The sequence below is a fragment of the Pseudoliparis swirei genome, chromosome 6 (genome assembly GCF_029220125.1).
Source record: "Pseudoliparis swirei isolate HS2019 ecotype Mariana Trench chromosome 6, NWPU_hadal_v1, whole genome shotgun sequence".
NCBI classification, from domain to species: Eukaryota; Metazoa; Chordata; class Actinopteri; order Perciformes; family Liparidae; genus Pseudoliparis; species Pseudoliparis swirei.
This window is the reverse complement of record NC_079393.1, coordinates 24,518,455-24,648,610: the sequence shown is the minus strand read 5'-3', so window position 1 is coordinate 24,648,610 and position 130,156 is coordinate 24,518,455. Positions and strand designations below refer to the sequence as shown.

General features: G+C 43.8%; 1 protein-coding gene across 1 annotated transcript; it reads right to left on the bottom strand.

Moving 5' to 3' along the window:
• Window positions 1-26,848: 26,848 nt before the first annotated feature.
• kiaa1549la (KIAA1549-like a) lies at window positions 26,849-97,835 on the bottom strand. Its single transcript, XM_056417335.1, has 25 exons — window positions 97,758-97,835; window positions 97,475-97,568; window positions 95,322-95,686; window positions 94,868-95,198; window positions 91,972-92,087; window positions 82,221-82,443; window positions 80,393-80,526; window positions 76,987-77,155; window positions 71,156-71,215; window positions 70,365-70,525; window positions 69,142-69,313; window positions 66,062-66,222; window positions 62,956-62,991; window positions 56,881-57,086; window positions 47,305-47,465; window positions 42,998-43,122; window positions 38,265-38,476; window positions 36,889-37,021; window positions 34,952-35,187; window positions 34,682-34,847; window positions 31,757-31,854; window positions 29,020-29,165; window positions 28,779-28,933; window positions 28,575-28,644; window positions 26,849-27,791 (listed from the first exon to the last, which is right to left on the bottom strand). The coding sequence occupies exons 1-24, from the start codon at window positions 97,833-97,835 to the stop codon at window positions 28,615-28,617; spliced, it is 3,768 nt and encodes a 1,255-aa protein (XP_056273310.1). The 3' UTR covers window positions 26,849-27,791; window positions 28,575-28,614.
• Between the last annotated feature and the right edge of the window lie 32,321 nt (window positions 97,836-130,156).

Genomic DNA, 130,156 nt, shown 5'->3' with positions numbered 1-130,156 from the left:
CACAGAAAACCCAGCATTTCATCATTTGACATGCATAATTAAAGGATCCCCACAAAGTATTCACTATGAAGTTGTTGCCTATTGACTTTACACACACAAACACACATGTATCAAAAAGAAAGGAAGCAATAAAACAAGGCTCTGTGATTTATTTACTCAATAACCAGCAGGACAATCTTTTTTTTCTTCTCCATTTGGTTGCATTAGCCCTATGAGAAAAAAGGTATAACAAATGCTAGTAAATAAGAAAGAGTGAATGGAGATAAAAAGAGTAGAATTACATTATTGGATCTGACCTTCTACCCGCTGATAGCATGATCACTTAATGGTCAAATCCGCAGTGCACATAAATCGTGCCAGATGAAAAATTAAAAAAGGCACTGGGCTATGGAAATGAGGCGGGAGAAAGGTTTTCGTGAAAGACTGCTGAGTGAGATGGAGCTGAAGACATGTCCCCGATGCTTGTACGATTTATGTCCCTCCTTACTCCCTGACTCCCATTCCTTTTATTCATTCTTCAGCCCACTTCTCCTCGAGCTTTATTTAACTCTTTGATCCACTTTCCTCACCGAACAATGAACAGTGTTAATGTCTCACCCTTTACATTTCTCAACCTTTCACTCTACAATGTCACGCTAGTGCCACCTTTGATTTAAAAAAAATATGTTCATGTTTTTATCGGACTGATTTTTAATCTGAAAATGTTTAGCAATTGTTTTGTTGTGCATTAAATTCAACATTTCTTATCAGCCATATTAATTGATGTAACAGTTGTCAACAGAACAAACAACATTGTGTTAAATACATTGTGTGTTTTTTAATGAATCTTTTTGCATCCATCTATCTGCCTGATGGATCATCGAGGTCTGGATCGTGGAATTCCTGCTCCCAACTACGCCACTGCCGTGTTGAGACTCCGCCCACTGTTGAGACTCCGCCCACTCCTCCTCTCTACCTCCATCTGCCTGATGGATCATCGAGGTCTGGATCGTGGAATTCCTGCTACCAACTACGCCACTGCCGTGTTGAGACTCCGCCCACTGTTGAGACTCCGCCCACTCCTCCTCTCTACCTCCATCTGCCTGATGGATCGTGGAGGTCTCCATCGTGGAATATGCTTACTATGAACTATTCATACACTCTGTCATATTCATTGAATGTGTTTTAACTCTAAATCTGTCCTTCTGTACACATGACATCTATTACACCTGTCCATCCTGGAGAGGGATCCTCCTCTGTTGCTCTCCTGAAGGTTTCTTCCCTTTTTTTTCCCCAGTGAAGGGTTGTTTGGGAGTTTTTCCTGATCCGATGTGAGGTTTTGGGGCAGGGATGTCTATGTGTACAGATTGTAAAGCACTCCGAGACAAATTTGTAATTTGTGAAATTGGGCTATACAAATAAACTGATTTGAATTGAATCCAGCACACATGGGGCAACATTATCAGTCATTTGGAGTCCAGCATTCATTCCTTTCAACCTTTTTGTCTCCTTTCAGCTTTGTTTTGGTCTCCTCTAACTTCCATAGTTCAGTGTAAATGTGTTTGTCCTTTCCCCCAGCACTTTGGATCCAAACTAAAATATTCTAAATATATGGCGGCTAAAAGAAGCTCTATTACTGTTGGGGTTATATCTATAACAGGAGAAACTACCTTCTTAGCCGCAGAGTCTAACCTACTCACCTTTCATGTGTGTGACTCTACTTTATTCTACATTCATACTCATCTATGTGGATGAAACTATTCTGTTAACTAGTTCATTCGTGTGGTTAAAACTCAAGAGTATCACATGTCCGGGGCCACAGCAGAAATTCTCTCTCTGTTCCTTCTCGTGAAAAGCGACAAAAATAGCAGTGCTAATAAGCTTTGGAAAAAGCAGAGTGGGAAATTAATTCCGAGACACTCTTGAAAAACTGAAACCCCAGATTTCAGGGGTTTTTCTCTTTTTTTGTCTTTCTCTCTATTCACAGGGCATCACTGTGTTGTGATGGAAATGGAGCCACGGTGGAAGTTAATTAGATGACTGCTGCTATACCCTTTCATTTCCTCTGCGTCTTTCATTTTTTGAGTTCTATTATCCCGGTAACATTTCCATGCCTTCTTTAGAAACAATTGCCTACTTGCTGCTTCTGTTATTAAATGCTTGTCACCTCCAGCGGAACTCAAGAGAAGAAGGATCCCTGATGCTGTATTCACACCCAACGCTAACGCCGTCTGCCTTAATGTATGCCAGTGAGGAAATGTCATGAGGAAATAAGACTGTCACAATGAAAACAATGCTCCGACAACGTGGCGTTGCCTTTTTTTTAAATGCAAATTCTGTCACTGAAGCTTTAAATTCAGGAAGCAAATAAACCTTCTGTTTAGATGGTAAATATGGTAAGCAGTGGGTGTTTGAGGTAGGAAAGGGAGTAACAAAGTAAAGGAGTAAAGAAAGGGAGGAAAGCTGCTTTAAATGTGGGAGGAAGTGAACTGTGGGGGCCGGTCATATGGATAAAACTGATCAAATGGAATTTAAAACTGATTTAAAACTGCCACAATATTGAATATAATCGTCTCATTTAGAATGGCAATAGTTTCACACAGTTAAATACTACAGTCACATATAAAAAACACAATAGTTCCACACAGTTAAACTTAAATACAACACTTGCATTAACAAATTACAATAGTTTCACAGTTAAATACTACGGTCACATTAAAAACTACAGTAGTTTCACATAGTTAATTACAGTCACATTAAAATCTACAATAGTTTCACGAAGTTAAATAAACGACAATAGTTTCACGGTTAAATACTACAGTCACATTAAAAACTAGAATGGGCACTCAGTAGAGCGCATACCTTCGCATATCACAGGATTGGGCATTGTATTATGAACATGTTATCATTAGTTGCATGCCAATTGGATAAAAATTGACCGTGCTATGGTAACAAGAATATTTTGACCTTTCCGTGACCTTGACCTTTGACCCGATCAATCAAATGGTCTCCGGATAATAACCAATCATCCCACCAAATTTCATGCGATTCGGCTTAATACTTTTTGAGTTATGCGAGGAACACGCATACAAATAAATAAATACACGGCGATCAAAACATAAACTTCCGCATTTTCAATGCGAAGGTAACTATAATAGTTTCACACAGTTAAATACAGTCACATTAAAAACCACAATACTTTCACACAGTTACAGGCTACAGTCATTGGTTGTTAATCAGCAACGTATGAACAAGCCACGCGCTATAGCTTAAAGAGAGTGGCTTATGACTTATGACCCTTCATTTGCCATGAACACAATCTTTCCCTCAACCTAACCAGGCCATGGTTGCTCTGGTATAGTTACGAAATAATGTTATGATCCCGAAGTTTAGAGGATATCTGTTCCCCACGACAATGCTTCATTAAGAACTTTTGATTGCCGGCTCTCGCTGCTTTGTTGTGCATTCATAATGATACCCTACATCATGCTATAATTGGTGTCTTTTGTGATGTGCTACATCAAGTGTTTCTTCTTCTTCTTCTTCTTCGTTTTCTTCTTCTTCGTGTACTGTATTACCAGCACTAATTGCTATTACAGTTTTTCTCGAGTGCTTGAACACATTTTTTGAAAGCATGCCTCGTTTTCTCAAAACTCTAAACACAAATCCCAAAACCACTCACACAAAATACAAAACCCTTTATATCTCCTGCAAAATGCAACTTTGCTTTCAAAACAGTGTTATGTCACCTCAAAAGGGTATTTTGTTTTCAAATGACAAACACAGCCCATTATATGAGTCGACATTCTGAGCATCGATTGAACACTGATGTGCTCAATGGAAAACACTACGATGAAATGGGAAAACACCAGTATGAAGGCCTTATCAGGAGCATTATGCCTTTTCATGTCCAGTGGTACTGTACGCTTTCTCCTGTTGTAAAATATTGTAAATGTATAATGTTTTAACTCAAAATATAAAACAATACAACAAAAATGTTTCTTTCTCTTTTCAAATTTTTTCACAGAACAAACAATAGAAAATAGACCATGACAGACAACAACAAAAAGAAAGAAAAGTGTAAATAAAAAAGGACAACAAAAATACTCCTCTGCCTCTCTAGTCTCCTCTACCTTCCATGTTTTCATCCATTCTTCTTCAAATCAGGAGGTCACCTGTGGCCCTTATATTGCTAAAGCCTTGATTCCAAATTGCACAACAGCCATGAAAATGGAAGTTTTGCCAATTGAACAGCAGTGTGTTCTGTCTGAACACAAGGAGGCTTTGGCATTGATGAAGTGTGCAAAGTAGAGAGGATGGTGTTGAGTGTTTTGAAGAAAGTGTGGCTAATTGAAATCTGTGTTTAAAGCAGATACTTGTGCTTATAGTTTAGCAGAATTGGTTTAGGGAGTTGGCACATGAGTTACAGGTTGTGGTCATTGTGTTATAAGTTCCAGTTTTTGTGTGTAATCAATCGAGAATAACTGTAATATGACAACTCTCTTTATTTCTCAGCCTCTGCCCCGCTTCTGATGTGATGACAATGTCAAAGCAACTGACGCGCTCTCACCAAGAGGACGGCCACCCAGACTGAGAAGCAGACGGGGAGGAAAGAGCCAAAAGTGCCGAGGGGTTGGTCTTTAGGGTTCACGTGGCTCAGAGGGGAGCTGTGGTTCACTTAAGTCTCTCCAGAGGGATCCATTTACCCCTTCCTGCAATTACAGGGGCCTCGTTTCCTCTCTTAATCCATCTCAATGTTTGTTTGTGTTTTTTCTTTTCTGGGGACTAGAGCGTGCATATACAGATGTGTGGACACACACACACACACACACACACACACACACACAAACCACAGAGCCACTCTCCTCTGTTATAAATCCTTCATTGCTGGCCGTAGTTTTTTTCTTCTTCTTTTTCCCCTCTGCTCTGTTCTGGCAGTTGGAGCTGTTTTCCCTTCGACTCGCATTATTAGCTTTGTGAGATGGAAACACAATATGGGACCCCCATCACCCCCCACAACATCGGGACACGGGGAGGGAGGGAAGGAGGGAATTACAGACTCTAATTAGCGATGCAACGTTACTGTCGCCACGAATAATAATTCCGCTACAATAATCACAACAGCTTACGTCAGTGGTGTTAGAGGGCAAGCGTCCTGATGGGAGTTTTTATGATGGCAACATCCGCCATTAAATAGCACTTCAGCAATCTAGTATTGCCTTTAAATAAGGAGCCGTACTTAGGAAAGATTGGCTCAAATCCAAAGAGGACGGGGTTTTTGTTGGACTCTTTCGGTTCTCCGTTCCCCGATAGATCAGCTTTGATAATACTTTTTGTCTGCGTGTGATTTTTTAAAAGTCTTTGCAACACAGAAGTCTCCATCGCCGGGGCATGGAGGAACAAAATGGTTCGATCTGGAGCCGGGTCTCTCGACCTTTTTATCACTTTAATTTGCGCATTCATGTCGTACAGATTCCCGGTTTGTAGACGCGGCATTCAAGCGTTCAAAACTCGGCAGAAATGTGAAATCAAGGCCGTGAATGGAAGAATGTTTTTCGTGATAGTCCAAAATGCTCTTTGCCGACACCCAGGGGAGGTCGGAACGCAGCAAACTAAAAGGAACACAAGAAAATACAGGCAGAGGCCACCGTCACGGTCTTATGGGTCATGAGTGATGATTGACAGGGATTCTACGTGTATCGGTGTAAAAAATCATATAATTACCCATCACCCATCACTGCCTGCCTTTATGAATCCACCTTTAATATATTCAGGGTCATATTTCCTCACCACACAACTGAGATTTTACTGGTGCATCGCTTCAACGTCCCTTTTTTTGGTTGCAAAAAAACCCCCTCAGTTTTGTGTCATATTATCCGAGGCAACACTCGCTCGCTTAAAGCACGTTTATCTCTCCCTGATGATGCATACCGGTACATTTATGTGAATTACTGAGCACATTTAGACACAAAAAGAACTACATTAGAACAACTTAGAAAATACAAAATATATATATTCAATGAGAGGAGGCCGGCTCACCAGGCAGGAGGCATCAGACACAGCAAAGTCCAACGGACCCTATAAGACGTGAAGTCACAAGGACTCTGGGGAGGAAGTAGAGTTAATCATGTGCAATGGAGATGAAAATGCAGCCATAAGAAGAGAGAGAAGAGGAGTGTTACGGCCTCTCAGTTATCTAGGGTGCACAGGCCGCAACATACAAAGAATAAGGGATACAGCTAAGGGAGAAACAAAGGAGGCAAATAATAAAGTTAAATACTTGAGCAAAATAAGGAAGATTTATTTCAGACAGTTAAGGTTTAACGAAGGGCAGAATAACACAGAAGAAAAAGGAAAAAGGCATCAGGGTCTCCAAGGCCAACACAACAAACAAAAACCACGATGCTAACTAGAAATCAAAAGATACCACTGACCTACCATCGAAGAAAGCAAAAACAATACTAAGCTCCCTGTCTGACCACAAAACAGTAGAAAACGGACACAACAAAAATGGCAGAGAACCCCTACAAGCTTGACCCGAAAATACAAATGGTGGCCTACACTTCGGCACCATACCACAGAATGGTCATAGCACAGAGGTGAAGAGAGAGAGAGAGAAACACTTAGTTAGGGTGTATATAAGCCCCGCCCACTGATTAGGTGATCCCTCTCAGGTGGTGTTTCTCCAGGTGTACCAGACCTGAGAGATAGCTTCACCCTCTTCCTGGAACAGGGCCGTCTCAGTCACGGGATGTAACAAGGAGATAGGTGCTCAAGTTATCCTAAAATGTCCCCCAGCAGCCTATCAGCCTATAGCAGCATCTCTAGGGGCTGGACCAGGTGAACCTGATTCAGACCTATATATATATATATATACATATATATATACTGTATATATTTATTATAATGGTTTAAATTAACCTCTGCGGGCCACTACATGTCGCTCTGGGGCCGAGGGGGTTGAGAATAATTCAGGTCTGGGAACACAATAGTTTGAAGCTTTCTTCGAGGTTGAGATCAACGAACGTTCCGGTCATCGAGTTCAGTTCAACATAACAAACACACAGCGCATGCAAGTGAGATCAGATCCATGTCCCGCCTGAGGTTAGAGCAGCTGGTCCTTTGGCAGATGTGGAGCTTTCCTGTGGCCAGAAACGGTTATTGGATATCTTGGTTGTCGCTCCTTTTCTTACTCAGGATAACGATGCCAAGATCCCCAGAATGAGAGACGTACTACTATTGTCACATTTACTGGATATATACATATACTGTATACTTAATATATATACTACAGGAAACATCCTTCAATCACACTGTTCTGTTTCTGCTCCAGTCTTCGGGGGGGGGGGGGGGGGGGTGGCGGACTCCGAATCTCATCTGCAGCTGCTCCACCGAGACTGTGTAAACTTCAACTCTGGGTGAACTTGTGGGAACTTCTCAGCCGGCATGGAAGCACACATGACCACACAGAGTTCTTGGCTGAAAGCATTCTCAGCTTCTCTTTTGGGGACCTCTATCCTTTCAGCGCCGGATGGCAGCATCCGATGGATGTCGACGTACGACGTCGGCGGTCGCTATTTCGTTTTAATAATAATAATAATTCAGATTTCGATAGCGCTTTTTGAAGTCCCCAAAGACGCTTTATAAGAGACAAACAGAACAAAACAAAAATAAAGCAGACAAAACAAACAAACAGGACGTATGGTAACAAAAAGAAAGGAAAGAGAACTGGAGGAGCTGTATGGGTCGTATCGGGGTCAGGGGGTTAGCAAGTGAAAGCGAGTTGGAAGAGGTGTGTTTTGAGGGCTTGCTTAAATAATGGTAGGGTGGGAGCCTGACGGATGTGGATGGGGAGAGCTTTCCAGAGGCGGGTGCAGCTGCCGAGAAGGCCCGGTCACCCCAGGTCCGGCGCTCGGTCCTGATGATCTTCAGAGTGTTTGTGCCGGCGGTTGAGGCAACGGGTTGGAGCGTGGAGGGGGAGGAGTCAGAGAGATAGGGAGGGGCCAGGTTGTTTAGGGCTGTGTAGGTGATGAGTAGTAGTTTGTCGTCTATCCTGTACTTGACCGGGAGCCAGTGGAGGTGGTGGAGGACCGGAGTGATGTGTTCATAGCGTCGGGTGGAGGTGAGCAGTCGGGCGGCAGAGTTCTGGACGTATTGTAGTTTATTGATGATTTTTTTGTTGGGTGAAATGATAGGAACGATTTACGTCCTCGAGGAGCTTACCTGAGTTCTTTCCATTTCATTACATTACATGTCATTTAGCAGACTCTTTTATCCAAAGCGGCTTACAATAAGTGCATTTCAACCTAGAGTACAAACTAAGAACAACAAGAATACAGGAAGTAACATTTCCTCAACATAGTCGAACTACAAAAGTACCATAAGTAAGTGCTATTTACAGTTTTTTTCGATTGCTAAACGACAGTGGGCACAACTGAGTCACATGTGCAAAACTCTAACCACAGTCTGCACTACCAACAGTCACCTGAGCTAAACAGTTCACATCACCTGCAAAACTCATTCCAAGCAACACAACTCTTAACACATGGCTCAAAACATGCTCAGTGCAGCCAAACAACATGCACAACCCTCACTGAGGTAACACACACTGAGGTAACACACACTGTCACTCAGAACACACTGAGGTAACACACACTGTCACTCAGAACACACTGAGAGTAAGAACACTAGCATCAAACACCAATACAGAAAATACTAACTTTTCATCTTTACAGTTTGAACAATTTCAGTGACTTCAAACAAAGTAATATTTTCTTCAAAGAAAAGAGAGACATTCTTTCACATTTTTTATTCAATTTTTTAGAACATAACAATTCTTTAAGGTAAATGACAATTAGCAGTTTGCTTCAATAGTCTGTTGTAATTTACGGAATTACAGTAATGAGAAAAAAAAGGTAGAAACTAAAAGTACATACTGTAATTCGAACAAATAATTGAGGGGCTAATCCTGCCTCTCTCTAGCATCAGGCCACATGTTGTCATCAACATCACATCTCATGTTCTCTTCTTGCCACCTGGGGAAGAACCTTCTGAGGGCCTGATCCATCCTGGCAGTCCTCTGGACTCGTGTCCTCACATCCGGCACGCATGGCTTCCAAAAGAGACATTTGGTCATGTGGGTGGTGACCAAACACTTGGTTCACGACATTACATGGTCTATAAGTGTAGCCCTTATTTCATCTGGAATAACAGCTCTTTGTCTTCCTCCACTCCTCCCTGCCACCCTTCTCCCTCCACGAACCCGTCTTCCTTGTTCCATTTCCAAAATGAGTCTTTCTGAGCTCTACCTACAGTATATATACTGTAATATATATCTATATATATATATGTGTGTGTGTTCACAAACAAGTCTAAAACAAGACACCTGCTTAGCCTTTCAGCTGAAATTGCAATCAGCAGTGTTTGAAAGGCAAAAGGCTGAAATGTATTCCGTTTTGAATGTGTGGTGCACAGTTTTGACAGCAGTGTGTTAGCATTTGAACAAAGTGCTGTAGATCCACAGTGTTGTGCAGGTTGTGGTTAAAGTCATGGGATAAGTGTTAGAGTTTTGAAAACTGTGTTCAAGCAATGAAAAACAAACTAGAGTTTGGTCCACATGAACTGCTGCTGTGCAGACTGTAGTTAGAGTTTTGCACATGTGACTCCAGTTGTGCCCGCTGTCGCTTGGCAAACGAAAAACTGTAAGTGCCACTGAAGTGCAAATCTGTGTTTTAATCCAGATATAGTCGGAAAAGGTGTGTTTTCAGTCCCTTTCCCTTTGCATGCTGCTTCACCTCGATCCCCACACCAGCTCTCCGTCACTGCCTCCATCGGTTACCAATCACTCTATGAAACGGCTCCCCTTGGTGCTGCAGCAACACTTCCGCCGTAGTTTTTTTCTTCTTCTTTTTCCCCTCTGCTCTGTTCTGGCAGTTGGAGCTGTTTTCCCTTCGACTCGCATTATTAGCTTTGTGAGATGGAAACACAATATGGGACCCCCATCACCCCCCACAACATCGGGACACGGGGAGGGAGGGAAGGAGGGAATTACAGACTCTAATTAGCAATGCAACGTTACTGTCGCCACGAATAATAATTCCGCTACAATAATCACAACAGCTTACGTCAGTGGTGTTAGAGGGCAAGCGTCCTGATGGGAGTTTTTATGATGGCAACATCCGCCATTAAATAGCACTTCAGCAATCTAGTATTGCCTTTAAATAAGGAGCCGTACTTAGGAAAGATTGGCTCAAATCCAAAGAGGACGGGGTTTTTGTTGGACTCTTTCGGTTCTCCGTTCCCCGATAGATCAGCTTTGATAATACTTTTTGTCTGCGTGTGATTTTTTAAAAGTCTTTGCAACACAGAAGTCTCCATCGCCGGGGCATGGAGGAACAAAATGGTTCGATCTGGAGCCGGGGCTCTCGACCTTTTTATCACTTTAATTTGCGCATTCATGTCGTACAGATTCCCGGTTTGTAGACGCGGCATTCAAGCGTTCAAAACTCGGCAGAAATGTGAAATCAAGGCCGTGAATGGAAAGAATGTTTTTCGTGATAGTCCAAAATGCTCTTTGCCGACACCCAGGGGAGGTCGGAACGCAGCAAACTAAAAGGAACACAAGAAAATACAGGCAGAGGCCACCGTCACGGTCTTATGGGTCATGAGTGATGATTGACAGGGATTCTACGTGTATCGGTGTAAAAAATCATATAATTACCCATCACCCATCACTGCCTGCCTTTATGAATCCACCTTTAATATATTCAGGGTCATATTTCCTCACCACACAACTGAGATTTTACTGGTGCATCGCTTCAACGTCCCTTTTTTTGGTTGCAAAAAAACCCCCTCAGTTTTGTGTCATATTATCCGAGGCAACACTCGCTCGCTTAAAGCACGTTTATCTCTCCCTGATGATGCATACCGGTACATTTATGTGAATTACTGAGCACATTTAGACACAAAAAGAACTACATTAGAACAACTTAGAAAATACAAAATATATATATTCAATGAGAGGAGGCCGGCTCACCAGGCAGGAGGCATCAGACACAGCAAAGTCCAACGGACCCTATAAGACGTGAAGTCACAAGGACTCTGGGGAGGAAGTAGAGTTAATCATGTGCAATGGAGATGAAAATGCAGCCATAAGAAGAGAGAGAAGAGGAGTGTTACGGCCTCTCAGTTATCTAGGGTGCACAGGCCGCAACATACAAAGAATAAGGGATACAGCTAAGGGAGAAACAAAGGAGGCAAATAATAAAGTTAAATACTTGAGCAAAATAAGGAAGATTTATTTCAGACAGTTAAGGTTTAACGAAGGGCAGAATAACACAGAAGAAAAAGGAAAAAGGCATCAGGGTCTCCAAGGCCAACACAACAAACAAAAACCACGATGCTAACTAGAAATCAAAAGATACCACTGACCTACCATCGAAGAAAGCAAAAACAATACTAAGCTCCCTGTCTGACCACAAAACAGTAGAAAACGGACACAACAAAAATGGCAGAGAACCCCTACAAGCTTGACCCGAAAATACAAATGGTGGCCTACACTTCGGCACCATACCACAGAATGGTCATAGCACAGAGGTGAAGAGAGAGAGAGAGAAACACTTAGTTAGGGTGTATATAAGCCCCGCCCACTGATTAGGTGATCCCTCTCAGGTGGTGTTTCTCCAGGTGTACCAGACCTGAGAGATAGCTTCACCCTCTTCCTGGAACAGGGCCGTCTCAGTCACGGGATGTAACAAGGAGATAGGTGCTCAAGTTATCCTAAAATGTCCCCCAGCAGCCTATCAGCCTATAGCAGCATCTCTAGGGGCTGGACCAGGTGAACCTGATTCAGACCTATATATATATATATACATATATATATACTGTATATATTTATTATAATGGTTTAAATTAACCTCTGCGGGCCACTACATGTCGCTCTGGGGCCGAGGGGGTTGAGAATAATTCAGGTCTGGGAACACAATAGTTTGAAGCTTTCTTCGAGGTTGAGATCAACGAACGTTCCGGTCATCGAGTTCAGTTCAACATAACAAACACACAGCGCATGCAAGTGAGATCAGATCCATGTCCCGCCTGAGGTTAGAGCAGCTGGTCCTTTGGCAGATGTGGAGCTTTCCTGTGGCCAGAAACGGTTATTGGATATCTTGGTTGTCGCTCCTTTTCTTACTCAGGATAACGATGCCAAGATCCCCAGAATGAGAGACGTACTACTATTGTCACATTTACTGGATATATACATATACTGTATACTTAATATATATACTACAGGAAACATCCTTCAATCACACTGTTCTGTTTCTGCTCCAGTCTTCGGGGGGGGGGGGGGGGGGGGGGGCGGACTCCGAATCTCATCTGCAGCTGCTCCACCGAGACTGTGTAAACTTCAACTCTGGGTGAACTTGTGGGAACTTCTCAGCCGGCATGGAAGCACACATGACCACACAGAGTTCTTGGCTGAAAGCATTCTCAGCTTCTCTTTTGGGGACCTCTATCCTTTCAGCGCCGGATGGCAGCATCCGATGGATGTCGACGTCTGACGTCGGCGGTCGCTATTTCGTTTTAATAATAATAATAATTCAGATTTCGATGGCGCTTTTTGAAGTCCCCAAAGACGCTTTATAAGAGACAAACAGAACAAAACAAAAATAAAGCAGACAAAACAAACAAACAGGACGTATGGTAACAAAAAGAAAGGAAAGAGAACTGGAGGAGCTGTATGGGTCGTATCGGGGTCAGGGGGTTAGCAAGTGAAAGCGAGTTGGAAGAGGTGTGTTTTGAGGGCTTGCTTAAATAATGGTAGGGTGGGAGCCTGACGGATGTGGATGGGGAGAGCTTTCCAGAGGGGGGGGGGGTGCAGCTGCCGAGAAGGCCCGGTCACCCCAGGTCCGGCGCTCGGTCCTGATGATCTTCAGAGTGTTTGTGCCGGCGGTTGAGGCAACGGGTTGGAGCGTGGAGGGGGAGGAGTCAGAGAGATAGGGAGGGGCCAGGTTGTTTAGGGCTGTGTAGGTGATGAGTAGTAGTTTGTCGTCTATCCTGTACTTGACCGGGAGCCAGTGGAGGTGGTGGAGGACCGGAGTGATGTGTTCATAGCGTCGGGTGGAGGTGAGCAGTCGGGCGGCAGAGTTCTGGACGTATTGTAGTTTATTGATGATTTTTTTGTTGGGTGAAATGATAGGAACGATTTACGTCCTCGAGGAGCTTACCTGAGTTCTTTCCATTTCATTACATTACATGTCATTTAGCAGACTCTTTTATCCAAAGCGGCTTACAATAAGTGCATTTCAACCTAGAGTACAAACTAAGAACAACAAGAATACAGGAAGTAACATTTCCTCAACATAGTCGAACTACAAAAGTACCATAAGTAAGTGCTATTTACAGTTTTTTTCGATTGCTAAACGACAGTGGGCACAACTGGAGTCACATGTGCAAAACTCTAACCACAGTCTGCACTACCAACAGTCACCTGAGCTAAACAGTTCACATCACCTGCAAAACTCATTCCAAGCAACACAACTCTTAACACATGGCTCAAAACATGCTCAGTGCAGCCAAACAACATGCACAACCCTCACTGAGGTAACACACACTGAGGTAACACACACTGTCACTCAGAACACACTGAGGTAACACACACTGTCACTCAGAACACACTGAGAGTAAGAACACTAGCATCAAACACCAATACAGAAAATACTAACTTTTCATCTTTACAGTTTGAACAATTTCAGTGACTTCAAACAAAGTAATATTTTCTTCAAAGAAAAGAGAGACATTCTTTCACATTTTTTATTCAATTTTTTAGAACATAACAATTCTTTAAGGTAAATGACAATTAGCAGTTTGCTTCAATAGTCTGTTGTAATTTACGGAATTACAGTAATGAGAAAAAAAAGGTAGAAACTAAAAGTACATACTGTAATTCGAACAAATAATTGAGGGGCTAATCCTGCCTCTCTCTAGCATCAGGCCACATGTTGTCATCAACATCACATCTCATGTTCTCTTCTTGCCACCTGGGGAAGAACCTTCTGGAGGGCCTGATCCATCCCTGGCAGTCCTCTGGACTCGTGTCCTCACATCCGGCACGCATGGCTTCCAAAAGAGACATTTGGTCATGTGGGTGGTGACCAAACACTTGGTTCACGACATTACATGGTCTATAAGTGTAGCCCTTATTTCATCTGGAATAACAGCTCTTTGTCTTCCTCCACTCCTCCCTGCCACCCTTCTCCCTCCACGAACCCGTCTTCCTTGTTCCATTTCCAAAATGAGTCTTTCTGAGCTCTACCTACAGTATATATACTGTAATATATATCTATATATATATGTGTGTGTTCACAAACAAGTCTAAAACAAGACACCTGCTTAGCCTTTCAGCTGAAATTGCAATCAGCAGTGTTTGAAAGGCAAAAGGCTGAAATGTATTCCGTTTTGAATGTGTGGTGCACAGTTTTGACAGCAGTGTGTTAGCATTTGAACAAAGTGCTGTAGATCCACAGTGTTGTGCAGGTTGTGGTTAAAGTCATGGGATAAGTGTTAGAGTTTTGAAAACTGTGTTCAAGCAATGAAAAACAAACTAGAGTTTGGTCCACATGAACTGCTGCTGTGCAGACTGTAGTTAGAGTTTTGCACATGTGACTCCAGTTGTGCCCGCTGTCGTTTAGCAAACGAAAAAAACTGTAAGTGCCACTGAAGTGCAAATCTGTGTTTTAATCCAGATATAGTCGGAAAAGGTGTGTTTTCAGTCCCTTTCCCTTTGCATGCTGCTTCACCTCGATCCCCACACCAGCTCTCCGTCACTGCCTCCATCGGTTACCAATCACTCTATGAAACGGCTCCCCTTGGTGCTGCAGCAACACTTCCGCCGTCAGCTGTGAGCACGTTGAACCAACTTTGTGTTGATGGTCGACGGGGGAAGGGAACGTATTCGCTTTGTTAGTCAAAGCTAAAAGAAAACAGGTTTCATTGGAAAGTCATTCTAAATACTACGGCTGTTTCCTCCTGATAAGATAGTGTGTGTGTGTGTGTGTGTGGGGGGGGGGGGGTAGGTGTGTGTGTGTAGGTGTGTGTTGGTGTGTGTGTGTGTGGGTGTGTGTATGTCAGTGTGTGTATGTGTGTAGGTGTGTGTAGGTATGTGTGTGTGTGTGTGTGTGTTAACAACACAGCGGTGACCTCTCCGAGTCCCTCTTGACCCCGCCGGCCCAGAATAAACTCCACCACTCTGAAAAATGATGATGTGTCTCATGAAAATTCAAAAGATGTTTCATTGGATTCAAAACTGATTTTGTTCTTATTATTTTCAACAAACCAAATGTAACACAATACAAGCTCCCTCAGCTGATTTAGAAATTATTGGTCTGTTTCCTGTTTGTGTGTGTGGGCGCGCATATGTATATGTGTGTAGGTGTGTGTGTCTGTGTGTAGGTGTGTGTGTGTGTATGTCTGTGTGTAGGTGTGTGTGTATGTGTGTGGGTGTGTGTATGTCAGTGTGTGTATGTGTGTAGGTGTGTGTAGGTGTATGTGTGTGTGTGTGTGTTAACAACACAGCGGCGACCTTTCCGAGTCCCTCTTGCTTCTCGTCCAGAATAAACTCCACAACCCTGAAACATGATTGAAGTGTGAATTTTTTCTTCTTCTTCTTTTTCACAAACCAAATGTAATACAGTACAAGCTCACGTCCGCTGATTTATAAATTATCGGGCTGTCTCCTTCCGATAAGATAGTGTGTGTTATGTCTGTGTGTAGGGGTGTGTGTGTGTGTAGGTGTGTGTGTGTAGGTGTGTGTTATGTGTGTGTGTGTGTGTGTGTGTCTGTGTCTGTGTGTAGTGGTGTGTGTGTGTGTGTAGGTGTGTGTGTATGTGTGTGTGTGTGAAGTCATGTCCAGGCAAGCAGGCGTTGGAAGTGAATAATTTGAGTCAATTAACGCGCTCACACCTTGATGTCAGAGCCTCCACGTGCAGCTACGAGAATAGAGGTGCAGAAAAACAACGTGTTGCACCGATGGAAAGAATAATAGATGGTGACGGGTGAAGGAATGGAGGAGTTGTGTGTGTGTGTGTGTGTGTGTGTGTCTAGGGGGGGTGGCAGGGGTTGGCAGCCTCTCAGGGGAATCGTGGGAAAGGAAATTAGATGCTGATGGAGAGAAAGACTATGTTGTCAATCGAGAGAGAGAGAGCGGGGGGGGGGGGGAGATAGATAATGACGTTCCATCACAATTTCCGGCACATTCAGAAATCCAAAGTTGATAAGAGTATATCTCAACAGAAAAAGTGCCCCCTCCCCCCATATATGTTTTATATGATGTCCACGGAGGCCTAAGCTCCATCGAGCTATTTTAAGGGCTCCACGTACGTGACAGCTGTCAGCGTCTGGAGCCACTTATCTGACTCCAACTGCTAAGAATCATGGGATGATGATCCATGATGACCCCCCCCTTCACCCCCCCCCCTCCCTCCCCATAAATAGAGCCTTTTGGAGCCTCTGGTGGTGGCGGAACATGATGAGGAGCTTACTGCTCTGCTCATTATTTGCTTCACCTGATGAGAACTAATGTATCATAAACCACAGCATGTATACAGGACTGTCTCAGAAAATTAGAATATTGTGATAAAGTTCTTTATTTTCTGTAATGCAATTAAAAAAACAAAAATGTCATGCATTCTGGATTCATTACAAATCAACTGAAATATTGCAAGCCTTTTATTCTTTTAATATTGCTGATTATGGCTTACAGCTTAAGAAAACTCAAATATCCTATCTCTAAATATTAGAATATCATGAAAAAGTATACTAGTAGGGTATTAAACAAATCACTTGAATCGTCTAATTAACTCGAAACACCTGGAAACACATTTTCAAATGTTTGATTTTGTTTTGCTGTTATAAATCTTTTTTTTTACTTGGTCTGAGGAAATATTCAAATTTTATGAGATAGGATTTTAGAGTTTTCTTAAGCTGTAAGCCATAATCAGCAATATTAAAAGAATAAAAGGCTTGCAATATTTCAGTTGATTTGTAATGAATCCAGAATGCATGACATTTTTGTTTTTTTTAATTGCATTACAGAAAATAAAGAACTTTATCACAATATTCTAATTTTCTGAGACAGTCCTGTATATGAAAGAAAGTTTGGGGGGGACTTTTCTTCAAGTGGTGGTGGTGGTGGTGGGATTTCTTTCTCCAAGTGAATGCCACAGTGCCATCTATTGGTGGTGTCCTGTGACTTCAGCATCAACTTTGGTTAACTGTGCAGATGCCCTGAGGAGCCTGAAGGCCACAGCTTTTAGTGCAGATGCAGTGTAATTATAATTTGTAAAAAGCTTTCAAAAGGACTGCAGGGCCAGAATAAACAGGTGGAACCGGTTTCAGCGTATAAAGTCCTGTTGTCTTGTCCAGTGTAGCATGATAATGCATGTTCCTACCTCCATCTGCCTGATGGATCGTGGAGGTCTCCATCGTGGTCCATGCCTCCTACCAACGATTCATACACTCTGTCATATTCATTAAATGTGTTTTAACTCTAATCTGTCCTTCTGGTCACATGACATCTATTGCACCTGTCCATCCTGGAGAGGGATCCTCCTCTGTTGCTCTCCTGAAGGTTTCTTCCCTTTTTTCCCCGTGAAGGGTTGTTTGGGAGTTTTTCCTGACCTGATGTGAGGTTTTGGGACAGGGATGTCTATGTGTACAGATTGTAAAGCCCTCCGAGGCAAATTTGTAATTTGTGAAATTGGGCTATACAAAAGAAAGTAAATTGAATTGAATAATTATGAATCTAGCGTGCTCAGTGAACGTTGTTTATGGTTTCAAGTGCACTGCGAGAACAATTAAAGCATGAGAGGGAAGAAATAGCCTGACCTTTAGTCTGTAAAATAGTCCCAACTCCATAAACTTCCCACAATGCACCGTGATAGGAGCTTTTCACGTTTTTTTGAACACAATAATCCGACGCATATGAATGTGGAATGTGTGGGAGTCCGTTTGTGAAAGATTAGTTACAGCGCACTGAACAGTCACCCACCACCAGAACCACAACACCCACCAGTACCACAACACCCTCCAGTATACCACTGTTACTGAATAAAGAAGAGAAATGTAGCTGCTGTGGGTGATAGCTTCACTGGCAGTACGACAGACGAGACAGCTCTGGGACCGACCAGAGGGGAACGCCCTGTCAAGCCGGAAGGAGGAAATGGAGTATCTGTCTTTGCTCCTACATCAGGTGTAGACACGGGAAGGAGGGGAGGGGGGTCTGACAGAGAAGCCTGGCCACAGCGGCTGGGTCATTGGGAGCAGCACAGTCTTAAAAACCTTGTGGCTAACACAGTGTTCAAGTGTGTGTGTGTGTGTGTGTGTGTGTGTGTGTGTGTGTGTGTGTGTGTGTGTGTGTGTGTGTGTGTGTGTGTGTGTGTGTGTGTGTGTGTGTGCGTGTGTGTTCCCGCCTCAGGGCAACAGAGGAACACAGGGGCTGCTGGGAGACTCACTATAACCACCAGACCGGATGAAGAGGAGCGAGGAGGAGGAGCTGGCAGACACGGGAGGTTTATTGAGTTCACAAGGGGTCACTTTTAAGTTCTGGGAACTATTTTTGTTGGGTAACTATGTTTTTATATTTTATTGTGTGCACTGCATATTTAAGCTGTGGATTCTCTGTCTTCACTGCACATTATTTGGGGGAGGATACAATCATTTCAAAGTCAGTGGGGTTTTTATGGCTTTTTGGTGAGATGCCTGAAATCCAACCACATGTCACTGCACACAAGTTTTCAATCATAAATAAATAAAGAATGAATGTCTATTGGATTCAAATGGAGCTTTTAGTTTGAACATATAATTAGAAGGACCCTATTATTAGTAATAGGAATAGAAATAATTATACAGATCTGTACAGAAATGTTTCTTAGAAACAAATTAGGCAAGGCAAATTTATTTGTAAAGAACATTTCAACAACAAGGCAATTCAAAGTGCTTCACATAAAACCATTAAAAGCATCAACAAATAATACAAAAGAAAGCAAGACGTCAAAACAGTCAAGAAGATTAATTAAAAACAGTCAAAAGCCAAGAAATAGAATATGAATTGCAATGCAGTTAGAGAAATAAAATGCAGTTATGAGATGCAGAAATTAATTAATATCCTTGAATATTGTTCAATTAAAGGGAACAGCAAACAGAAAAGTCTTCCATCTGGATTTAACCCTCCTGTCGCCTTTGGGTCAATATGACCCGATTCAATGTTTAACCCTCCTGTTACCTTTATATTTCCTAACATATTTTACCCTTGAGGTCAATATGACCCCAGCTATTAAAATCTCCAGAAAATTATTAGAATTAATATTGTTTTCCAAGTTTAAGTGTGAGGTACTTTATGTTTGTTTGTTGACTCCCGAAAGAACACCGACATTAAACATTGACCCGAAGGCGACGGGAGGGTTAAATATTGAATTGGGTCAAAATGACCCGAAGGCAACACAAGGGTTAAAGGAGCTGAGGGTCTCTGAGGGTCTCAGCAGACCTGAAGCTTTCAGGGACTTTGTTCCAGATATGTGAAGCAGAACAAGTCAACACTACTTCTCCGTTTTACTTCTGAATCTTGGAACACGAAGTAGACCAGTCCCAGACGACCTGAGGGGTCGGGATGGTTCATAAGGTAGCAGCAGATCACAAATGTATTTAGGCCCTCAACCATTCAGTGCTTTATGAACCGGCAGCAATATTTGAAAGTCAATTCTTTGTTGGACAGGAAGCCAGTGCAAAGACCTCAGAACTGGAGTGATGTGATCCAGTTTCCTGGTCTCAGTAAGGACTCGAGCTGCAGCTTTCTGATAGACTTTTTACAGAGACCTGTGAACACACCGTAACCCTTGTCAAGTCTACTGAAGATAAATGCATGACGTTTCTCCAAATCCTGTTCAGACATAAATCCTCTAACCATTAATATTCTTCGGCTGATTTGGTAATTGTCTTAATATGGCTGTTCAGGTTAAGGTCTGAATCCAGAACTACACCTAGATTTCTGGCTTGGTTTGTGGTTTTTAACAACAGTGATTGAAGCTGAGCTGGGACCAAATAACAATGACTTCTGTTTTATCTTCATGTAATCGAAGAACCTTCTGGCACATCCAGTTGTTGATTTCATCAATGCATTTAGCCAGCCCTTCTATGGGATTATAGTCCCCTGGTGATGAAGCTCTAGCGTAAATTCAGACAGGAAGACCTTCCCCTCACTGCAGGCCCAGGCTCCACATGCACGGCTCCCTCATCAGAAGCCTATACCCTGCACCTGCTGTCACTATCAGCGGCGTCACGAGTCCAGCAGCTGATTAACAGCCAGCACCGAGCCAATAGCACAGAGGCACGCCCTCCGAGCTAGCCTATCAGCTGCCGCCTTCTCACTTAAATGTACCGCTTCCCCGCCTCTAGGCCTGATGCTGCTTCCACTGGACCTGGCTGGGTCTGATGCCATGGCGCTGCTGCTGCCCCGCCCACTCCTCCTCTCTCCCTCCATCTGCCTGATGGATCATGGAGGTATGGATCGTGGTCCATGCCTACTACCAACTATTCATACACTCTGTCATACTCATTGAATGTGTTGTAACTCTGTAATGATTCCTTCTGTACACATGACATATATTGTTCTGTCAATCATGGAGAGGGATCCTCCTCTGTTGCTCTCCTGAAGGTTTCTTCCCTTTTATCCCTGTGAAAGGTTTTTGGGGAGTTTTTCCTGATCCGACGTGAGGTTCTGGGACAGGGATGTCTATGTGTACAGATTGTAAAGCCCTCTTAGGCAAATTTGTGAGAATGGGCTATACAAATAAATTGAATTGAATTGAATTAACCATTTGGGGGTATAATTTACTGATTGAGTTGACGTGTGTGTGTGTGTGTGTGTGTGTGCTTGTGCGTGTGGGTGTTTGCGTGTGTGTGTATATGTGAGGATCTGATTCCTCTGTGTGGTGTAAGCCCTGAAATCATGCTCTGATCTTCAGGCTGAGTATCCCGCTCGTTTAATTCCCATTTGTTTGACTTAGAGAGATAAGCCATTAATTACTGTCTAGAGGAATTAAGCACAGACACACACACACACACACACAATACCTCACACAGAGTGCGCAGTAAAGCCGTTAAACAGTGCTCATTATACCGGCCCTACGGCATGAGCCAAAGAAATATAGAGCTGAGATAGCATTGTCGAAACAGGACACACACACACATAGCTGCTGTTGCGGAAACTCTCGGCAAAAAGATGCTGTTATGGGCGGAATCTGGCAGGCTTTAGCTGAGTGTAGAACATCAGCCTCCCCGCATGAGAGCGCGAGGGATTAGCGGCGGAGAGACGAGCTGCCCGAAGCCGGACAGGATGGAGACGACCTCGAGCACAAAGCCGAATGCCTCAGTGCTCTCTGAGCCCATCAGGGCTTTCCCAAAGGCCTCCGCATGATGTTGAGCATCGCTTCATGTTGTCCCAAACGAAGAGAATAGAACAGTGACACGTTGGAGAAGATGAATTTAAAGCTGCGCTAATTCAATTTTGTTCAGTGAGAAAAAGAGCATGCACTATAGGTCCCCTCTCCTTTCATGCCCCATTTGTCAGGAAATAATGTTTCTTATTAATATACACTACCGTTCAAAAGTTTGGGGTCACTTAGAAATGTCTTTATTTTTCAAAGAAAAGCACTGTTTTTTCAATAAAGATAACATTAATCAAAAATACACACTATACATTGTTAATGTGGTAAATGACTATTCTAGGTGGAAACGTCTGGTTTCTAATGAAAAATCTCCATAGTTGTATAGAGGCCCATTTCCATCAACTATCACTCCAGTGTTCTAATGGTACATTGTGTTTGCTAATCGCCTAAGAAGACTAATATCTGATTAGAAAACCCTTGTGCAATTATGTTAGCACAGCTGAAAACAGTTATGCTGGTGATATAAGCTATACAACTGGCCTTCCTTTGAGCTTGAAGTTTGAAGAACAAAATTAATACTTCAAATATTAATCATTATTTCTAACCTTGTCAATGTCTTGACTATATTTTCTATTCAATTTTCAATTCATTTGATAAATAAAAGTGAGTTTTCATGGAAGACACGAAATTGTCTGAGTGACCCCAAACTTTTGAACGGTAGTGTAAATGTAGCATTTATTTTGTATTATTTGATATAGGGAAAAGGTTGTGATGGAGGGGGGACTTCTTGTTACCTCTGATGAAGGCTGAAGGGGTGAAGGTGAGCTGGACTCCCTGACAGGCTTTTATTGCAGGGGACTCGTGTAGATTGATTTATATATTATAAAAATGTTCATATGATATCTGTGTCCAATAATAATAATAATATCGATATATTATTTAAACATCAGCCGTCCTTTCTGCTCCTCTTCGTCGACGAGCTAGGACAGCAACAGTTGTAGTTGTATTAGCAGCTTTTGTAGTTGTATTAGCTGCTGTTGTAGTTGAATTAGCAATGGTTGTAGTTTTAGTAGCAGCTGTTGTAGTTGTATTCGTAGCTGTTGTTGTATTCAATTCAATTCAATTCAGTTTATTTGTATAGCCCAATTTCACAAATTACAAATTTGTCTCGGAGTGCTTTACAATCTGTACACATAGACATCCCTGCCCCAAAACCTCACATCGGATCAGGAAAAACTTCCAAATAACCCTTCAGGGGGGAAAAAAGGGAAGAAACCTTCAGGAGAGCAACAGAGGAGGATCCCTCTCCAGGATGGACAGATGCAATAGATGTAATGTGTACAGAAGGACAGATTTAGAGTTAAAATACATTCAATGAATATGACAGAGTGTATGAATAGTTGATAGTAGGCATATTCCACGATGGAGACCTCCACGATCCATCAGGCAGATGGCGGTAGAGAGGCGGAGTGGGCGGAGTCTCAACAGTGGGCGGAGTCTCAACAGGACAGTGGCGTCGTCGGTAGCAGGAATTCCACGACCCAGACCTCGATGATCCATCAGGCAGATTGGATCTATGCCGTCTCATAGGGTCTGATGACCCCATGAGACGTGAAGTCAAAAGGACTCCGGGGTGAAAGCAGAGTTAGTAACGTGTGATTGAGAGATGAAAATTCATCCCTAAGGAGAGAAAAAAGAGGAGATAGGTGCTCAGTGCATCCTAAAACGTCCCCCGGCAGCTATAAGCCTATAGCAGCATATCCAGGGGCTGGACCAGGTGAACCTGATTCAGCCCTAACTATAAGCTCTGTCAAAGAGGAAAGTCTTAAGTCTACTCTTAAACGAGGTGACTGTGTCTGCCTCCCGGACTGAAATTTGAAGCTGGTTCCATAAAAGAGGAGCTTGATAACTAAAGGCTCTGGCTCCCATTCTACTTTTTAAGACTCTAGGAACTACAAGTAGTCCCGCATTTAGTGAGGCAGCTCTCTAGTGGGGCAATATGGTACTACAAGCTCCTTAAGATATGATGGTGCATCACCAATCAAGGCTTTGTAGGTTAGGAGAATAATTCTAAAAGTGATTCTTGATTTTACTGGGAGCCAGTGCAGAGCAGCTAGTGCAGGAGTGATGTGATCTCTTTTCTTAGTTCTAGTGAGAATACGAGCTGCAGCATTCTGGATCAACTGGAGGGACCTAAGAGACTTATTAGAGCAGCCTGATAATAAGGAGTTGCAGTAATCCAGTCTCGAAGTAACGAACGCGTGAACCAATTTTTCTGCATCTTTTTGAGACAAGATGTGCCTGATTTTTGAAATATTACGTAGATGAAAGAATGCAGTCCTTGAGATTTGCTTTACGTGGGAGTTAAAGGACAAGTCCCGATCAAAGATAACGCCAAGATTCTTTACAGTGGTGTTGGATGCCAGGGCAATGCCGTCTACAGAAACCACATCACCAGATAATTGATCTCTGAGGTGCTCAGGGCCGATTAAAATTACTTTGGTTTTGTCTGAGTTTAACATCAAGAAGTTGCAGGTCATCCATGTTTTTATGTCTTTAAGACATGCTTGAATTTTACCGAGTTGGTTGCTCTCCTCTGGTTTTATCGATAGATATAGTTGAGTATCATCTGCATAACAATGAAAGTTTATGGAGTGTTTCCTGGAGTGTATTAGCTGCTGTTGTAGTTTTAGTAGCAGCTGTTGTAGACGACAGGTATACTTTTGATCACCTGCTCCGAGAAGTCTGATGAAGGCTGGAGGCGATGCCTTTGCTGTGTGTGTCTGCTTCCCCCTGGTGGTACATAGCCCGCACATCAGCAAGGCAACATCTGAAGCAAAAGAGCCAATGACACACACAAGCAGCAGCAACAACAACAACAACAACAATAACAAAGATAATTGTAATCTGTTTTTATTGTTTAAATTTCACCAAAAAGTCGTATCTGCATAACTACTTCCAACAGCGTTCACCGTTGTCGTCACGCCGACCTCGTCGAGGACGGCGTGACGTCATCGGCGAAGAAAAAAAACCATTGGTTGTCAGTCCATCCCCTCGAGTCCGTCGTCAATAAAAGCATCTCGCCGCTACCCGTGTAAAAGCACAAACATTGCACATCAACTCATAGCATAGGATCAAGTGTCCCTTCATTAAATATCCGCCCCCCCCCCACATGGAGTCAAACGAAATGATTGAGTGAAAGGTTGTTGGTTTTGTTCCCCCTCGTTTCGGCCACACGTGGTCGTATGATTGCGAATATGATAGTTGATGCAGATCTCCGCCTTCACAACCCTGCTGGCCAGGCGCGCCATTCTCCTTAAATGGAAGCATGTCTCTCCACCCACACATGACAGGTGGATACAGGACCTATTACAGTGTATTAATCTCGAAAAGATAAGATTTTCACTACAAGGATCCCTGACACTCTTCCACAAGACCTGGACTCCCTTACTACTGCTAATCAATGATCTTACGATTAACCCTGATGCTGATGAGGTGTGAATGAGATCTGGTGGGAGGGAGAGACTTTTCAATTCCCTGATCATTACTCTATTTGCTTTCTCTGTTTACTCTTATTGACTATTAATATGAAGAAGTACCCGTATTTTTATTTCATGTAATTTTGACCCCTTTTTATTTAATTCCCTTTCTTTTTCGCTTGTTTGATATGTCTTTTTTGTTTGTTATGTTTTTTTGTTTTTTGTTTTTTTTGTTTTGTTTTTGTGACCATAGGGGTGAGGGTGGGGGGAGGGTGGGATGGATGGGGTAACTATGCAATTCTCCTACAGACCATCTTTTCTACGTTGTATACCTACTGTATCGTTATTGTGATGTCTGTCAAAAATCCAATAAAAAAGATTTGATAAAGGATGATTCCAAACACTAATAGCACCGTTGTGCGCTCAAAATGATACAGCGCCATCATCTCATAACCTCTCATAACCTCTCATAGCTTTCTTTCCTCTCAATTGTCCACGTATAATCTTCGGCATGCACAGGCCTAGATTTTCAAAAAAGCAAAGAAAATAAAGGCTTTAAAAAAAAAAAAAAAGTGTCTGAACTTTGTATTCCGTATTAGTTTCTATGTAAAGGCGCGGGTTAAATGTACGTAAATATTAAAACTTGGAGTCATAAATAGAGGCTTGATTGTAAATAACTCAAGAGGTCAAAGTCTCCCAATGCAACCCTGAAGACATTTTCTGAAAACTTTTCTTTTTATGAATCAAAAAAGTAGTTCTGGAAGTTGTATCTCCTTACATAACTGTCTCAATGGCGTTTCATTGCAAGCAAAAAGGTTAATTCAAAACTTTTTTTACTTTGATTATGCCTTTACGTTTTCCGGCTTAGTTGGAAGCAAAAGTTTAGTAGATTTATAGAATCTGAATATATAGCGTGCTGTACAACAGCATGTTTGCATTGCTTCTGCTAAGGTTTGGGCTCTTTATAAAAGTGCTCATTTTAATGTTAATAAACTACGTGCACTAACCCATCTTCACTATTTCTCATAATTTCCTTTCTAATAAACTCCCGTTTGGTTTCATGGGACACATTTTTAACCAAACAGTTATTGTAAGTTATGGTATGGCTATAACCTCTTCTTGTCCCATCCAAGTGATGAGGAGCTTTACACACAATTACAGTTCTCCTCAGAAAAAATGAGGGTAAAACTAATTTAGACTGTGTAATTCTTTGTACTAAAAACTGAATATATAATTGTATATTTTCAAATGCTATGGCTATTTTAGCTTTGTTTCATAAAGAACACTGAGATCTGCCTTTTTACTGCATGTCACTCGAAACCCTCCACCTGTTCCTTCATAGATGATCCAGATGATGCGCGCACCCCTCAGAAAGCCCCCCCACCAGACCACCTCCATTAAAAAAACGCAGTGGAAAGAAAAGTAAGGAAGAATGGCGTCAGAAAAATGTCGCTCCCCCACAGTACTTGCATAAATCTCCTCGTTAAATCATCTGCTATGTACAGTAATTCGCTTCATCGTTACATGTGCGGCTCATCTGAGCCCGGCAAAGTCTCTTTGAACAGTACTGAACCACATTCCGAAAGACCAAATATGTATCCCTCTCCATCAAGACCAAAAACAAAAAGTCAAAAATCCATATACAGTAGAATACAGTCGACACCTTTTTCAAGTCAAATAACGGCTTTTCTAATACTGGTGTGCGTCACGTCATCTCAACAGACCCGAGTCCGACCAGAATTGGAATTGGTTCAAATCCAAGTCATCATGTAGTCTGTGTGTGTTTTTTTTGTTTTGTTATCTCCAACTCGAGGAACAAATAAACTGTGCAGCAGCTGCAAAGCTACAAAATACACAGCACTGCACCGATTGGCTCGTGCGGATCCACGGGAACACGGTGACGTCTTCCTGTTCCCATCACTGAATCGGATGAAGGAAGTAAGTAAACAAAGGAATGCTTTCTTCTTTTTTTAAGTACAGAAAAACCACGGACAACTAATCCGCCGATTTCTCTGTTTTCAACAATGAACTTTGAATGTTTTTCTAAGTAAAAGATGAGTGAAAGAGAAACACTCACTACGTCTTCTTTTCTTTTCTTTGTACAGTAATCCTTTGATAACAATGCACAAAAGTAAAGGACAAAAGCACACATATCCAAAAAACGGAAGCTGAGACAGCTCAAGACAAGTTTGTTTGTTTTCTCCTTCAATATAATTTTTTTCTTCCTCACTTAAGTTTAAAATACACATATTAACCAGCTGTAGAATGTTTACATACAGGAGGAATTTGGATTCATTGAAAAAAAGAAGAAGAAAAAAGGAAAAAAAACACAGTTTTTAAGTCAGTCCAGCTTCCTGGCTTTAATGGCGGAAATCTGGGTCCAGTCCAGTCTAGTCCAGTTCCGGAGAACGAGGGGACTTACTGGCCACAGCTGGGGCACCCATACCGCACCGATAACGCAGTGGCGTGTGCTGCTGGCAAGATGGCAGTAACCGTAAGATGGCTGCTGGGGGAAGGAGGACCGCGTTGAGAGGAGGTGCCCCCCTGTTCATCCACACTGCACATTATGCGGGGAGGCGCGGCACCAGCTCCACACGGCTCTCTGCTCACTTCAGTTCAGTTCAGCAGTGTGAGGGGGGCCTCTTGCTGTACAAATGGGGGGGGGGGTCACCACAGAGGAGGCAGTTTTACGTAGAGATGGTGACCATTGGCCTCCGGAGCTCATGGGAGCAGAGAGAGAGTCATAGCTGATTGAGCGGAGCGTGGGACAGGGAGGTGAAGGGGCTGATGGGAAGTGAAGTGGCGGTGACGATTAAATCCGACAGGAGGAAGTCCCGACCGAAGTGTAGGAGGGCCGATAAAGCTCCAGAGGCCCTCTGCCGATCCAACGAGACACCTGAAGAGAAAACACATGGAGCACATGAACCTTTACAGATGTCCAGCAGCAAAATAGTCCTAAAAATGTTCCATTTGTCCGACGGCCAGTTATCCCGAAAACAAACGCCTGTTGTTATTCGGAAGGCCCACTGCTCCGAACTTTTCTTTGCGACAGTGAACACAACGCCAGAGATGTACATTGCGAATGCTCCGTAGTCCGAACCGAGACTGCTGACTTTTTAACTCCTTTCAACCTACCAGGTCCACTCCTTCCATTCTTACCTTTCACAATAAAAGTCAGTTGGCTCAATTATTTACGACGGACTCTTCATTGTACCGGGCTAAATAGGCCAGGAGGAATATTGTGTAATCCAACACCTCCAGATATGATATCTAATACTCAAATGTTTTCTATATATAAATATGTGTATATATAGACCATGGTCCCGCCCCTATAGAGGCTGCTGTATGCTTATAGGCTGCTTGGGGACGTTTTAGGATACACTGAGCACCTCTCTCCTCTTCTCTCTCTCTTTATGGATGAATTTACATCTCTCCATCACACATTACTAACTCTGCTTCCTCCCCAGAGTCTTTGTGACTTCACGTCTCATAGGGTGCATTTGGACCTGGCTGTGTCTGATGCCATGGCCCTGCTGATGCGCCCCTCTGAGGCAAATTCGTAATTTGTGATATTGTGCTTTATAAAATGAACAGTACTGAATTGAATACAGACATTATCCACTTGCACTTATACAAACACGACAACATAACATAGCAGTGCTGAGATTATATGACCCACCGAGCTGTCAGTTCCCACTCAGTGTCACAGGCAGGCGACTTCAGCAGATGGTTTCAAGGTGACGCGAGTTCTGCCGGATAGAAAACGAACACGAAAAAGAAAAGTTGTCAAAGGTAAAGTGTATTAGAAGGACAGCTCAAAGGCACCTTGTGTGTGTATGTATGTGTGTGTGTGTGTGTGTGTGTGTGTGTGTGTGTGTCTCACCGGCGTGTCGTTCCACTGCCGCGGCAGGTCTTCTGGCTCGGGTGGGTAGGACATCCAGGACGGGCTGCGGTACGAGGACGGCGGTGACATGACGAAGTAGTCCGAGTATCCCGGGCGGTTGGCCGATATCGCGTAGACTGCTGTGATTGGGTTTCCTGTGAGAGGCGAAGGCGGATTCAAACCAACGACTTTCACTTTTCACTGCATCGCAGCTACCGTCTGCGCTTCAACGCCGGCGTACCTGAGTAGGCGCTGATGGACTGGTCGACGGTGACGGAGGGGAAGGGCGCCCTGGACAGCGGCAGGTACGGGACGCCGTTGTGCTGCTGGGCCTGCAGGTCCGAGACCTCCGACACGCGGGGCTTCAGACTCACGTCGGGGGTGGAGCTGTGAGTGGAGAAGAGAGACAGATGTAGACCCAGCTGAAGCTCCACGTCTTCCTCAAACTTCACGTGAGGAGGAGATGTCTCCGTACTGCAATGACGTGGAACAAACAAGTTAGAATGTAAAAAAATTGTTGGGGGGGGGGGAATGAGTGGGGCGTTGCAGTTTAGGTTGAAGCACAGTTTAAGGGATTTAAGTGAGTGTTGGAGGTTAATCTCTGAGAGCGTTTTCGTTTCCCTGAAGCAGTTCAGTTGACAGACTGAATTCAAATCTACTTCCATAGCACATTTAAAACGACGGCAGCTCAGCAGACTGCTACACAAGCAACGGCAGAATAACGCCGGTCAACAGAGCACACGACTCCTCCGGAAGACGACGGAAGCAGCTCAGAGGTCATTTCAGAGGTCATTGAAAAATCGAACTCGGCATTATCCGATTCCCATTTTTCAACCGCTCCAGTTCCAAAAGTCAATCCCCCCCATTCATTCACTTCATTGACGTATTAGAAACCTGAAGACGGAGAGAGTTTTAAAAGGTGGAACCGAGCCAACGAGATGGATTGAGACGATAAAACAAATGTAAAAAAACTAAATGAATTGGAAAGTGGGAAGAAAAAAAAAGTCAAGGGTACTAGACTTAGTACATCATTCATCAACATCTTGTAAAGGAACTACTCATCCCATAAACCGACGAGCCGCCTATCTGACTGACTATCGTCGGTCTGAAATGAAGACTTGGGAGTCCGGGAGCCAACCGCGGAGCAAGCTCCATCAGTCAGATTGCACTGTGGGATTGTGGGTAACGTTGTTTCTCTCAAAACAAGGTTTGTGTTCCTCGTGGACGGACTCACATGCCGTCATTTCACAATCTCACGGCTCGTGATGAGTCCACCGTGGATGATAACGACGCTGTGGTCGCCCGTCGAGAACGTCAGCTTCAATGTATATTATAAATCTGCTGCTGTTAGAAAACATGACGTCTATCTGGGTGATGAGCAGCAGGATCTCAGGTGTCGGACATGTCTACTGGTGACAACTGATGATCTCTGTGTTTCTTATTTGACTTCTGGCCGGCTCTGGAATACCAGCCAGTGTTCATGGAACACTGTGGAAAGGGGGACGGAGGACGGGGGCTCTCAGGACCATGATGCACCATGGTAATGCATAACAGTGCATACTAAAGAGGAATGAACACGCTTCCTCCCAGAGGCACAGAGGAGCTGATGTATGACGAGCTGACTTATTAAATACTTACACAGGTCGGTTTTTTATAGCAGGCGTAACAGTTACACACACACACACACACACACACACTAAGAGAAATGGAAAACTAACAGAGCTGTTTCTGTCATTCTCAGTTTGACCACTAGATGGCAAACACGTCCCTCCGCGCGACCCGTGGATGCTCTCTGATAAAGTGCCCAGCAACACAGCGGCATTCAGATGAAGAAGCTGCTCAGTTCAGATGATGCATGCTTACATATGGGGGTAGAGAGAGAGAGAGAGAGAGAGAGAGAGAGAGAGAGAGAGAGAGAAGCAAGATATGGAGATGGGGAGAGAGAGAGAAACGAGAGATGGAGAGAGAGAGACAGAGAAGCGAGAGATGAAGATTGGGAGAGAGAGAGAGGAGAGATGGAGATAGGGAGGGAGAGAGAGGGAGATAGAGAGATATGGGGATATGAAGGGAGTGGGAGATGGATAGAGAAGGAGAGGCTAGAGATGGAGATGGAGAGAGAGAGAGGAGGGAGAGATAGAGAGATTGAGATAGGGAGGGAGAGGGAGATGGAGAGAAAAAAAGAGGCAAGAGATGGAGAGAGAGAGAGAAAGAGGAGAGAGATAGAGAGAGATGGAGATAGGGAGAGGTCTCTTTTCTGTCAGGGGTAAGAAGCAGAGACAGATTCTGACCAATTGGCAATCGGCAGAAGAAATCTTTGCAACTCAAAGGAAACAGAATATGTGGTCACTGGTCGACAGCTGAGGTTGAGACAGAGATGCACTTCCTCCTAAAATGTGAACAATATACAGAAACAAGACAAACGTTGTATGAACAGCTGGTTTCAGGGAACTGGGAGAAAAGTAATCGTGTGTTGTGTCCCAGTAACAACTGAAGCTGGAGTTATCTGTCTGTCATTATGAATTGTATGTTTGTTGTGTTGCTGTCTTGGTGCTTTGGCAATATTGCTGTGTAACAGCCAATAAATCCTATTGAATTGAATTGAATTGAGAGGGAGGTTGAAAGAGAGTGAAGGAGAGTGAAAGAGAGTGAAGGAGAGTGAAAGAGAGTGAAGGAGAGTGAAAGAGAGTGGCTGTGGAGGGCAGTCGGTTTAAATGGTGCTGATTCATGTTCTGAGGCTCTTTACTATCTGCTCCGCATTCTCATGCGGTCCCAACCAATGAATTATAAATCCATCTGATGATCAGCGATGAGCCCCTCGCTGCGTTTCGAAGTCGCCAAGGAGCGCTTCCCGAAGGCCACGTCAGATCTCAACGGCACAGTGGACCGTTTCCGTCGATTGGCGCGGGGGTTTGCTCCAAAAGCATTATTATATTATAACGAGAGAGATGTTTTTTATACAACGTCAGTGACTTTGGTACCGTCGCAATGAGGTCCCGGGAGGCAGGCCCGGTCTTGAGGGGATCAGCGGCGGAGGGGGCCCGATGCCCATATCCGGGAGCTGGGTGAACCGGAAGCCCTGCGGGAGGCACACATGTGACGCACATTACATCAACTCAAGTAATACAGTTTTACAATGTACAACTTTGAAGTACTTGTGTTTCATTTGAGTATTCTAATGTTGCGCAACAACACTATGCACTCACTGCTGTATGCTGTCCCTATAGCGGCAAAGATTCACTCTACATAGACTGGAGAAGCAAAGCCCGTGGGAGGGTCATAAATCCTTTTATTTATTCATTTGACATTCAGAACTCATATCTTCTTTTTGAATCATTATTTTTTTTCTTCCAAGCATCTATAACAGGGTGTCTACAGGAATAAACCAGTGACATTTAAGACTTTTTAAGACTTTTTAAGACCACGTCTAAATAAAATTTAAGACCTAATTTACGATGGAAATATACATTAATCTAAATTAATTAATTAAAAGTAAACACACTATGTCTGTTCAAAATTAACAGTATGGTGTAATGCAAAAGGATAACACAAATGTCATTGCTGTTGTAAATTATATTTATTAATACATTTTCAGAACATTTAAGTCCCATGAACAAATGTCTCTAAAATTAAGTAAATATATTTAAAAAATACATGCAACATAGTTCCTTTTGAACAAAAAAAATCCATAAAATAACAAATAACATTTCCAGCTGCTTTTAAAATGCAAATTCATTTACATAATAGAATGTATGTGTGTGTGTGAGTGTGAGTTCTCATGTCTCTATGTGATGGATGTTTGTGCACAGGTTCATGTCTACTCCTGAGCTTTTGTGAATATACTAGGAAAACAATCCTTTTCAAACTGTATTAATATAAAAACTTCCAGTTGACATTTGGTCCATTCTCCTGGAAAAAAGAAAGAAAAAAGGCAGACATTAGCCAAACAACAGTCACCACATCTCTTATGACACCACCACTTCAGATTAATGTCAGACTGGATAAATAGGAATGAATACTATTTTTACAAATTAAGCAACGCGAGCCATCCCTTGAGCCTAGTGAACACTATGTAGACATATTGACAGGTAAACACCACTCTACTTACTACCATTCTAAAACTATTTTTAATTAGTCTAATTAATGTGTAGTGCGCCTATGCATAGCTGTTATTAACTTGACACATGAGTAAAGCTTAACTATATGAAACACATACTCATATACAAGAGGATAGTTAATACATATATTTATGTTACTTACTTTGAGGTGCTGAAGTATGTCCTGGGCGATGTCATGGCCCATGAGCTCCACAGGATCCTGACTGGACGTGGTCATTTCACCAATAACGCACATGAAGTCCAGCTGTCTGCTCGCGGTGGTCTGGTCCAGAGTCTCGTGGAACAGAATGAAGAACGCACTGCAGCGTTGGTCTTCGGTGATGAGCTCTTTGTTGCAAGGCGCTGGATTTCCTCCGGTGACCTCCAGCGTTGTAGTTGACGTCGTTGCGGGCGGCGGAGCAGGAGCTCGCGGCAGAGCAGCAGCTAGCGGCGGAGCAGCAGCTAGCGGCGGAGCAGCAGCTAGCCCCGCGGGCTGCTGGCGGCCTTCGCTAGTCTCTGTGCTTCTTGCTCTGCACGTGAGATTCCACCGCTGGAAAGTCTCGCGACACATAATGCAGATTCAGAAGCATTTCACCCACCGTGACCAGAAACATTCGTTCTTTTCAAGCCGTTGTTGAACTTGCATCCTGCCATGTTTTCTAAAGTAGCCGATGCTTCACGTTGTAGGGGATGGATAGGACCGAATACGCGGTGCTCACCCGTGTGCGCGCATCACGGCAGAGGTTCGATACCGGCGCGCGCATCGCTCTGTCGCGCGAGCCGAGAATTGTTTGCGGGGGGGGATTTCACCCTGTTATAGGGGAAACACTGGAGTTGATAAGCGTGTCTTCTTGTCTGATCAATACGCAACTGTGAGGTGCGCGAATGGACCGAGCGGACAGCTGCTGATCACTCAACAGCCCGACCTGCACGAATAGACGGTGTGCAGCGCCAACATATTTTTTGGGAGCACCGAAGACCCATTTTGACCCAGGAAAACCCCTGGACATGACACCCAAAAAATTTAAGACCAATCCAATCTGAATTTAAGACAATTTAAGACTTTTTAAGGCCTTATTTTTAGGAAAAGCAATTTAAGACTTTCTAAGACTTTTTAAGGAAAAAAAGTAATCCGTAGTTAGTACATGTAGATTTAGATACATTCTGCTCTTATCATTAATACTTCAAATGTAATGGTGTTTTTGCCACTTAACTCGAGGAAAAGATGTAAACACTTTTTTCCACCTCTGCAGATTTCACATAATAAATGTACCTTAATCATGAAAGAGAAATTGGTATCATATTTAGGAGCACATTTTGATAAAAAATTTAAATTTTGACCAAAACCTCGTCATCTTGTTCAAATGCATACTTGTCACAAGTGTGTTTTGTAATATTTTTAAACGATCAATGCAATTATTGTTTATTTACTTGACATCAGATGTGTAACAAAAACGTCAGTAAGTAAATGCGTCAGTTTTTAATAACAAATCAGCACGGATAAAGAGAACGTAATCTGTTCACATCATTCTACTAATAATTGCTAATCAATAATATAAAATGATTACCCAGCCTGACTTGTCACCAGTGTGTATTTTGCCCCTTTTCTTCTTTCAATAAATCTGAATTGCCCATCCTAGCCTATTCTATTCTCTCTGTAGACAACGCTGCACTGAAGACATAACAGCTGTGAGCACCACCTCTGGAACTCCCTTTGCCTCCGCCGTATGTCGGTGGAGGTTTCTGTGGGGGACAGATATGATTGGCTAGATGCCACCAGAGAGGTGAGTGAAGGAATCTAGTGCTCACCGGTTTGGGCAGGCTACACTGGTGCATGTCCTCGTATCCTGCACTCCTCTGCCTGCCCCCACAGGGGTGGTTCATGGTCCCCGGGGCGCTGGTCACCCCGTCGCTGTAGTGGCTGGTGTGGGACGGGTTGTAGGCTCTGTGGGCGTGGTGGTGGTGACGGTGGTGGCTGTTGAGGAACGTTTCAGTTCAGGTTTGAGATCGTCCTCAAACAGGCCCGTGCATCAGGAATAAAGTAATCAGTGAAATGAAAAGAAAAAGGATGAAACTCACTTGGTCGGGGGAGAAGGGGGGTCGTGGTCCGGAGGCGCGAGGCTGAAGGCGTTGCCTAGCAACATGTGCATCTGCGTGCGGACCTCGTCGATGGATGGCTGGGAGCTGAGTGTGGAGGAGTCGGAGCCGCGGTGAGCTTTCACCCCCAGGCTGCCGGTCCCGGTGGACCCGCCTCCGTAACCCAGGGAGCTCATCAGACGGTCCATGTGGGTCTCCTCAAACTTCTCCAGGTCGCCCTGCACAGCACACGAGCGTTCAGTGAGAGAGGAGGGACAGTTTAAACTTCCGGTTTCCCGAGAAACAAATATACGATGTACCAGGGATGGAGGAGCTGAACACAGGCAGCACTCAAAAGAGTTAGTAAGTCAGATGGTCAGGGACAAAGGGTCTGAGGTCAGGGAGTCGAAAATAAAGTCTCCCCGGGTTTCAGGTAGAATAATAAAACCTACGATGGTTGGATGTAGTCTGTGGTGCCGTTGAACTGTGTTCAGTTATTCTGACAGTGTTTCTGTTATTTAGTCTACCCTCACTGATATGAACGAGGTGAACAGAATAATGTGAACAATACGGTACAAAAAACTGTCCTCCAAAGACTTGAATCAGCACCTCTGAAAAAATAAAGTTTCAACATTTTAACCTTCATAAAAGGTTGGCTAATTTTCCCGCTATAAACTTGTCACACTATATTTTCCGCATACTATTTTCCACCCTATATATTTGCAGGTAGAGGGCGGAGTCTCTGCAGATACACCACACACGTATTATTTTTTGTATGAGTCAATTATGTTTTACTTATTGTGCTCAATGCTTTCCAAAATGAATAGATATTAGATGATAGGACAAATGTATGCAAAATCACAAATGATATAACATATGGTTTAACGTTGAATGCAATTATTGTTGATTTACTTGACTTGACTTCAGATGTGTAACAAAAACATCCGTAAGTAAATGTGCCAGTTTTTTACAAAAATCAGTACGCATTATGAGAACTTAATCTGATCAGATCATTCCACTAATAATTGATGAACATAATATAAAATGATTACTCAGCCTGACCCCATTAAAAACCCTCATATACCTGTACTAACGTCAATGTACGTTGCACTGAGGTATGTTGCATGAATGAAAACCAAAGCGACTGGGTTTCACACACCTGCACACACACCTACATACACACACACACACACACACACACACAATCTCCCATGTGCCGTTTGGTGCATCCAAGGCTCTTCTCTGCCATCCCGACTCCCATCTGAATTTCGGGAACGGGCCATAATCATATTCAGAGCCATTGACATTCACTGCTACCGCCACTGCTGTTACCTTGGTGCAGCAGAGGAGTGGCATAAAGAGATCTCACCCCGGCTCACTCTATCTGCACCCATTTGATCTCCCCCTTTTCTTCCTCTCCCTCCATATTCTGCCGTCGTATGAATGAAGAAATCAACTTTTTTTTTTTCCCTAAATCTTTCAGTGTCATGTCCTCGCCCTGTCCGTCTCCATCTCTCTGTCGGGTGTCAGGTTTAAAAAGTTCACCGGGATGTGGTTTGATAATCCCCGAGGTGTGAGCTCGAGGATTAAAGTTATAAACGCTAGCGGGAGATTATTTCATGCGTTTGATAAAAGTGGAACGGGCTTTACTTCGCCGCACATCGTGCAAGCCTTGTTGGGAAGAAGGATCCAGCCGCGCCCTCATCGCCATCACTCAGCGGGTCAGGGGGTCGGACATCAGCTGCTGTATTACAGTTTGTTACAGGATCCAACTTCTACATCACTCAAAGCTTTGCATGGTCTTGACGGTGTGTAGTAAATCCTCCACAGAAACTCAGAGGAGGTACCTCGAATCAATGACATGTTATTCGCTGTCTACAAGGAGGAAAGTGGACTCTGGGTTTTCATCTGAAGGTCCGTGACCCCGACACGGTACTCACATCGTAGCCGTTGTTCCGGATGCCCCTCCTGGATCTTTCTCTGAGTACCAGCAGGTCCATCTCGGCCTCGACTGGACTCGGGCTGGTCAAAGACTGCCGGCTCCAGTAGGCGGGCTCCCGTGGTTGGGAGGACCTGATAAGACAGGTGTGAAAAAACAAAAAGAGGCGGGGTTCATACACATTTCCAGGACTTTAAACCACATTTTAATGACCAAACATTTTGTGAAATGACACAAATGAATAAGAGATAACAGTTTGATTAAAAGAATAAATAGTTCAATTGTTATTCTTTGAACCCTCCTGTTACCTTTAGGGTCAATTTGACCCCATTCAATGTTTAATGTCGGTGTTCTTTCGGGTCAATTTGACCCCAGGCTGTTTTTCACTGTGTCAAACATATAAGAAATATCAACTTTTTTATATATTTAAAGGGCTATTTAGGTTGTCAACAAACAAACATAAAGTACCTCACACTTAAACTTGGAAAACAATATTAATTCTAAGAATTTTCTGGAGGTTTTGATTGCTGGGGTCAAATTGACCCCAAGGGTAAAATATGTCAGTAAATATAAAGGTAACAGGAGGGTTAAACATTGAATGGGGTCAAATTGACCCTAAGGCAACAGGAGGGTTAATCAAACTGCGTGAATGAACATATGAATAGAACACATTTTCCAAAACTTTTCCAAAACTTTTGGAAATTACTTTTTACTTTATTCTTACAAACATTTTTAAGGAAGGAGTCACGTAGGGACCGGCAGGGTGCATAAAGCGGGAATTTCTTTTACTTAAAGATCCTGTAAGTGTCTGATGCTGTGGCGCTTTCTGCAACATGAATCCCAGACATCACTCGTCAATCAAAGTACTCGGATCAGATTGTCTGCTCATAAGTTTCTTTTCAAAAAGTATTCATGAACTATCTATGTGTACAGATGGTAAAGCCCTCTGAGGCAAATTCGTAGTTTGTGATATTGGGCTATATTAATAGACTAAAATAAATTGAAATTGAACTGTGGAAAAGGTTGGATGTGTTGAATCAGTTGGTGACAAAGAGAAGCAAAACAGACATTTATCTGTATGAACTGTGAAAATATTAACGTGATGACCAAATATCACCTCTCGTTGCTTAGCAACTGTGCTCCACAGCTGCACATCTACAGTGGAACTATAATCCTTGGAAAGCCTTTTAAGGAGTTTTATAGTCCACTGCTAAAATAAAAATGACATAAAATGCGAAAAATAAAAATAGAAAAACTTTCATATGCTTCTATAATGAAAATAGAACTCGGCTTAAATACGGAAGTGGAATCCTTTAAATCTGGGACTGTCTAACATTTTCTACACAACATTTCACGAGATATTGGTAGACTCCATACCCCTTATGGCATCCTGCGAAGGAGGCCCTCTTTTCATCGGCGGTCAGCGGCTCCTTGGCCACGCCGTCGTGCCTGCCGTTGCGGTGGCTGTAGCCGTGGCTGCCGGTCTCGGACAGCGAGAACTCTCCGTAGTCCTTCCTCTGGGCCTTCTGCCGAAGTTTGTTCCTATGGTGCTCGATGTCCGACTTCTGCTTCAGCCCGCCGTGGTTTGCCTGCAAAGCAAATCCATTCGAGTATTGAATTCCAATAATTATTTTGTCCGTGCGCTTGGAGGCGGACCGATGGAGAAGCCGCTGACATTTCTTCTGACTGAACTGAAAAGTTTAATTTGGTCCTTTCTCCCTCGTGCTAAGACGGATCGATGCGTTTCAACAAACATTCCCATACAGCTCGATAACCAGAGACCGTGTCACGCCCTAAACATTATCTTTGTCTGCAAATGCACACTCAATCAATTGCAGATGAACTGGAGAAACAGAGAGCCTTCCTCCCCCAAGGGCATTTCTTTCTGGTCTTATATTAATAGATTGGTGGATAAGTTATCACCAGATATTAGATACTACAAATGTGTTCAACCCGTACACTGTGTATAAGAAGTGCACGACATCCTCTGGTGACATCCCCCATTGGTTTGTGGACTGCAGTTTTAAAGCTTCCAGTTCGCCATCTGGTTTTCTTGGAATATTCAGAGTGACGTAGATCTGTGCGACCAGTCAATCAAAAGGTAGCCACGCCCCAAATCAAACCCTGCTTCATGGTCTCTAATCAAACCATAATTTACTAAATGAACATCATTTTGTCATTAAGAAGACTTGAAAATAGAGATTGAGACCATAAACTCATGTTTACAATGTTTACTGAGGGAATAAGTCGAGAGAGAAGTAGAGTCTATCCCCATAGATGTCTATACAACCAGACTTCTTGATGGTCAGTAGAGAGAATGCAGGTTTAAGACGCTTTCGCATCGGCGTTGCTTTTCAGAACTGAAGGTTGCCGCTTGGTTCACTGCAACTTTTGCACTCCATGTATAAAAGGGACAGCGTATAGTGGTGTCATCTAACTAGCCATCCTCCCCCATAATAACACTACCCTAGGAGCAATGGAAGTCCATGGCTTTGCACTCCACGGCTCACGTTACAGCAGTTTCTCAATCTTGTGGAAGAAATGCTGGTGGTTTTCAGGTAACTTAAAATCAAGAACGGACAGTTTTTGGGTTGTCCATTTTGAGCCACCGTAGTAACATGGCGGTGCAACATGGTGGACTCTGTGAAATTGGACACGCCTTCTATGTAGATATGAAGTGACTCATTCTAAGTTAATAAAATACCAACGATTCTTAAGTTTCAGGTGATTAAAAATGAATGAAAGTAAAGTTGTGAATATTGAATTAAACATTTTACACACTGGCCCTTTAAGGACCAAAGTTGGGGCAGAAGTGCGGCTAACCTTGCGGCTAACATTGCGGCTAACCGCGCGGCTAACATTGCAGCTAACAGCGCGGCTAACAGCGAGGCTAACAGCGCGGCTAACAGCGAGGTTAACAGTGAGGCTAACAGCGAGGTTAACAGCGAGGCGTTCTGCGTGCTGTTAGCCGCAGAATGCTAATGATGTCAACCGTTTTTCTGGTAATGAACTCATCGACTCATCGACACCAGATGTCTAACTGACAGTGCTGTAGCTAAATTTAAAGAAGCGATTCCTTCTGCATTTGATTCGATACCAGGTCTCAATATAACAGAGGACTCCTGGTCTAATTTTAGTCCGTCCCAGATTGATCATCTTGTTGATAGTGCCATAGGCTCTCTGAGAATGACACTGGACTCGATAGCCCCTCTGAAGAAGAAGACAGTGAGGAAGAGGAGGTTTGCTCCCTGGTATAACCCTCAGACCCGCAAATTAAAGCAAACGTCACGAAAGCTTGAAAGCATATGGCGTTCAACTAATCTGGAAGAATCCCGCTTAGTTTGGCGAGATAGTCTTAAAATTTATAAGAAGGGCCTCCGTAATGCCAGAGCAGCCTATTACTCATCAGTAATAGAAAGAAATAAGAACAACCCCAGGTTTCTCTTCAGCACTGTAGCCAGGCTGACAGAGAGTCACAGCTCTGTGGAGCCGTGTATTCCTATAGACCTTAGTGGTAATGACTTTATGAACTTCTTTAATGAAAAGATTTTAACTATGAGGGACAAGATTAATATTCTCTTGCCCTTAACCAGTGCCAATCTGTCCTCAAGTGGAATGGCCTTGGAAACCGCTGTATGCCCTGGTGTATATTTGGAGGGCTTTTCTCCCATCAACCGTGACCAATTATCGTCAACGGTTTCTACTTCGAACACGTCTACCTGTCTCTTGGACCCCATCCCGACGAGGCTGCTTAAAGACGTTTTGCCTTTAATTGGCAGCTCTGTATTAAATATTATCAATGTGTCTCTGCTAACAAGCCACGTACCACACTCCTTCAAAGTGGCTGTTATTAAACCTCTCCTGAAGAAGCCCACTCTGGATCCAGAGGTGTTGGCTAACTACAGACCGATCTCTAACCTCTCCTTCCTCTCCAAGATCCTTGAGAAAGTGGTCGCAAATCAGTTGTGCGACTTTCTACATCATAATTGTTTATTTGAGGAGTTTCAGTCAGGATTTAGAAAACACCACAGCACCGAGACGGCACTGGTGAAAATTACAAATGACCTCTTAATGGCAGCAGATAAAGGACTCCTCTCTGTCCTGGTCTTGTTAGACCTTAGTGCTGCATTCGACACCATTGACCATGACATCCTGTTACAGAGACTGGAGCAGTCGATTGGCATTTCAGGCACGGCACTAAGTTGGTTTAAATCCTATTTATCAGATCGATCTCAGTTTGTATTTGTAAACGATGATGCCTCGATAACCACCAACGTTAGTCACGGAGTTCCACAAGGTTCTGTGCTTGGACCAATTTTATTTACCTTATACATGCTTCCTTTGGGCAATATTATCAGGAAACACTCCATAAACTTTCATTGCTATGCAGATGATACTCAACTATATCTATCGATAAAACCAGAGGAGAGCAACCAACTCGGTAAAATTCAAGCATGTCTTAAAGACATAAAAACATGGATGACCTGCAACTTCTTGATGTTAAACTCAGACAAAACCGAAGTAACTTTACTCGGCCATGAGCACCTCAGAGATCAATTATCTGGTGATGTGGTTTCTGTAGATGGCATTGCCCTAGCATCCAACACCACTGTAAAGAATCTTGGCGTTATCTTTGATCGGGACTTGTCCTTTAACTCCCACGTAAAGCAAATCTCAAGGACTGCATTCTTTCATTTCCGTAATATTTCAAAAATCAGACACATCTTGTCTCAAAAAGTTGCAGAAAAATTGGTTCACGCGTTCGTTACTTCGAGACTGGATTACTGCAACTCCTTATTATCAGGCTGCTCTAATAAGTCTCTTAGGTCCCTCCAGTTGATCCAGAATGCTGCAGCTCGTATTCTCACTAAAACTAAGAAAAGAGATCACATCACTCCGGCACTAGCTGCTCTGCACTGGCTCCCAGTAAAATCAAGAATCACTTTTAAAATTCTTCTCTTAACGTACAAAGCCTTGATTGGTGATGCACCATCATATCTTAAGGAGCTTGTAGTACCATATTGCCCCACTAGAGAGCTACGCTCACTAAATGCGGGACTACTTGTAGTTCCTAGAGTCTTAAAAAGTAGAATGGGAGCCAGAGCCTTTAGTTATCAAGCTCCTCTTTTATGGAACCAGCTTCCAATTTCAGTCCGGGAGGCAGACACAGTCACCTCATTTAAGATTAGACTGAAGACTTTCCTCTTCGACAGAGCTTATAGTTAGGGCTGAATCAGGTTCACCTGGTCCAGCCCCTTGATATGCTGCTATAGGCTTATAGCTGCCGGGGGACGTTTTAGGATGCACTGAGCACCTATCTCCTCTTTTCTCTTTCCTTATGGATGGATTTACATCTCTCCATCACATATTACTAACTCTGCTTTCTCCCCGGAGTCCTTTTGACTTCACGTCTCATGGGGTCATCGGACTCTATGAGACGGCATAGATCCTATCTGCCTGATGGATCATCGAGGTCTGGGTCGTGGAATTCCTGCTGGCAACTACGCCACTGCCCTGTTGAGACTCCGCCCACTGTTGAGACTCCGCCCACTCCTCCTCTCTACCTCCATCTGCCTGATGGATCGTGGAGGTCTCCATCGTGGAATATGCCTACTACGAACTATTCATACACTCTGTCACATTCATTGAATGTATTTTAACTCTAAATCTGTCCTTCTGTACACATTACATCTATTGCATCTGTCCATCCTGGAGAGGGATCCTCCTCTGTTGCTCTCCTGAAGGTTTCTTCCCTTTTTTTCCCCCTGAAGGGTTATTTGGGAGTTTTTCCTGATCCGATGTGAGGTTTTGGGGCAGGGATGTCTATGTGTACAGATTGTAAAGCACTCCGAGACAAATTTGTAATTTGTGAAATTGGGCTATACAAATAAACTGAATTGAATTTAATTGAATCGACTCAGTCACAGCAACTGGGGCAATATCTTCCTTGTGCTCAAATCTGTGTGACTCAATCTGCGCTCTCACCTCACAGCTGAGTGCAATGAAGCCTGCAGGGTGAGTGAACATCATGTATATGTGTGTGTGTGTGTGTGTGTGTGTGTGTGTGTGTGTGTGTGTGTGTGTGTGTGTGTGTGTGTGTGCGGACTCACCTCCCCGTTGAGGACCACAGAGTCCTGGCTGTGGGATGAGGAGGTGGGGTAGGAGTAGGTTGGCTGAGCGGTCAGGGGTTTAACGGTGATGAGACGCAGAGAGCCTGAATGGTCTTCGTACGGGTCTGAGAGGGAGAGAGAGACAAATAGAGGTCAGCAAGGGTCAGACGGAGACTTTACATTTCAGTATCACAAATTCTGTCCCTTCCCACACTATTCACACGGCAATTCTGTTAAAAACACTGTCAAATTAGGGGTAGTGAGGCTTGCAGGTGGAGGAAGATATATATTTTTAGATTTTGGGGTGAACTGTGGGGTGAAGTGAAGTGAAGCTGACTACAGCCTTGAGTTGAAGAGAAAAATATGAGAGGACTGTCTAATATTTCCCAAAAATGTCAAACTGCCTTTAATGAGTCACTGTAAAGAGCAGCGTGTGCCTGCTTTCATGGGTTTTATGTTTTATTAAAGTAAGGTACAGACCCAAGCATGGGAATTTTTTTTACCAACCAAACAAGAACCCAACTATGTAGGAATATAATAGGATTGTGTGTGTTTGTGTGTGTTTGTGTGCGTGTGTATGTGTGTTAAGAGACAATTGTATGCATCTGTAATAGGATCTTCATGCACAATTCTGAAAGCTCAGCTTGCTTCCTGTTATTTTTACGTGGGCCCTGCTATGCGCTCCAAAAATATTTTTTTAGGATACACTGAGCACCTATCTCCTCTTTTTTTCTCTCTTTATGGATGAATTTTCATCTCTCCATCACACATTACTAACTCTGCTTCCTCCCCGGAGTCTTTGTGACATGTGTCCATTGGACCTGGCTGGGTCTGATGCCTCCTGCCATGGCCCTGCTGATGAAAACCACAGATCCGGTTCGCTTTATGTCGGGAATCTGCTCGCCAAGAAAAAATGTGATTCCCAATTTGAAATCTTACCTTTGAGCCCAACAAATGAGATGCAGGTATTATTATACATCTATTACTTTTTTTTCATGCTATGCTAAGTTATTGTAGATATTACCATCTTCCTTTCATATTTTGTATTTTTTCTTTCTAATTATAGTGTTATTTCTACTGTTGACTCGGAGAGCCCCGCACTAGATTTCCAAATGGGTTTCGACTGTTGGTCTCGTCACAAATGGCAAATTAATAAAACCTTCAGCTAACAAGCTTGTGGCATAATTATTTTACCGATAGCGGTACAAGTCCTCTCATCAAAGCTTATTATCCAAAATGTCAAACCATTTCGTTAATTTGGGGCAATAAAATCACAGCGACCACATCCCTCCAGCCTCACCTTCAAAACCACAAACAGCTGAGAGAAAGAAGAACATGATAGACAAGACTAAATACATCTATAATTGTTTTTTAAATTAAAAACGTAACCCGAGCACCAAACGCATGCAGGTGAAAACAAGAATTGGAGGCTTGTCCAATATTCTCCTGTTGTATTAATGTTATTGTTTTTATGAAATGCATTTAAATTAGATTACATCTCTTCTTTTTTTTTTCACCTCCAGTTTATATAGCTGAGGGCCAATCACACAAACCCCCCACATCTGGGGCCACTTAGGCCCATTTGCGGCACCGGCCCCCGAGCCACTCCGCCACACACCTCCACAGCTGCCACACCTCCCTTTTCTCCGATTCACACATCTATGCTTCTAGTTTGCTGGACTTCAACTTTTATTAATCCGTCATTTTCTAGACAGTGGTCCAGTCGGCTTTTATCCCGCCTCTCTTTTTTTTCTCAAATCTGTCCGTTAGTGAACAGTAGTGAGAAAATTAAACAATTATTCATCCTCCCCTCCAGGCATTCGTTAATTTGCTTATATAAACACCATAACTCACACAAATTACTGTGAACTTTAGCTTTTTTTTTTACTCATGACAGTGTCCGATGAATTGCATGGAGCATAAGCGATGCGGCATCATTATCAGCGCTTATACAACCGATTGTGAGTCCGCACCGCTGGGAAAAGGTCTGCCTGGTAATCTGTTGAGCATGTCAAAAGATGCAACATATCTACTGCCAGCACTGATGACGGGTGCTGCAGATAAAAAGATGGATATCTAATAATCCTGAAGTCTGAATAGGAATATTTATTTTTGAAAATATGAATAAGATTCTAATGTACAGTATATTCACTGGGGACTGGAGGAGGAGGTACTACCTCCAATGCATTCATATTTAACAGCAATTCATTGTGCAGACATGTAGTAATAAAAATAATATTGAGTGACCACTGTTCATGTCCCACGTGAAACCAAAAGGCAAAACGTTGAATTATTTAAACGTACTTACGTCGGTGCGTATTTACGGTGTACGCACTTATTCAAACCCTTATTCAACGATCTTTTCCCAAACCAAGTAGCTTTGTTGCCTAAACGTAACGAAGTTGTTCCGTTTCACAACCTCAAATGTAACGGTCACATGTTTAAAACTGTGGCCGCTTAACAACGTTTAGGAGAATGATTGGCGCATAAACAACTGCGACCGTTTCACAGAGTGAAATACAACAATAATGTATATACAGGGTTCATACAAATGTTGACCAATGGATTCACAGGACTTTCCCATGACTTTAACCATGACCGGTGTATAAACAAGTATACCTTCAATGACTCAAATGAATGAGAGAAAAGAATAAATATTGATATAAATGTTTATTCTTAATTAAACTGCGTAAATAAATACGTAAATATAACAAATTTACAGGACTTTTCCAACATTTTTGGGATTTCATATTATTTCAAGCACTTTTACAGGCCTGGAAATAACCATTTTTAAATTCCATGACTTTTCCAGGTTTTCATTGACCGTACGAACCCTGTATTTGACATTTCACAATCTGAGTCACAGACAAACACCTTCTCTCTGGTTGAAAGTGCTCTGATGGTGTGGCTGCATCTGTTCTCCGTGTATTAATTATGGAACGGTGTCAGTCCCGCCTGCTGTGTGATTTCATCTGCTTTGTGTCGACGTTGGTTGAAAATGGAAAATGTGTTTTCGGTGCACATCTCTGACTTGATGGAGATAATTGCTCATATCCCCGCAACCCCAATAATAATGATGGGAGGGGAAATTACAGTGCTAATTTGTTTTTAATAGCTACACGGCACATCGATGTCTTTTCTCCCGGGATGAGGAGCCCTCTGAGTGTCCCAGGTTTTCACGATTCATCATCTAATTTCTGAAGCACGAACCGTATGCTGCGGGTTGTATATGGATTTGAATAACACCTCTAATCTGACAGCATGCTGTTACAACACTTTCCAGACTTTCCTCTGCGATTTTACTCAAAAGTAACTCAGGAGTGGACAATTATTATTATCCATCCATTATCAATACCGCTTCATCCTCATTAGGGTCGCGGGGCTCTGGAGCCGATCCCAGCTGACATAGGGCGAAGGCAGGGGACACCCTGGTCAGGTCACCAGTCCATCTCAGGGCACATATAGAGACAGACAACCATTCACTCTCACATTCACACCTACGGGCAATTTAGAGATCAATTAACCTGAGCTGCATGTCTTTGGACTGTGGGAGGAAGCCGGAGAACCCGGAGGGAACCCACGCTGCCACGGGGAGAACATGCAAACTCCACACAGAAGGACCGCCCAGACCGGGAATTGAACCCACGGTTGCTGTGAGGCGACAGTGCTAGCCACTACACCACCGTGCAGCCTGACAATTATTATTAGGCTACTTTTTCTTTTTTCTTATGAAATGTTTTTAATTTTTTAATTTGTATTTAATTATTTTTAATGCAATCTATTCATTATTAACCTTATTCCACCTGTTCTTTTTTTTCTCTTTTCTTTTCTTGGAGTGAGCCCCATTTGGTGTTTGTTGTTCTTTGTGTGTTGTCACTGTACCTGAATATCAGGTGTACCAAGACACACAACTGGAACATTGACAAAGAAAGTGACTGGCAACCGCTGGCTTTTATCTCCGTACTGCATTTTAAGCTTTTGTATCCTGGAAGGAAGTAAATAAAGTACAAAATAAAATAAAAAATGAATTTCCTCAAAACAAACAATTGTCACGTCCGCTTTGATTCAATCAAGACCGATGACCGCAACATATGTGTGTGTGTGTGTGTGTGTGTGTGAGTAAAAGACATGTGATGAGTACACGTCTCGTCACCGACCGTTACCATGACGAGTCACTGCATGTGTGAGTGTCTTCACTCTGTTCCCACGTCTCTCCATCTTAACATGTGTCCGTCACAGACTCCTTTCCCTCACTTCCTGTTCCCCCCCCCCCCCCTTTCCTCTCCGACTCCATCTTCCCTCCTCACCGTTGGCGCTCTTCTTGTGGAGCTCCTCCTTGCCGCCGTTCTTGCCGCCTCCGCCGCCGCTGCCGCCGGTCGCCGTCCTTCGGGCCGAGGAGCTCTTGCTCGTGTTCAGCTTCCCGGAGCCGCCGCTCGACACCGAGCCGTCCTCCTCGCTTGGCAACCGCCTGTGGTATCCATGGCAACAGAGAGAGGAGAGAGCCGAGGAAGGGAAGGGAAGGAGAAGGGAAAGGCTCATGAATCATCTCGTGTGTGTACACAAGCAGTACATCATCAGTCAATGCTGGAAACTTTGATTATTAACTTCAAAAATAACTTCATAGAAACACACAATAGTGTGCACCTCAAGGATCTCCGTCATAAATCCCAGCATCCAATGCTAACTGGACAAACTGTATAACTTCTACTGTTGTACTATTAAGTTATTTGTAATATTTAGTAGTGATAATAATTCAGGAGGTTGATTTTTGTATCAATAGAATCACACACTTGAAAGCACAGAAGATGTCTGGTCATACAAGGTAGAGCAGCAACATCACTGATTTAGTCAGGCAGGTTCTTCAACAGCCTTGACGAAAACATGTCATGCCCCACCCCCCACACACACACACACACACACCCACACACACCTTGACTCAAGGGAAGTCAATTTACTCAAGCAGAAACATATATGAAGACATAGTTTGTACTTAACTCAGACAAACCAGGCACGTAAGCCGCGTACAGGACACACACACTCACTCACACTCACACACACACACACACACAGCCTTGGGGCATGAAAGCTGCAGCAGCTACACAACGTGACAGGCCTGTCTACAGGTGGTAGGGAGATGCACAAAATCAGCGAGACCGGACATTACAGAGCCACAGGCGAGGCCGACACCCCGTGTGTGTGAACACACACCCCCACCCCCGTGGTTAGCATTCAGTCCGCACCTCTTCCCTCAGACAAGTGAACAACCTGCTTGAGGTGCCGATCACATCCCTCCTGCAGGAGTCCAAGACGCAGCGCGGCTTAGTTTATCTTTGTAGGGAATAACTTGGTTTTCATAGAAAACACGAGACAAAGTCTCATCGAAAGTATATTTTTGTGAAATGTACAGTACAATGGAGTAGCAGGATATTAAATGGAATTTATTTAATAATAATTTAAAAATATATATATTATTAAATAAATTCCTGGTTGAAAAGAAGCTGGTAGAAAAAGACAAAATTTCAATTTGCGAATAAATGAGTGGAATGGCAAAACATTTGAAAGAATCTTAAATTTGAGCGACTTCCACAGCATCCAATGAAGCTGAAGGGAGGAAAAAAATGACGTCAGACTAATATACCCTCTTCATCATCACAGATGTGATGTGACCTTCCTCACACTATTACATGAAACAGAAATGTCATATTTACACCCAGTCTTGCGTTCCATGGTTTTCCCGATAATTGCTTATCTCAGGATATTACATTACGTCATGAACCATTGGAAACCGTATATCGTTTATATTAATATATAGTTTGAAAACGCCAAAGTTGTATTTCGGGGAATGTCAAATCTTGGACTTTTTACTTATTTCTATGTATTTATTTAACAAATGTAATCAAGAAAAGTGTTACTAAGTTATCATTCATGTATTGTATTGCGATGAATGATGATAAAGATGATACGAATTATATATAGAGTGATGTTTATGTTCAGGGGACTGAGACATTGGTTGCCTATAGTTTCAGGGAGCAGGTGTTTTTTCACAGCGTTCATGTCATTAATAACCGGCTATCTCTGGTTACCGTACATATACATTTTGTTTTGCTTGTTTTCATCCACTGCCAGTATGTGATGATGTGAGATAAGCAAATATCGGGAAAACCATGAAACGCAAGACTGGGTGTAAATATGACATTTCTGTTTCATGTAATAGTGTGAGGAAGGTCACATCAGATCTGTGATGATGAAGAGGGTATATTAATCTGACGTCATTTTTTTTGTCCCTTCAGCTTCATTGGATGCTGTGGAAGTCGCTTAAATTCATGATTCTTTCAAATGTTCTGCCATTCCACTCATTTATTCGCAAATTGAACATTTTTATTTTTCTACCAGCTTCTTTTCAACCAGTAATTTATTTAATAGGATATATTTTTTACATTATTTTTAAATAAATTCCTTTTAAAATGGCATGGAAGTATATACACAGATTAAAATACGTAGTTAATTCATATTTTCTTGGCATATAAAATGACTCGAGAACAAACATCTATGTTCCCCACTTTAACCGTAATTATTTTAGTGATCAAAAAACATCATCGACATGTTCATATTCCAGTTCAAATGTTAGCTTCTGAATTCCCAGTTTCCCTCCTCACCGCTGATCTTGAGTATCCGACAGGGAAGCTTAACAAGGCAATGAATTCAGCATTAATTTAGTTTTCGTATCCAACTCATCCGTTTTTACCGCCTGTGGGCACTCTTCCTTTTCTGCCTTTTTTATTCTTATTTAAATCCGTTTTCTCTCTTCTGATCTTCCCCCTCTCGCCCCATTGAGCTCCACTCTGCACTGGTTAGAGGATGAGATACCGCCTCATCTCCTCATTAGTGGACACCCAGGTGGGAGAATAACCTACGATGCCTTCTTTGCAAAATGGCTCCTAATAAGAAAGGCACAGTGTGTGCATATCTATATATATACATACACACACACGTTGGCTAAGTTGATTATCGCACCGCGACAGCTCTTCCGGCATTTTACACCATCGTCATCGTTGTGCTGAAAGGCTCCCTCCGACGTGCGGTTTATGAATATACAGGACTGTCTCAGAAAATTAGAATATTGTGATAAAGTTCTTTATTTTCTGTAATGCAATTAAAAAAACAAAAATGTCATGCATTCTGGATTCATTACAAATCAACTGAAATATTGCAAGCCTTTTATTCTTTTAATATTGCTGATTATGGCTTACAGCTTAAGACAACTCTAAAATCCTATCTCATAAAATTTGAATATTTCCTCAGACCAAGTTAAAAAAAAGATTTATAACAGCAAAACAAAATCAAACATTTGAAAATGTGTTTCCAGGTGTTTCGAGTTAATTAAACGATTCAAGTGATTTGTTTAATACCCTACTAGTATACTTTTTCATGATATTCTAATATTTAGAGATAGGATATTTGAGTTTTCCTAAGCTGTAAGCCATAATCAGCAATATTAAAAGAATAAAAGGCTTGCAATATTTCAGTTGATTTGTAATGAATCCAGAATGCATGACATTTTTGTTTTTTTAATTGCATTACAGAAAATAAAGAACTTTATCACAATATTCTAATTTTCTGAGACAGTCCTGTACATGTGTTATCATCCCGCAGAAGCAAAGCGCAACGAATCCCGCCCCCTATTTCACTTTTTTTCCATTTAGCGGCGTGCAAAATGTGAGGGCGCCATCTCGTGCACGCGTTTCTGAATTAGCATTTCGTGTCAAGACCTATCCCTGACTCCCAAACTTTTGTCAAAGATGCCACCGGGGTCCATGTGTGGGAGAGGGGATGTAGAGAGGGGATGTAGAGAGGGGATGTAGAGAAATGCCATGGATATGGCGCCGTACGTGATGGCTGCTGTGTTGCAAGCTCCCGGATTTTGTAGTAGTTTTTTGTTATTTATTCTTCTGATTGCGACTATTTTTGCACAAAACGTTAGCAGCCAGTTAACGTACGACAGATGCACACTTCTGGAGATTGGATCGGCAGTTGCTCGCCGCCTACCAGAGTTTTTCAACTCTTACTCGGACGTCCCGCCAGGAACAGTAGCGGAACTATCTCCGTCCATTTTAGGCGCGATCTCACGCAAACGTCGCCGACGGAGGGGGAAGCGAGCTGGCGTGCTGGTTAGGCTGAGACGCCGAGCCAATCGACCCCCACTACCCACCATTTTACTGGCAAATGTACAGTCTTTGGACAATAAGCTATGCGAGCTACAGGCTCGTATTCAATTCCACCGGAAACTAAGGACAACTGCATCATCTGCCTTACGGAGACATGGATGTCGGAGGAGGTTACCGACTCAGCCATCGAGCCGGCAGGATTTTCCGTCCACCGCGGACAGAACAAAGACTCTCTCTGGTAAAGATCGTGGAGGGGGTATGTCTCATGATAAACAGATCTTGGTGCAACCAAAGTCATGTACATACTCTCAAGTCGTTCTGTTCCCCGGACCTGGAGTACCTAATGCTCATGTGTCGACCATTCTGGCTACAAGGGAGTTTACAGCAGTCACCGTAACTGCTGTGTACATTCCGCCTCAAGCTAACACGGACATAGCGCTGAAGGAACTCTACGGGCGATCAGCGAGCAGGAGTCGGCACACCCCGAGGCTGCTTTCATTGTGGCGGGGGACTTCAACAAAGCGAACCTGAAGAAAGTTCTCCCGAAGTTCTACCAACACATAAAAAGCAACACGAGGGGGGAGCGGATTCTCGACCACTGCTACACTCCCTGCTGGGATGGATACAAACCCCTCCTCCGCCCACCGCTCGCAAATCGGACCACCGCTCCATCCAACTACTCCCGCCTACAGGCAGAGGCTTAAGCAGCAACCAATCGCTGTGAAGGAAGTGCAACGCTGGTCGGACCAATCGGAGTCTATGCTACAGGACTGTTTTGAACGTGCTGACTGGGATATGTTCAGGGTCGCGTCGGACAACAACGCCAGTGAGTACGCGTCCTCAGTCACCGGGTTCATCAAGAAATGCATAGATGACGTTGTTCCTACCAAGTCGGTTCGGATTTATCCCAACCAGAAACCGTGGATAAATGGCGATGTTCGCGCTGCACTCCGACGCGTAACACCGCCTTTGACTCGGGAATATGGCGGAATACAAAAGAGCCCGCCGACCTCCGTAAGACCATCGGCTCTGCCAAGCGGGAGTTCAGGAACAAGGTGGAGGAAAAGCTCAAGAGCCATGACGTGAGAGGTGTGTGGAAGGGGCTACAGACAATCACGGACTTCAGAGGGAAACCAGCGGTGAAGAGAACTCCTCTACCTCCCTCCCAGGCGAGCTAAATACATTCTTTGCTCGGTTCGACGTGAACGGCAGCCCGCCGAAGGCAGCGCCGCCCGAGGAGACCAGCCTGCTGATCATCTCAGAGGCTGACGTGCGCAGAGCCTTCAAGCGGGTGGACATCCGGAAGGCGGCAGGTCCCGACCACATCCCGGCAGCGCCCTCAGAGCATGTGCAGACCAGTTGGCAGGAGTCTTCGCAGACATCTTCAACCTCTCCCTGTCCCAGGCTGTTGTTCCTGAGAGCTTCAAGATGTCCACCATTGTGCCTGTCCCCAAACACCCCAAGGTAACCTGCCTGAATGACTGGAGACCCGTAGCCCTCACCTCGATTGTCAGTAAATGCTTCGAGAGGTTGGTCAAGGACTTCATTTGTTCCATGTTGCCTGCCACGCTGGACCCATGGCAATTTGCATATCGTCAAAACAGATCCACCGACGACGCAATTGCCATGGCACTTCACACCGCCCTTTCCCACCTGGAGGAGACGTACTGTTGTGATCGAATGCTGGTTGTGGACTACAGCTCAGCGTTCAACACTATTGTTCCCGCCAAGCTCGACACCAAGCTCAGAGGTCTAGGCCTGCACTCTACCATGTGCAGCTGGATACTGGACTTCCTGTCGGGCCGCCGCCAGGTGGTGAGGATGGGCGGTACCACCTCAGAGCCGCTGACCCTCAACACGGGAGCCCCTCAGGGATGCGTGTTGAGCCCTCTCCTCTACTCCCTGTACACCCACGACTGCACGGCCATGCACAGCTCCAACGTCATCATCAAGTTTGCTGACGACACAACAGTGTTGGGGCTGATCACCGACGACGACGAGACAGCCTATAGGGAGGAGGTTGGATCACTGGTACAGTGGTGCCAGGAGAACAGCCTCGTCCTCAACGTCAAGAAGACCAAGGAGCTGATCGTGGACTACAGGAAGCGGAGAGGAGAGCACCCCCATCTCCATAGACGGAGTTGCAGTAGAGAGGGTCAGCAGCTTCAAGTTCCTCGGCGTGCACATCTCCGAGGACCTCACATGGACCACACACACCACTCACGTGGTGAAAAGGGCCCAACAACGCCTGTATTTCCTTAGGCGACTGAGGAAATTCAACATGGCCCCGCATCCTCAGAACATTCTACACCAGTACCATCGAGAGTGTTCTGACAGGTTGCATCACCGTCTGGTACGGGAACTGCACCGCCCTGGAGCGTAGGGCACTACAGAGGGTGGTGCGGTCGGCACAGTACATCGTTGGAGGTGAGCTTCCTCCATCCTGGACATATACACCAAGCGGTGCGTGGCCAGGGCCAAACGGATGATGAAAGACAATAACCACCCCGGCCACAAACTGTTCACCCTTCTACCGTCAGGCAGGCGATACCGCAGTATCAAGTGCCGCACAAACAGACTGAGGGACAGCTTCTTCAGTCAGGCCATCAGGCTGCTGAACAAGGACTGAGACCCTCATTAACACTACACACCAGAACATATTCTGTGAATATCTATGGCCATGGTGTATATTTTATTACATTATTTTATTACATTGTTTATATATATATATATTGTATATATATATTGTATGTATATACATATATATATATATATATAGTCTCAAAAAAGTGTATATTTTATTACATTGTTTTATATATATATATTGCCATGATGTATATTCTATTACATTGTTTTATATATATATTGTTAATACTTTCTTCTTTTTTTTGTGTGGATATTGTATAGTTTATTCTCATTCTCATTCTTATTCTTTTTTTAGTCTGCTACTGCTGTCGGGTGTTTTGCACATAAGAATTTCACGAACCGATTATACTTGTATAAAAGGGGATGTGACAATAAAAAACTTGAAACTTGAAACTTGAAACAACCACGAAAAGGTTTCCCTCGTTCTAAATTAAAGAGCAAATTGAGACAAATTACATGAAACGCAAAAATTAGCAGCTTCTCGTCTGCCTCCTTATTGTTCATCAGGCTCGTTTCGTCTCAAGACAAATTATTTTTCCACACCCCCTAATGGATTTTGGAATGGAACTCTTTTTTTCTCTCCCCCCACTGTCAAAGTCAGCCAGGGGTGCAGGATTTGGCAGCATGTGTGTAGGGGAGAGCCATTAGTGTTCAGAGAGTATTACAATTTAGTGCTGGGGATTCTAATGAGGACGGTTTCCTTTTCTTTTTTTCCTTCTTTTATTTACAGAAAATGACGAGAAGAAATCGTCGATCCAAAAATGTTAGAGAACCAGCCTTAAAAAGGTGAATCTCAGTGTGTACTTCCCCCATCCTTAAACAATCTTGACACACCTATGCAATGCGGGTGCATCCGTGAACGATGAAACGCTCTCTCGAGTGACGCTCTTGCAGCGTCTGCGTTAACCTCTTTTCCGGAAGAAGGTGTTCTCCATTTCCGCGTCTATCTAAAATCTCTGGGGCTGAACCAGTGAACATCTGTTGAAGGTGCTCGAAGGAAGCGCCGGAGAGACATGTGTATTCTGCTTCCTCCGCTTCCCTTCTGCACCGTTGGAACCAGCAGTTGTAAAATCCCGGCACTTTGCTTGATCTAAATGTGCGTGTGAGTGGAGTTAGTCTCCAAACATCTCCTCGTGTTAACACTGGACTCATTTTCTCGCGGTGTAAATCTGCCGCTTGCCGTCGGCCGCTGTCGGGCTCAGCTATGTCTGGCGCCGAGGAAGACAAAGCCCGGGGTGGCGTCGCCGGGCTCGAAGCAGCAGCTGCTCGGGAACTTTGTGGTTTCCCACCGTCCGCTGGGCCTCCCGGCCGAGAACCGCGTGTGTGATGAGCTTCGGGGTGATTTGGACGGGCATTGCTTTGCCAAAAACATCTTTGTTTGTTTTCAATTATGTAAGTTGATGTTGGCAGTGTGATGGGAGTGACCTCTTTCCTGGGAGTCATCACAGCCGAGTATTTGCTGCAAAGCGTAAGCCCCAAATCCCCCCCCCCCTCCACCCCCATACCAACTGTTGATTGATCCGAAACTCATTACAGTTTGTCTTTTTTTTATTTATATATATATATATGCAAATTGTTGTTCTACAATGTTTTCAAACCAAGTTATTGCAAACAATATTTGAGCCTCAAAGCTGACTCCAATACTTTTAGTGAGAAGGAATTGCAGAAATGATTGTTTCTAAATCAATAATGGTTTCAATGACCGTGACGTGAAAGGTGTATTGTATACAGTTGACTCCATGACATAACAATAATAGGGTACATAGAGTCTACGATTAGACATTACAACTAAAAGGTGTGCATAGTTCATATTAGCGAGATGAAAAAAACGATGATGCTGCTTTAAATTTTTCACTTTGAATGCCAAACAATTACCTCCAAAATGAAAAGGTTCACTCTTACCTACGGCTCGGCCTCGACTATGATGAGTAGCATGATGTTTGAAGGGTTTCTCAGCCAATCGATGCCCCAATGACACCTTGTCTGCTGTGTTAAAGGCCAAACCGCATTCCTTCCACGCTCCCAGTTTAACGGTGAGGAACAAACCAGCTAAAAACATCTGGACGTAGTGTTCTTATTGTGCCTCGTCTGTGTGAACATTTAAAAAAAAAAAATGTATCTGGACGTAGAAAAAAAGGCGTAACTTGATTTTAGATGGGAAGCAGTATTATTATTATTATTTGTGTATATTGTTATCGGCATTCGGACAAAGTGAGTTGAAAGTACCGACATATACCAGCAACTACTCGAATATCGTGCAGGATAATAATGTCTACTTGAATGTTCTGCTGTTATCGTCAGGTTACTTAAGTTCAGAATAACAACACGTAGCAGCTGAAATGTGTGTCTGAGAAGAGTCGCTGGGAAATATTCTGATGTCTGCTCCTCAAGAATAGAAACGCGCCTCATAACACAACGGGAATAATTCACCACGTGAAACCCCCACGAATACTTGTCCCTCACCTTCAATAACCGAAAGAAGCAAGGATCAACCGATGCTAGCCTCTTATTGAGTCGATTAGTTAAGTATTATCAAATGTTGGATACACGTATATATATCTTTATTACTCAGAGTTTTAAATCTCATCGTTCCTAGATATAATAAAAAGTACTTTAAATCTTATTTAGCTTTGTGAGTTCTTCGTTATAGGAGGATACCTAGCTGGGTGAAGTCTATTTGTGTCGATTCTCCATAACTATAAATCTCTCTTGAGCCTTATAATTTCTTAGTATTTCATTAATTTTTAATCAAATTAAATGAATACGCTTTGATTAATTATTCGTCATATTTACCAAGTGTATGATTACTATACACATGTTATGGGTATTGTCACATGAGGGAGGGGGACTGAGACCGTTGTACGGCCCAGTCCTGTGAGAAGGGCAGAGGAGATGGACTTCTCCCCGAGTCGGTCAGGATGACGTGACGCGACGAAGTCTGAGTATCAAAGGGCCGAACGTTGCTTGGGAGAGAGAGCTCTTACCTGTGTTGAGAGGTAAGAGCAGCGTTGTAGGAGAGACTCCCTGCACTACTACTATAAACTACTCAACGGATCAAAACACATTTCTTACCCTCCCTTGTGTATGTCGGCAGACGGAGGCCTCTTGCTGCCGGTCCCGTCCTGGTGGACCTTCTTGTCCAGCGACAGCGCCAGCGGAGCGTCTCGTACGGGCAGCCCCAGCACCAGCGTCTCCTTGGTGACGGAGACGGTGACGGAGACGGCATCGTCACCGGTTCGACCCATGTGCTTCTTGGCGTAGTCAAAGCCCTGGACAGGCTGGTGGAGGGGGGGGGAAACGGGATGACACGCACCAGAGGTCAGACAAAGGTCACAGCGACTGCAGCTTGGAGATCAATCTATGTGCTTTTGTTTTTCAGTTTGATGGACAACAAGCTGCTCGACGCATGAAAACAAGGAAATGAAGCACATGCGAAGACAGCAGAGCACAAGTTCCCGTCGATGTTCCACGTTGCCGTTTTTCATCTTCACGACACAGCACAGCCCGATAAGTGCCGTGTGATGTACGAGCCGCAGTAGCGGGTGGTAAAGCTGACAACAACATATCTTAGCATTATTTTCCACCGCAAGACATTTGTGAGAAAATGCCGCTTGAAAACATTTCACAAAATTAATTTCATGGCGTTTGCTGCAGCCGAACACACTCTTCATATCGGGTGTCACCAAATAAACGGATGTGCTCCATCTCATTACGCCATGAAATGCAGTAATGCAGGTTATAGCGTGAATCAGAATGAAAAGGAACGACTTTTAACACAACAGCAGCAACAAAGGGATTAAGTCTGCTGTAACTGCTTTGCGATCAACATCTGGCCAGCTGAGCGGGTGACAGAGCGGCGTACAGCCAACAGGTCTCATGCATATTAAAGTAGAAAACCTCCAAGATAAGCATTGCCTCCATTTCAGATAAAGGTAATTGAATGAACCTCCTCTCTCCACGTAAAAAAAGCAAATTTTTTTTTTTTTTGCGCTCTCTGAACACTACGGCTGGCATAATGAAAAAAAGATATGCGAAAAATAAATAATGAAGCTTTAACAGCACCTTTGAAGTCAGGGGTTTTGGCATAAAGAGACAACGAGAGAGAGGGAGCCGACTAAGTGTTTTTGCTCAAGCCTCCAAGGCCTGGACACATTGTTGTAAATGCCTTTCGAATTACGGAATAGAGTAAGAGAGGAGAAGGGGAGGGGGTGTAGGGAGGGTAAAGGCCCTATTTAGGTTATACAACTAATCACCCAGATTTCTACTTCTTTTTTTTGCCTCCATTTTTATATTTTTAGCGTCCGGCCACGAAAAAAAATCGGGACGTCGAATGTATTTGATGATGCATGCGAAATTCTGCGGTTAATAATTCATCCGTCACACACACCGCTGGGCCACCGTGGCTGCAGCCGCGGACGGGAAGTTGAGACGCTTTCGTATTGGAACGCAGACGGCGGGGGGGAGGGGCTTATTGGGAGGACCCAATTATGCATCATGTGTATGGATTTATGAGGTTCAATTTATAAGGGGGGTGGGGGCGACCCGATGCACGCTGCACAACGACGAGCCGCTCAGCGGCTGGCGGGTGATGGATGTCACGAGGGGGGACAGTATGGATTCTCAGAAGTGACAATGGCCGCCGGGCGTAACCTTGAAGAGTGCGCCTGACATTTACGTCAGCGAGCACTGGCTCAGGGTCTTTTCCTCGTCCCTTTTTCTCTCGTCTCACTCTTCTCCCATTTGTCTCCCCGAACCTCCCTTCCCTTCCCTTCTCTTCCCCCACCACCACCACCACCACCATCATCCCTCCCTCCGGTTCCGGCTGTCCGCTGACGACGTGTGTGGACTTAACAAGCGGCCATCTTTAACGGTGGCTTTCTTCCACATCCGTCAAGACCAGCAGAAAAAAAGAAGGAAAAAAGAGCAAGAGAGTAGAGTACGAGAACGTCTCTGGGACCACGGCGTGCACGACCCGGCTGCACCGCCACATTAGCCACGCTCGTTTTCTCCCCCCCCCCCCCCCCCCGCTCCGTCTAACAGGAGCATCTCCATCTCAACAGCAGCAGGATGAGGTGCAGCAGACGGACGAGATGTGCTCCACTCGCCCCGCGGACATACGGATTGAGATTCAGCATGTTGAGAAAAAAAGAAGAGTGGGAACATTAAAGAAGTGAAATGAGACACAGGGAAGGGTGGTGGGTCGATAAACTCCCCCCGGGGCAAGGTGTGGGGCATGATGCAGCAACAACAACAAAATACATTGAGGCCATTGTACTCCATCGAACAGCTTTACTGATGAAAAATGGATCGCCTCCACTTTTTTTCTGCCGATTCCGCCCTCTAGCCGGCTATCTTGAGACTTTTTACGCATGCCTACACAAGTTCAGCGGACACACAGAGAGACAAGCTCAGCCCCACTCGACTGCCGAATCACTCATCGAGGCTTAAACACACACGCAGACCTCATGTAACCCGGAGTATCGATCAGCAGCAGCTTTAGCTTGTCCTGCGTGGCGACTGATGGCGAGCGGCGGGCTGCGAATGAAGACACACAAATACACACAGGAGATCAATTTAATGGAGTCGACTAGGTTTGCTGCGGGTTCTGGTCAATATTCATGCAGCATTGACCGCATTTACACCAGAATCAATGCAGGTTTAAATACACTGAGAATGCTCTGCGATAAGATGCCAGTCCAGGGTTATTATTTATTATTCAATGATTATTCAATGATTCCGTTCTGTTTAAGCTTCATGAAAGTTTTTTTTTAAACTACATGATTAATTAAATGGAGAAAAGTCTCGATGAATTCGAGCCTTCAGTTATCAAGCTCCTCTTTTATGGAACCAGCTTCCACCTTCAGTCCGGGAGGCAGACACAGTCACCTCATTTCAGACTGAAGACTTTCCTCTTAGTCTTATAGTGAGGCCTGAATCAGGTTCACCTGGTCCCGCCCCTAGAGATGCTGCTATAGGCTGAGAGGCTGCTGGAGGACGTTTAGGATACACTGAGCACCTCTCTCCTCTTCTCTCTCTACTTATGGATGAATTTTCATCTATTCTTTCATCATTTACACCCCTCCATCGCACATTACTAACTCTGCTTCCTCCCCGGAGTCTTTGTGACTTCACGTCTCATAGGGTCCATTAGCCGACAAACAAAAAAGCTCTGCTTAACCCTTGTGTTGCCTTCGGGTCATTTTGACCCGATTCAATGTTTAATGTCGGTGTTCTTTCGGGAGTCAACAAACAAACATAAAGTACCTCACACTTAAACTTGGAAAACAATATTAATTCTAATAATTTTCTGGAGATTTTAATAGCTGGGGTCATATTGACCTCAAGGGTAAAATATGTTAGTAAATATAAAGGTAACAGGAGGGTGAAACATTGAATCGGGTCATATTGACCTGAAGGCAACACAAGGGTTAAAAGCTGCAGGTCTGTTTCACCTCACACTATGAACCAAACCGAAAAAAGAAATCCACACAAAAAAGAATCCGAGGGCAGTAAATCATGTGGGTATCTTACAACGTTACAGCCTTTTATACTCGTGTTTTACGAATCCCTTTCCCTGGAACTCAGAGAAAGAGGGACATTGGCGATTGGAAGATGTTTTGCGCCCCCATAATCCTGGACTGGAGGGATCCCAGTGCTTCTCCTGGTGGCTGAAGGGGGTCTAACGGCCTGGCTGCACCTTCGTTCCCTAGTTTGTGCAGAGCTGGTTGCCTGTCGTGCCGCTGCAACTTTTTAAATGCACCAGGGGTCTTATATGAAAACAAGAAAAGCGGTTGAACCGTGTGCTTTAATCAGGACAATGGAAGCATTTAACTCCACTTTGCCGCAGACGCGCTTCCCATCTACAAATACAGCTCACTTGGGTAAATATCGCTGTGGATAAGGACAGTGATTGCGGCCTCGCTGGCAAAAAGGAAATCTAATACTTCAGGACTCTTTAATATTTGATGCGCTCGCTCGAGAAAAACACAGCACAATGTTAAATGTTTACAACGGATTGTGAAGGCAAACAAAACCTTGGAGCTGGGCAATTTAAATGTTGATTAAACTAAAGTAGTAAAACGAGATACAGTGAATGGGGGGGATGTTAGGGACTTGCCACGGACATGGATTTGGGTTTAAAAAACCAGCTCTGGAACAGAAATAAAATCTGTCCTTCTTCCTTCCATCCTCTATGTGTTATTCACCTCACTATGCCTCTCGAGGGATGAAGATAGGACTAAAATAACCTGCAGATCAGCCGACATGCTCCACCGCAGCAACAGTAACCATGGGTCTTTGAAACTCAGCTTTTAAAATGAATTTCTTTGTTTATCCCTTTTCTCTGTGGCCATTGCTCTGCTTCGGGGTGAGGTATATCATTCAGTGGAGAGGCTCGTATATATATATATATATATGTATATGTATACATATATATATGTATATGTATATATATATACATATATATATGTATATACAGGACTGTCTCAGAAAATTAGAATATTGTGATGAAGTTCTTTATTTTCTGTAATGCAATTAAAAAAACAAAAATGTCATGCATTCTGGATTCATTACAAATCAACTGAAATATTGCAAGCCTTTTATTCTGATTTATTGCTGATTATGGCTTACAGCTTAAGAAAACTCAAATATCCTATCTCTAAATATTAGAATATCATGAAAAAGTATACTAGTAGGGTATTAAACAAATCACTTGAATTGTCTAATTAACTCGAAACACCTGCAAGGGTTTCCTGAGCCTTGACAAACACTCAGCTGTTATAAATCTTTTTTTTTACTTGGTCTGAGGAAATATTAAAATTTTATGAGATAGGATTTTAGAGTTTTCTTAAGCTGTAAGCCATAATCAGCAATATTAAAAGAATAAAAGGCTTGCAATATTTCAGTTGATTTGTAATGAATCCAGAATGTATGACATTTTTGTTTTTTTAATTGCATTACAGAAAATAAAGAACTTTATCACAATATTCTAATTTTCTGAGACAGTCCTGTATACACCACCGTTCAAAAGTTTGGGGTCATCCAGACAATTTTGTGTCTTCCATGAAAACTCACTTTTATTTATCAAATGAATTGAAAATTGAATAGAAAATATAGTCAAGACATTGACAAGGTTAGAAATAATTATTAATATTTGAAGTATTAATTTTGTTCTTCAAACTTCAAGCTCAAAGGAAGGCCAGTTGTATAGCTTCTATCACCAGCATAACTGTTTTCAGCTGTGCTAACATAATTGCACAAGGGTTTTCTAATCAGATATTAGTCTTCTAAGGCGATTAGCAAACACAATGTACCATTAGAACACTGGAGTGATAGTTGATGGAAATGGGCCTCTATACACCTCTGGAGATATTTCATTAGAAACCAGACGTTTCCACCTAGAATAGTCATTTACCACATTAACAATGTATAGTGTGTATTTTTGATCAATGTTATCTTTATTGAAAAAACAGTGCTTTTCTTTGAAAAATAAAGACATTTCTAAGTGACCCCAAACTTTTGAACGGTAGTGTATATATATGTATTTATATATATATATATATATACTGTATATACGAGGGTCCCTGTCTGGTTCCTGCTGAGCCGACGTGGGATGAGAGCGGCTTCATCTGAGAGGATGAAAACGTCTGGCTTGAAAGGGAAAGGCGCTGGCAGAGAGGCCGTCTGGGCCGATGACACGTGAGTCACTTTTCATGGCTGCCACACAAATAAAAATAGATTGAGTCTGGTTCACAGGATTCGAGCTTCATTTCCGCTATTCATGTTCACAAGCCCCCAGTTCTTATTTACATATTTTTACAAGCCAGACCCTCTTTGTTTATTCAGCCAATCGACTCGAGCCCAAACTATTTACATCTTTAGGGAGGTGCCCCTATGATTGTAGGTATTTCTATTTATTTCTTTACACCTTTCCTCACTGCCCCCTCCTCTCTCCTCCCATTGATCTTCAACAGCCAGTGAGGATGGAGGAAGAAGTCACAGCACAGTAGCCACATGCACAAGTTTTACCCGGCAACAACGACAGACGACACGCACAGAAATAAGCAGCCAACGACGCGGCGACTCATTCACTCATTTATGCAATTCAGTCAGTCAGTGATCCACCCAGCCTGGGTCTAAAGGGAATACCTGGTGGTGGTAACTGGCCTCCCTTCGATATGAGGTCTAAACAGGGAGAGAGGTGGAAAGTCAAGGTCATACAGGGGTTAAGACGATTATAGGATAGAATAGAGTCGAACAAAAGAGGACGGGATAGGATAGATTAGGATAGGATCATTTTCATAATGTGATCATCACTCCTTTCTGTGTTATAAACATTGTACTCACAACATAAAGCACACTTAACAACATTTTGTGTGCACTCGTGTGTGGTTTTACATCAAAATAATGTAGTTTGGATAATCCGGTGAGGCAGTTGTTGCATGTATGTAACTGTCAGTCTTTGCTGTCACCATTCTCCCGGATTTGAGCGACTTCTTTGAGTGCAGCGGCCTTAGTTGAGAGAAATGACGGTCAAAACTGTGGAAATGGTGTTGAGGGGAAGCATTTCAGATTAAGAGAAAGAAGAAGTTCCAGTTATTTCCGTGTGATTGAAGGAACTTTATTTTTCGGTTGACACATTATATATACTAATATTAACATATTTGTGTTTGATTGCTTTGTGGCTTAAAACTTCACTTCACTGCTGGGATTATTTTTATTACTGCATCATGGGTATTTCAGCCTAAAACAGGTATAATTGCTCGCTCCATCAGGATGTTACAGAAGTATTTAAAAGATATTCATCGAGATTCAAATGTCTTTTACGACTGCTGAGTCCAAGAAGAAACATTCAGGGTTCATACATATGTTGACTAATGGATTTCCATGACTTTCTAACTTAATTTTCATGACCAAACATCTTGTGAAATCTGTATGTATACAAGAAAAAGTGAGAACAAATGTGTATTTAAATTAACAATGAGAATCTCAAAGCATACGGTATAACCTTAAATGATACAAATTAATAAGAGACAATAGTTTGATTAAAATAATTAACATTTATGTCTTTCAAGTTACGGTGCGTTCACTTGCAACATGAAAAATGTACGAGTATGAGAGCATATGCCGGTTTATATTTTGAGCGTCATTCTTTTAAAAGCATATTCGATATTTAAAATTCAGTGTAAATGCGATATATGAATATAACACATTTCCATGACTTTTGTGATTTTTTTTTTTCCCAGGACTTTTCCAGGTCATGACCGTATGAACTCTGAACATTGTATTCACGGTCTTTTAAATTCTTTAATCTGGAGAATATTAAACGTGTTGATTAATTTATAATATTGAGAAGATTCCTCTGCTGGGTATTAAAGGTCCGATCAACCAAAGCGGGCGTTAATAGACGGGTTAATCCCACCGGAAACAAATCTAATCATGATATCAAATGTGAACACACACTTCAGGATCATGGAATTGCGATCAGAGCCGAGTCACGTCGAGTGCCCCATCGGAGCAAAATGGGGTTGGCAACCTGATGGCTTGTTTACCACTTTGCTGACACAGGCAGCTGTTGTTCTGGCACCGCGACCCCATCCCGTCAGCTGGTGGCAATCTCCTCCACACGCGCTCATTGAAATGATTGATTCCCATTTAACCTCAAATGAGTTGATGTCGAGTGAGGCGCTGTCGCTGCGAAAGGGCCAACATCACCCTGAAGGTTCTCTTCCAGTACACTGAGCCCCGTCCGCCTTTTCATTTATTATTATTCTTTTGTCCGTCCCCCCCCCACACACACACACACTCGGCCGATTAGCCTTCAAAGCATGCATGATTAGCGATGACCACGGGCTATTGCAGCTGGGAGAGAGAACAAATGAGGCGGCGCTGCCTCTTTTTTTTTGGGAGCCGGAGAAATGACTCAACACGACCGCGTGTGACGTGTCACAGTCAGTGCGTTTACATGATGGTATAATTCGAATCTTGCTTTAGTCGGACTATGCTATCTTTTGGGGGATCTGCTGTTATCCCAATATACATGGCAGTGAGTAATTCGAATCATTGGCCGAAAGCATGTCATATCCGATACGATAGGCGGCGCTGTTTTCATTACAACTCGTGGTGATACAGCCATTTCCGCTTGACCTCTTCACCACCACCAACAACAACATTTCGAGAAAGATGGCGAACAGAGAGCAAGGCGAAGCTACATCCTTCTACTATTCTTCCATGGTGTTAATAGGAGTACAGCGAATGCAAATGGCGCTATTGGCTGAGTTGATAACGGAGAGAAGACGCCGTCGCTTAAGGTACGCGGAGAATTTAATTTATCGTCTCTTTCGACTTCCGGGTCACGACATGGGAGGGAGGGAGGGAGGGCGGCGGGATCTCGAGCATGCGCAAAGACGCAAAGTCCAGTTCCGAATCGAATTCAGAGTTACATGCCGCGAGAGTCGAATTATCAACTGGATCGGACCGAGCTATCCAGGGGTGTTAATCGGACCGAAGTCGGACCGCACATAGTCCGACTAAGGTGTTTACATGAAACGGATAATTCGATTTCAGTCCGACTAAGCCAATAATTCGATTGCATGTAAACGCACTGTGTGACCCGATGTTGAGTCTTTTTAAACTGAAATGACGAATATCGAAGAAGCAGAACTTGTCTACGACATCATTTATTCATGCAAGAAGAGTCACCGTTACACGGAGTCCCTCAGGAGTCTGCCAAGGGTGAACTGATGAGTCAATGAAACACGCATGTATTTAAAGGAAACAAGAAGGAGGATCCAGAAGGAGACATTTGTCTTCAGGTCCTTTGTTGAGTATAGATTAAAATATCCTCGGAATTATAACACCTATCAATCAGTCTTCATCTTTTCACCTTTGTTATAATTTGTCTCCACAACGTATTGTTTCTTTGACAAAAGGTACGGGGGATGGTGTGCAATATGCTGAGTAACCTTTACAGGACGGAAGACGATGTGCCCCTTCACATAGCGTCAAAGATAATACAACCAAGGATATCTCAAATTCCCATGACATCACTCATTCAGACACACATGCATCCGTGGCTTCTGAGACACGTCAGAGTGGAGCAGTGCTGTCTGAATGTTTAAAGGGTGGGGGTGGGGGGGACTCTGAAGAGTAAATGAAAATAGAATGAAGGATAAAAGAGAAGAACAAGAAGACGGAAAAAAGAGGAAACGCAAGGCAGTACAGAAAAGCAGTAGAAAAGGGGGCGTGGCCTTACCTTGGAGCGCGTTTTGAAGTTCCTGAAGGCGCCGGTTTTGAAGATGACCCGGTTCCTCTTGCACAGGATGAAGGAAACCATGACGATCACCACCATCAGCAGGAAGAGCGGCGTCAGCACGGCGACGAGCCAGAGGTTGCCGGGCGGCGTCTTCACCACCGCTACGCAAACACACAAATGTCCCTGCTCAGTGTGTGACACGACAAACAAGGGTGTCATTTCCTCTGGGCAGTGTGTGTGTGTGTGTGTGTGTGTGTGTGTGTGTGTGTTTCCCCTGTTTTCCTATGCTAAGCTCGGCTTCACCATCTTCTGGCCGCAACTTCATATTTAGTGCACAGGTATGAGATTTGTATAAATGTTCTCGTCTAGAAAGCTAATTATATTCTACACAAAGAAACATATGATTAACAAATCATAATAGATAATACATCTAAATCATGTCTGAATTTGACTTCACAAATTAAATTAACCACATTATTGTGTAAATGCATTTACAAGTTCAGCTAAAGCCAATATGATGATGAAGTGAAGACTAATATATGTTTTATATATTCTGTCACATCCTGAACCTGTCCATAAAACAGGAAATACTACCTGGGATCATTATGAAATTACTGTATTCAAATATCACCGGAAATCTGACAGCTTGACCCAAAATCTCACAGTTTGTATCGAGAATGCACAAATATGATGTAACACAGACATGAATTGTTATCAAAGAAAACACATTCGTGGACAGGAAATCCACATCCAGAAATAAGCTTTGACTGACAACATAAAAAAATTAAAAGGTGCTTGTAGTAATACAACCAAGAATATCTCAGAATCAAAAGTCAAAAGTTTTTTACTTTTAATTACTTCCACAAAACATATTTATTTGCCAAACACAGCTTGCCAAAGGAGATGTGTTTCATTTGAAGGGCTAATGCAGTTTGAACAAGTTTAAACTAAATTAATTATAGGAGAACAATGTGTTCCGGCCCCAGTGTTGTTATCGGGGGAGCTGGAGAGGCCCGCTGATTGGTTGCTGGTGTCTCTCCAAGTTCTTAATTATTGTCGGGGAAATCTGAGGGAGGAAAGGTGAGCGGGAACACGTCGTATTCATCAGCAGCGAAGTATACACACAACTACAATATTTTTAACTTGAGTTTGAATTTAGATCGATATTCTGACGCAGGATCCGTCAGGCGTTATGGAAATACACGGGGGGAAAAAAGAAAACCTACGCAAGGTCACGGCGAGCCGGAGTTCCAGGGATAAATCCTGCAGGGCCGTTACACACACACAATGGCAGTGAAAAGGAGAAGTGTGTTCCCTGTGCATCTGAAATATGTATGTACTCCTATTTGCATAATGGCCAAATGAAAATCTGTATAAATCTGTGTAAATATGCAAAAGGGAAACAAGAGCAGCGTCCTATTTTTAAGCCTATTCTTTCCATAGCGGGAATAAATCAGCAAGTACGTGAACAAATGGGAAAAGAACAAATGTGTAGATTTGATATTGAATTTCAATGTCAATGAGCCATGCATCCATTTTCAAAAAAATGAGTAACTGATATGAATAAGACTAGGATTCCAAGGAAGACAGACAGCAATTTGGGAAATATGCTAATTTGCAAAAAAATTTAACAGGATGGAACAGGAAGATTGATATCTCTCACATATCTTAGCATAAAGATGAAGATTCACAAATCAACAGACGTCTTGTTTGTTTATTTAATCTGCACTAAAAACAAAATGTAAAAACAAGCATTTGCCGGTTAACAGCTTAACGGTTACCGGTTCACTCCTCAACCGAGACTGCACCTCCTAGAGAAAATGTTTTCCATTTGCTTAAAGGTTCAGTGTGTCAGATTTAGTGGGATTTATTGGCAGACATGAAATATTACATCCATAACTATGTTTTCATTTGTGTATAAAGAGGCAAAATCCCTCCAACTCATCTCCCCTGAGACTTTATTTTAGAAATAATATGATCGCTATAGTTAACTGGGAGAGTGAAGCTTTTTTTTCTTTTTTAAAGACAATTTATGAATCATTTTCAATCAAGAAAGACGCAGTTTTTCATGGAAGAACACAAAAGAAGGAGGTGAGTGAAGGGGTAGATGCCACTAAACCCGACACAGCACTCCATGAAGTGTAAAGTCCTGGAAGTTCCCCTTGAAAGAGCGGACTCACTTTGTCCTGTTGAATATGTTCATAACCACGTGAAGGGGCTCGTCATGGACACTGACGTTTGCGGCGTGTCTCTTGAGCTGCTTGGTGCTTATGTCGTATAACAACGTAGCACAGGGGCGTTTGTAGGATTCAAAGGAAAGGGGGGCTAAGCCCCAAGGTTAGCGGCATGTCAGGGTCTCATTTATTTTGGGGCCTCGGACATCCATTGTTTCCAACAGTTCATAGATTGGTTCAATCATAAAGAGTGAGATATTGCACCGTAGTTTTGTTTGCATTCAGTATGTGAACACAAGAGACAGAATGTCAGTGTTATTACCTTCCGCATTCTCAGAATGCGAAGGTTAAGTTTTGATCGCTGTGTATTTATTTATTTATTTGTCTGTGTGTGTGTGTGTGTGTGTGTGTTTGTGTGTTATTCGCATAACTCAAAAAGTATGAAATCGAATCGCATGAAATTTGGTGGGATGATTGGTTATTATCCGGGGACCATTTGATTAGATTGTGGGATCGATCGGGTCAAAGGTCAAGGTCATGAAAAGGTACCAAACAAGTGGCTGCGGCGAAGGTATGCGCTCTACCGAGTGCCCGTTCTAGTTTTATGTGCATTTGGACACTAACACTGAGATAAAGATGTCAAATATACCATTCAATGGAAGAAAATATGGTAATATATATTAATTCAAAGAATGGAGAGTTATTTCTTGTATTTTGAATTTGCTCGTTCACACTCTCGCTCACTGGAGACAGTTTCTAACAAATAAGCGAGCCAGCTATTTGGTTACTCCCTTTACATGTGCCTTCAGTAAACCTTTAGTAAAGCTAAATGATTGCCACAATCGAAGACCTCCCTAAAATAGGCCTAACGACACCTCTGAGGTAGGATAAGATAACGAAGCTTACGTTCAGCCTGCACTTGGACAAAGTATCCCAGCGTCAGGGCCATGGTCTGGGAGTCCAGACTGCTGAGGGTCTTGGCGGCGGCGGATCCGGTGATGGCCGCCCCGTTCAGCTGGGCGTAGTAGGTCATCTCCGCCGGGCTCTTGGGACCCGGCAGCCGACGCATGCTCACCATCTGGAAGGAGGATAAATGAGGGGTCCAAACATCTTGAGGTGAAATTTCATCTCAGCTCACCAACAGATCCAACGCCATTATCTACAGCGGCGCAATCAAAACTCAGAACGGGCCCCGGCTGCTTTGATCACGACGAAGCATTTGATGTGAGATAACTGCACTCGGGGAAGACACTTGAGGAAAACTGAGTCGCTTGGAAATCTCAATTTCCTTTCATCATACATCAAATGATTATAATTTTTTTTTAATTACATTTTGCCGAACAAGGTTTAATCAAGTCTGGTCATTTTATTTTGTCATGAAAAGAAATGACGTGTGATATTGAATGGCTGGATGGTTCTGCCCCTTTCCCCACCCCAGTCTCTTTCTTTTCCGCAGCAATAAAACTGGTCATCTGTGACTTCCCATAAACCCTCGAGGTAGCGTGAGGCATAAAGGCCGGGAAGGGTCAATCGTTGTCTTCATTTACTCAATATGGACCGGCGGCCGGGGGAAGGGAAGAACACACACACACACACACACTTTTGTGCTTCAACATAATACCAACATCGGTTTACCTTTACGTGAGCGTCCTCTCTTAGAGCAGTACAAACATCTCACCACGTGCATGTTGTTATTTTACTCGGTGTTCATCGCTTTCATTTATTCAACGATGAAAATCGACTTGCAGACGACTTGAGATTTGTTTAGCATGTATTTAAAAAATATATGTTTTTGTCTCAATCTTCAAATTTACCACACGGACACAGCTAACAATCATTTTCATTATCGCTACATCTGCAGACCATTTTATGAATGAATGAATTAATTAATTTGTTCGAGCAACAGTCCAAAACCCACTGAGATTCAGTTTACTATGACATGAGATGAAGTTTTAAAAAAGTTACATAATAGATATTATCTATTGATCAATTAACTATTTTGGCTCTAATTCTTTTGCAACACATATAACTAGAAGGGCACTTGGAGGTGAAAAAGGATGTGGTCGCAGAGAACCTCGCCATCGCCACTATTAATCACAGTGACACACAAGCATCCCGCCCCCACCCACCTGGACGGTGTAGCTGCCCACGCTGGTGGCCCGCCGAGGCCGCGCCGTCCGAGGACCCTGCCTGCCGGCCACCAGGAAGAGCTCGGCCAGCCGCTGCTCCATCAGGCTGGCGAAGCTCTGGTAGTTGGCCTCCAGGGAGGAGCTCTCCACATCCTGGATCACTGGGGAGGAGAGACGAGAGAGAGGGGGGAGAAGGGGGGGAGGACGGAGGAGGCGAGATAATATTAAAAAAGGGGAGACGTTGATGTTAAGGGAGGAGAGGGGGAGAGAGATTAACAATAAGACCGGAGATGAGTCGGATATTAGAGAAGACTGAAAGCTGCCCAGAAAGGTCTATTGCAGCTGCAGCGACACACACACACACACACACACACACATCCTTCACACAAGGCCGTGATGTGATTTGAAGTGATCTCTCCCTCTGCCCAAGTGAGGAAGCTGTGAATTATACATCAATAGTTTTCCCAGGAACAGAGCAGCTATAGACACTCTGGACACGGAGAGCGCAAGAGAGGGAGTGAACAGAGGAGTGTGTGTGTGTGTGTGTGTGTGTGTGGGGGTTGGGAGGGGAGTGGGTGTGTGTGTTAGGACAGGGGAATAAAATGAGAGGGCCAATACTATTATGCTGTATCGCACAACAACCGGCACCGGGGAAATCGGCTGTTGTGTCCGATCAATGTGGCTCTTGATTACCGCGGATCATCCAGCGGCAGTGTGTGTGTGTTTGTGTGTGTGTGTGTGTTTTTGTGTGTGTGTGTGTGTGTGTGTGTGTGTGTGTGAGAGCCATTTACCTGTTATCACCCAATAGTTCTTGGTCACCATCGACGTGTTGAGATTATGGTATTCAAGGGCTGAAGAGGGAAAGAAAGAAAGAGAGAGAGAGAGAAAGTTACTGGTATTTGTACACAATTATCTAAAATTCAAGTTTTTAAAGCTACGACGAGCAACTTTCATTCAGTGTTGATTTTTCGGCGGCCCCTGTGGACGAAAGCGGTATTGTTTCAGATTCCCTTTAGAAAACCTCTCGTTTGACGAGAGCCGGTTGAGATCAGTCCCGGTCCTGGTCCTGGTCCTGGCGTCGTACTCGTGACATCACAGTGACGTCACAGAACAGAGTTTGTAAATCGAGCCCAATTACGTTCTTTAGACACTCAACATGTTTTTGTTAATTCCACCAGGCTGCCGACTTGCTGCAAAACGGGGTTAGGCGTCCCAAGACGGCGTTCCAAGATGGCGTCTGGCGATCCTGCGCTGGTGAAGAATATATTTCTTGGCGCTGGGATTTGTTGACAGAATCTAGCCACCTGAATTCCTAAATCTAAAGAATTCCACAGAGATGTAAAAAACGATGGAATTCTTTATTTAAAATTAGGGTCTAAACCGATTGATGTCTATGTTCTCGGCTGGTTGAATTCTTAAGAGGCATCTGTATTGAATTGAGATTTTCAGAACCAGTAAAAAAATATTCCCAGTAATTTTAAACTAAATCATTTAATCTATAGTTGTAATACTATTGAGGGTCCATATAAGTGACATATGAAGGCAGTAATCTCATAATAATCTCAGGTAGCATTTCCTGTTTTGTGGACACATTCAGGATGTGATATAAAACATATGTTAGTCTTCACATCTTCATCATATTGGCTTTAGCTGAACTTGGAAATGCATTTTTGCACAGTGCAAAAAAATATATATAATTTAACAGCATCCACATGGAAGATTAGAAAGGAAAAACTCCAGTAATGTGTTTAATTTCATTTAATTTGTGTATTTCAATAAATCTGAGTCAAGTTTAGACAAGTTTTGATATCTGTCTATTTCTATATAAGTATTATCTATTATGATTCATTTATCATACATTTCTTCGTGTAGAGGCGACATATCTGCAGAGAAGGGTTTAGCTTTGGTCCCTTTGCCACAGATGATCAATTAGGATGAAACACTTCCTGTCAGGTTGCATTGTGACCGTTTACTCTCTCTCTCTCTCTCTCTCTCTCTCTCTCTCTCTCTCTCATCGAACACATTGATTTCAATAATGCTGTAGACGTGGGGCGGGGGCTCATATTACAAATCTAATGATAAGCAAATGGAAAAAGGAAACGCTTAAAAGTATGAAGCTAGTGTTATTTGTCATGCTGTCAACAAACCGATGACGAGTTGTCTCCATACTTCAGCAGCCATACTTCCTTACTTCCCAAAAAAAATTTCCAAAATGTTCTAAAACAGCTGGGCTGTGTAGTATTTAACACATGTTACTCAAAGAGGATTAAACAGTGCCTTTTTTGCAGTGTATACATTCTATATTAGGAAGCTGGGAAGCGGGCTGCACGTGCACCGTTTTATTCTCAATTACATATTTATTAAACAGCGGAGATCAATATCCAGGCGGCTTTCATCGCACGAGAATCCATCACTCGTTGATGCCTTCAGCATCACCGCTCGATGTCTGGACTATTCCCCCGTTGGGTCTCGTACGATACTGTGAACTCATTGTTTCAACTTTAGTGAAACATTTGTAAAAACCACAACAACAAACTGCTTCTTTAAGAGAGCAGACTGGGTTTTGGATGTGACCCAGTGAAAGTGTGGTGTTTTCGCCCGCTGGCTGTTGAGAGTACGAGCAAATAGATACTAATCTAATCTCGCCGGGATGGAATTAGCTCATTCGGGGGTACGTGGACGACAGATCGCCCACGGCGTGATTCAGATGATCGGAGCCGTACAGCTGTTTGACCTTTTTAAAATATCGCAGATGGCATTAAAGGCCGGAGTGGAAGACGAACAGAGCTCACGTCTGTAGTCGGTCACTTGGGATTGTGGTTCGGTCTCCGGACCGGTACCACCACCCCCCGTGTGCACTGCTGGGTCTCTTAAGCCGACCCATGCTGGAGACAGTAATTATTGTCCTATTAAACTAATTGCTCAACCTACCAACATGTTTTCAATATAATAATAATAATAATAATAATAATAATAATAATAATAATAATCATTTATATATATATAAAATATTTGCGAGAATTTCCCTAATTTTTTATCCATGTGCACCTAATTATTATCAAATAACCGTACGTAATGTCACTCTGATTACATCATTTTTATCAACATATCTGTTATTTGAATGTATCTGCAAAGTCTTTACTCTCAACTTATCAACTAAAGCACAATTAAGGTTTTTATGGTCATGTTTAGTCGACTCAAAGCACTTGATTAATGTTAGCGGGAGATCGTGGTCGTAAATATTGATATTGAGTTAATTTGAAGCACAAGATGGGTTGCAATAAAACTAGATATTTAAATGCTCTGATTTTTTCTCCGGCCTTAAAGGAGCAGTGTGTACAATGTTGAGCCATCTACTGGTAAGGTTGCAGATTTTAACCAACTGAATACCCCTCCGCTAACCCCTCCCCTTTACAAGCTACTGTAGAAAAACATGGCGGACTCCGTGAAGAGCTTTACGATGAAGGGCTCAACCTAAGCTAACGAAAACACAACAATTCTTAATTTCGATTGATAATGCACAAATAAAAATCACAGGAACAAATATTATATTCATAACACACACTGGTCATTTAAAGCAGAACAAATCAGATATTACAGGAAAACATGGGAGTTATGGATTATGGCATAATGATATACGCGGAGCAATTTTGATGTTAAGTTGTGTTTGATGCAACTTGGTTTGCTATGACCAGTAGCTTTTGATCACGTAAAAGCACACACACAAACACACACACACACAATCCTAGTTCCCACAAGGCTTTGCGCTGTGTAACAGGAAATATAATGATGTCCATGTGTTAGACTGTTGACTAGAATGTAAGCCCAGTGTGTGATGGAAAGCATCTTTTTTTTAATGAACCCCCAAATTAATTCATACATCGTAATCACAACTGTGAACACTCAGTCATAATCACCAGATTAACACCTTTTAGACGGTCCTTGAACACATCATGTGTGACAAACGCTTCCATCGGAAAGCGCAACAGAAACTACGAATATAAGCTGAGGTTAGTTTTAACCCACCGCCCCGCACCGCAAACTTGTATTCAGCAAATGCATGTCAGTGAGGTTAACTCCATTCCTCCTTCTAAATATATCCTTCTATTTAGTCCGGAGGCCATAATATATTCTGACATCCTACTTTACTTACACAGTATCGAGTAATCTCGAGTTCTCCCCCAGGTCAAACATACGCCATACGGCATGAATCATGCATTGCTCTGCGGTGGACTCAATGGTTCTTCAGCGGCTCTGAACGAGCTCTGTGGTGAGAAAACAATCTGCAACAGTCAGTGCGTTTACATGCAATCGAATTATTGGCTTAGTCGGACAGAGATCGAATTATCCGTTTCATGTAAACACCTTTGTCGGACTATGTGCGGTCCGACTTCGATCCAATTAACACCCCTGGATAGCTCGATCCGATCCAGTTGATAATTCGACTCTCGCGGCATGTAACGGTGAATTCGATTAGGGACTGGACTTTGCGTCTTTGCGCATGCTCGAGATCCCGCCGCCCTCCTCCCTCCCTCCCTCCCATGTCGTGACCCGGAAGTCGAAAGAGACGATAAATTAAATTCTCTGTGTACCTTCGGCGACGGCGTCTTCTCTCCGTTATCAACTCAACCAATAGCGCCATTTGCATTGGCTGTACTCCTATTAACACCATGGAAGAATAGTAGAGGGATGTAGCTTCGCCTTGCTCTCTGTTCGCCATCTTTCTCGAAATGTTGTTGTTGGTGGTGGTGAAGAGGTCAAGCGGAAATGGCTGTATCACCACGAGTTGTAATGAAAACAGCGCCGCCTATCGTATCGGATATGACATGCTTTCGGCCAATGATTCGAATTACTCACTGCCATGTATATTGGGATAACAGCAGATCCCCCAAAAGATAGCATAGTCCGACTAAAGCAAGATTAGAATTATACCATCATGTAAACGCACTGAGTGGGAGACTCACCAGAGAGAAGTTAGAGGGACGAGCACAATGTCGATGTCTCCTTTCGGGACAAAAAAGGAACACCAGCTTCAACGGAGGGAGCATAATGCGACACATTGCGACTGTCAAAGCCACGTGACACGTGACTTATTTTCTTTCCACTTACGGCCCTCTGTGGCTAATTACAGAGGCATCGCCAACGCACCGGCAGTGCCCTCTGAGAAGATTGGAGGCTTGGAGGTACATCAAGCAAATGAGTATCAAGCACTCTGACTGGACTTTAATTCGTCGTCCGTGCTCCATTAATTGCGGGTTAGACCACGCCGGCCAAGTCTCTCTCTCCGTGCGGCCGCGAGAGCGGAGCGACTCTTCAGAAACGAGCGACGGGAGCGGGCTGACATGTTCGCGAGCGACGTTGCCAACTCATTCAAGCTGCTGGCTGCTCAAAATATCACTCGCTTGCTCATTTGCATATTGAAATATTTGTGACCTTTTCACTGTCGTGTTTGGATTTAACAAGGAATTACATTCAATAAAACCCTCGAACACCAACACCGGGTCATTTTGGGGCGACTGTGTGTAAGTGGTTACCAGGTCCGTCTTTGAATCAGGCGGTTGGCCGTTCAATCCTTGGCGATGTGTCCTTGGGAAAGACACTTAACCCTGAATTCCTCCCTGTAGCTGTGTCTACGGTGTATGAATGTAACAAAAGTAATTCGCTTTGGATACAAGCGTCAGCTAAAAGAATCTCTTCAATTCACTAATTACCTCCGTCTGCCTGATGGATCATGGAGGTCTGGATCGTGGTCCATGCCTACGACTAACTATTCATACACTCTGTCATATTCATTGAATGTGTTGTAACTCTGTAATGATTCCTTCTGGTCACATGACATCTATTACATCTGTCCATCCTGGGGAGGGATCCTCCTCTGTTGCTCTCCTGAAGGGTTCTTCCCTTTTTTCCCATAGAAAGTTTCTTTGAGGAGTTTGGGATCCGATGTGAGGTTTTGGGACGGGGATGTCTATGTGTACAGATTGTAAAGCACTCTGAGGCAAATGTGTAATTTGTGAGGATGGGCTATACAAAATAATCTGAATTGAATTAATTCAGGAAGAGCCTTTATATTGGGTCCCCCCATGATAACTTTTGTTTTGTTTTACGAGACGTTGTATAGGGGGTACGGAGTGAGAAAGGGTTGGAGGGGCATGTCTTTACAGAATTAAAGTCAGCATTAGTCCAGACATTCCATTCCATTATCCTGGAGCCGATCCCAGCTGACATAGGGTGAAGGCAGGGTCACCTGGACAGGTCACCAGTCCATCCAGGGCACACATAGGGACACACAACCATTCACGCTCACATTCACACCTACGGGCAATTTAGAGATCAATTAACCTGACTGCATGTCTTTGGACTGTGGGAGGAAGCCGGAGAGAACCCACGCTGCCACGGGGAGAACATGCAAACTCCACACAGAAGGACCGCCCCGACCGGGAACTGAACCCGTGGCCCTCTTGCTGTGAGGCGACAGTGCTAGCCGTTACACCACCGTGCAGCCCTAGTCCAGACAACCCAACATTTATCAAAAGGGACAGTTACTTTGGTAGAAAATAGTTCCAAAAGATTCATGGGGAAACATTTTCAGATGTATCCCTCAAGATGCATTATCACTTACGCTCGGCGATGACCATGGGTGGGTAGAACAGGAAGTAGCCCACCAGCTCCGCGGTCAGCTGGTTGAGGAGGCCGCTGGAGATGGTCCCGTTGAGGATGGTGTCCTGGTTCTTCACCACGTACACCAGCGAGACGGACGGGGAGCCCGGCTCCTGGGACACGCTCTGGATCTGAGGGGAGACACGTCTTTCTTGCAATGACCTTTCCATTTTTCATTTACGACAAGCATATCTACCAAACATCTAAGATGCCACATAAAGAATTCATAACGGAGCTTCGAGACACAGTTTGACACTTTCAATGAACAATGGGGTTGTTTTTTTTCCTCTCTAAAAACAACGTGACTGAGTAAAAGTGTCGATGCGAGATACGAGGACCTCCCATCGCATTCCTCCGTGAGTGTTAATATTTCAGAGGATGAATTATGAATGGAGCCTATATATCGGCCCCCTGCTTTCCGAGACCCACTTTATGATTATGACGGTGCGTGCGTGTATATATCCTGCAGTCATGAGAGCACCTCGCCGATCAGAAAATGAGAAAAGAAGCCGGGAACAAAAGGAGGGAAAGCTGCTGCAAAGGGTTCGGACATAAAACGCCACGGGAGAAGAAGGACTTTTGATCACGTCTCTGGAAATAAACTTAAGTCACTTCCTTCTTTCAGAGAATATTTCTACAAATACTTCCTGAATAGTGTGACCTTACATCAAATGATAAAAGATCTATATTCTAAGCTTCCAGAATTTGGACTTCCAGCTTTGTGTTGTTCGCATTTTTCACATTTTAGGATACACTGAGCACCTATCTCTTCTTCCCTCTCTCCTTATGGATGAGTTTACATCTCTCCATCACACATTATCAACTCTGCTTTCTCCCCGGAGTCTTTGTGACTTCACGTCTCATAGGGTCAGTGGTGTACAGTAACGAAGTAGAAATACTTTGTTACTTTACTTCAGTCGTTTTTTTGGGTATCTGTACTTTATTTTACTACTTATATTTCTGTTTACTTTTACTTTTACTTCACTACATTTTGCAATGAAAACTTGTACTTTTACTCCGATACATTTCCCCTGAAACAGTATCGTTACTCGTTACTACGGAAAAAAATAATCATGAGACAAACATCGGGGACTGTTGTGGAACACATAGCGCACACCTGAGCCGCCACGAACACCAGGTTGGGGATCAGTGGTCCTTGCCGCGTGTTTTCTCTTCCCAGTGATGCCCAGGATGCGAGCGAGCGGCTACAGATACGACTCATTTCATGTGGAGCAGCAATGGAAGCTACTCGAACAACCACGGGGACCAAGATCAACATCCGTGGCCATATTTGGGCGAACTCTTTTCTTTTGTCGGAGTAAAAGTTCCTTCCTACCGGATGAAGTGCCTCTTATGCCGACCGAAAGCTACGGAGATACTGGCCTTCAACACACCATCCAACCTCAGGAAACACATTGAGGTAAATTAAGATTAATCCCATGAGCCGCAACGTTAATGTTTAGTTTTGATAATCATCATAAACCTGTTAAGATATCTAGCAGTGTTGCCCACAGGATTGTAGTAAGTTATATCTTTGGCAGGAGAGGGGAAGACCGGTGTCTGATTGTCCTACACATGTTGTACGTTAGGCGAACGTTCGCTAGCTATCGTCAATTAAATGAGACAATTAGCGTTAGTGTAGTAGACGGATCGCTAGCGAGTTAATGAGCTGAAGAAGTGTTGACAGTTGTGAGAATTTGTTGATTTGAGTCATCTTGGCTATAATATAATGCTAATCATTACAGCATTGTTATTATTATTTGTATTAATATTATAAGAGTGACGGTCCAGTAATGGCGACGATATTGATTTGGGTTAGGGTTAACTACAGAGATACAAGTGCATATTCACAAATCAACTATGGATGCACGGACAGTGCATGAAACTAAATGTATAAACCTCAAATTAAAACAAACTATTTTGTACTAAACTTTAGGTTGGGGTCATGACATGTTATTAATTCTATCATGTATATAATACCCTCACTTTATTTCAGGAATGGACTACATCAAGCAGCACATGGAAGAACCCTCCCTGCAGCTAGGGGATGCCACCAGGTCCAGTTCATCTGATGAAGAGGACTTCTTCTTCGTCATCTCAAGCGCATGACAGCAGCAAACAGCTGGATGGAGACGTGACCTGTTCAGCAGATCATTGACTTGCTGAAATGCTAACTGTGTGCTGCTGTCTGCGAAGCTAGACACACTCTACCTGCACCAGGGCCAGTGAAGCTAGACACACTCTACCTGCACCAGGGCCTGTGAAGCTAGACACACTCTACCTGCACCAGGGTCTGTGAAGCTAGACACACTCTACCTGCATCAGGGCCTGTGAAGCTAGACACACTCTACCTGCACCAGGGTCTGTGAAGCTAGACACACTCTACCTGCACCAGGGTCTGTGAAGCTAGACACACTCTACCTGCACCATGTGAACGGCTCTTCAGCATCGCAGGACTCGTCTTCAGCCCCAGAAGAGCGAGACTGAAATCTGTCCATTTTGAAAATCAACTTATTTTGAAGATGAACAAGAATTTGTTCAGTTTAAAGTGATGATTTTTGTTGTTACTTTTGGTTCTGCTTTTTTCTGTGTTAATCGTGTTTTTTTATTTTAGTAATTTCATAGTATTCAAATATTGCTAAGTTCATCCTAGCTCATACTCCTTGTTCATGGCGGCCTAAACAAATAAACTTCATAATTCTCACAATTCTGACCCTTTGTTTTTTTTATTACCAGCATTTACTTTTACTTTCAATACTTAAGTACATTTTATATCAGAAAATTACTTTTGATACTTAAGTTTAAAAAAAATCAGATACTTTAATACTTTTACTCAAGTAGTATTCTCATAGGTGACTTTTACTTTTACTTGAGTAATTTTCCAGTCAAGTATCTTTACTTTTACTCAAGTATGACTTTTGGGTACTTTATACACCACTGCATAGGGTCCATCGGACCTGGCTGGGTCTGATGTCTCCTGCCATGGATCATGGAGGTCTGGATCGTGGTCCATGCCTCCTACCAACTATTCATACACTCTGTCATATTCATTGAATGTGTTGTAACTCTGTAATGACATCTATTGCTTCTATCCATCCTGGAGAGGGATCCTCCTCTGTTGCTCTCCTGAAGGTTTCTTCACTTTTTTCCCAGTGAAAGTTTTTTTTCTTCTATTTCTTGGGAGTTTTTCCTGATCCGATGTGAGGTCAAAGGTCAGGGATGTCATTTGTGTACAGACTGTAAAGCCCTCTGAGGCAAATTTGTAATTTGGGATATTGGGATATATAAAATATACTGAATTGAATTGAATTAGCCTTATTGGCCGGACCACACGTGACCACACAGCCTCCGTGACCCCGACGGCGTACCTCCACGGCGAGCCGGTTGTAGGTCTCCAGCACTTTGTCCTGGGCCTCGTCGAAGGCGTTTTCCAGCCGCTGCTCCAACATCTGGACGAAGCTGCAGGAGTAGACGTTATCGGTCGGGCCGACGAACCTCAACACTGTGGGGGGAGGGGAAATTATGTTTAATTGATATTGAAATGGCATTTTGTTTCAGTCTTCGAATAATTACAGCACACAAATCAAGCAGGCAAGGAAAGAAAACAAAAGAACAAACAAAGACAAAGAATGTCAACTACTCCCGAGAGATCAGTCAAATATTACAGCCTTTAATGTCATAAACAGTTTGTTGTTGTTTCCAATTATACCTCGACAATATAAATTGTATTTGATTTATAATCTCCATACAGAAGTATAAGTGAGCAATGTGTGTAAAGATTGATTTTATCACGATAGACCTGGATGTATTTCCTTTGAAAAAATCGATATACGGTTTCAGTACATATTACATATTATTATCATTATTTTGCCAAGTTTATGAATGTATTCGTAGCAACGAAACAATCCGTTTGTGTTTTTGGAATCAATGAAAGTGTCGCTCTGTGTGACCGACACACCTGAACCAGGATTATCGCCATATCTAGAATGAGAAGAGGAGTTGTTCGGCACTGAAGGGCGAACAGGGTAAACAATGGAGCGCCCATCAGATTTGATTATGGTGGATGTTATTAATGTTGTCTCAGTCGCCGTCCGTCCTCTCCCTGCACTCCGTCTAAAGAAACTCTAAGAGGAAGAGGTGGAACAATACTCTGACCCACATTCAAACGTGGCGGTGCTTCTTGAGCCTCGTCGGACTCTGCACCCTTCCCCTCGTCTCGCAGGCTTCGACACATCGGAGGCACAAACAACGCTGACCCAGTTGATAATCATATGCAAATGAAGCTGTGGATGGTGAATTGGCATATGCTGTGTATTTATGGTTTATGAGCTGAACAAGCCAGAAAATGGAATTGTATTTTCGCTCTGAGGAGCTCACTTGATACACAGGGATGGATTCTTTACGGCGGTATGCGTCACACTGAAAGCCATCAAATATTTAACGTGGCCATTTATCTGAAACGTTGAGGACACAAAGCAGATATTTATTGTTTCCCGTAGGTGGTTAAAGCGCCCCGTGTTTCGGACTTTCCACGATGTGTGTAAAGAAACTGTCAATGTACATTTCTTTATATTGCGTGTACTACACTGTCATTTAAATGTGTAATGTAAAGATGATTACTAATGCAGCTTGAAATAAAATAATAAATGACTGTATGTGGCTTTGAATTCATTCGGTAACTCGGTGGAGTGAGCTGAAACGACACCAGCATGATTTTTTAAAAATGAATACGAATACAATTCCAAGTTTAGAAATGGGTTTCCAATCCGCACGTGCATCTTTGAAATAGCAATGTGTTAACGGCACCGATTTTCCCTGACCATGACACGTGTGTGCGCATGTGTCGCCGAAGTGTGTGTGTGTGTGTGTGTGTGTGTTTTTAAGAGGCTTAAGAGGCCTAAATGAATAGACCAATTTGCCTTTGCTGTACAATCATGGGAGTTTGTACGGGATTTAGGGTTTCAGAGAAGAGTAAAGGAGAGCAGACATGTAAGCAGAATTTTCTAATTTAGTCTCCGCTCTACTCTTCCCCTGCGTCTCTCTCCCTGTATTCTCATTGTGTTTTCCACCTCCCTGCTTTCCTCCTCCTCCTCCTCCTCTTCTTCCCACCACATCTCTAACCCTTGCTATTGCTCATCAACACTACATCTTAACTCATTTTTATTCTCTTTTCTTCTCTCCTTCACGTTGCATCACCTGTCTTCAGCTGCAGGTGGATGCTCGGAGATGGCGCCCAGCCCGCCACGGGAACCAGGACCGCCTTGACCGCCGGGCTGTGCTGCCGGATGTCCGACAGCAGCTTGTCGAAGCCGTAGACGTGCAGCGCCTCGACCACCCGCGAGGACACGTAGACGGTCTTGCCGCTGGCCACGTAGTAACCCAGCGTCACGTTGTGGGGGCTGCAGTCGTCGTGCTCCACCTGTGACGGAACGAGAGTGAGGGGGGGGAAGGGACGGGGGAGGGGGAGTTAAAGTTTCTCGTTTTTTTTTTATATTCGCTTTCATCTGTATATCCTAAACACATGCGGATGCTCGTACGTCAGAACTGCCAGGGGAAACAAGGGGGGAGGGCATCATATTCAAATGCCTGTCGTACCCGCTATGGGTTCACAAAGGATATTCATAATCCCCCTGTTTTTTTAATCAGCCTCAACGGCATAGTTTAGCTTGAGCCTCCAACGGTAATAAATTGGACCCACTGTGTCCTGGAAAGACACAGACAACAACCGGCGGTGAGTCAAGGATATTATTTCTGGAAGCGTCCACAGCCCACCTGCCTCCACCCTCCACCTCCGTCCACGCCGGAGCAGCTGCAGCTGTTCTTACTATGGCTCTTTCCTCATCCTTCTTCCTCTCCTCTCCTCTTCTCATCCTTCTTCCCCTCCTCTCCTCTCCTCATCCTTCTTCCTCTCCTTTCCTCTTCTCATCCTTCTTCCTCTCCTCTCCTCTCCCCTCCTCATCCTTCTTCCTCTCCTTTCCTCTTCTCATCCTTCTTCCCCTCCTCTCCTCTCCTCATCCTTCTTCCTCTCCTTTCCTCTTCTCATCCTTCTTCCTCTCCTCTCCTCTCCCCTCCTCATCCTTCTTCCTCTCCTTTCCTCTTCTCATCCTTCTTCCCCTCCTCGCCTCTTCCCTCCTCATCCTTCTTTGTCTCCTCTCCCCTCCTCTCCTCTCCTCATCATTCTTCCTCTCCTCTCCCCTCCTCTCCTCTCCTCATCCTTCTTCCTCTCCTCTCCTCTGCTCTCCTCATCATTCGTCCTCTCCCCTCCTCTCCCCTCCTCTGCGTTCACATCGCCGTGTTTATTTACATCTCCCTTATCAACCATATGACTGGTCACATTACGCTGGGGAGTTATTTGTCCATGTGTATAAACAGATCCTGTAATAAAAAAATTACAAAAACTAAGTCTATATACATGGATATTGTGTAATTTGTTATTCATAAATCACTCATAAATGGTCAATATACGCATTTAGAAGAATAGACTTGCATCCGGTAATGTTTCAATCGTAATGCAAAACGTTCTACATGGAGGCAAATAAAAACAGCATGTTTAAAAAGCCCAATGTCCAATCACACGCTCGTGAAGTCATCCATATTCCATCAGCACTCTGTTAGGATTAAACGGCATAAATGGCGCCTACTTAACAATTAGGTTACGACAACAATCACATGCTTGTTTTAGCGCATGCTAATGAAGTATCGGGATAAATTGCCGAGTCATGGCTCAGAACGAGCCTTTTTTGATCAGCATAATTATCCAGAGGAATGAGTAAACCTGCTTCCTGTAATAGACCCTGCTTATAAATATACCGTTTGCAAAAAAGAAGGAAAAAACACACCAAATTAGTCATTTGAATAATCTATGTCCAGCAGCACTCCTGGACAGCGATCAATAGTTACAGAAGGCGAACAAATCGTCGAAGGACTTTTCTAAATAACGGAAAATGAAGCGTTTTAATTGTTCATTGACAAATAATAAATGAACACATTTCAGGTGATTTTAAGATGCACCTCAAGGCTCATTTGTACTCTCTGATGGTCTAACTGATGGTTGATTTATACTTCCGTGGAAAAGCTTGCGCGGAGCTTCCGAACAACGAAACCCGTGACTCCTCAGAAGGTCACCCACCTCAGAGCCTGGAGGTGTGTGACCTCACATCTGTTACAACATCAACAACCTCATGGCTCACAAGCTTCCCCACCCCCCCCCTTCCAGCTCTCCCATAATGTCCTGTCCCATGCCATGGAGTTGCCGTTGGGCCAAACCTATAAAGAACTATTGAATCACACCTATCCAATAAATCAGAGAGCGCCTGACACAGGATTTGAACACCAAAGGGCCAAATCAAAAAGAAGGCGGGAGGTCACCGGCCTGCACTGAACGACGGGGTGTATAAATCAGGCATCCCTTCTGCTGTGTGTTAATAACTCTGTGGCGCTGTCCGTGGTGCTGAAGGAGCAGAGGAACAAACTGCAGCTTTCCCTCCGAGTCGCGATCCTTCTGACAGTTTTGTCTCGGTTCTATTATATTGGCATGCAGAGGTATTTAATGTGTTGCATCATTGAGCCTACACCCTGCAGAAGCCACAATGTTTTTTATTTCACCTTTGTTTTGCATACTTGAATCTATTAAAGCTGAGCAGACCTGCCCTTGCCCCCCCCCCCCCCCCCCCCCACTGTCACTTCTTTCTCCCCGGCAACATTTTTGCCAGCTGTAAAACTGGCTAATCTTCACACGCAATTATGGTTAACCACATTGTTCAATGATGCAACACATTAAATACCGCTGCCTGCTAATTTCATGCTGTTTGGTGACCCCCCCCCCCCCCGCCCGCCGCTGAAGGGCAAACCATCAACAATGCCTCAAAAACACGGCCTATGTGTGTGTGTGTGTGTGTCGCAGGGAGTAGATGAAAGTGGACGGGAGGAGCTTAGAGATACTGAGTCACTCCCTGTGCAGGCTCACAAACAACTGGATAGAAAGAGAAAAAGCAGGTGGATGATAAAGACAGAAGAACAGACTGGGGGAGGGGGGGGGGGCGGTGGACAGACAGAGAAGCGAGATGGACAGGTTGGCAGAAAATCAATCGACTTAAACCGAGGGAGCGATCAGACCTGATTTCGTTTAAGAACATGAAGAAGAAATAAATTGAGAGGAAATAAATATTCGCAACAGAATAGGAAGATTCGCCTGCAAGAAATAATCAGTTATTCTGGATTAATTTTCCATTATCTTGTATGTTTGTGTCTGTGATTGTGTATGTTTGTGCATGTGTGTGTGTGTGTGTGTGTGTGTGTGTGTGTGTGTGTGTGTGTGTGTGTGTTTGTGTGTGTGTCAGAAACCTCTCTGCGCAAAACACTATTCAACAGGTTATTTCTAACATTTGCATTAGTCACCCGTTCATTTTCCAGCGCCACTCAGACGACTCCTTGCGAGTGTGAACGAGCAAGAGGAGAACAATGTGGCAAAACTAATATGTAGAAGATTATAATATGAGAGATAAGAAAGCACTTTGTTCAGCATAATGAAGCAGATAGACTCTTGAATCACATCAAAAACAGAGATAGTCGGGGGTGAGTAGGATACATCAAAAGCAAAGGTCAAATGTGGGTATTATCAGCACTAGACCTAATGGAGGGCCTATGAGCTCCTTTACTAGCCACTGACCTGTGTTCACTAGCCAGGGTTTTTCCTGCATAGAGAAAATTTGGGCGCGCGCCTAAGCCGTTTTCCCGAACGCCTATGACAAATCCCGAGCGCCTAAGGCAAAAAAAAGTTTGCGATGGAAAAAAACCAAAAACTGTTTATCATGTGCATGTCAGCGAATATGTTCTCAATAGTATGTTTCAAGTAGGCTACAGCTGAACCCTCGTTCTGTTTTGATCAATAGTAATCGAGTTCAGTGTTTCCCCTAGGTTTACAGCTTCAGGAGGGCGGGACTAGTGCCGCTCGCCATGTTGGTGCCCTGAGCTTAATTTAACAATGAGGTGTGCTCACCTGTGTGCGCGCATCACGGCTGAGCGAGGCGCGCGCCGGCATCGGAGCTCTGGCGCTCGCAAGTCGAGAAGAGTTGTTAACCGGGGGGGGGGGGTGCTAGTGAGAGTGCGGAGATTTCACCCTGTTATAATAGTAGGGGAAACACTGGAGTTGATAAGCGTGTCTTCTTGTCTGATCAATACGCAACTGTGAGGTGCGCGAATGGAACGAGCGGCCAGCTGCTGATCACTCACTCAACAGCCCGACGTGCACGAACAGACGGGCAACCCATTTTGACCCAGGAAAAACCCTGCTAGCCACAGCTCTGTGTTCACTAGCCACTGACCTGTGTTTACTAGCCTCTGACCTGTGTTTACTAGCCTCTGACCTGTGTTTACTAGCCTCTGACCTGTGTTTACTAGCCTCTGACCTGTGTTCACTAGCCACAGCTCTGTGTTTACTAGCCACTGACCTGTGTTCACTAGCCTCTGACCTGTGTTTACTAGCCACAGCTCTGTGTTCACTAGCCACTGACCTGTGTTCACTAGCCTCTGACCTGTGTTTACTAGCCTCTGACCTGTGTTTACTAGCCACAGCTCTGTGTTTACTAGCCTCTGACCTGTGTTTACTAGCCACAGCTCTGTGTTTACTAGCCTCTGACCTGTGTTTACTAGCCTCTGACCTGTGTTTACTAGCCACAGCTCTGTATTCACTAGACCCTGACCTGTGTTTACTAGCCTCTGACCTGTGTTCACTAGCCTCTGACCTGTGTTTACTAGCCACAGCTCTGTGTTTACTAGCCACAGCTCTGTGTTTACTAGCCTCTGACCTGTGTTCACTAGCCTCTGACCTGTGTTCACTAGCCTCTGACCTGTGTTTACTAGCCTCTGACCTGTGTTCACTAGCCTCTGACCTGTGTTTACTAGCCTCTGACCTGTGTTTACTAGCCTCTGACCTGTGTTCACTAGCCACAGCTCTGTGTTTACTAGCCTCTGACCTGTGTTTACTAGCCTCTGACCTGTGTTTACTAGCCACTGACCTGTGTTTACTAACCATACCTCTGTGTTCATTATCCATAGACCTGTGTTTACTAGCCTCTGACCTGTGTTTACTAGCCTCTGACCTGTGTTCACTAGCCACAGCTCTGTGTTTACTAGCCTCTGACCTGTGTTTACTAGCCTCTGACCTGTGTTTACTAGCCACTGACCTGTGTTTACTAACCATACCTCTGTGTTCATTATCCATAGACCTGTGTTTACTAGCCTCTGACCTGTGTTTACTAGCCTCTGACCTGTGTTCACTAGCCACAGCTCTGTGTTTACTAGCCTCTGACCTGTGTTTACTAGCCTCTGACCTGTGTTTACTAGCCACTGACCTGTGTTTACTAACCATACCTCTGTGTTCATTATCCATAGACCTGTGTTTACTAGCCTCTGACCTGTGTTTACTAGCCTCTGACCTGTGTTTACTAGCCACTGACCTGTGTTTACTAGCCACTGACCTGTGTTTACTAACCATAACTCTGTGTTCACTATCCATAGACCTGTGTTCACTAGCCTCTGGCCTGTGTTCACTAGCCTCTGACCTGTGTTTACTAGCCACTGACCTATGTTCACCAGCCACTGACCTGTGCTTACTAGCTCCTGACCTGCATTCACTAGCTCGTGGTTAAAGCTTGCGTAGACAGTTTAGGGTTTTTTTCGGCATTATTGGGCCTAAAAGCAGGGCTCTCAAGTGTCACACATTGAGAGTGACAGTCACTCATTTTGGTCTTTAGTCACGCACTCCCGCCACACATCGTATTTCTCACGCTCAAAAAAACCTCTCGGCTAATGTGCCGCAGCGCGCAAACATGACCTGGCCGCGCTGCCCTCACTATGGAGGAATCAAGCGCGTCTCCCCGAATCCCCTGGAGGTCTGCTGTGAGGTGTCACTTATCAGCCAATCAGAAAAAAAACGTATCTTTTGTATCTGGGTAAGATTTAATCTAGCAACCAATGAAAATAAAGCATCCTGGAATTGCGCGCTACTGATATCCGAAAGTTTTGTTCTAGGGGGGGGGGGGGGGGTCTAAACTATGAGCGATGGATAGAACATATTGGACTTTTGGACTTAAAACTTTTAGGAAATGTTGCTCCACTGGAGCAGTAAACAGGAAAATAAGGGCTGGATTATTAATAGTCTCCACCCATGAAACGGAACAGAACTAATTAGAGCCAAAATAAATGTCAGGACACTTGAATTACAATAAGTTGATTGACCTTTGGCCTGATGATGAGAAAAATAAAGTGCCTATCCCAGCTTTAATAGACTGTGACCTTCATTCACTAGTGTTTATTAGATTCAAGATTCAAGATTCAAGATGTTTTATTTGTCACATACACACACAGGGTGTGCAGTGAAATGAAAGTGGCAATGCTCAGCAGGAATGTGCAAGGGCAACAAGTACACACTATTTACAAATAAAAAACAACACAATATTTACAGTAAGTGTGTGTGTGTGTGTGTGTGTGTGTGCCTAAGAGGGGCAGTTGTGTGGGTCTATGTGGGGGTCCTGGTGAGGTCGGAGTTCACAATCCTGATGGCCTGAGGAAAGAAACTCCGTCTCAGTCTCTCTGTTCTTGCAGCGTGACTACGGAGGCGCCTGCCTGACCGCAGCAGCTGAAACAGTCTGTTGTTGGGGTGGTGAGGATCCTTCATGATCCTGCCGGCTCTGGTTCTGCACCTCCTGGTGTACAAGTCCTGCAGGGTGGGAGTGTAGTTCCAATAGTGCGCTCAGCCGAACGCACTACTCTCTGCAGAGCCTTCCTGTCCTGAGCGGAGCAGTTGCCAAACCAGGCTGTGATGCTTCCTGTCAGGACGCTCTCTACAGCTCCAGAGTAGAAGGACTGAAGGATCCTCTGGGAAACTTTAAATTTCCTCAGCTGCCTGAGGTGGTAGAGGCGCTGCCTTGCCTTTCTCACCAGAGTGTCTGTGTTTGTTGACCATGTCAGATCCTCGGTGATGTGGACTCCCAGGTATTTATACCCGCTCACCCTCTCCACAGTAGTCCCGTTAATCCCCAGTGGTGAGTACGTCCTCTGTTGTTGTACCCTCCTAAAGTCCACAATCAGCTCCTTAGTTTTGGTGACATTCATGATGAGGCTGTTGTCCTGGCACCAGAGTGACAGATCAGCAACTTCCTCCAGGTAGGCCTTCTCGTCGTTGTCGGAGATCAGGCCCACCACCACTGTGTCATCCGCAAACTTGATGATGGTGTTGAGCTGAACCTGGCCACACAGTCATGTGTGTACAGGGAGTACAGTAGGGGGCTGAGGACGCAACCCTGTGGGGATCCTGTGTTCAGGGTGAGGGATTTGGAGGTGTGTCTGCCCACCCTGACCACCTGTGGCCTGGCGGTCAGGAAGTCCAGGATCCAAGCACACAGGGGAGTGTTCAGTCCCAGCTCAATCAGCTTGCCGGGCCAGTCTGGAGGGACTATGGTGTTGAAAGCTGAACTATAATCAATGAACAGCAGTCTCACATAGCCACCCCTCTGGCTGTCCAGATGAGAGAGTGTGGTGTGCAGTACCTGGGAGACAGCATCATCCGTGGATCTGTTTGGGCGATAAGCAAACTGCAGCGGGTCCATGGAGGAAGGGAGGAAGGCGCAGATGTAGTCCTTTATCAGCCTCTCAAAGCATTTCATGACCACCGAGGTGAGGGCCACCGGTCGGTAGTCATTCATACATGCTGGAGAAGCATTCTTGGGCACAGGGACAATAGTGGATCTCTTGAAGCAGGCGGGGACCACGGACTCAGCCAGGAGAGGTTGAATATTGTGGTGAACACTGGAGCTAGCTGGTTAGCACAGGTCTTCAGTACTCGCCCAGATATGCCATCTGGACCTGCAGCTTTCCTGGTGTTCACCCTCAACAGAGCCCTCCTCACACTGTGCTCGGTCACAGAGAGTGTGTGTTCATCCCCAGCGGTAGAACTCACCTCGGCTACGCTTAACGGTGTTGTTGTTAGCCGGCGAGCTAGCGCTGTTGTTGCTAGCCTCAAACCGTGCATAAAATGAGTTCAGGTCGTCCGCTAGGGATGCGTCGGCACTCACCATTGCGCCGGGTCTGCTCTGGTAGTTTGTGATAGTCCGTAGCCCCTGCCATAGGCGCCTGGTGTCGCGCTGCTCCATCTGTGATTCCACTCTGTCTCGGTACCTCCTCTTGGCTTCCTTCACCGCCCTCCTCAGTCCATAGACCGCTGCCTTGTACTCGTCCATGTTGCCGGATACAAGACCGGAGTTATAGGCAGCAATACGGGCGTTCACAGCTTCACGGATGGATCTATCAACCCACGGCTTTTGGTTAGGAAAGTCCCTAACTTTTACCGTGGGGACGATGGTGTCCGTTAGCGTTGCTATGAGGCTCATTGCTACTTCCAAAACTCGCTGACGTCACTGGAACTGGATTGGATCATGTCCCAGTCGACGATACTCAGAGCGTCCTGTAGCTCAGCCTCTGATTGGTCAGACCACCGCATTACGTTCCTCGTCACTACCGCTTCCGCGATCCTTTGTTTATACTCCGGAAGCAGAAAAATGGCGGCATGGTCTGATTTCCCTAACGGAGGGAGAGAGACAGCCTTGTAGCCTCTCTTGAATGGCGTATAGCAGTGGTCCAACGTTCTTTCCCCTCTGGTAGCACACGTAATGTGCTGGTGAAAGTTCGCCATGACTTTTTTTAGGTTTGCCTTGTTAAAGTCCCCAGCCACCACCACAGCCGCGTCGGGATACTTGTTCTGATGCCGACATAACACATCATGTAGGTCCGATAGTGCTACGCCGGTGTCCGCTTGTGGTGGAATGTAGACGGCTGTGGTGATGACCGAGCTGAACTCCCGGGGAAGGTAGAATGGACGGCATGAGATCGTCAGATGTTCCAGGTTCGGCGAGCAGGAACGAGAAAGAGTCTTAATGTTCTTGGGGTCACACCACATGTTGTTAGTCATGAAGCAAACCCCTCCACCCTTAGATTTACCAGACTCTTCCGTTCTGTCTGCACGGAAAACAGAGAAGGACTCGGTTGGGCATATGACTCGATCCGGCACCAGCGGGGTCAGCCAAGTTTCCGTCAGACAAAAGATGTTACAATCCCGCATGTCCCGTTGGAATCTGATCCTTGCCCTAAAATCATCCATCTTATTTTCCAGAGACTGGACGTTAGCAAGAAGGATGCTGGGCAAAGGTGGACGGTGGGCTTGAACTCTCAGTCTGTTCCGAATTCCGCTCCGTTTCCTCGATGTTTTCGTCGTCTCCCGTAGTAGCGGTTCCACTGTTGTTGTTGCGGGTCGCACGCACGATCTCTGCCGGCCACGCTGGATCGATGGAAAAAGTGGACAAAAACCCTTGTTTTGCGCAAAAGTTTATGTCCAAAAGTGTGCTGCGGTCGTATGTTGTTAGTGCCGATGTGTTTGTGGCAAAGAAAATATTAAAAATAAACACAAAAACTAAAAGAGCGCACAATCTCCGCGGAGCTGCCGCGACGGCGACTGGACACAGCCGCGCCATCTCAAACAGGCTTACCCACTGACACTGATCTGTGTTAGGCGGCTTTGTTTACCACCCTACTCCCCACTGACCTGTGGTAACTAAACACTGACCTATGTGTGTTAGCCTATGATGTGTAGTTACTGGCCACTGACCATAATATATATTGTACTACATATATCTGATGTGCACCGCTGCTGTGATTTTTGAATTTTCCCCACTGTGGGACAAATAAAGGAATATCATATCATATCATATTTAAAAAAGCATGATCAATCTAAGTATTCTGATGAAACTGCTTCTTATTATTGACTAATTTATGAGATGTTTATTGCGCCAATGACACTGTTTTCTTTCAACTAATAACTCGTCACTGAGCCGCGGTTACTGAGTAAGTTGTGCATTTCACCCACCAACCTGCTGAAGCCGTGAGACCCACTGACCTGTGCATTGGCTGTGGAGTCATTCAGGGCTCTCTGCAGGGCGTGGCTCAGTCCTTTAGAGAGGTTCTGCTTCAGGATCAGATCCAGGCAGTTCCTACGCAGCTCAATGGACAGAACTGTGGAAGAAAACATCATCAAAATTAATTGGAATTAATAGTCATTCATTAATAGTTCAATTCAATTCAATTCAGTTCATTTGTATAGCCCAATTTCACAAATTACAAATTTGTCTCGTAGTGCTTTACAATCTGTACACATAGACATCCCTGCCCCCAAACCTCACAAAAACCTCACATCGGATCAGGAATAGTTAATACTCATGAATGTACTATATATTTTCTATCTTATGTCTGTCTTTTCTTTATTTTTATTTAAATTGTTGTTATTATTATTATTTTTCTATTTATTTCAGTTTTTCTTTTTGTCATTCACAATGTTTTGTCGCGTTCTTTTTTGTTCAATGAAACTGAAAAAAAAATCAATCAATAAAAAGTTGAACAATTTTTTTTTATTGGAAGTCATTTACTGTGTTCATATTTGGCTTTGACCTTCTGTGAACAATCTCACTTTGACCCCAATTATAGACTCAAATAACATGAAAATAATATTTCCATAAAATAAGAGCTTGGACTTTGGCCTCTGGTTAAAAGTCTCTGGTTGCTTTGCAGCTGCTGCAGTAAACATTAAAGTACTAAATGTAATCAAAGGCTACAGTCTCCAGCGTTGTCTCATAACAGAAGTGTTTATGCTTGAGGAATATCTGCTCCTGCTTTTGTGCAAGTTCTAATTAATTTCTGTGTATGTAATTACATCTTGGCCATAAAAGGGTACATTGTGCCTCAGTCTCTGAAATGGTATTTCACCTCTATTCATCATTACTTTGTGTCCTTACAGCAGTGGTTCTCAAAATGTTTCCCACTTCGGAGGAAGAAAAATGTTCGTGCCCGACTGCCCCAACAAAATTTTAACTAAATTGTTCTCGCTGAATTTTTATTGAAATAACAACTTTGTGTGACTCCTCCATCTGTGCTTTTTCAAATAATAGAATAAAGAAAGTTGTAATTGCTTTTAATTAACCTAGATTGCTCCATCAGGTAAAAACAATGTAAATAAAGTTGTGCAAAATATAACTAATGTTGGTCAAATAGCTTATTGTGTCATGATGTGTCACGGATGTCGCAATGAGAGAGGACCCAAATGCCGACATATTCTGCAAAAACCAATATTTAATCTCAAACAACTAACAGGACGACAAACACGCGGACCAAACAGTACGAAGCCACACTGGGAATGAGACAAACAGGGTTTACATACACAGGCAGGCGGAGGTGATTGGACAATGGGGAACGAGACACAGGTGAACACAATGAGGGCGGGACCAGCAATCACACAGAAGGAAACAATCAGGGCCAGGGCAGACAATCACAGGGAGACAGACGACACAAGGACTTCAAAACAAGACACAAAACGAGACACAAACTCCAGATCATGACATATTGTGGCTGATATTAACATGTTTTGCTCTGGATATCTTTTCAAGATAATATAAATAAGTGCAACCTGTGAAAAACTAAACAAAACAAGTTCAAATATTTAGCAATAAAGAGTTTTACTGAGTTTTACACTAAATATCTTTGCAAAAAAATAACATGCAACCCGTGCAAAACTAAATTAGTGCAGGTATGTGCGAGACATGAAGTTGTATCAATATTATTTCAAATTCACTTGATCGAGACCCTGACCCACATCTCCTGAAACCTGATCTGGTCTGCAGCTGAATTATTATGCAATTATGTCACTGACAATTTCATCAGCAAACTTAATAATTATAATTGAATTAATAAATTTGACTCCAAAAAATGTATCCATGTGTAACGTTACAAAAGATAAAATAAATGATGAACTGATTCCGCCTCCTCTTTGCAGAATAATATGTGAATGGATAATATGTGTACCATTTTAATTGCATTGTCCCCGTCCTGTATGACATGTCATCATATGACGGATGTTTAATGTCAACAACACGTTTCCTCGTGAGAGGCACTGAGCTTCATGTGAACAGCTGAAGGCTCCGTCTCCTCACAGAGTGAACACAGTGGTGCTTTCAGGGACCTTGTTTTGATGAAACTGACCACGCTGATAGCATCGGTCAAAACCTCGTGTAGCTCACGGCACATCTAGCGCTTCTCTGTGTATGACAGTGTGTCCATTGCACATTACATTGCACAAGATACCCTCTTGACCTCTTGACCAGCGCCTGCCACGGTCTGAACCATCTGCATGCGCAAGCGTAACCTGTTAACGCCGCAACGTAAATATGTACACGTACTTTTGTACTCTGTGAAGTTCTCCGCACTGCCCTCCGCGCCCCACCTGTAATACCTCCGCGCCCCACTTGAGGGTTTGAGAACCACTGCCTTAACCCTTGTGTTGCCTTAGGGTCATTTTGACCCGAATCAATATTACACCCTCCCCCCGCCTTAGGATTAATTTGACCCCATTCAATGTTTAATGTCGGTGTTCTTTCGGTAGTCAACAAACAAACATAAAGTGCCTCACACTTAAACTTGGAAAACAATATTAATTCTAATAATTGTCTGGAGGTTTTAATTGCTGGCGTCAAATTGAACCCAAAGGGTAAAATATGTTAGTAAATATAAAGGTAACAGGAGGGTGAAACATTGAATCGGGTCAAAATGACCCAAAGGCGGGGGGAGGGTGTAATATTGATTCGGGTCAAAATGACCCTAAGGCAACACAAGGGTTAAAGACACTTTTCATGTATTTTGGCGGAGATGCCCTGATGTTTGAGCCATTCGTCTTAACCAAACTATTTCAAAGATGGGCACATAATGACTCCACGTTTACTCCAAGGATGATGTTTTTCGTCTCGTACCTATTCTGACCCAGAACTTCTCGGTCACGTTGCATGGTAGAGGACTTTCCTCCGCGCTGGTGCTGGACGGAGACTCAGTGGTCGTGGTGGGAGGCGGCGTGGTTTTCATCGGGACGAAGAGAGTGGTGGCCGGCGCCTTTGTCGTCGTGGTCGTAGCGGTGGTGGTGGTGGCAGCAGTCGTCGTAGTTGCAGGTGTAGTGGTTGTAGTCGTGGTGGGAAGCGTAGTGGCGGTGGTTGCGGTGGTGGTGGTGGTGGTAGGTGGGGTGGTGGTCGGGGCGACCGTAGTAGTGGTGGTGGTGGCGGGTGTGGTGGTCGTCGTGGTGGTTGTGGGCTGAGTGGTAGCCACCGTGGTCAGTTTGAGGCTTGTTGTTTGCCGGGCGGTTGTCGTAGCAGCAGTTGTTGTATTTGGTGATGCTGTTACAGCGCTCCCGGTGGTCGCCGCCTGTGTCGCCACCTCAGTCACAGTGGGGGCGGTCGTCGAGGGCGTCGTCGTCGTGGTTATCGTCGTCAGCCGAAGGCCCTCGTCGGTCACAGATTCAGGGCTCGAGGTCGGGGAAACCTTACCGGGCCCCGATGGCGTTTGTGCTCTGCTCGCGGTGGATGACGATAACGTTGAGGCGGTGGGTGACAGAAACGTGTTTACGGTGGTGTGCCGTGAGGTGTTCCTGGTGCGCGCGGGCACAGTGGTGTTCCACTTGTGGGTGGAGAAAGGGCTGGTGATGTTGGCAGGGAGCGTGACGTCGTGGTCGCCCTCGGTGGACAGCAGTGACTCGGGCACAGTGGGGAGATCCCAGGCTGGAAGGCTGCTCACCGACTCCTCTGCAGGGAGGGGAACAACAAGACAAATCAATGGTCATAGAAGACGTCCAGCGGTATCCTCCAGTGACATTTAATCCCTTACGAAGACCAAAAGCAACAACCAATCGAACCGCTATCAAAAACACAGCAATGATACACATTGTTGCACCGGATGACTTCATTACGCTCGTTTTGAGTCCGTCCCACATACGCCGTCCCGCCGCCGTAAACACCCACAAAACAAAAAACGCGGCTGAAAATAATCCCCAAAAATGCAGCATTTCCTCCCGTTTGAGTAACGTTTCTACAAACTGCAGCGCCCGTCAGCATCAAGAGATGAAATGAAGAACTAATTCGCTCGACCGGCAAGTCGGGCGACCGAATTGTTGGTTTTCCTTATTGCATTTGTTGTAAATCATCGACCTCGTCCGTCAGCAGATAGAAGATGATACCCTGTGACGGCTCTAAAGGTGCGTTCACACCAAAAGCGAAGCGATTTTTCGCATCGCCCAAAACGCGTGAGTTTACTCGCTCGACCGTTCACCGTGTTCACGCCATAAGCGTCGAGACGCTCCGCGAGGGGCGGGGCTTATCTCCGTGTCTCGTCTCCGTAAAGACCGTTATCATTTCCTTCATCCACCAGAATAACTAACCACTAGTTCTGCTTTATATTTGTCGTGGACATCCCACACACTAACGCCCTCGTGTTTGGGTTCATGACATCACCCGTAGGCTCACTCAGCTCGGTCACTTTCACCGAAGAAGTTACTGTTACGTCTGAAAGACTTCCGCTTCCAGCGCTACGAGAGCGGAACTCAAGAGCTGATTGGCCCGAGTTGCGAGATGACCGCCTCAAAGTTGAAATATTTCAACTCGGGGCGAAAATTGCGCCGCTGAAAACGCAAAGCTGTAAACGCATCGCCCACATCGCGTCGCCCCAAACGCGCCGCCCGGGAAAATATCGCGTCTATCGCAGCCACACGCGTCTGTACGTTGACTTTTCATGGGATTTGGTCGCGCGAAAAAAATGTTTCGCTTTTGGTGTGAACGCACCTTAACAACGAGCCTGGTACACAAGCAACATGTTGAATAGCGTGAATTTAATAAACCCCAATGCCCTGGTCCCATCTACACGTGGCTTCGACTCGGAAATATGGATTCTATTAGAATTTCTTTTTTTACGGCGCTAATGTATTTCCAGATACACGCGTGGATCTATTTAAAATTCATCTATCCTCAATTCTAAGTACATGAGATGAAGAGCGCGTCAGTTTAAAAAGGCCCGCAGGAAATAGAAATCCAATTCTAATGTGTAAACGAGAGGCGCGTTTTAATGTCAGGGGTTCATTTAATCCATCAAAAACGCCTCCAACGCGGCGAAATCACACGCATGTCGATGAGAGGCGTGACTGAGCATGGGGGGGGGGGGCAATCAATCCTCTCAGACTGCGAGACGTCCACATCCCTTCTCCCACCCTCCCCCACCCGTCGCCGCGTCAAGACGAGCGGTACTGCGATGCGACTCCGTGTGGCGCTCTGGCGTTGGCTTGCTCTCGCGTCGGACGCCAAAATATGACACTTAAAGGAATCACCCCGTTGCTGATGTCAACGCTATTGTGGCGGTGGCAGGAAGTGAGGGAGACACAGAGGTACAGTGGAATGGGATGGGACGCGGCGGTGAGCACGACGAGGAGGTCAAAGATGATGGTGACAACTTAACGACAGAAGGATCATGATGATGATGATGATGATGATGATGATGATGATGATGAAATTGGTTTACAATGACAGAACAACCCTGCGCCGTACCCAAACTGGAGCTGTTATTGCTGCTGGAGGAGTTGTTGCTGGAGGAGTTGTTGCTGTTGGCGACGACCAGGGAGACGTTGTCTGGTCTCGCTGTCTGATTGTCTCTTGTGTTGGCCGGAGAGGAGGAGGAGGAGGAGGAGGAGGAGGAGGAGGAGGAGGCCAAAGAGGATGCCTTTGTTGTGGTTGTGGAGGAAGAGGAGGAGGCCTTTGATGAGGAGAAAGAGGTGCCTTTGGACCAAGCGGCTTTAGTCAGCAGTCCTAAAGGTTTTCTCGGCGCTGGTGCCGAGAGCTCCGCCGTCCCGTCGGCGGGGGCCAATGAGAGGGCCGCCCGCTCTCTTGGGCCGCCCTCCTCCGCCTCCATGGGACTCCATTCCGCCCCGACTTTAGCCCGGGTCTCCCAAAGCGCCGCTCGGTCCGTAGCGAAAAGGCTTCCCCCGGGCCGGCGTCTGGGTCCGGCGTCCTTGTCTTTGGCCCCAGCTGTGTCTCCGGTCAGGGGGAGGGCCGAGAGGTCGGGGGCCGCCACAGGGTCCACGGCCACGACAGCCCGTCCCAGTGACTCGCGGTGGCCTCCCTCAGCTGTAAAAACATGAAGGGCAGAGAGATGGAGGAAGGGGTGGATGAGGGGAAAAGAAGAAATAGGGTTGAATTAGGAGTTAATAAACACACACACACACACACACAACTGGAGCCCTCTAATCATCAGTAATGCCACCGCAACTTTTCCGACTGCCAGGAGATTTAAAACGGATCTGCTCTCACACACTCATCATGACAGCATACACACTTCTAGCAAGTGCACACATGTGCATAATCTTCCTCTTTCTCTCCTCAATAACACACAAACACACACTCACACACTCACACACTTATCCAAAGGGATTAAATAAAAAACTGCGATGGTGGAAACATTTTAATAATGTCTAAAGTAGGTCAGTTATGTTTGAGAGGATAAAGCATAGGGAATTAATTTAGATGTTCCAGAGTGCATAAATTAGGACGGACACACACACACACACACACACAGCCTAATCAGCTGTGATTTCGCAGATACTAATCTAATCTGTTAGGTTAGCCATGCAAGCCCCATGGATGTATAATTCCTGGAGCAGACTGAACCACTCTGACTCACAGCTCAGACCGATACTGATGAGACCGAGATCTATTTTCAGAGGAAAGTTTGATGGATTATTTTAACAATGGCAGCATTATCGATTGTTTTCTTTTTTTAATTTGACATCGAATGAGTCAGATAAAATGGAAATGGAGGAGCAAAGAAGGCATCCAATCAAAAGCCTTGAGCTTCATCCTTCATCTCCATTCTGTGAAGCGTCTTCATCTTCTCCGCGGGCCTGAAGCCGGAGCCTTTATCCTGCCTAATACATTCAGTCTCAAAGGCACCTTGCAAAGATAAGGACTCAAAATAAGTAAAAGAAACGCGGCTGCCCATTTGTTCTGGCGTCACTGGAGGCTGACGTCCAGTTTCATCTGTTCTCCATGCACAAAAAGGAGAGCTGGTATTTAATAGTTGAATTTAAGCACACACTCATTTCAGCTTCCAGGATGGTTCAGTGTGCGTCGCACACTTCCCACGCTCCCCCAAGTCTCCGCGGAGGATCGGTTAATTAAAAGACCGGTTCTGAGCGAGAGAGGCTTTACGCGAAGCAGCTCTGGGCTTATCTGCTCCGTATCCTCGTGGACACCTGCCATGCAGCATTTTATACCACCCCGGCTTTTAACTACCACCACTGAGCAGTCGTTCCCCCCGCCCCTCGTCATCGGGTGTCACATCACAACTGTCATCAAGAGAGGGAAGTCTATTGTCTCTTTCATTTTCAGCCTTTATTTCCCCGGGCAGTGCTCCCACGACAGCTTTTACCTGCACCTATAGGGCTTCTTTGCTTGGTTGCAAACAGATGGTGGCACAAAATAAACTGCGGCTCAAATGCATTTTATGAATTTTGAGAAATAAATGTGCTTCAAGAAAGAGCGTTTGACATGCTCCAAAACCTGTGGACCTCGATGTGGATTTAACATCGATTAGATTTTTTTAGAGCTGCACTAATCCTTTTTTTGTGTAATCAATGCATCAAATGTAGTTATAATCCTGCAGAGAGTTTTGATCCGACAATGCCTATCCGTTCCCCTCTCCGGGCCCTTCTACCATCTTTTAGAGCGGGGTTTGGGTTTTTGCAGGAAGCAGGATCCGTCTTCAGTGAGAAATCCTCAATGGACAAATTGTACTTGCTTCCCATTAAGAGCCAAAAAAATGGTGGCGACTAGCTAGAGAACGCAGTGGAGCAGCTGGAGGGTCAGATATTTCCCTCAGGAGTTGGTGGAGACCAAAAACGGAGCTAAAAGGAAGTGAATATTGAATGAATGCTCATGTTCTTCTGTGTCTGCTGGATGTGTAAATAGGCAACTATTTTCTAACATCTACCGTAACATCTACACGGTGATAGTATGACGACGTTCCCCTGCACACAAGTGACCCCTTCAGAAACGTTTCTTCATTCAGAATATCTCACTATGAAGCAAGGAATGTGTGTGTGTTTGTGTGTGTGTGTGTGTGTGTGTGTGTGTGTGTGTGTGTGTGTGTGTGTGTGTTCTTCTATCTCGAGATACACTCGGTGGGTGTCTTGCGGGGGACCCATGGAGTGCATTGTCCAATTTGGACCAACATTACCACGCTTTAAATACAAAAAGGATGCCGATGGCGTTCCGTGCAGCGGCGGGGGCGGGGCTTCAGACCGAGTGGAGCAACGAGCCTTTCCAGGCAGCGGCTCATTGACGATACAACTGAAGTCTTGCTCACTTCCCGAAAGAGATGAAACTCAATTGGTCTTCTTGCTCTGATTTAGCTTTTTAACTCTACACTTTATGGATTTTGACTTTGTTTCTTTTGCTTTGTGTTGATTACTTTTCATGATTTATATTATCTTCAATGTTTTATTTGTACAAACACTGTACTCGTGTTATTTGCCCTAAGTTTCTTTTTAGGACAAGTATATGTCATTAGAAACAATAAAACGTGGTTGATCATGGTGTCCCTCATTCAATATTCATTAGCTCTAAGAAAATTAACATGTGTGTGGATAACTATTATTATCAATATGTTTGAAAGGAGTAATAAAAAGGATCAATGGAGGGATGAGTGAATGTGTGGATTGTTGGAAGGACTGCAACCATATGCATAGAGGTTAGCAGTGTTTTCTCCTCCGACAGCTAGCCACCTGCTCTGGCTGAGAGCAACATATGCGACTCCACCATCAGACCTCTGTAGGAACGCTAGGACAGAAGAACCTCCACTGAGAACAAATATGGACTGGATGGAGATGGTCGGGGGAACACACAACGTGTGGATTAAAGTTGGATGAATGTGGATCAGGCCATTACTGACCTGCTTTATCTATTTGGACCAAAACACACGGCGAGTTCTGTGTGTGAACACTCCGCTTATCATAGATTATGAGAATTATTACAAAGCGCTGCTGGCCATTTACAAGCCTTTAGGCTAGTGTCTTCTTTTTTTTTATTGACCGATGTGCTCTGTCAAGCTGGCATTGTGCCCACTGGAGCTCTGCCACATATCTGTAAATGCCAACACAACTCTGTAAAGCCTCGCCAGGTCACTGCCAGATTTTGGACCTTTCAGATTACAAATGCCCAGGGGCCTGTGATTATATCACGGTCAACATCTATGATCCATAGCCATGGCTTTGCCCTGCTTGGCGGTAATGTATGTGCCAAGCAGAGTTGATCCATGCTGCCACCCTGACTGTGAGCAGGACAGGTGGTTAGGAAGTGTGAGGATGGTGCGTAGCCAGCTGCTCCTCAGCTCAGTCAGGAGGGGGAGTCTGGTTGGCTGAATCTGCCAACTAGCCAACGGGTGGAAAGTTTTCATTAAAGTAATCATAAAACAGGCCAGATATATACATAAATAATACACGTCTTAGTAGTCTTAGAGCCAAGGTTCGTTACCAGGCTGTCGAGAGTCTCATTTACAAGGTTTGGCTGCAGTCCAGAAGACACATGATCCATAATAATGAAGACGCAGTAGTTTGTCCTCATTAGTCAGAGAAAGGTATAGTGGTGCTGGCAGACATTGCTCCGGCCTCCGAGTGTGGTGAAGCAAAAGAACACACTGTGCCGAAATGCTGAGCAAACTAACAATTCAAAATAGTTTTTCAACAACCCATTCATAAAATGATTGAGATTGGTGTGAAAATAACGTCCAGTGCTGCATGCGGTGTCGGAGTCTTTCACATGGTACAATTGCCAATTAAAAAGTCATTTGTAAGATCTTTGGCCGCACAAGACAAATAATGGACTTTGAATTATGACCAAAACGCCCGACGCTCAGTGGTTAATTATTAGTGTGTGAACTGGCAGAGGCTGCCTACACCGTGTATGATTTAATATCGAGGTAATTTCCGAAGATAGGATTCTTTTTACAGTGCCAATGTGTTTAAATGTCTATATTTTCCCTTCAAAAGAAAGCCTCAGTGGTTAGAGTGGGAGTTTTGGTAACAAGTCAAAGCGAGGATGGTCCCAAGCCAGTAGGCTTAGTGGTGATGCTGTCCAACAGGATGGACATGGAACCATTTCCTGGAACTATTCGGGGCATCCATCTGTCTGTGTGAAGGCAAGGACAGGAAGCAATGTGGATGGATCGTCAAATGGATGGATGGGCAGGTAAACAGATCAACAGAGGATAATCAGAGGTCTACATCTCTCTAGGATTTCGTGAATTTTCATATTTGTCATTTGTCAATGGGTTTTTTGATTGTTTTTTAAAATACGTCAGTGAATGCTCCACTTCTGAGCTTTGAAGCTTTTACGTGTCCGCCTGTACAGCCTCGTTGTTCATACTCGTGTAGGTTGTTTCGAGTCTAATGTTAGCTTATAACTTCTGTCACGCTTCTGAATCATAAAAGTGGTGTTCATTAGAACTAAAACATGTAAATATCATCAACTTGTGTTTACCACAAGATGGGAAGAATACCATCGTTTTTTTTGTCGAGGGAACCGGCACCATGATAACTTCCTGGTTGACGTCGCCCACCGTGCATCGGCAGGTGCGCTATATAGACTTCAATGAGTCAAATTTGATTGGCTCCATCTGCGTGGAAAATTCTGGAGGACTGGAAGGACTATTCATGAATCTGGTGGATCTACAATAACAGAGGCTTCATCCTTTCAATCCACTAATCTGATATAATCATCAACAACAAAATAAGTTTAAGAAAAATACTGAAAAAAATAAAGATATTTTTCTGTAATATTTGAGATGTTTTTTTAAAATTCAGCAGAGAAAGTAGTCAATAGTGAAGCCTAGAACATTAAGATTGCAGCGTTCATGCTGAAACCCGACTCTAGCTCAGAGGATTCTTCTGCTCACCATTCATCATCCTTGACTTGACGGCATTCCTCTTGGGGCGTCGCTTGGGAGCTGCTTTGAACTTTGAACTTGCCTCAGCACTTCTGGTCTGATGTTGCCCTGACTTGATATTAGAATTATGATACTTAGCCTCACGTTGAGCTCAGTGGAACGCAAATGCAGATCAAACACTTTGTATACGGCTGTTAACATGGTTATAATGTGTGGGTGCTATTAACTCCTAACAATAAAATAGAGGCTGTCCCCACCCTAAATAAACAACACATCGGTGATTTGTAAGCAGCTTATTATTACCCATATTTATGTTTATTGTAAGGGGGAAACTCCGTTGGAATTATGACAGGAGCAAAGGAGTCTGTGGGGTGGTATAAAGAGTGGTCTGCATAGGGAGGAGATTGGGCCGAATGACTTTGACCCTGTTTGTCTACGGCGTGAAACCAAAAGTCAACGTTGTTTTTACGTTGGTTCAGTGCCTTGCCAATGGGCAACATTTCTACTATGCACATAATGGACGGCAAAGAACGAGGAATGGCTGATTAAATGAGGGGTTATCTATACGATATCTCCTCATTTCACTTGATTTAGTAAAGTATGGTCCTTTAGAGTCAAACAGACCATTAAAGCAGGGAATACTTTAGGGCAGGGCTTACTGTGATTGACAGATAGTTGCCGCTATCAGAGTCGTGTACGCCGTCTCTACGTCATTCCTCTGCATTCCAAATATGGTAACTTCCATTTACCTCACGCAAAAAAGGCAAGATGGCGAAGCTCGAGACTTCTTATCGACGGTCCACAAACAATGGGTGACGTCACGATGCCTACGTCCACAGTCCATGGTCGTTTTCAGAAAATATCACACTATAAAAACTGCATTTTTTGTGTAAAAAGTGAAAAACGTCAGAAGGCAAGCGGTACAACGCCACTGCCCATCGTTTAAGAGATTACATCTCCAGCCTGATCTTGAGTGCACAGCTGATGTTTGTTTACATGCTTGCTGTTTAAATATGGAGTCCCGATATGGTTGTTGTTGTTGAACTATGACTCATTCATGAAATGAACTTTTACCTCACGTTGAAGTTGGTTTAGGGGAAACAACCTGTTTGTGGTTTACGTTCAAAGTTACAGAGTTTAATGAACATTTCCTTTGAGCTCAACTGACAAGAATAGAAATGAAAAACCTCATACTCCAGTATGTTCATTTGCATAAATATTACTGACACTGAGGGGAATGTTTCTGAATAATTGTACTTTCATACTGTGAAAGTGAAGATTGCAATCTTTAAAACTCATTCAGTTTTAAAGTTATTTAATAAAGTTATCCTGCAGCTCCTGTACGTGAGATTGAGTTGTGTGTGTGTGTGTGTGTGTGTGCGTGTGTGTGTGTGTGTATGTGTGTATATATTCATGCGTGTGTGCGTGGTTTTTTTGGACTAGCATGAAGAGGAAGGGTTGGTGGAACACAAAAGTCACAGAATGTCGAGCCGAAATGCCATTTTTCACAGCTGTTTAATTAGACATTAGCATTCTGGGTCAACCAGTGGCCGCACATTGAAGAATCGCTGTGTCATGCTCTGTGTGGTGCAGTCTGTACCGATACCTCATCAGTCGCGCATAGCAATGAGGAATAATCGCTTCTTCTTTTGCCTCTCTAGCTTCGGACACGTTTCATGCAGTTGACGAAAAATAAGAATCCGGGAACTTTTTTCAAACCGTTCATGTTCCATTTTTTTACTTTTAGACGCTGATAGTGTAACAACAACAACGCTCCTCCCAATCAAAGAGGAAGAGAAGAAAAAGAGCCATCATTTCCATCTCATACACACATCCACTGGCAGAAAACGTACTGAAGTTGCCCTTGTGGAGATATTTTATTTCCTGTATGCATGTTAAGATTGATAACATTGTATGTAATATTGTAGCAGTTTATGAGGGGTCTCAAAACAATGTATTAGTATATATTTACAGCTTTGTTATAGAATTACACATGCTGATTTTCTTAAATGAACTCTGTGTGACTGGACACATTCTAGTCGAACGGGTGTAGCTGGTTGGCCAGTGGGGTCAACTCTCTTCCATATATGACCAATGTCTTCCATTTCTATATTCTGACTATCTCCATATATGATGAATGTCTTCCATTTCTATATTCTGACTATCTCCATATATGATCAGTGTCTTCCATGTCTATATTCTGACCATCTCCATATGACCAAAGCCTATGACCAGAAACAAAGATATGCATGCTTCTGCTTGCTGATTCTCCGCAGTCCTCCACAGGGATGCTGTCACCGGGGCAACCGTCGCCGCGGACAGCGGGAGGAAAGAGGGATCGGCGTGTTCTGTGTCTGCTGGATGCAGTTTCATCAGTGACCTGCATTTTGCACAGCTTATTCTAAGAGGCGTCGGCGTTCAGACATTATTTTTAACAGGCGGGATGAAAACGTATACGAGGGATTAACACACTGTTGCAAGAGCACAAAGATAAACAGGGCCCATAAATTGTTTATTAATCATAATAAAATGATGATCGCTGGGGGATTGCGAGCGTGATTTGACTCAACAGAAACACAAAAACGTTTTAATGTATTCCTCAAAGAGAATAATTGATTATATTGTGGCTATAGAATTCATGAGTGGGGTCAGTGGTGATGAAAACAAAGGTAATACCAGTTTCAGCTGTAAAATATTAAATGTTTTTTATATATTTTAAATATTTAGACCTCGGGCTGCTGTATTTCAAATATCTCACACTCTTTCATGTGTAGAAACCAGTAGGCAAGCTACTGAGCGACCCACATAAAAAAATAAAATGCCTCCATGTTATGAATAGCAAGCCACCATCACGCACATAGGTTCAGACACGTCAATGTGAGAGAATCTTCAATATTAACAGTAAGTTTTCAGCATTTGAGGCGTGGACTTTAAATGCTGTGCTGTGGTGAAGAAGATGAGCAGTATAACAAAACAGATGGTCCACTATCCACACATTACCGACTTAAGATACATTTTAAGTTGTTGAAGAAGATAAAAAAGGTAAAATTTTACTTAGTTTTTGAGGAATTGAGATACTAGAATAATGAGGATGAGACGTAAAAGAATAAAATAGAATAAAGGAGAATAAAACGTTGTTGCATAATAAAATTATTTGTATTTTCTATTTGAACAGAAAGTTGTCTGTTTCCAGTGACTGTAACAGCAACATTTAAATATCAGTATAATGCTGTCCCAGGACCTCACATCGGATCAGGAAAAACTGTCTGTAACCTGGCAACTGTTCCTGTCGAGCCCTGCAAGGCGGAGTTAGTCCCAAAGTTACCGACAACTTCCTCCCAGGCTCGTTTTAAGGTGGACTGATCTTTAAGTCTTTTTTTTCTTCAAATGTCATATTCTTTTTTATATATTTTGTTATCATTATATTTATAATGTTTGGATTATTATATATGTTTTATATATTATAATAAATATCTACATATATATATATATATATATTTCTTTTTTTTCTTTTTCTTTTTTTTCAAATGAGCTTCACAAAGACAATTAAAGAGACCTAAACTATACCGGCTCTTTATGTCATGGGACATGCATGAGATCAGAACGACTGTTGCATGTATGTGTGGATCTTCTCATGCAGACGGAATGACACGTGTCAGCATACAGATATGAATTAATAAATGCGACACTCAGACGCAAACTGCAGTCGAAGTGATTCAGGTGTATTTGAGGTCGGTAGTCGAAATAAACACCCGTGTCAAACAGCTGGTGGCAGATTATCATTACACTGCATTCCAGAAATGTCGGAAAGTTGTCAGAAAAGCAATAATAATTTCGCCCTGTCGGCTGCTTAAAAAAGTCCAGGCGCCAGTGAGCAAACTAATGCAGGACGGTCTGTTGGGGTGTGTACTATTGCTTGGTTGTGGTATCTAGCTGCCTGGCAGACGGCCTCTGGACTGCGTTACTTCTTATTAGGCATCCAGCAGTGTCTGACAATATACAGGCCGCTGGCTGTGCTACCTGCTCCTGAGGCTTTAACATGTCCTCCTGGTGGCCATTAGACTTGCTTCCTCTCCGGAGTCTTTGTGACTTCACGTCTCATCGAGTCCATTGGACCTGGCTAGGTCTGATGCCTCCTGTCATGGCCCTGCGGATGTGCCCCCCCCCCCCCAACCCCACCTCCTCTCTACCCCCATCTGTCTCATGGATTGTGGAGGTCTGGATCGTGGTCCATGCCTACTACCAACTATTCATACACTCTGTCATACTCATTGAATGTGTTGTTACTCTGTAATGATTCCTTCTGGTCACATGACATCTATTGTTCTGTCCATCCTGGAGACGGATCCTCCTCTGTTGCTCTCCTGAAGGTCTCTTCACTTTTTTCCCCGTGAAATTATTTTTTATATTTCATGGGAGTTTTTCCTGATCTGATGTGAGGTCAAAGGTCAGGGATGTCGTATGTGTACAGATTGTAAAGCCCTCTAAATGCAAATGTGTAATTTGTGATATTAGGCTATACAAAATAAACTGAATTGATTTGAATAGACTGAGCGCATAGTTCAGAAACCTGTAGTTACTGTAGTAAGTTAGGGGGGGGGGCACTGTTGTGGTGCAGTGTGTGTTGGATCACCGCGGAGAGAGACAAGGTCACATGTTGCTGTTCCTGATCCTATTCAAGGCCGATGATAATAGGCAGAACTGATGGCATCAAGAAGGCTGGTATTCATGTTTCATTTACTTGTTCAGGATTCACATCCACAATGAATGTCCTCGTTGTTACGTTAGTGAAAGTGAGACTAGCAAGACAGCCACCGCTGTGGACATCAGCAGTTGTCATTATAGGATAATTGAGACTTCAATTTTCCGGAATTCTCTTTATGTAGTTGCTCCGGGAGTTTCGGATCTTTAGTTAGCGGAGCTGAATCAGGCGGCAGCCTCCGGTTCTGCTGAGTAAAGCCAATGCTGAAGTTCCTTAAACCTGCATTCTCTCGACTGGCCAGCAGAAAAGAAGTCACGTTGTATAGAAGTCTATGAGAAAACTACTTCTCTCATGATTTATTACGTTGGTAATAAACATTGTAAACATGAGTTTATGGTTTCAATCTTCTTCAATACGGCATGATGTTCATTTAGTGAATTATGGTCTATTTAGAGTCCAATAGAACAATAAAGTACGGAAAACTTTAGGGCGGGGCTTACTGTGATTGACAGGTCGAAGCTACAGTGACTCACTATCTCCTCTCGTGGTATTACAAGACATGTTGGGGTCGGAGGCTAGCTGACTTAGCATGTAGATATCTCTACGATGCAACACATAGACGCCATTGACACAATGATTTTTCTTGAAGGTGGAATTCTGTGCCACCTCATTGAGACAATTATGATTGTCACGTGTGAAGAACTTCAACCTTCTTAGATAAAGTGTCACGATATTAGATCGGTCTAATGACTTCTGCGCCACAGGAAACAGCATGGAATTAAATCTTCTGGCCAGTAATACACAATTAGGACAAACTGATTGCAATTGTTGTCATAGATTGTTGTCAAATGGATGATGATAAACGATAAACCGGAGCAGCTGAGAACAACTGCAATGTCGAGGATGTTTGATGAGTCATGTTTTGTACACAACACAGACACACAATAACATCAGTGAGGAAATAGGTATGCATCCGTGCAACAATTAAGACAAAACACACACACACACACACACACATACACACACAGGCAACTGCAGGCAGCGCAGCACCTCATCTGTGCTGCTCCGTCGCTGGGTCTCGTGTGACTGGCTAGACACAGTCATGTGACAGCTCCGGGACGCTCGCGGGTCAGCACAGTCGAGCATGAACAGAACTGGGAAGACTTCCTGGGCTACTGCAATGCACACCTCAATTGACCCGTGCACTTCCAACACACACACACAAGCCAGTTGCAGAAGAAGACTTGGGCGCTCAGACAGACTCACGTTTTCACTCTGTGATTAAAATAGACCTCTATACTGTTACACACACACACACGCTCAATCTCCACTTGCTCCCCTCACACTCAGATGTAGAAGAAGAAGAAAAAACACCACTCTGTCTCTGTTTTTCTTTATGTGTATCTCTCTCTCACACACACACACACACACACACACACACACACACACACACACATTCAAACATGTTTCAGGTTGTGTCGGAAATCTGAAATCCTTCTGAAAAAGCATTTGGGAGCCTCTCATGTTGCAGCCTCTCAGGGGACCAAAGAGATGAGATACAGAGAGGGTAGGGGGTGTGGAAAAGATCACAAGGCAAATCCAGGTGTCTCAAGAAGCCGATTGATGCAAAAGGCAGCAGCAACAACAGCAACAATTCTGGGAAGCTACATGGAAGGCAGGAAGCTTGATTTCAACATATTTGATAGCAACAAGACGAGCTCAGATGTTGACCTCTGATACACGGCTCCAACCGCATTGAGAGCGCCGCAGGTGGCTCCACCATACATCCGCGTTATGTATATTCAAATATGTGATCATGAGCTGGCAGTTGTCTTGCGAAGTGTGTACTCTTACAACTAAGAAGTCATTTTCATTTGGATATCAAACACAAGGTTTCTCAATTTTAAACAGCACGTAATATTGAAACTCGTTACCCGGAGTGGTTAGAAAGAGATATAAGTTTTTAAAACGCTATATTTATACATAAAAAACCTGTGAAGCTAATGTTAGCATAGAGTATTTTAGCATATCAATACGGTGGCGCTTCTATGCTCTGCTAGCTGCTTAAGGTATACTGAATGTTTTACACATGCTGCTTTTACTTTATAAATATTGTACATGTGAATAAAGACCAACCCGGCTTCACAGGAACAATGCTGCTACTGTAGGGGACTCTGTTGGGAGCACATCATTCACAAGACTAGTAGGGTGGTGTGCAGGATACGTGACCGGGTCCCTTTAAGAGCTGGGAGCGTAACCAGGGCAACGGGGTGGCGTTGAGGGGTTTAAAGGTCACGAGGTGTCAGTGTCAAAGGTGAAATGTTTTGTGTGAGGAAATAAACGGCCACAGAGGTGTGCAGCCAAAGAAAGTGACTTTGTCCATATGGTTCATTCCCGCGCTCCTACACTACTTAATTTCATGGTCTTCCATCTCGATCACTGGGTGATGTGATCACTAGGCTTCTATCTTTATCTTTATCTAACTTGTGTACACTGCTGGATCAGGTAAACCTTTCTGTCTGCTTCTCTCTGAAGTCAACCTTTTGTTTCCCCCAAAAATGTGATAATATCTCTTCATGGATTGCAGTTATACTGTGGGCTCCATCCTAATTAGCCATGAGATGATGTTATCCTTTTTTAAACATATATATCTCTCTCACTGACATCACTGGGTCCCTTTGCTGACTTGATGATGATCTATATTTGTGCTATTGTTCCACAATGATTTACGATTCTCATAATTAGGGCCTACTTTAAATAAAATAAAATGATTGTACTCAAAACCTCCTGTGTAGGTTTCTTCAGGCCCACATTTTGCCACAATGACTGGCACACAGACGCAGGCTGGTAAAAATACAGCTATAACTTTCAGCTATGAAAAGTCATTGCAAATCAATATGTGAACCTGGATATCGTGCATAAAGCTGGCGAGCGGGTAGACCAAGATAAAAAGGTTGCGAGAATTCTGGATTTCTGTTTTTTATACAGTCTGAGAGCAAGCAAAAATCGGAATTAAATATTTTATGAAGCAGTTGCCTTTTACTTTTACCGGTCCTGGTATCTTAAAAAGCGGGGCTGGATGCACTTGGAAGAAGCAAAAACAAGATTACTTATACTATATATTTATTCAAATGGAGCTGCGGCCCGTGGAGCAGGCAGATTATGGCGCTGTCTCCCTGGATGCGGTCACACAGAGTGAGACCGGAGAGGACTTTTAGAAGAGTTATAATTTCAAGTTTTCTAAAAAAGAGAGAAAATTGTATTCACCAAATTCTTCGAACTGGATAGACGTATAAATATAGTCAGTTGTTTGTTGGAGTCGAGTGAGCATTAGCATAATCGACATTGACAAACTAGCTATCTGCTCTGCTCTATTTGTGGGCAAAAGTTACACACCACAGTCCTCCGGGTTCTTCTTTTTGGAAATCAGCAGCCGAAAACAGCAGCGTCATTGACAGGATGGGCCAACTAGGGGACCAGAACAATGACAGAATATTACTATGGCTGGTTGCAACGCATCATCGGTCATTATTCTAAAAATTACTTATACATTACGTGGCAGTAAAACAGATTTATACGAAAGAAATATGCAATCACAACATAAAGACGACATAGCACCTGTTGGAGTAAGAGGACGGATGCTAACAAAATAGAGCCCTGCTAGCATCTCTTTGAGGCTATACTTAGGTAGGGTGGTGCTTTGAGCTGAAGGCTAACATTAGCATGCTAACGCACTGATGTCAGAGGTAGCTGAAATGTTTACCTTGGTCACCATCTAAGTTTAGCATGCTAGCTAATCAGCACTGGAATCAAAGTACAGCTGAGGCAGTTGTCATATATTTTCCGAGTAAAAAACAGTGTTGACCAAAATGTTGTGTTACAGAGGAAAAGTCACCAAATCATAAGGATTCAGCTGTCCTTGAAATCAGGAATGTCTGCAGACAATGTCACAGGGCTCTCAAGTTTTGAAGACAGGCAAGAGTGACATTTCCATCAGCACCCCCCCCCCCCCCAGAACAAAATTTTCGGATATCAGTCGCGCGCAATTCCAGGATGCTTTATTTTCATTGGTTGCTGGATTAAATCTTACCCAGATACAACAGATACGGGGGTTTTTCTGATTGGCTATTGTGTAGCCCATTTCTTTTTTTTGATTGGCTGATAAGTGGCACCTCACAGCAGAACTCCAGGGGAGCGCTTGATTCCTCCACGGTGAGGGCAGCGCGGCTCATGTTGGCGCGCATGCACATTAAAACATTAAATAGCCGAGAGTTTTTTTCAGCGTGAGAAATACGATGTGTGGCGTGAGTCTCACGCTCAATGCGTGACACTTGAGAGCCCTGATGTCACTAAAATGTATAGCTGTTGAGATTGTTAGTTCTGGACCACAGTAGTGGACTGACCACCATGACATGTCGTTAGCATAGCTTAAAACAACACTAAAAGGTTATTTGAGCTATTTGTTTATTTAGTTGATTTTTTAACTAACATTTAATTTAGCTGATGCTTGTATCCAAAGCAATTTACAGTCATGTTTCATTCATACACCAAAGACACAGCTACAGTGAGCAATTCAGGGTTAAGCGTCTTGCTCAAGGACACATCGACTAGGGCGGGGATTGAACCGTCGACCCCCTGGTTGAAAGACAGACCTGCTAATCACTGACCCACAGTCAACCTTTTTCAAACTTTAGTTTACTATCTGTGCATGACTCGTACGACATCCATTTTGAATGTAATTTTTCTCCATCCGGCTGCTAAAATCCCCGTAATCCACAGAGCAGCACAGAGGGCCTATCCTCTCTCGTGGAAATGTTACTCATATGGCTGTAAGAAATGGGAGTAGCAGAGGTCAATTGATTCTCTCTGTTATCTAATGTGTTCTAATCCGTCTCTCTGTTGGAAACGCTGCACTGTGGGTCATACGCTTATTGAATTAAAAAGAAATGGAAGACCGTATGTCGCTGTATTTTCACAAACAGCTCTACTCCACACATTTCCTTTGTCCTTGCAGCTCGGTGACAGCAGAGCAGGCGGGCCAATAGAATACAGAGAAGCCTGATGAAGGTTCAGGATGAAGGATTTCACAGATTTTCCTCCAGAGCGATAAGTGATGCCAGCCTCGATTATGCTAAGTTATTGGTTTTATTTATTGGCTTTAATGGTTGTTAAAATGCAGACCGCTTGGCCCTCGAAATAATCCATCTTTAAGGGCGGTCACAGCTTTCCCAGCTCACTCTTTCTAAGAATAAACCACAAAGCCCCTCAGATGCATTTTAATGCAGCACTTTAAACAATTAAGGATGATGGGTTTGCTAAGCTGATCACCTTCCTGTCTTTTTATTATACAAAAGTGTGCCACACACACACACAGACACACATCAAGGGACTCCGGAGCCTTTAGCTCATGTGGAGTGACACAGAGGGGGACAAAAACTGTTACATCATCTGTCTAAATCCATTTTCTCTGGCACACACAAACAGAAAAAGCGCTGCACATACAGTGTCAGGGACAATCACTCATACAGACAGACAGACAGACACACACACACACACACACACACAGAGAAAGCCAGACATTCCTACGTTCAAACAAACACGCCAATGAGCACATCCGAGATACACAAACATGGTAAATAGAGGACGACTCACACAGGAGCACAGACAGACTGAAAGAAGAAAAGACGCAGACCAGATACATCCAATCCTAAAGCAAACACACACACACACACACACACACCAGCTTAGATCCCATCTCTCGCTTCATTTCCCAGAGCCAACCTGCTGCTGCTGAGGCCTCGCTGGCGTGACAGCAACTCCGCGGTGACAGATGATGACAGATGATGATTTTTTTAGTTGCCTATTTTGTGGTGCCCCCTCAGGACTTGGTGCCCGACGCACAGCACGTAGTGCGCGTTATGGGAGCGGCGGCGCTGCGTAGGTAACTCAGGTAACACAGGCAATGTAGGTGACTTGGGTAACTTAGGTAACATAGGTAACAGGTAATGTAGGTACACAGGAAACGTATGTAACGTAGCCAACTCAGGTATCGTGGTTAACGTAGGTAACGTAGGTAACTCAGGTAACGTATCTAACTCAGGTATTGTGGTTAACGTAGGTAACTCAGGTAACGTAGCAAACTCAGGTATTGTGGTTAACGTAGGTAACTCAGGTAACGTAGCTAACTCAGGTATTGTGGTTAGCGTAGGTAACTCAGGTAACGTAGCTAACTCAGTTATTGTGGTTAGCGTAGGTAACTCAGGTAACGTAGCTAACTCAGGTATTGTGGTTAACGTAGGTAACTCAGGTAACACAGGCAATGTAGGTGACTTGGGTAACTTGGGTAACGTAGTTAACATAGGTAATGTAGGTACACAGGAAATGTAGGTAATGTAGCTAACTCAGGTAACGTGATTAACGTAGATAACTCAGATAACGTAGCTATTTCTGGTAACTTAGGTAACGTAGGACCTACATTACCTGAGTTACCTACCTTACTCACGTTACCTGTGCTACCTACATTACTGACGATACCCAAGTTATCTACGTTACCTGAGTTAGCTACATTTCCTGTGTTACCTACAGGAAAGATATGAGACACACATTTGGAGCCTATCGTTTTGCAGCTGTGTACCAATAAATCTGGCATTGCAGAATAAATTAATCACAACCCCAGCAGGCAAAGATTTTGATTTAAAAAATAAAAAAATTAAGCAAATTTAACTTGACAACCAAAGTGTAAACAGGGTAGAATTAAAGCAGAAGGCAGGAGCTGCGTGAGAAAGGCTGAGAAATGTAAGTTGCTCTATAGAGCAGCGGGGAAATCTTTAATGGACAGACTGTGGGGAGGGGGGGGGGGGCAATGCAGTTTTGACATCATAAGGAAAATGAAGCAGCTTCTGAAGCGGAACACAGAGCTCGGCGTGCGAACCACAGAGGGAAGAGGAGCCCTGGTGCATCACTCCTCTGACACAGAATTGTACAGCACCATGTGGCCAAAACCTGACGCTCAACAACGCAACGAGACAGTTACCTCAAAGTCTGGGCGAACCTCGGGGGGATGTAGAGCTCATGTGTCGACAACGCAAACATGCAAACGGTTAAATTCAGACTGTCATGAAGAATGTTTCCTTAAGTTTCATCAGAGACCTAAGAGCTCTCTCTCTCTTTCTCTCTCTCTCTCTCTCTCTCTCTCCTGCACTATAATCACTGGAACATATACTAACCGAATGTGAAGCTACGAATATATATCCCGGCTGCATTTTTGATTTTTCGGAGTATTGTTTGCCGCTGCACGCTTGCATTATAGATAGCGTTGTCTTGGGGTCGAGGACTTTGTAAATGTGGCATACATTTTAGCTCCCAAAGAGAAAGAATCCCAGTCAAGAAGTTTTACTTTTTGCCTTGTGTCGTTTTACTTTAATTTGAAGTCTGGAATCTTAATTTAACAAATGCATAAAAGGACGACGTGTACGAGTAACTCGTAGTGATGAACTCATGGATAATAATCACGCTCAGCTCTACAGGTAGACAGCTTTACCGCAGCAGCAAGACAGTTTTGCGGTTAACAGTTAACGATACGGACATTTATGACGCGATTGTAGCAAAAGCAGCTTTGTTTGTGGAAAGTCAAACAAACTGGAGGCAACCGACTGAGTGGAAAACTGTCTCAAAGTTATTGCGCTTGAAGCGTAGATTGTTTTCGCTTGTTAACGAGGCCTTCAAGTCAAATTTATTGAAAAATTTAAGTCAGGATTTTACAAAGTGCACATCTCCGAGGTGCAACAGACAGTTCTGACTCAGCGGCCGATGATTCCCAATACCACCCCCAAAATACCTTAGTGGCTTTTAGTGGAGCTCCGCATCCACACAACATCAAAACGCAGGGCGGCTCGCTTTATTTTTAGATTTCAATTTCCAAAAGAGCGTCTGTCTGTGAGATTAAGTGGCTTTTGAAGCAGAGATCTGACACTGAAGTGTGTGTGTGTGTGTGTGTTGTGTGCGTGTGTCCAATTTAATTGGAGCCAAACAGCAATATGAGAGATGTGCAGTAATTAAATAGTTTAAGAGCCTTAGTTTAATCTCATAAATGGGAGGTGCTTTAATTTTATCTCATAAAAACAAACAGAGACTCAGCGTTGCATAACTATATATATATATATATATATATATACGGAATTCTGAAATCCATTGGAAATGCATTGTGACGAATATGCAAAGGTGTTGTGTTAACAGAAAGTTACTGAATTTTATTTTAATCACTGTTCATATAACTGTATATAGTTGTGGAGATGAGATGCTCTTCAAGTTGAAATGAGTGATAAAAAGAATAATAAAGCAGAACAATACTGACAGTAACTAAAGTATTTAGGTCTTTTATCAACGTAAAAGTACCAATACCTTAACATAAACACACTTCATTCCATTCAGCACAAGTGTTGTTTCGTAGTATTTCTGGGCAAATTAAGACAAAGCTGTGAACATATCTTGCGTATTAGTTTTAATTCTGTCCACCTGAGGAACGTAAGCCTCACTATTCATTCTACTACTCCCTCAGTTTTGGTATCCACCAACACACAACGACTGCGGGTCAGTGGTCAGTGGTTAGCAGGTCCGTCTTTCAATCAGAGGATCGCAGGTTCAATCCCCGCCCTAGTCGATGTGACCTTGAGCAATACACTCAACCCTGAATTGCTCCCTGTAGCTGTGCAAATGTAACATGTAAAGTGTCTTTGAGTACCTAAAAAAGTGCTAATTAAATGGGTTAGTAAACTATGTGGCACTCTTCCGTCTGAATGTTGCACTTCATTAACTTGCTGGTCCTTCTGGTTCCGAGCGCGGTGGGTTTTTACTTAGCTGCTGGTGGACATGCGGTTGAGATGGATATGAGAGCGATGATGCTCTCGTGAAAATAGCTGAAAAGTGAAACTAAAACAACGTGCTGTTGTGATCATTGTTACATTGAATCTAAAACGTCTCATTCCCAGCAGAGCGGTTGCTTTTAGAGTGTCACATGAGGATTAGCGTCACACTGGGTCCCTCGACAAAAAGCCACAAAGAATTTTGTCATTATTCCTCATTATTGCAGAAAAATAAACGCACACACCATACCACCTTTAAGATTAATTTTGTTGGAAGTGTGAGCGTCAGAGAGAGGTTTATGTTAAGCTCGTGTTCACCAGACCTCATTCCAGGCGATCCCGCTGAGGTCGAGACGAGGGAACCTGAACACGGGCTCATTTCTGGGATGTCGGTCCTCATGCGCCCGGTGAGCTGACGTTAGACGCCCGTGGGGGCGTGTCTTAGCGCCCCAGGCCTCTCCCCCCTTATCTTATCTGTTTTTTCTTTATCTTGTACTTAATTCAGGTTCAAGAGGCTTTTCTTTTCTTTTTTCTTTCCAGTGTAGAGGCTCTCCAGCTTAGCTTCTCTTTAAACACGCACAGGAAGGGAACTTCAAAGCTCTAATTCGCTCATATTATCCTATTTACTCAAGAGCGCCCTCAAAACGAAACACACTCGTGTCGTCACACAAGTGGAGATTCACTCACTCAGACACACACACACACACACCTTAATGCAAGAGCAGAATCAAAGTGGTTTGTGAAGGCACTTTTTAAACATTGTGAGCCTCTCTATGTGTGTATATGTGTGTGTGAGTGTATTTTTGTAGGTGTGTGTGTGTGTGTGCAGGTGTGTGTGTGTGTGTTCAAGGCAATATTGATTTGCCCAGCAAGACACATGCCAAAAACTGCTACAGGATGCTCCACGTGACTGCAAGAGCCAATATGTGACTTGGGGGGGACTTGGATTGGCCCCCGATGGCAACTGATGTGTGCTTGCCCTTATCGTGTCCCCTGTGGTGAGTGTGTGTGTGCGTCTGTGTGTGTGTGTTTGGTGCGAGCGCAAAGTTGCATTTTATCACCGACTGTGGAGATCACAGATATTAATCTGACCGAGGTCAGTCGTCCTCAGCCCGACTCGCTCGCCGCGTCGGTCACCGCGTCGGTCACCGCGTCGGTCACCGCGTTCCGCCGCCATCGAGGAGGCCGATGTCGATGAAAACGAAGTCAGACGGCCATGTGACAACAAACGGGAACATCTCCTTCACACGGACCCCTAGCATCTCATCTGAGGCCAGTTTACAGCTTCCTAACACCTCAAACTAGGACAGCGTGTCTGATTATGTACAGTTATGAATATTTTATGGACATTTTCTTTTTTTTCTCCTTCTTCTTCTTCTTCTTCGGGGCGGTAAATAGACAGCGAGAGTGTGTGCGTGCGGTCAGAAGCGCGCGGGTTGCCTTTGATTCACCCGGGGCTTCACTGCATCAGACAGACCATAATGAGCAGATTGAGCTGCCATGTGGAAATGGATTGTATTCATTTATGAATATTAACATTTATTTGCCGTGCAAATATGTCGCCGTGGCCCTGAATCAAAGGGGCTTTTAGATGTTAGCTGCTATTTTTAAAATGCAGTGTGCAGGATGATAGACGAAATCCTGGCCGGGGTCGAGTTTGGATATGTGTCATTCATGCGGGAGAGAATATTTCACGCATCGCCAGGGAAACGGAGGAGAGTCGCGCCGTGATAAACACGAGCTTCGTGGGAAAGGAACGGGTACGGCTACAACATCACACTCCGAAAACGAAATGTGGCATTGCCATTTTTGCCCCAAAAACATGTGGGCGCGAACGCAGGAAGTAGAACCCTTTTGAAGATGAATCGCTAATTCTCATAAAAATCCTGTGTGAGATATTTTGAGAGAAGGTCATTTGATGTTTTTTTCACTCGGCAAACTGGACGCCAACTAGCAACAGTCCAGTCACAAGCTTCTCCAGCCTTTAGGCTCCAGAACTCAAGAGCTCGTGGAAACGGTCGGCTTAGATAATAACCACGTAATAACCACGTATTCAGTGAATGAAGCCTCTTACCGACCGGCATTCCTCGAAAAGAGAAACTACAGTTACCGCCTTGTGGTTTTTATGCCTCGGCCCACCGGGAAAAAGATGCCGTTTACGTCCATGTGTCCAAAAAGTCATCACGACATCATTTTATCCTGTTAGCATTCGTGTGAAATGTCACAATCAGCATATGAACTCTTGAGTTATGGCCAGAAATGTGTTTTTGCTGAGAACGCAGTGACCTTTGACCTTTCAACTTTGCCCACTAAAATCCAAATCTGTTAATTCCTTAAATCCAAATGGACGTCCGCGGCGGATATGAAGAAATCCCCGCGGAGGCGCTTCCGGAGACGTCGCGTTAACGATAACGGACGGACAGGAAACACAAAGCCTCCGGACGCCACTGTCGCCGGCGGGGAGGCACAGCGATGCAGCTGTTACACACAACTGGGTCTTGGAGGCCACACGTCAGACACACTGATGGAAAGACACTTGGACAGATGGCTGCGCTCACACACACACACACACACACACACATGCGTATACAGAGCAGCGAGTGAGTGGCGGCGTGAGGGGCGGCGTGAGGGGCGGTGTGAGGGGCGGCGTGAGGGGCGGAGGTGAGCAGCTGCAGTGATACATGGCGAGTTGAAGGAGGGGAGGCCAAGCGGCTATAAATCCTTCTCTCTCCAAGGCAACCCGTTGGATAACATTTTCATCCTCTCTCCCTCTCTCTCTCTCTCCCTCTTTCCTTACCTCCCTCGCTCCCTCTCTCTCCCTCTGTCCCCCTACCTCCCTCTCTCTCTCTCTCTCCTCTCTCTCTCCTTACCTCCCTCCCTCTCCCTCTCTTTCTCTCTCTCTCTCTCTCTCCCCCTCTCCCCCGACCTCCCTCTCATCCTCTTCTGCTTCTCTCAGATGCTGCAGACCTAAAATATAAAATATGTCGTTCGGAGGCTGAAGCTCCGCCTGTGGATACAGGAAACTGTTCAATATTGAAGTTTTCATTTTAAACATTAATGTTTTTCACAATCATCGCAAGCCAGGTTTCATTTTCTCTTCCCGAGCCTCTTCTCTACGAAGAATTTTACTCTTGTTGTGGGAAAAAATTTGTTCAACTGAAATCTTTGTTTTTAGCTTATTTAAAAATATATATACACAAAAATTACAGAGATGATGATGATGACGATGACGATGATGATGATGATGATGATGATGATGATGGACGTCCGGGCCCCAGGGCTCCTCTAGAGGGGAATTTCTTTCCCCCAATCCCAGGGTTGACACTTCCCAGGGGAAAGTGTGTACTCTCCACCAGGAAGGAGGGGGATGTATTTATTTATTTATTTATTTATTTATATATATATATACACTACCGTTCAAAAGTTTGAGGTCACCCAGACAATTTCGTGTCTTCCATGAAAACTCACACTTTTATTTATCAAATGAATTGAACATTTCATAGAACATATAGTCAAGACATTGACAAGGTTAGAAATAATGATTAATATTTGAAGTATTAATTTTGTTCTTCAAACTTCAAGCTCAAAGGAAGGCCAGTTGTATAGCTTATATCACCAGCATAACTGTTTTCAGCTGTGCTAACATAATTGCACAAGGGTTTTCTAATCAGATATTAGTCTTCTAAGGCGATTAGCAAACACAATGTACCATTAGAACACTGGAGTGATAGTTGATGGAAATGGGCCTCTATACACCTATGGAGATATGTCATTAGAAACCAGACGTTTCCACCTAGAATAGTCATGTACCACATTAACAATGTATAGAGTGTATTTTTGATTAATGTTATCTTTATTGAAAAAACAGTGCTTTTCTTTGAAAAACAAAGACATTTCTAAGTGACCCCAAACTTTTGAACGGAAGTGTATATGTATATACATATATATACATATATATATTTATATATATTATATATATTTAAATATATTTGTTGTTACCTGTACAGGACTTAGGAGTTATGGATGTCCAACTTTTATTGTTTCCATTTCAGCTACGAAATAATTTACTAATATTTCACATTTGGATCATTGGCAAAATATGCTTGATTCTTCCATCTGTCAAATTGACAGAATTAAAATGTTTAATTGCTGACAGGCTGGAACAAATACGGACGAAAAAATAAAAGAAGCAAGAAAAAAACATTACTTTGTAAAATTGTTTTGTTTTCTCACAAAACTATTTTTAAGTATCTTTGATTAACGTGTCAACATTCTGTCATGCTAATGAAAATGTTGAGTCGGCGCTTCATCGTGTGGTTAGTGTGGTTAGTCCGGGTTCAACATTATGATGCGTGGACAAGGTTGTCTTTCAATTGACATGTTATGAGTATGTGTCTATCTATTTGGAGCATGCTGTAAATATAGATTACCTTCGTAAATGCGCCGTGATTATTTTGTCGGACTTTACCTGAACGCACCGTAAATACAGTATTTAAATACCTGTATCCTACACTTACAGGGCTCGAGCTCTAATTGGTGAGTAGGTGCATTCTGGGTGATTTGACGATTGAGTGTGGCGTTGCGATGTCAGTGGTCAGCAACGTAGATAACGGTGTGTTATGAATTTCAATTTTTTTTGTGTGAAGCAGAAAATGTGCTTTGTGTAATACTAATCAATACAAGACAAACAAAATCCATCACTCTCTGTACGCGATGACATATTGTAAATATCCTCAGAGCTATGTGCTCCGAGGTCAATACAAAAATAAAAAGAGACAAAATAGGAGAAATAAATTGTTGTTTGATTATGTCCAACTCTTCATTCCATTTTTTACACATGAGACTTTTTATAATCACTTCTCACGCGTGAAACCAAAATGTCTTACGGTATCATATGCACAGTCGTGTGAGGATGCGATTACTATATATTGCTGTCTGCCATTTTTTTTTTTTTTTGCCTCCAGATTCTGAGAAATTGTGCACGGATGCAAAAAATAGCGGAGACACTACATCTGTTAACGACCACGCAACCGACAAGCATCTCAAATCACGGCTCACTTTAGAGTCAATTATTGAGCGGCTGTCATAAAGCGAGTCGTGAACGAGGGAGGACTGGTAGTATGGCATTTATATGTGGTGGTAAAAATAATATTAGTAGTGGTGAGAAAACAAAACAAAATTGTTATTTTTTAGGTGCAGCTCAAAACTGGAGGAGGAATATTAACATCAGCTCTCTTTTTTTCTCATTGTTACATCCATCGCTTCTCTTTGGCATCCAGGCTGAAAAGGATTGTCTGTATCTCAGACCTCGGCATTGCCCGGTACTACGAGATATCACCTGGAAGTGAGAAATCATCTATTTCTGTATCATTGAAGCGTGTCGAGCTTTTAAAGAAAATAATTGTCCTCTTCCCTTAAGGCAGAGTTCCCCCTGGTCGACACACACGGTGATTAAAACGCCGAGATTTTCTCGCGTCGCACAACATCTGGGAGGCAGGCATACAGATGTGAACTGCCTGCGCACAAATAATTAACCTTTTCATAAAGCACACCGGTCAAACCGAGGGAATGAGAGAAACACAAAGTGTGGCTAATTGGGATTATAAGAATATATATTTCTCCAAGAGAGCTTCAGCTATACCCGTGTGATTTGTGATGGGAGGGGGAGGGGCTGCCACAAAGGAAACAGGGAAATATTGTATAGTAATATATAATATTCACACACACATACATGCTATTTGTGTTTCACGGCATTATTATGTTGCGGTTGAGATGTAATCGTCATAATCAACCAAAAATATTAATAAAAAAGCACCGAGATCCGGCGAGCATCATTTCATTGGTAAAATGTTTCCGGTAACACCGGCGCTGCCACTAAATGGAGGGCAGATGACCTCACCGGGGCGTCCCACTCACACGAATAATGGTTTTCAAATGGTTCTTTCAAGGGCGTTGTGGTTCTATGAAGAACCATCACCTACTGGAGAACCATTTTAACTATCGGAAGGTTCTACATACTTTTCATATGGTTCTTTGGGATATTAAAGGGTTCTTCGGTAGTATGCTTATATATTTGATTGATTTGTATATATTTATTATACGATATAAAAAATAAAAAATAATATGTATATATATACAAATATATATATATATATATGATATATTTAAAATAAGATAATCCTTTATTAGAGTATACTCTGGACCCGTTGTACGGGTTTTTAACCCTTTAGGCAGGACATGTTGTAGTCCGAGTGAACCATGGGAGTGTTTTACACCCACTGATGCTCATGCATTCCGCTCAGACCAAGAGGTTCTGGCTGGCCTTGTTCTACGTTTTCTTATTGTCCACGAATCCCACGAGAAGACCGTCCCACCCGGTCTGCAGCAATCGACCCAACGCTCATCGGTGCAAGAAATCTTTTTTTTTCCCAAAGGCGTGAAACATATATTTTGAAACATATCATAGTTTTCTTGAAGTCCTTTTTTCACCAACATTTCTCAAAACTGCGCTGGTGTGTTCATGGTAACGAAGCACCAGGTCAAACTGTGCAAGATTTTAAGGTTTTCGGACAACAATTGAGCTTCATGGCACAGAGGAAGGAGATACATCAACGACAACCCAGACAACACGGGGAATGGAATTCATCAAGAGTCATAAAAATAGAGACAATCACCAGCCTTGTTCTTTGAAATCGACTGCCTTGAATTAATAGAATCAAATCAACATTATTGTTCCAGCTGAGGCAGGAAAATACAAACCCCGAAACGGTCCACATGGCATCCCCCTCGTGCCACAGCCTCGACTCTCGTATTTAAGTGTACTCTTCGCTTTCATTGCGTTTGCAGACCCTTTTCCTTGCCAAAGGTTGTTCTGTGTTCTGTAGCGTCACCCAGAAGAGGAAGTGGTTCGTTATTGACGACGACAGCTGTGCTGCCGAGGTCATCGAGTGGCTTTCGTTGGCGGCCCGCTATCATCCCCGCTGTCTCAAAAACGCCACAACTTAATCATATGGTGCCCACACAAGACAGAAATATTTAAAAACGAGGATGCTGGCTGACTACATCTTGGAAGCAACACAATCTGGTTTTAAAACCAGCTTGGCCGGTGTAAAAGCTGGATCTCATCAAGGTCGTCTGGATCTCATCAAGGTCATCTGGATCCGACTGACTACCCGCTCTGATCTCACAAGCCGACGCCCCTTTCACTCTCGGACGACGATCCGCAAAAAGGATCTCTCGACGACTCGGGCCGGTCAATTCCTCGCCGTCCGTTCTTTACGTTCAGCCGGTATGAAGATGGTCTGCGTATCGAGAAAGTCGTGAAGTCTTGACCGTCGCATTGCCACGTGAATGGGAAGTTCAACTAAATGAGTCTGAGAATGTTTCGGTATGCAGAGTTCTGTAGAGATGAAGCGAAACAGTAGAATCTGTGAATCTCAACCAGCCCCCCATTTATACCTGGATTATTTCTCAGGAAGTCATTTTAAATATACACTTTTATTAATCCCCAAGGGGAAATTAGTTCTCTGCATTTAACCCATCCTTAGTTATTAAGGAGCAGTGGGCTGCAGTGATACGCCCGGGAAGCAACTGGGGGTTCAGTGCCTTGCTCAAGGACACTTCGACTTGCAACTAATGGGGAGAGCGGGGATCAAACCCACAACCTTGCGGTTGCAGGACAGCCCTCTTACCCCACTGAGCTACAGCCGCCCCCGGGGGAAACAACAACAACAAAAACATAAAAGCTGCGAGAACGTGTCTCTCTTTCCGTTCCACTTTGTTCCAGATTTACGAGACGACGACGTCGACCGCAAGAAAAGACAATTTGCTATCTCGCCACTTGCTCTTCTTCATTTTGGACAAATTAGTTCCTGGCTGCGGCCCAATCCTTTTTAATCTTCCTTTCCTCCCCAGAGATCTCTCTGGACGACTCTGGCATACGTCTAAACTACTGGAAGACATGCTGCCGTGCCACCGGTTGGACTTGAAGTGGTTTCATTCGAAGAAACCGAGAGTTATAAACGGCAACAGATCTTCCAGCGCCTTTTCGGAGAGCGCTTCATCCGCCCGCGTGTCATCCGGCGCTGATGAACAGGCAACAGACTGGAACCTGGCACTTACTCCGATGTTATTTCAATCCCTGACTGACAAACGCAGTCACCCGCTGTGAGAAAAGTACTAGCTGCAGATATGTTCCCATGGTAACACGGACCAATAGATCTCAGCTATTGAGTAAGGATGACGATCTCTGTAGACCTAGCAGGGAAAAAACACCACCTACACACACACACACCTACTGTATATGCTGGCAGGCTCTTGAAGCTCACACACACAAACACAGGCTAGGCATCAGCCTCCAAAACATCCTCTCTTTTGTTGTTGTTGTTGTTGTTATAATGGAGACAGAGAAAACAATCCAATAGAAAGGTTTTCACTCTAAAAGGCCTGAGACGGCTGAATGAGTAACCGAGTAACGGGGAGCAAGTCAAACGTCCCCGAGGCGTGACGTGGAAGGGCTCGCTCTTAAGTGGCATGATATACACGTGTGTGTGTGTGTGTGTGTGTGTGTGTGTTTGATGGGCAGATGAACTGTCTTTTTTTCCCAAATCATTTTGTCAGTCGTCTCTCAGCGTTCCGTATCGCCGCTTTCATTCACGCATTTGTAATACGCTTCCTCCAGAATCACACAACCCCCCGTGTCGTGGCGTGTGTTTTCCCAATCGACGTTTCTCAATCTCGAGAGTCGGTGGGAAAGATTGCCCGTTATCAAATAATGAAGAAAAAAAACGTCGGGAGAGCAAAGCGAGCAGCCAGTGAGTGAACGGGTGTAATGGGGCCTGTGATGTGTGATTGTGTTGTCATGTTATAAATAAGCAGCAACGATATCCGGAGCGTTGCGTACACATTGTATTATCAGGTTATTGGTGTTCTAAGCAAATTATTGCTATGAGCTTTTTGAAATATGCCCTCATGAATAGCTGTATACATTCAGGCAGCGAGAAGCAGAAACCTGAGAGCCACTCATCACTTCATCGCCACCGCAAAACACGTGTGAAATATGATATTTAGCAAACATGACCGTATTCACTGAAATGTCATGTTGATGGATAACAGAATGTTTTGTTTATTATCTTCTATATATTATTATTCAATTCAGTTTATTTGTATAGCCCAATTTCACAAATTACAAATTTGTCTCGGAGTGCTTTACAATCTGTACACATAGACATCCCTGCCCCAAAACCTCACATCGGATCAGGAAAAACTCCCAAATAACCCTTCAGGGGGGAAAAAAGGGAAGAAACCTTCAGGAGAGCAACAGAGGAGGATCCCTCTCCAGGATGGACAGGTGCAATAGATGTAATGTGTACAGAAGGACAGATTTAGAGTTTAAATACATTCAATGAATGTGACAGAGTGTATGAATAGTTATGATTTGTATGTCGACAGTCGAGGTATGTACGGACTTTATTGTTGTGTTTTTTTGGTTTTATTGGATGATTTACAATTGGAGGAAACAATTGTTAAAAAAAATAGATCATCTAAAAAATCTTTGATCGCCGTGCACATCTCACACTGAAAACCTTTCCAGAAAAAAAGTTTACACTTTTTTTTATTTCCTGAAAAGAGACATTTAACATTTAGGTTTTTTTCAAACGTCATCTTCAGTGCAGCCAGCACTCACATTCAACTCTAAATATCCACATGGAAATATATGTTTAGAATTTATGTTTTATAAATGGATCCCAAGTGAATCTCGACTTTGTGGATTTCTGATTGTTGTCCAGGACGTTTTTATTGAACATTTATCACAGCTGAATTTACACTTGACGTTCCTTTGTTTGAATTTGGTTTGTGTCAAAATATTTTTTAATGAAAGCATACTTGACAATGTAAACTTTGGCCTCCTCCGAAGTTGAACCATCTCAATATGTATGTTTTAAAGAAACAAACATATACATGTATTTTGTTGTTGTTTATATATTATATTTAAAAAATTGTAATGTTTATTAAAGTATAAAATATGCTGTGTCCTCTCTAAGTAGTCAGAGCGTTATGAGATATGGAACCATCTTTGGCTGCTGCTATTTTTATGTTTTCCTCGTGTGGCCGTGAAGACGCGGTAACCATCAATTATTGACCCGTGCCTATGAAAACGTCCCATATGGATCTTGTTCGAGGTTGACGACCGCGAGGGCTCAAAGCTCCACGATGAATGAATGAATGAAAAAGTTTCCTCGATTAATGCAAAGAATCAAAGAATCGTGAACGGTGACCGGTGACCGGTGGCGGTCCACTTGCATGTTTTGTAGTGGGGGGGTTATGGGAGTTGGGGACGTGACATTGGTTATAGGGGCTCCGGGTGCTACAACACAGATTATTTTCTTTTTAAACAAATAATAATGAATACAAAGTCGTGTATTAAGGGCAGTCAGAGAACATCAATCCCAGCATCCACCATCACATCGTCTTACACAACACGGCTGCTGTTGCTGCTCAAACAAGAGAGTGATGACATCTCCTCATAAACAGGCTAATAAAAGAACTGCTTTATTAATCATGCACAATAATAATAATAAAAACACACACACACAAGCCAGATTGAGACTGGAACAGGAGTCATGTCATGTGTGTATGTGTGTGTGTGGTTTTTTGTATGATTATGAGGAATAAAGGAGTGCTCTTACAGGTTGGATCATTTAAAAATTAAAAATAAACGTTTTTAAACACAGCGCATCTGTTTCTTACCGTCGGCGGCGGCCAGGGAGCTCTGCAGCATCAGCACCAGCACCGCCGCGCTGACGGCCACCAACCGCCGGGCCGGCATCCCGTCCGGCGCTCGCGTCCTCTGCCCGTTCATCGGCGAGCAAGCGGTCGCCGTGCCCACCACAGGGATCCATGCCGTCGGCGAGGAGGAGCGGGGCTCCCCGGTCTCATGTGCCCCTGCGACCCCGGGGCCACTGCCGCCGCCGCCGGAGAGGAGCGCATGTTTTGGAGCCATTGGGTCAACCAACGTTTAACGGCGCCGCTGCGGTGAAAGGCATCCGATCAACCTGTCCCCGGTGCGGACAAGCGGGGATCCGCTCTCCATGAGCCTGCTGCGGGCCTGCGGGGATCGAGCGGCAAACAAAGAGGATTTATAAATGATTACTATTTGTTTTGTTCCCCTTCGCGCTTCTGTGTCTGTGCCTGGAGTCCGATGTCCCTACTGCGACCGCAGCGCGCTCTTCTCCTCCGCCTGGCTGCTGCGTCAAGACGCGGATGCGCTACCGGAAACAAGCTCGTGCCGCCTTCAAAATAAAAGCGTTGCATTTGTTGCATTAGAGTGGATTTGGCTTGCAGTGATTAATGAAAGGTGCACATCACTGCTCACTTCAGTCTGTTCAGTATAAGTAGCCAAACAGGAAAAAAAAAACCTGATTTCATATTGCAAGGCCGTAGTTATAACATATGTTATATTTAAATGTTCTCAAAATATCCCCCTGGTATATTGATAACGACATAAATCGATAGTAAAAGATTCCAGCAGACACTGCCAGCTGTGGCAGAGTAGAGGTACTGAATGCCGTCTGTGTCTCTATTCCATTACTTTCAAATGTGTCAACAACAAAAAAAGGGTTCGTAATGCGAGTGTGACTTGCTTCATCACTGTCGATCATGCTCGTTTATTTAAGTGTTATGAAAAGAGAGGAGCGAGGACTAATAAGAATTGTTTACATAGAACAACGAGAGCTGCAGCAGCTCTTTAGTCAGGGAAGCTAATGATGTCATAAGGGTTATTATGACTCATTAGGGTTCTTATGACTCCACATTGCTTATAATAAAGCGGTTCCAGTTTCCCAAGCAGATGCTTTAAAGAAAGTATTTAGCTGCAGCAAAAGAAATGTAGTATTCATATTGTGGAGCTTCACTTCTCTTAACTTATCATTCTGCCATGATACCATGAGTTCAGAGTGTCGGGGGCGGCCTACACATAATATAATGACATAATAATCATTTCCTATAGCAAACATTTGGTCCAAGTTGTCTGTAGCATCTATTTCAACTCTGAGTTTCTACTGGGAGTTGATACATAATAAAGGTGCTTCAATCCCTGTGCAGTGGCGAGACGTGTTAAACTTTGTTTTCGCGGGTAAACTACCTAACTTCCGGTCTTGTCTTGGCTAACCGTAGCTAGCTTGATGAAAGCTTCAGGGCAGGTAGAAAACGGCTCGCGCGGCTCGTTCTGGTGTAATTACCGGGGCAATGAGAGCGAACCGACGGGTCACAGCGGGCCCAATAATCCCCCCCACCGCAATACATATTAATAAATACAAATAACATATGGTACATATTGGATTCCACCAATGAAGCGGCTCAGAGAACGAGCGCTATCCGCATGCTTTTTTTTGCCATCGCAATTCGACAATTCCTACTTGTTCAATATAAATATACATAGAAATAGGCTGTAATACCTACTGTAGTGTATGCATGGTCTTACCTCTACTTGTCAAATCTCTCAAATAGTGTCCTTCTTTTATAATACATTAATGTTGAAACCATCGGATTTATTATTTTTCTCAAATGAAAAAGCAGCAATGTCCACTGAGATAGAAGTTAAAGAGCTTCCAGCTCCTGGTATTCCCAGACGGTCTCCCATCCAAGTGCTAACCAGGCCCGACCCTGCTTAGCTTCCTAGATCTGACATGGCGTCATCTGACTGGTGTGGCCGTAGGCAACATTTGGTCCCATGCGTATTTTTTTGAATTCCTATATATATCTCAAAATATTGTCCTTCTATTATAATACATTTATAATATCTTAATGTTGAAACCAACTTATTTATTATTTTTCTGAAATTAAAAAGCAGCAATGTCCACTGCCTTTTGGAGATAGAAGTTAAAGAGCTTCCAGACGACGCTAGGTCCATTCGTCTATCCTTCTGGACAGAAATCTCTATTTGTGAAAATCCCTTTTTTCTTTTAGTTTAAGTGTAGCAGCAACAAGCAGAAACCCGACCCGTGGGCCCTCGCACGCCCCCTACCTTGAGGCAGAGGTACTGTTTGCCTTATGCTGCATTCAGACCAAAAGCTTTGTGAATATTCCCAACGCTTTCTTTGCGTGAATTTACTCGCTTGGCGTTGTGGCTTTTTCGCGTCACTTAGAGGGGGCGTGGCTTATCTCTGTGGTTTTACTCCGTGGAAACAGTTATCGTTTCCGCCGTCTACCACGGAAGAACTAACCACTGGTTCTGCTTTAGACTTGTGAATATCTCACAAACGTCGAAACATCCAACTCCCTCATGTCTGGGTTCATGACATCACCAGTGGCGGCTGGTGAAATTTGGGGGGGGGGGGGGGGGCGCAGTTGGGCGACGCGGTTAAAATAGCACTCAACAATGAGAAGAAAGGAGGTTTTGAGTAGAATATTGTAAAAAACAACGCTTTATTTCAAGAAAACACCGTGCTCAACACGGTCCAATAACAACTATCAACACACTGTAACTTTGAGTTCAGAGCAGAATGCTTTAAGAAACATTGGGTTGAGTTTCAGAGGTTTGCAAAATAAAAGAGTTTCACCCTAACATGAAAGAGGTTCAGAGCAGAATAGAGTCAGAAAGAGATGCAGCACATGTTACATTGGGTGTTTGACAGAGTAGACCCACTACGTGTAAAGAAAGGTAGCCTCCTCTCTTTAAAGTGGTCAAACTTCTCAATAACTCTCTGGTTAAAGTCAATCATGTCTGTAAC

Excerpts from the sequence above, each read along its gene's own strand:
- kiaa1549la (XM_056417335.1), bottom strand. The coding sequence starts at position 97,835 with ATGGAGGCGGAGGAGGGCGGCCCAAGAGAGCGGGCGGCCCTCTCATTG. Across the intron at positions 69,314-70,364 it reads TGGGCAGCTACACCGTCCAG|ATGGTGAGCATGCGTCGGCT; the intron begins GTGGGTGGGGGC and ends TCCTCCTTCCAG. Across the intron at positions 31,855-34,681 it reads AGTGTAGCCTGCCCAAACCG|GGCTTCCGGTTCACCCAGCT; the intron begins GTGAGCACTAGA and ends TGCCTCCCGCAG.